The sequence below is a fragment of the Ursus americanus genome, chromosome 2 (genome assembly GCF_024610735.1).
Source record: "Ursus americanus isolate L20-20 chromosome 2, mUrsAme1.1.p, whole genome shotgun sequence".
NCBI lineage: Eukaryota > Metazoa > Chordata > Mammalia > Carnivora > Ursidae > Ursus > Ursus americanus.
The window spans coordinates 44,918,129-45,024,403 of NC_142128.1; the positions used below are offsets into that span (position 1 = coordinate 44,918,129).

Genomic DNA, 106,275 nt, shown 5'->3' on the forward strand with positions numbered 1-106,275 from the left:
AATCAGCTGCTTCTCCAGGATTTGGGCATCCCGGATGGCATGGCACTTGGCATTGAGGATGATCTGGGGGGGGATGACACAGTGGCACCAGGTCTAGGCACAAGGATGGGGAGGGATACACCACGGGGTGTGGAAGCTGGAGGGGAGAAATGGGAGCAGGGTACCGAGTGTGCTGGACACGCACACAGCCACGCACAGGTGGGGGGAGCAAGAGCATTCTTATGCTCCCCTCTCCTGAGTACAGCTCTACGCTAACACTTCCTGGGCTCCTACAAAGTGCTCGTCTGTGCAAGGAGAAGCTGCAATAGTACCTTTCAGGGTATTGGGTCTTCGTGTTTTGGGGGCCATGGATCACTCCTTGAGAATATGAGGAAAGCAATGGACTCTGTCCTCCTTAAGATTCACTTACATACATACACACACATAAAATTTCCATAAAACTTCAGAGGCCCAAGGCCCCCCTTAGGGACCCATGAACCCCAACATTAGACCCTCTGTTCTACTTCTCACAGAAACTAAAACCCTCATGCCGAGGCCAAGCCACTAGATTTCTAAGCTAGAAGAGCCCAACATGACACATCAGGTGACAGCCATCCGTAAGAACCACCAAGTGAAAGCTCTGGAAAATTAAGAGGAGGCATGAGGGCAGATCAACCCCGGAGAGAAGGCAGAGATGACGGGGTGGGGAGTCAGTGTGCTCATTTGCTTGGGAAGTGAACCATATGCAAATGACAAATCCACCGAGCCTCTGGTCTTCACGCTCTCAGCTAAAGGAAGCACTTTGGGAGCTTTGCAAGAAGCCAGTTCCCGGCAGGAGAGACACAGAGGGCAGGTCCACACTTCGCAAAGCTCAGCTCAGGCCCCAATCACCCTGCTAAGTAGTTTTACCATTCTCGTTTGACACATGAAGTGAGGCCCAGGGCGGGTGAGTGACTTGCTGAAGGTCACACAGCACGCATGTGACAAGGCCAGTCCTCCCTCTGACCACAGCAACCCCCCTCTCCACCAGCCCCTCACCTGTCCCCCCCTCCTTGCCCCAAGTCTGTCAGGAGCCAAGGCCGTCAGAGCCTAAGAAGAGGGAAGGGGAGTGGCCGCGAGTCGGCAGAGGAGGGAGGAAGGAAGGAAGTCCGCACCTTGCTCATGTCCTTGAGCTCCTCCTCCTGCTCCAAGCGCAAATTGTTGGCTCTCTGCAGGAGGTTCTGGGCCCGCTCTTTGGCCTCCTCCTCTAGGTCACTGAGCTTCTCGCTCTTTCTCCACACCATTTCCTTCTGCTTCATGATCTTCTTGCGCTTGGTCACTGCATCCTGCAGGACACAGTCTGATCAGTGGGGGACCGCCCTGGGCGCTGGCCATGCTACCACGGGCCACCCAGAAGGACCCCCAAGGTGGCTTCGCCCGTCATGCTAGCAGAACCCAGATGTTTCTCGGCCCAGCTTCGTCCTCACCCCTGCCCTGCGCCCCAGCTGCTCCCACGCCTGGTGTCCATCCTAGCGCGTCTCTGGTCTCCATGAAGCACACACTCACGCCTCCTTCCGGGGCCCCCAGACTAGAGCGCCCCCCTCCCATCCGCAGAGATCAGGGCTCGGGGAGGGCAGCTACCACGATGGCCTCCTTCTCCTTCTTGAAGGCCTGCTCCCTGGCCTCGAGCTCTTCTCTGGTCAGGACGTGGGATGCCCATTTGATGCGCTCAAACTCCTCGGGGCTCATGATGAGGGATTCCCCAGAGGGATCCTTGGCGGGAACGCTGCCCCAGGGGATGAACAGTCAGTGGGGAGGAGCAAGGAGGCCCTCGGCACCGCGATGCTGGTGCTCGGCCTCCCGCCCCTCCCTCATCACTGCCAGCACCCCACAATGCCACCCCGAAGGCAGGAGAGACCGCCCGCTGCATCACGGGCCCACTAGGGAGAAGGGGTCCCAGGTGAGGGGCGGGCCAAACAGAGACATTTTAAGGGCTTTTGCTAAAAGGTCTAGCGTGCATGTCACCTTCTCTGCGCAGCCTTCAGAGAACCTGTCCTCCATCCCCCCAGCAGGCCGAAAGGCCACCCCGCTCTACTCTAACGGACTGGGCTGTGCCCCCCACCCCCAGGCACGGCCCATGTGCGGGACCACAGGCTCCGCCAGGACACAGCCTCTGCCGACCCCGCTGGCCGCCTAGCCCCCGCGCGGCGCTGGGCCCAGAGGGAGAGCTCAAAACAACGCTGGTGAACCGGACTTTAAAAATAGCTTATTCCTCCAGGATGACATAGAAAGGGCAGGGGGGACGCCAGACAAGGTTGAAACTGATGCCGTGAGAAGCCTAAGCATCCCTGTCCATCCGGCCCAGAGAGAAGCTTTGAACCCTAAATATTAATTAAAATCTCTGATCAACAACAGTCAGCGGCACGTCCGTGGACCCCTCCTCCTAGCCGCCCAGCACACTCAACAAACCAATAGCTAATTATAATGATTACAAACAAATGACAGACACTGAAGGAGGCGGCGGGAGCAGCAGGGCCGGGAATAAAGCTGCTTCTGGGTGAGGCCGTTTAACAGGGACACGGCAACAAGACGCAGACCGTGCGAGGCAGGAAGTGAAACCTCACCTCATAAAACGTGTGTGTGTGTGTGTGTGTGTGTGTGTGTGTGTGTGTGTGTGTGTGTGTGTTGGGGGGGGCAGTCTAGGAGGAGGACCGAATTTGTGAGTGGACGTGGGGCTTGGCCCGGGACCTGGAATGACCAGGACTGACCTCAAGCTTGCAGGAACAGAACACTCCAAGAAGGAACCCTTCCTCTGCCCCCAAGTGGCTGCAGGACAGCAGACCATGAATGGCCATTCCCCGCAGGGCTGACCAGACCTCGCTCCTGGGGCCGTGTCCCAGCCATGCAGCCGTGCTACCCCAGCTCGCGACACAGGCGGCACTTCTGGGAGTTCAAGTTCTCCACAGGCGGAGCCAGAGTTGGGAGGATGGTTTCCAAGAGTGCAGCTAAGCACCCCCCGCCGCCCCCAGCGACAGCTCAGTTCCCACTGCTGAGCTACAGGCCTAACCCACAGGGGCGCCGAGCAGGGGGGCAGCTGCAGTCAGGAAGCCATGCTGAGCCAGTCCCAAAGGAACCCGAGAGCCCCGGGGAATTTCCTCTTCTGGCCTCAGAGCCTGGGAAGAAGCCAGGGGCTGTTAGCATCTGGTCAGTTTCCATTTACTTCAGATTCTTGGTGCCGCCAAAAGGCGTTGAGTCATCTGGACCATTTCCCTTTACCAAGAGCACTAAGGGGGGCTCGGAGCAGACCCACCCAGCACGGCCCCTCCTGCAGTGCCATGGGTCCCACCACAGCCAGGCGACGGGGAAGAGGAAGAGAAGCTGGGGAACGAAGGCAAAGGCAAGAATCAATACAACAGGGGGAGAAACAAGAGAGGCCAAGATGCCGAGGAAGGAGAGCTAGGAACCGAACAGGGGAGAGGAGTAGGACAGAAGCCGGGCTGGACCAGACATCCCCTCTCCCTGCACATGTCCTCAGCAGAACTGCAGGCTGCGACGGGAAGGCAGGGCACTGCGCCCTGGGTACTCACAGGAGTTCCCGGACCATGTCCCGGGTGACGAGCTGGATGGTCTCCGGCTTGTTTTCCAAGCCCAGGGCAGTGAGAGTCTTCCGAATGGCATGCTTATCTCGAAGGAGCACGATGGGGCTGTCGCTCGGGGCCAGAGGCTGTGGGTCAGGAAGGGCAACTTAGAAGCCGGTCAGCCCATGTCCTGCGGCCAGTGCCAGCTTCTTCAAGGGCAGACTTCCCCTCTTCACCCCACCCAGTGGCAGAGAAAGCTGCTGGGGGCCCAGATCGCGGGACCACCAAGAGTTTCCAGGGCACGGTGCTCTGCGCTTGAATCTGGCTCGCATGCGTTCTTACCGACCAGCTCCTCTGAGAACAAGGCCTCCTTCCCATGTCTTGTGCAAATACTCCTGGATGGATGGGAAGAGGAGCTGCTAAAACCATCAGGAATGAAAATCTGGGGTCTCTCCTTTCTCCTCCCTCCATGATTTATGAAAGAAGAAACAATGATCTCTCTTGGACCACATTGTGGTTTGAGATAATACAATTCGTTACAGACTCATCCAATCTATGATATTCGGAATTTTTAATCCTTCCTTATGATTAATTTACTTTGGTCCCCCAAAAAAAATCATATGGAGGAGGTGAGAAATGGCCAAATGGCCTGGTGGAGACCCGCCCTCACATGGAATGTGGTGAGGAAGTCAGGGAGTCAGAATTAGCAGGAATACATATTAAATGCATGATTTTTTTTCAAAATACTCTGACCGTGAAGGAGTCAGATAATAAGAAAATGAAACCACTTATTTCAGGAAAATGTTGAACACAGGAGAGAGTTTCGTTTGTTATGAATGCAGTGACGGTGATCCCACGTGGAGGCCTGAGCCGGCCTCTGTGGAGGTCCTTCCGGGGCTGAGCTCCCTTGGCACGGACCGTCCCCAGAGTGCTGCTGCCATCTTCTGTCCACCTGCTCCAAAGGGCGCGATTCAGGCGCGCCACAGACCACTTCTGCCCCCTACCGCCGGCTGAGAGACTTCTGACTCCCCCAGCAAGGAGACCAAGGAAAGGGCCAGGAACAGGCATTTCTCTGACGGCCCCTCCCAGGAGCCGGCTGGGGGACTCCTGGAGAACTCTGCCATTTCCAAACCTTCATCACCCATCACCCCAGGGGCCAAACACAAAACCTGTCTGTAAGTCAAGGTGCGTCCCTTCGATTCTTTCCCTGTCGATAGAAAACCCGATGCAGACAGGGGTCTTCCAAATGGAGAAAGGTGGGGCGCCCGGGGCGGGGGGGGGGGGGGGGTTGGTGCTCAGCCGGTGAAGTGTCTGACTTCAGCTCAGGTCATGATCCCAGGGTCCTGGGATCAAGTCCCACATCGGGCTGCCTGCTCAGTCGGGAGCCCGCTTCTCCCTTTGTGTGTACTCTCTCACTTTCTCAAGTAAATAAAATCTTGGAAGGAAGGAAGGAAGGAAGGAAGGAAGGAAGGAAGGAAGGAAGGAAGGAAGGAAGGAAGGAAAGAAGGAAGGAAGAGGGAGAGAAAGAAAAAAGAAAAAAATAAATGGAGAAAGGTGCCTGTCTTAAACCCTCTGGAAAGTCCTGTTTGTTTGTTTAAAGATTTATTTATTTACTTGAGAGAGAGAGTGAGTAGCCGGGCAAGTGGAGGAGGGGCAGAGGCAGCAGGAGAAAGAATCCCCAAGCAGACTCCCCACGGATTGCAGATCACAGAGCTGGGGGTGGGGAGGTGGGGAGGTGGGCTCGATCTCACACCCCTGAGATCAGACCAGAGCTGAAACCAGGAGTCAGACACCCCTGGAAAGTTCTTTTTGGTTCACAGTGAGGACAGCGAGGAGTACAGACATCCACTGGGCTCGGGCCACCTGCCCACTGCACAGGTGTTCACACCAGCACTCACACCGCTCTTGGCATCTTTCCTGTCCTTTTCTCTGTCCCTCTGTCTCTCTATCTCTCGCTGCCCTTTCTCCGTGTCCCATTCTCCTTCTGACCTTGCCTCTCTTCCTTCTCACCTGCTGCACTTCCCGTGTACCAAGAGTACTCCAAGCCACGCTCCAGCTAGCTCTCCTTCTCCGCACGGGAGAAGCTGCCGGCCTTGCAGTGGGGACGACACCTGCACATGGAGACCTGCTCGGGGTTCCCAAAGCTAATGAACCCTGCCAGTTGAGCAGCTGGGAGAGGAGGTTCTGCGGTTTTCTCTAATGCTGTTCTTGGATGGAGGGGCACTATGTCGCCCCGGGGCTGCAAGCTCGGTCCGTGGCCCTCCCACGTCTTCATCCTGGGGCACTCACTGGGCGATGATCTGCTCTCAGCAGCAGGGCCCTCCTCGACATTACAACAGATTTTAAATGCAGAGCAGATGTGAAGATTGCAGGGGTGGAGGGAGCCAGGTGCTCCTGTTCACAGGGGCCCCACCAGATGCCAGCATCCGGCTGCTCGGATGTCCCTCTGTGAGTCACCTGGGAGAGGGGACGGTTTGCCCAGTGCTGGCTTCATCCTGACCAACACCAGTCTGGGTCACCGCCTCCAGGGGCCAGCTACCTGAAGGGGCTGGGTGAGGGTTACCTTGACCCCTCCGAAGAGGCTCTCATCCACCTCGGAGCTCACAGCTTTGGTCCGATAGCGAGTCCTATTCCTCGACCTGTTGGAAGTGGTGGAAGAGGAGCTCAGGACACCAGTGGTGCTTAGCGGCTGCAGAGAGAGGCAGAAAGTTCAGGTCATCAGTACCGAGTTCTCGGCTGGACCCTGGGCAAGGTAAACACTTCGCCAGCCCAAGCTTGGGAGAAGCGGGTGGGCATGTGGGGAAACCACCGAGGGAAAGCACCGGCTAAGCCCTAAAATGTAGAGACACCCCGCAGAAGCAGGGGTTCGTCGGGGCAGGAGCATTTCCTCATCCCCGGGCTGAAATCGGCCAGGTCATCGTGTGGTACAGAAGGACAAAGAAGGAAGTGGGGATGGCAAGAGGATGATGTCATTGTCATCCTGGTCCCCATTTCCCATAAGGACACTCTCTTGTGAGGCCATCTGGGCTGCCTCCCCAGAAAGGTAGCATCCTGTCCACCTCCAAGCCTCTCAGCCTGAGCTCGGAGCCCCCTTTCACGACTATCGCCACTATCTGACCTCCTCCGTGTCCCCACAAGCTCGCAAGGTAATGGTGGGGACAGAGGACATTGCGGATGGAAAAGCACTTTCCCGCTACTTGGCACAAAGTTCAGTGGATGAAAGCTGAGTGATTGCTTCACGGTGCCCACTGGTGGCTTTCACTCCTGGGACCCCTAAAGCGCGCACCAGTCCGCTCTTAACCAGCCAGCGTCTTCCTATATCGGGAGAATTCCTCATCTAATGAGTTGAGATAAGGCCCTCTCCGACAATAGACGCTAAAAACGGCAGCTATGTGCCTTCTGAGCCTGGGCAACGGGCCTCGGCTTCACCAGTCCAATCCCCTGAGCCGCAGAACGGAGGGGAGCTGGTGGTGCCAGGAGAGCCAAGAGGAGCTCTGGCTGAGGCGGCGTGGCGGCTGGCCGGCGTCTGGGGCCGTGCTGGGCGTGCCACGGGGCAGCCAGGGCCCTTACCTGGTCTGGCTTGTGATTTTGGCCCCAGTTCCAGCTGCAGTGCCTCCCTTGGTCCCTATTTTCCCGCATAGTTTCCCAGCCGGGGAGCTCTCCAAAATCCCCCCCCCCCAATATGCCTTCGTACTGAAGTCAGAGTCCTGGCTCTGTTGCCTACCACCGCCAACACTAACACAACCTCCACTCCCAAAGCCCAGCTCAGCCCCGAGATGAGTGTCTCCAGGAGGTGACTTCCGCGAGGACTGCGGGGCAGCGCCGGCCTTACTCTAACGCTGGTCCAAATCTCCCTTTGGAAGAGCCAACCTGTCCCCTGGCGGCATGAGCTACTCACTTTGGGTCTCCCAAGCCTGGGAATCAGCAGCGGTCAAGAGGACAGTATAGACAGGGCAATGGACCCTGTCGTTCCAGGTCACTAAGCCCTGGACAGTGTGTTCTGAAAGCTCGCTCCCCTCCGCCCAGACCAACCAGGCTCCCCGGCACCCGCTCCACATGCATGAGTCTTCCCCCTAAATCAGGCAGTTAGTCTCCAGCAAGCGCTGCTGCTCCGGCCCTTCCGCTCACTGCCGGGCCCAGCCAGCAAGAGGCTTGGGGGCGGGGGGCTCCCTTTCCAGCCTCAGGCAGCCCCGATAGAGAGGAGCAGGAAAGCTTGGATTTATTAAGAGGTAAATGTAGCGGCCCCAAGGATGTCTAACAACAGACTCTAAGGGTTATTATATGGCTGGTGGTGAGCTACTGCTTCCCTTTCCACCAAAAATAGAATCAGAGGAAATGAAATGAACCTGCAGTAGGTGGGACTGAAGGAAAGCATCGGGAGGGAAAAGGTGGAAGATTCCGGGTCAGCAGGGATCGTGTGAGTTCTGTCTCTAAGTAAGGAAAAAGGTGTGGTGCCTGGCACATCGGAGGAGCTCGACATGCACTTGATGAAGCACCAATGAATGAAACCAAGCAAGGTGACCTCTCGAGGGCCGCAGGCCAGCTTGAGGGGGGAGCTTTCCCCAGAACACGCCTGACTCCAGGCCACTCCCCGACTCCGCATTTTCCAAATCACTGTGGAAAAGAACGTAGTGACAGGGCTTTAGAAGACAGATGGAAAGTATTATTACTATTTTTGCGTGTGTTCTGTTTCTTTTCAAGGGCTCCTGCAGGTTTGCCCTTTGCTCAGGTGTCCACCGCACGACAGGCTCCCCAGGGCTGAGACCCCGTCGCCTCTTTCCTGCACCCTTGGCACCCAGGTCAAGAGGAAACCACTCAAAAGATACTCCACGGCCAGAGCCTAGAAGTCAGAACAGAGGAAGGAAAAGGCATGACCACAGAGAAGCGGCGGCCGGGCAGGGCAGAGGGAAGCACTGAGCTCTCTAGGGCTGGGTGGCTGAGAAACCTCACTGGGGAAGTGCTGACTTTGAAGCCACAAGCCACGCACCACGGTTAGGACCTCGACTTCAGCCAAAAGCAACAAGAAGGATTAGGGAGGTCACTGTGTAACAGCCTCGAAAAAATGAAGAACCAAGCAGAAATGGAAAGTTGGATCCCTCTTTTGGCCAGAGACAGTAGCCAAGAGGTTCTTTCAGGAAGGGAAGGGCTGGTTTGACTTCTTGCATGACCAAATAAATATCCCCAAGAGGGTGAGCGGTGCCCAGAGACAAGCCCGTCCAGTCCCTAGTTCCACTGGCGAAGATGAGGAGGGGGACAGATAAAGATGCCAGCCCTGTTTTGATGTTTTCATCTTGCTGACCCAGCTGACTCCCTCTCTTCAAATACCCTCCCACCCCAGGACCACAGGAATTTGGCCACTGCTAGGAATTTGGGGAGAGACTCCGATGCCGAAAGATTAGCTGGTCATTCGGATGATTTTCACTTTGTCATTGATATAGGACAATCTCCATAATATATTAAGGTTAGAAGAAAGCAGATTAGAAGACACATGTATTTCCTGCAGAAATGTCTGAAGGGTATGTACCCTGAGTGCGTATTAAAAGAACATTCACCAAAAAATGTTGAACAGAAATTTTGGGTGAATATTATCATCTTCAGATGGTTCTCGCAGTGAATACTTTTCTGCGATTGAGTAGGTAACTATTTTTGTAGGTAACACACTATTTATTTGAAAACAAAACTTAGCCGTGGGGCTGGTGGCTGACTCTGAACACAGAAGGGTGTACCCCTTAAACACGGCAGCCTCGGATGTCCCTGATCCAGTAAGTTCCGCTCCAGTCCGGGTGCAGGGTGGGTGTGGACAGCTGTGGAGTTCCCCTGACGGAACCGTAACACCTGTCAACCAAGCCAAGACCTTCCTAGGCGTCCTCTTCACCCTGACATCCCGTTCTCCATTTGCATACAGGTTCATCACGGGCCAGCAAAGGCAGGCTTCCAGCTCTCGGCCTGATTCTAGTTCCCTTTCCATGGGCTTCGGTTACCAAGAAGGTGAGGATTTGCGTGCACCAGGCACCTGTCTTTTACTGAATGATCCACTCAGGCCACCTCTTTCCTCAAATGGGAGGCAAGGTTGGCCATCAGCGGGATGCATCCAAAGGTGGCATCCTAATCGGTACTGAGGTCCCGGCCCTCCTTCTGGAGGACGGTGGTATTCATTGCTTTTGTAAAAGAGTCCTGGAAGTCTGCCTCATTGTGAGCCCCTGCCTCCCCGCTGCCACCAGCACGCCTCCCCACTCCTCCAACAGTCTCAAAAGCTAGTGAACAGCAACACACACACACACACACATACACACACACACACAACCTGCCAGAAGAGCAGAGATCACCAACTCGACCCACTGCTTCTCAAAGGAGCCTGCAGGCCCAGTCTTGTCTAAAGGATCTCAGAAAGCCTCAGTCAACAGGTCGAACCCCTGCTCTGAGCGACCCTTACACAGCACAGGGAGTCCTCAGAAATTGGGGGCTGCTCTTTGTTGGAGACTTGTTTGTGCATAATTTTTTTTAAATATTTGATTTATTTATTTAACAGAGAGAAAGAGAGCACAAATAGGGGGAGCGGCAGGCAGAGGGGGAGGGAGAAGCAGGCTCCCACTGAGCAGGGAGCCCGATGCGGGGCTCAATTCCAGGACCCTGGGATCATGACCTGAGCCCAAGGCAGACATTTGTGTATAATTAACAAAGCTCTTCTGAAATCCCTACTTGGGGACCCTGAATTTGAATCACTGAGCCCTAGAAAAGCAGCATGACCTATGGGCATGAAATGTGTCCACAGAATACCCAGGGCACCATCTCTGCCCCCTGGTGTGCCCCAGAAATTCTAAGGTTACTTCTAGCACCCCGAGGCTCCAATGCCTATCCTCCGTCCCACTCCCTTATCCCTCAGGGACCAACACACTCCTTTCTGGAAACCAGACACCTCTTCATAGTTCCTCCCAGGTCTGGTACCCTTGTCAACCCTCACCACTCCCTGGTCCTTCCCACCCCAGGGAACCCCAAGCCTGTCAGAGCAGAGCTGATCTCTACCCTGGAGGTACCAAACCTGGACCTACCCACCCATTTGTTCGTTCATTCATTCACAAATATTTGTTGAGCCCTACTGAGTGAACCAAGGCCCCACCAACAGAAGAGAAACCTGAGGTTCAGGGACAGTAGGTGACTTAAGCATTGTCACTCTGCTATCTGTGGCCAAGCAGGTCCTATATCCCGGCATGTGGCCTCCTCACCCGTGGTTGTCGCACATCACCGCCCATTATCCCCAGCCTGTGGAGGCTCTAGCCTGATGGAGAGGGAAGAGAACGTCCCTTTCTCCACAACTCCCGGGCTAGCACCCCTCCACGTTTTCAATCCTCGTCAACCCCACCCCTAATTCCTCCCGTGGACCCTCCTCGGGACTTCCCTCACTTCTTCCAGGTGTGTCCTCTTTGCCCCTGGGCCTTCCTGACCCAAGAGCCTGACTCATCTTCTGCCCTCCCCAGCGCCCCGCTCTCCCCGCTCAGAACCCCAACCCGGTTCAGGACACATGAGGCCACCCTCCTTGGTCCTCTCGGGACCTCACCATCTCAGCAGCTCGCCCTGGCTCTGCGCCTCCGCCGCGTCGGCTGCGCACACCGCAGCCAGGGCCCTCGGTGTTGATGCGTTACCATAGCAACAAGACAGCGCGCGCGCGCGCGCGCCGTGGCCCCGCCCCTCGGCTCCGGCGGACCTACGCGGCGTCCAGCGATTTGGGGAACACGAACCCCTCCCTCGACTGGGAACCGCTCCTCCAAAAGACTGAGCCCCGCCGGCGCGCGCGGCTCTTCGCTCCGGCTCTGGCTGGACCGTAGGGTCGGAACCCGAACCCTCCAGGGCCTGGCATGCGCCCAGGACGTCCAACTGCGGGCACTCCTGCAAGAGCCAGGCCCAGGGACCCCCCCTGGTTACCATGGTTACTGTTGCCCCAGTGCTGCCCAGGAGGTGCCAGCCAACCCTGGATCAGAGGAGACAAGTTTCACAACAGGAGAGAGTCTGGTTAGACCACAGAAAGAACTTCCCGCCTCGAGGACGTGTGTGCAGTTTCGGGAGCAGTTCCTTAGACCTCCAGCTCAGTCACCTGGGAGTAGATGAAAAACAACGGTGGGCCCTATAGACTATCTGAATGGAAATCTACGGAACTGGCTTGAGGAAGTCTGCCTTTTAACGCTTCCCAGTTTGTGTGGACTGTTCTGGAAGAGTTCTCAGCAGTTTTATGATTTTCCCCATTTGGTTTGGCCCACATACCTCCCAACCCGCAGAGATAGAGCTGAACTGACCCCCACAGCCTGCGTGCCCCAAGCCTCACGAAGCCCCTGCATGCACCGAGGACGCTTTTCCCTCCGGCCCCGAGGAGCCAAAGGGCAGTGATGACCCTGTGATCCTGTGACCTGCTCTCCCGCTCGCCAGCCTCTCCGCAGTTCCTCACAGCCCGCCTTTCGGAAGCTCACTGCGACTGGCCTTTAGTGCTTCAAAGCCGCTTGGCTGCGTCCGAGACACACTCTGGGCTGGGCTGGGCTGGGCTGGGCTGGCTGCAGAGCTGGGGCTCCAGGGCTGTGCACGGCCCCAGGGGAAGGGAGGAAGGGAGCGGGGTCACCTCCAGGGGTTCTTAAAAGGACTTCACTCCAGCAGACCTCACATTCCTTCTCTGCATTTCCCAGCCTTATCTCCTTTGGGATCCTCAGAAGAACTCGGGGGCGGGACGGAGGCCATAGGGTTGGAGGTGGGATTGGAGGGGGAGGCGGGAGCAGCTACCGCACCCGGCAGACCTCAAGGGGGAGCACAACCCTCCGGGCTTGGGAGCGAGGGGAGGGCTTTTCTGTTCCTCCCAGCCTCTTCCCAGCAGCGGCGAGAGGAGGGACGGCGCAGTGAGCCCCTGCTGTGGAGCGGGCTGCTTCCCCTGAGTGTTCCTCCCAGTCCTCGCAGCCACATCTCCTTGCAGTCATCCCCATCACCCCAGAGGCGACTGAGGCCAAGAGGGATCACCGTCCGCACTCAAAGTTGTTCTTTTCTCAACCCAGGCGGCCTCTCTGAAGGCAAGGTTGTAAAGTCGAGGCAGGAAGGGGGGGAGGGGACGACTGAGTGCCCTGTAAGGGAGGCCCCTGCCAGGCTTTGTTTGAACTGACCTCAAAGCTAGCCATGCTTCAAGTTCAGGCCTTCAGGGCCTTCTGAAGCTTGAGCCCCTTGCAAGGCTCTCTCATCAGGCCTGTTAGCTATGTGTCTGCTTGGCCGTGCGGTTTGTAGATTTGCAAAAGTAAGTTGAGTTAGGGATCGCTTTATCTTGGACTCTGTGCAACCTGTGTGTGTGGTTCCGCATCACCCGGACAGGAGCTTACTGCGTTCTGCGGCTGCAGGCAAGGCTTCCTGCCACCTCACCTGGGGTCAGGACGGGAAAGTGCTGGCTGCAGTCTCCATGGGAGGATGCGCTTTGCTGCCCGACACCAGCAGGATTTGCAAAGTAGAAGAAAAACAAGGTTTGAAATTTTTTTAAGAAGCCAGAAGCCAGCCCGTGAATAAACTGTAACCCGCCTATTGTGTGTAAAATTGGAAGTGGAGATTCTGCTCTTATCACTGCCTGGCCAAAACGGAAGTTCTCTCTGGCCAGGAAGAGACCTAGTAATGCGGCATATATAATTATAAACACATTATACATCTCACCAGAGAAGAAGCTGCCTCCAGAGGACCTAAACTTGTTGACAACTTCTGTTCCTCCAACAGGGATACGGTGTTTCTTTTTTGCATTCTCCTCATAGATCATTTCCAACACACATGCCCACTTGAACGCTTCTGAGTATGAGACAGTCCGTTTAAAAACGATTCAAGCCTTGTGTATCCGTTTTCTCCTGCTGCTGTAGCTAATTACCACACATTTAGTTGCTTAAAACAGAGCAAATTTATTATCTCAGGGCCCTGGAGTTCTCACTGGCCCAAAACTAACTTGTCAGCAGGACTGCGTTCCTTACAAAGGCTCTAGGGTGAATCCTTTATCCAGTTTCTGAAGGCCACCGTATTCCTTGGCTCACGGCCCCCTTCTGCCATATTTGAAGCCAGTAACGTTACACCGCTGAGCACTTTACACCAGTCACACTTCCTTCCACTGCGGAAGTTTCTCTGATTGGGGGACTCGGGGTTAGGTTGAGCCTACCAGGATAATCCAAGAGAGTCTCCCCGTCTCGGGATCCTTAACTTACTCACATCTGCAAAGTCCTTTTACCATGTAAGGTAAATATTTAGACGTTCGGGGAATTGAGAGGTAGATATCTGGAGGAGAGAGGGCTCATTATACCACACCTTGCTGGGTAACAAGGATCTTTTAAGGATCTGTAACATATTTTCAAAGGTTTGGGAGAGAAATGCAAAAAACAAAATGCAAAAACATTTATTCAAAAAGTTGATACACGTGAACATGCCTTTCTAAACTGACCTTGGAAAGTCTCTTTGAAGATTTTAGTGAAATTGAACAGATTTGGACTTCCAAGAGTCCCTCCTCTGGGCCCCTGGCTGTCTTAGTCGGTGGAGCATACAACTCTTGATCTCCGGGTCTTGAGTGAGCACCATGTTGCGCCTAGAGTTTACTTAATTTTTTAAAAAATTTTTTTTAAATTTTTTAAAAAGAGTACATTCTCTTCTTTCGTCAACTTTAAATGTATGTGTTAAAGAACAGAAAATTTACTTTAAAATTAATGAGTTTATTCTGTACAAGAAAGGAAACAATCGGGGCGCCTGGGTGGCACAGCGGTTAAGCGCCTGCCTTTGGCTCAGGGCGTGATCCCGGCGTTGTGGGATCGAGCCCCACGTCAGGCTCCTCTGCTATGAGCCTGCTTCTCCCTCTCCCACTCCCCCTGCTTATGTTCCCTCTCTCGCTGGCTGTCTCTATCTCTGTCAAATAAATAAATAAAATCTTTAAAAAAAAAAAAAAGGAAACAATCAACAAAATGAGAAGGCAACCTACTGAATGAGAGAAAATATTTACCAATCACGTATCTGATAAAGGGTTAATATCCAAAATATGTAAAGAACTCCTACAACTCCACAGTAGAAGAAAGAAAGAAAGAAAGAAAGAAAGAAAGAAAGAAAGAAAGAAAGAAATTAAAAAATGGGCAGGGGCACCTGGATGGCTCAGTCGGTTAAGACCTTGGCTTCCCGTCATGATCCCGGAGTCCTGGGATGGAGCCCCACGTCGGGCTCCATGCTCAGTGGGGAGCCTGCTTCTCCTTCTGCCTGCTGCTCCCCTTGCTCGTACTCTCTCTCTCTGTGTTAAATAAGTAAATAAGAAATCTTTTTTAAAAAAATAAACAAATAAATAAAAAATGGGCAGAGGTTCTGAGTAGACATTTTTTGGAAGAAGACATACAATTGGGGGTGTCTGGGTGGCTCAGTCGGTTAAGCGTCTGCCTTGGGCTCAGGTCATGATCTCAGTGTCCTGGGATTGAGCCCCACATTGGGCTCCCTGCTCAGCAGGGAGTCTGCTTCTCCCTCTCCCTCATCCCCTCCCCCTGCTCATGCTCTGTCTCTGTCTCTCAAATAAACAAATAAATAAAATCTAAAAAAAAAAAGAAGAAGAAGACATACATTTATTGCAAACAGGTACATGAAAAGGGGCTCAACATCACTGATCATCAGGGAAATGCAAATCAAAACCACAATGAGATACCACCTCACACCTGTTAGAATGGCCAGTATCAAAAAGACAAGAAGTAACAAGTGTTGGCAAGGGTGTTGAGAAAAGGAAACTCTCGGGCACTGCTGGTGGCAACGTCAATTGGTGCAGCCACTGTGGAAAACAGTGTGAAGGTTCCTCAAAAAACTAAAAAGAGAGCTGCCATATGATCCAGCAATCAACTTCTGGGTATTTATCCAAAGAAAAGAAAAACACTTAAATCAAAAAGATATACGCACTTCTATACTCCTTGCAGCACTATTTACGATAGCCAAGACATGAAAACAGCCTAATGTCCACTGATGAATGAATGAAAACAGTAAATGTGATATACGTATCTACAATGGAATACTAGTCAGCCATAAAAAAGAATGAAATCTTGCTATTTGTGATAACACGGATGCATCTTGAGGGTTTTTTGCTAAGTGAAATAAGTCAGACAGGGAAAGACAAATGGTATGATCCTGCTGTTGGGAGAGGTCATCAAAGCCCTGACCACTGGTTGACCCTTGAGCTGGACCCAGGCAATCAGAGGCTCCTCAGCCCCACCCTGTCCTTGGAATGTGGGTTCCACTTGGCTTTGCCACTCCCAGAGGCTGCTCCAAGGACACAGCCTTGAGATGTGGCACTGAGCACATTTGGCCAGTGTATGTGCCTGAACCCAGCTAAGGCCTCCCTCTATATAAACTTTTAAGATTTGGGGAGCAGGGATCTACTCATCTGCCCCACCCCCAAGGCAAGCCTCATGTGTAAGTCCCTTTATTAAACCTGCCGCCTTGGAACCTGGAGTGGTCATCTCTCCCTCTGGTCTCTCTCTGCCCTCCATCTATGGGGCCGGTTTGAGATTATATCCAGGAAGCTCCTGAGAGGCTTGGGAACCAACACTCACTTATGTGTGGAATCTAAAACAACAACCAAACTCACAGATACAGAGAGGAGACTTGCCATTGCCAGAGGTGGGGAGTCAGGGGTGGGGCAGTTGGGCAAAGATGGTCAAAAGGTACAAACTCCCAGTTACAAAATAAATAAGTCATGGGGATTTGTGTGCAAAGGCTGGCTGTGGTCAGTAATACTGTATTGCATACTTGGAAGATGCTAAGAGAGTAGATCTTAACATCTCTCATCATAAGAAAAAAACGTGGAACTGTGTGCGGTGACAGATGCCGACTCGACTTCTCGCGGCGATCACTTCTCAGTGTATACAAACACCGTGTCATTATGTGCACACCTGAAACGAATATAATGTTATGTGTCAATTATAGCTCAATAAAAGAACTTAATAGGTTTACGAAACAAAAGTGATAAAAACGAACCATGAAATCAGTACAAATTATTATGAAATTGAAAAGTAAATTGTAACAAAAGTGTTCAGACGCTATCAACAATGTAATTTAATAAGAGAAACAGACAAATTTTGAATAAATAGGCCCTGGGATTGTTTAATAATCCAATTAACAAGGAGAAGAAAACCCTACGAACACATTGGGAATGTATTAGATTTCCTGTTGATCTGACATAAGATACCGACATTGACAGAGCTTGCGTAACACTCCCATTAGTGCGCTAAAGTCAGAGCCTGTGACACATCCGTTAATGAGTGCCATCGATTCAAAGAACATTTAATTACTGAACGATGTCCTGAAATTCTACAGCTCGTGCAAGGAATTCAGCACAGATTTTCCCAAATTTGATAATTACAAAAATTGATATGATTTTACCAATGGCAAACATCCTAATCTATTAATAATGATAAAATGTCTATCAATCCATATCAGAAAAAAGAATGAATTATCACTCTATTCTGCCTATATAAAATAATGTAAAATCACTGTCATTTGGACACAAAGAATAAACAGCCGAAACAGGGAAGGATGAAAGCTATTTTAGAGTTGTCTCAGGCAATGAATTCCCTTAAATCTTATGTTACTCTTCTAGACGTTATGATTTTTATAGAATTTGCCAAATTTTGAAACATTTCTAATTTGTCATGATTTATTATACTAAATAAGCGTTCACTCTTCCAATTAATTGTGTATTAATAGTTTTGCCTTGTTTCTCTTCCATGGGGGTTCCCAAACTGCACGAGCTTCACAAAGCCTGGTTCCAGCCCTGATAAGTAGGGAGGCAACCTTCCCCTACTCAACAAAACTTGGCTCCCAAGTGCAGCCACCATATCCGGTGGGGCCCGGGTGGGGTGCCCTTGCTCTCCCCTCCCAGCCTCAGCCGGCTCTGCCCATTCTTGCGGGCCGTCCTCTCCCACCTTCTCCCCTGCGCCCTGCCCTCCCTCCTGCCCTCCCTCTCGTTCTGGCCTTTGGGCGGCCGCTCCCTGCGGCCGCTCCCCAGGCTCTCGGTTCCCTCCCGCGCTCCGCTCCTCCCCTTCGCGGCGTCCCCACTGCCCAGCCAGCCCGGGGGGAGAGCAGTCCGGGGCTGGAGAAGCCGGAGAGCCTGAGGAAGCGGGCGGTCCTGACTCCCTGCCCCACCCGAATCCCACCCCCCGGCTCCCTGACCCTTTCTACCACGTCGCCACTCCCAGAGGAGCCTCAAAATGCACCCCGATGTTCCCGGGGTGCTCTGGGCCCCCACAGCTCCTTCTCACCCCACTGGGCCTTGGAGCCCTCCCCGGTGCCCGCCCCATCTTGCCGGCCTCCCGAGGTGCTCCCCACGCTGGCTAAGGCCAGAGGGGTAAGAATTTTGACTCCGATGCGTAAGCACATTTAAATGGGAGGAGCCTGGGAGATAAGACCCAGAGGAGCCAATGGTTAAAATGACAAGTCTGGCCGCCCACTGGAGCGTGTCTCCTGCCTAAGACCGAGAAAAGAGACTGATTCCTTGCTTCCCTCTCTCTTCCCCCCACCCTCTGTCTCTGTCTCTGTCTCTGTCTCTGTCTCTCTCTCTCTCTCTTTGGGCTTGAAATGCATTTAGGAGCCTGCACTTTGCAGGCCAGGGATCCCCAATGCTGAGGCTCCTGGGAGTGGCTTGCCGGTAGCAGGGCCACACAGAGAGAATGGCCAGCAGGGATGAGGCTTCCAACCTCTCCTGTGGAAGAGTCTGTGTTGAGCACATGTAGCTCTTTGCCCGCTAGTGCAATCTCTGAATGCCTCTGATACACGTGTCTTGGGAGTTCTCCAACATCGGGGCCCCACCTCCTGCCTCTGGACCTGCCTCCATTGCCCTGCCAGCTTCTGCTCCCATTGTCAGGGTGACCAGCGATCCACAAAGAGAATTGTGGGGTGCTCACGCAGTTCTCAGGGAAGCACATTGCTTCTAGGCTGGTGCATAGCCAAGAAGTCCATCTAGAACAGCCCGGAAGAAGTTCTCCCATGATCTGTGCTCCCCGGCAGCACAGTGAAGAAGGAAAGTGGTGACTCATTTTGGAGCCAGACTAGCAGGGTTAGAGCCCTGACCTAGCTGCTCACAGCAAAGAGCCCTTGGGCCACCTGCCCAGCCACCTGGGCCTTGTGTCCTCATCTGTGACACAGGGTAAGAGCCCCAAGAGGCACCGTGGGCTCTTCCGACCAGGCTCGAAAACCACTTTGCACAGTGCTTTGTGTTTTCTTTCCTTTTCCTCCCCCCAGAGCAGGGGGCTATGCGAGGTGGGGGACGTCTTTGTCCTCCATGTAGTATAAACACGGTCAGGAATCAGACTGTAAATCCTCTAAGTTGCAAGGATGCCTGAAAGCCTATCTCACTACCCCTCCTTCCTGGAGCTCTTGAACTCTCAAAACGGCCTTCAATTCTTCCCAAAGCAAAGTAGAGCTGAACACATAAGTAAACACTTAAATGCATGAATTGTTTTACTCCAAGTATTTGCTGCCTTCCCTCTTTCTTCAGAACTCCCTCTCCCATCCTGAGAAATTGTGGGGCTTCCCTGCTACAGTCGGGGAGACGAGACGAGGCCTGGGGCAGGGAGTGGGGAGAGAGTTGGAGGACCATGGAGAAAGATGGTGAGCCCCAGGGAAAGAGCAGGGGGGAATGGGGATGAGGGAGGGGGAGGAGGGTGCGGGAGGTGACTGGAGGCCCTGGGTCCAGAGGGAGGAGGCAGGGAAGCAGGGGAGAGGGCAGTGGCCAGACCCTCCCAGACCTGGGAGGGTGACGGTGGGGAGCGGGGCGCCGAACCTCCAGAGCACTGACAGAGCCATACTGGCCACACGCCCCACCCCCTACCTGGCCCCAGCCTCCCCCCAGCCCCCCCAGGACAGAGAGCCCCCAGCCAAGGAGGAAGACAGAAGGAATCTACAGCCTCTTCCGCCCTCTTCAGAACCACATCTCCACCCTCCTGCCTGCCCCAGGTCCCTGGTGCCCTGGCCACGCCTCCGCACGCCTGGCACCAGCTTCCCCTCCTACGTGACCAGCACAGACCCTGGACGGCATGGCGGATGTTGAGATAAGGCCAAGGAGGGAAAGCCGCCAAAGCCCGGAAGTTACACAGCCTGTTTCCCCGGGCAACCCAGCCACAGTCGCCAAACAGTGCAGGGTGGGGGGTAGGGACAACTCCCATTCAAGGCCTTGGGCCAGGGCCCTCCCAGACCTCAGTTTTCTGGTTGGAGAAACTTCTCTCTGCATCTCCGAGGACAGGGCTGCCTAAGAATTATGGGGAAGCCAGTTTAAAATGCAAATTCAAGAGTGCCCCCCCCCATGAACTCCCCCATGGATCCCGTCTCAGGGGTCTAAAAGGACAAACTGGTATCTGCATTTCTAACCAGCACCCCGGGTGATTGCAGTATTGGACAGATGTCACATAGAGAATGGAATGAAGTCTGAGCAAGTCCCAAGGCGGGGGGGGGGGGGGGGGGGTTGGGGGAGATACAGGAGGGGGCCTAGGGTAGCCCAACCATCCTGTGTCTGCTAGAGCCTGCAGCCAGCCCCAGCCCCAGGGATGCTTCACTTTGGGTATTTTCAATGTCCAGAGAGTGACCAGGAGTCCAGAGATCCGGATTCTAGAACATGCAGAACCAATGCAAAACCATGAACTTGCCCTGAGCTAGCTTCTGGGCCAGGTCCAACCATGCTGAGGACCAGGAGCCTTAGGAAGATACATAAGGGGTTCAAGGGCCCCTCAAGGGCTCAAGGGCTGGGACCTTGAGCACATCACTTAACAGTGGTCACGTGTGTTCTTCTCTTTTTTCCAAAGGATATGCAAATACTAAAGCGTTTCCAAGAGGTGAGAAGCCCCTCTGGAATTAATAGACAGGGAAGGGCCCCTCTCTGTGTGTCCTGGTGGCTGTGATAGCTTTTGTTGCTAGAGGTAAAAGTTGGGCAGTCAGGAAGCTCCAGAAAGTCGGAGAGCCTTGAGGACAAGAACTCGGAGTTGCAAGATCCAGGGGCTGGGCCTCAGGGTCTCTCCTTTAGCCTCTTTCTGAAGCTGCCAGATCTGCTGTAGCCTTGGAGGGGGGGCTGCTGTGGAGCTGAACTTCCTGCCCCGCTTCTGGGGCCTGACCTCCCGCTTCCTCATGCGGCCCTGGCCTCCACCCACAGAAACTCCACAGTTCATGCTGGCTGCCCGCCGAGCCCTTCCCCAGGTCAGCCAGCTCACAGGGGAGCCCAGATAGGGGGGAGCGATGAGCTTGGACTGCGCTGGTCATCAGCTCAAATCCCAGTTCAGCCACCAGTTGGGTTCTGAAGTTACTTTTGCTCTTAGCCTCGATTTTCTGACCTGTAAAATGGGAGAGAAGTGGAGAAGAATCTGTGGTGGTGTCGAGCCCCTGGTCCTGGATATCCCATCCAGGAGACCACGGCAACACTCACCTGGTTGCTGAAACCCTCTTCTTCACTCTCCACAAAGCATGAGCCAATCTGGAAATCCATTCTCTCCTTCTCAGGCCTGCTCAGCCCCCTTGGCACGGGCTGCTCTCACTCGAGCCTGGACCGGTGCAGTAGCCTCCTGAGGTCGGCCTGCCTCCAGAGTCTCCCTAAGCCCAGGCCCTTCTCTGACCTACAGCCGAGGGAAACTTTCTAAATAAGACACAACTCTCATCTCTTCGGCCCGCTGCTTAAAATTCCTCAGTGGTGCCCCAAGCCCTTAATGCAGTGTCCAAAATCTTTCATTTGACTTTGAAACTCCTTGGAAGAGCTAGTCCTGACTTTCCTTCTCAACTGCATTCTCAGCCTGTGAGCCGGCTCTCGACAGTCGGGTCCGCACATTCTCACCTCCAGGCCATGCCCACGCTGCACCCCTGCCTGGAACATTCTCCTCCCCACCACAGGCCCCATCTTCATGCTTCTAATTGTCCTTGAATCTCCAGCTCAGACCTCCGCACCTTCCAGAGATCCTCACTGATGCCCTCCCCACAAGGCTGGGTTGAGTCCCCTCCTGCGGGTCCCTTAGCCCCTAAGCTCCCCTTACCACCCCTCGTATCACATTATAACTGGCCCTTTGCTTTTCTAGCTCCTCCGTGGAGGGCAAAAACTCTCCTGTCTTGCTGATGCTATATCCTCAGCACCCAGCAGATACCTTACCCTAAATGGGAGCTCAGGAACTACTTGACGGGCGCTGGGGTCGTGATCTCAGGGTCCTGGGATCGAGTCCCGTGTCAGGTTCCCCGCTCAGCCTCTCCCTCTGCCCCTCCCCCTGCTCATGCTTGTGCTCTCTCTAATAAATAAATAAAATCTTTAAAAGAAGAGAAACATTTGTTGAAATAATTAAAAAACAAACACAAACTACGGATGAAACTCGTAGCACAGTGACCAGCAGAAAGTAATGAATCTCACCCTCCCCACCACTAGGGCCCAGCCCACACTGAGCCACACTTTCTGGCTTCTCTCGTGGACGCACGATTCAGAACTCAGGGTCTGCCAGGGGCAGGGTGAAATGGCGAGACAGCCCCAGTGTCTGAGTTGTTTGTGCTATCCTCACACCCCCACCCCGTGATGTCGATCTGGCCCTACCCGGTCCGTGGTTCTCACCTGACTCAGGCCTCTTTGCCCACCCACCCCCACCCACTCCAGGATGGAAGGGAACAGCCCCTCGCCCCCCACTGAAAGCTGACTGCTGACCACAGAGCAAGGGGCTGCTCCTTTTTCTGGAGGAGCCCCCCAGCCCCCAGCCAGCAGCCCCATTCCCCGAGCTGATCAGGGGAACGGATCCCTGAGATACACAGCCTCAGCTCCCCACGACGTCACCACCGGCCTCCACTGCAGAAATGACCCAGGGCTGCACCACGGGAGGGAGGTTAGCAAGTGATCCTCCCCAAGAGCCCTGTTTGCATTTCTCCGAAGGCCCAGAGCCCTAACTTCCTGAATGATCGGGGCTCAGTTCCTGTCTGTGTTTTATCTCCCCTGCAGGACTATGTGCTCTTTGAGCAAAGAGATCATGTATTAATAATCTTCATCTCCCCCATAAGGCCTGACATAGAGAACCCCAATAAGTGTTGAGTGAACAAACACCTGAATTTAAAAAATGGGTGTGTGTATACTCATTCCCAAGCAGAATTGCCCATTTTCCACCTTAAGAAGATGGGATCTGTCCTATTATTGAAAACATTCCTCTTGATCCTTAAGAGACGCCAGAGGCTAATAACCCTCAGAGTCCAGAAGATCGTTTTTCCTTGTCTAGCCTCAATTTCTCTAGATGCAACTTCAGTGCATTTTCTTTTAATCCACCTCGATGGCCACTGGGACTAAAACTCATTTCTTTGCATGGAGACAGTTACTAACTTACTCTTCTCAACAGATTTAATCCCAGACCCTTTATAGTTCCCTCCCTAGGGCCCTATTGGCCAGCCCTTTTCCCTGTTCTGCTGCGACCTAGGCCTTTTGCCAAGCTCTCCAAGGCCTCCCCCAGCTGTAAAGGCAGGAATGGGACATATTGTTCTCCACGGAGCCATGTGCAAACTCATAGATGCTTACATTCTGCCTACGCACATGGGACGCACACCTCTCTGCGCCCATAATCCCGGCTCCTTGGCAAACAGGCTCCTAGGCGGCCTCCACACGCTGTCAGATTCCTCTGCTCCAACCTGTGCCCCTGATCCCTAGCCCTGCGAATTCTCACACACCTGGACACACACACACGCACAGGCAGGGACCACACAGACCTCTGCGTTTCCCCCAAGGGTGAGCCAAGCTAGACTGAGCACCAGCGGCCCTCTTCCTCTTCTTCCTCAGCGCCCCCCCCCCCACCTCCCCCTGCCTCTCCCTGCCTCTCCCTGCCTTCCCACTCCAATTCTTCCCATTGGGCCACAAGGAGCCGAACCTACTTTCTCTCCACCTCCGCAGTGATTTTGCACTTCGAGGCTGAAGGCAAGGAGTAAATGAACCGAAGTTGGCTCCTACCTCTTCCTGCCCTACTCCCATGTCTTCCCCCAAATCCTCAGTGTGCCTTCCGTTTGCCCAGAGCACACACGGCTCTCCATCCCCTCCCCAACCCCACTTCTGGCGGTCTGGAGCCCTGGAGTCTCAGCTTTTCATCTGCTGAAAATGAACAATGGGGGAGCATTGGAAGGAAGGTGACAGATGGCTCGCTGAGACCCTGGTCTGCGGGGCACCGTGTCACTGGGCCAGGGGATTCAAGAACAGGAGAGTGGGCTGATATTCATCCATTTGTTCAACAAATATTTATCCAGCATCTACAACGTGCCAGGCACCTCTCCGCATCAACAAAACCAACACACACCTGCCCTTAAAGAGTGTACATTCTGTGGGTGGAGACTGCAAATAAATAAAATACAATGCAGGTCAGGTGGTGATAGAGAAAGCAGGGGAGGAGGACGGGGAGCAGGCCGAGGGTGGAATGTGCAATGTTAAGTAGGCTGGCCAGGGAAGGCCTTCCTTGGAAGGTAACCTTTGCACAGACTTGAAAGACAAGCGGTGGTGAGACCTGGAGGGGACAGGGGTCCTGGCGGCAGAGACAGTCCTGTGGGTGGGGTGTCAGGACACACCAGTGTAGGGAGCCATAGAGAACCAGTGCCACACAGAGGAGCTCCTGCCCAACCCCCCAGGGCTGGGGGGGTGAGGCCAGGAGATGAAAGAGGCCGGATTTGGCACAAAACTGTGGCCTCTGATGGGACAGAACACTAAGCAGATTTTGAGGTGTCAGTGCAGGCCATTTCCAGAAGGAATTTGCTGGAGCCGTGGCCGGGTGGATTGAGGGGAGCCATGGAGATTGCTCACAGAGCCTGTGGGGGGTGGCAGTCATGGCCAGAAGGGAGACGCACCCCCTAACCAAGCGTTTCTCCATACTGGTGGATGTTTGCCTTGAAGAGCAAGTTCCTCCCAGGTGGGCAATCCGGCTGCTGCCTGAACCATCTCTGAGCGTGGTCAGGTCCGCCATGCCGCAGGGCATCAACTCTCTCCCCGCGAGACATCCACGCAAACCCTGCTGCATCCCACATGTCCCTTTCTGGAGTACTTGCTGGGCCAGGAAACATGCTTGCTGCACAGGTCTGGCAAAATCCTTCCAGCTACAGGAGCAAGGAGCCAGGATCTCTAGTTTTCGGACAAAGAGCACCCACCGCCCCACATCCCTTCCATTCCCCTGTTCCTCCACAGCCCTACCCCTTGCTGAGCCTTGAACTGCATGGGACCACAGCCAGGTTGACCTGGCCTCAAATCCACGTCCCTCCCTTTACTCTTTCTGTGGCTGGGGGATGCCCTGAGACCCGGTGTGCTCATGTGGGGCCAAGATGGGGGAAAGAACACAGTGGACTACTGTGGGAATCCACTGGGGGAAGCCAGGGGGTCTCAGCCTAGGCTCTGGGACAAGCTGAATGTCTCAGAAAGTTGTGAGGCTCGAGGCCAATAATAGTTAATATAAATAGTTAAGTCAGGGAAGGATGCAAATGGTTCGGTGTTTTAGTTAACAATTAGCGAATTCAAGGTTTTCTCTGCAATGACATCACTCTCCCTTCCTCCATCCAGCAGGCCTTCCCAGCCGGCCTTCCCAGCCAGAGATAAAGGGGCGGAGTGAATGACAGCTAATCCCTGGGAGTTTGCAGAGACGCAGCGGCCAGGCCTATCTTATCTGTGCCTCAGCCAAAGGGAGTGTGGCACACAAGCGAATTCCATCCCGCCCACAGGGTCACTTCAGGATCCCCCAGGGTCATGGCTGAGCCTTCCAGCTGACCTTCCACAGCCCAGGCACGGGGCCTAGCACACAGTAGGTGCTCCTTGGCAGAGGGGGCCACAGTGAGGCAGTGGGAGAAGAGAGAATTAAAGCTCTCTGGTTAGCAACCAGGTCATAATCTGTCACCCTCAGGCCCAATGCTGGGGCTCTGCCCTCCTAAGGAAGCATGCACTGAAGTAGAAAGGGGGTAGGGGGAACTTGGTGTCGGGGGCTGACCCAGAGTCTGTCCAATTCTCCCTAGGAAGTCCCCGGGTCTGATGGGGAGGCCATGGGGTCAAGGTGACACCTAGGAATTGGCAACGAGGGGTGGAATATTCATGTCTCGGTCAGGGCGAGCTCCAGACAGCCTGACCCCAAAATTGGTTTTCTTGGTACAAGGCCACCCGCCCAGAAGGGAAGTTCTCTGCTCTGCGCTCCCAAGTGCATGGCATCCATCAACAGGGCCTCCTCCCTCCAGCCACCAGGACTAAGTCCCTCCTGCTCACTCACAGCCCGGCAATTCCTCCCCACCACCTGCCACCCTTGCCCCTGGCTCCCCCCCCCCCCCCCCCCGCCCAAGCTGGTCTGGCCAACTCCAACAGAGGCCACCTTGCCCCAGGCTGGCCTGAGGGGCCTCCCACGCAGAGACCTGCCAGGACTCAGGGCAGTGCCAGCAGCCAGCCCCACCCTCCTGCAGTGGAGAAGGAGCTGTTCTGGCTGGGAGAGGGGCCCAACCGGGAGCACCAGGTGGGATGCCCCATTTCTAGGCTGGTGTGTGGACACTGCCCACATTTCCTGCATTACAGCTCCTGGCCCAAGGGCAGCTGCAAGGCCCCATCCTCAACCCAAACTCCCCTCCCTTAAACCTAGGGAGGAAGAGACGGGGAAGGAAATCGGGGAAGGAAATCAGAAGATGGGGGAGAGGACTGCAGCCTTTCATCTCAAAGCCGCCCCCACCCCCGCCACCGTACCAGTCACGGTACTGCCCCCCCCCCCATTCCTCCCTTCCCAGTGGAGGGCTCATGGCCCCAGACACAGCCAGAGACCATTCAAAAAAGACAGATATTTATTGAAATCAGCAAACTCAGGTTTTTCGAGCCCCAGCCCATGGTGGGCAGCCCTCCCTCCCTATCCCCTCACCCCCACCCCTTAGCCACAGCAAGGGGGATGGAAAATGGGAAGCCAAGAGGGCCCCTGCCAGGGGCAGGCTGCCTCGATGTGTGGTGAGCGCAGCCCAGCTGTGGCTGGGGTGGCAGCCACCACAGGCCTCTCCCTATAAATTAAGTCCCTGCAGCCACAGCTGGGGGGAGGCCTATTGCAGAAGGCAGGGTCCCTGACCCCCGGCCAAGGAATGGATTGAAAGAAAGCCCAGGAGGAAAGAAGCCACAGGGAAAAAGAAGAGGTATGGGGGTGAGGGGTGGCAAGGCCCCCAGATTTTGGTCCCAGGAGAAAAGAAGCCAGCTGGTCCAGTTTTGGTGGGTTTAAAGAAGGGAATGTATTAGTAAGCACAGGGGGAGAGCCTGCCATTGGGCACCCCCCAAGGAGGCAGTGAGGCCAGGCCCCCACCCTGGCCGAGGGGAGTCTGAGAGCCCCAGGGGCTCTCAGGGAATGTCACTGCTAAAATATATATATATATATTAACCATTCATGGGCGGGTGGGCACAGGGCTGGGGCGGGATCAGAGGATCTGGCGGGGCATCCCGTAACCGGTCATGCCGGCCTGGGACGCCCCGCGGTTGGTGCCCATCTGCAAGCCGATGACGTTCTTGCCCTCTTGCAGCTGGTCATCTGAGAAGTTCCGGGGGTTCTCCTTGGACTTCCTGCGGGGAAAGGGAGCACCGGTGAGGAAGGGGTTGGAGGCTGCCCCAGTACGTGTCTCCCTGGACGGGGCAAGGCTTTGTCGGGGACTCGGTGCCAGTGTCGCTCTGCCCTTGAGAGCCTCAAGCTCTCTGAAGCCAAGTCCTTGTGTCTCAAAAGGGACAGTCCCTTCCCATCCCAGAAGAGTTGCAAGGACTCAGGGAGACGACAGACGGGAAAGTGCTTTTTGCAGGACCATTTGCTAGGGACAGGGACAAGGACAGCTCGGGCCGCCCCCAATACTCACTTAGGAAACCAGTTGGGATCCCCAGAGAAAAGCCCATCGTCCCGGGCTACCGCCAGCCCACCCAGGTTCATCAGCGTCCGCTGCACACAGGCCATGTTCTTTCCTGGGAAGGGGGAGGGGGTGTGTTGGCCTCAGCGGCGCTGGGGTCCTGGGGGCCAGGGTTCCACCTCTACCACTTAGGTCAGCGAGCCTGGCTTCCTAATCCCCTTTGTCCCCATACTCTCCTCCACCCCAACCCCCCCCCGGCCCATTCCTCCATGAAACACACACACACGCACAGACCTCTCTGTCCTCAGGGTGCCAGAAACCCACCCCTTCTCCCTGGGCAAGATGGCCCGGCCCGGTCTCTGGTCTTCTGCGTGACGGTGCCCTGGCCCTGACCCACCTTCCCAGAGGTCCACAGTCTGGAAGATGTCAGTGGTGTTGATGCCATAGCGCTCGGCCGCCTGCAGGAACTGAGAGATCTGCTCCATCTGCTTGAAGGCCATAGTGGAGGCCTGGATCTTCTTCACTGGGGCCTGTCCCTCAGGGTACAGCCCGTTGATGAGCTCACACAGCACCTGGGTGAGGACAGCAGGGGTGCAGAGGTGAGGCCACGCTGGCTCCGGAGACAGGGAGTCCCTGAGGTTCCTGTCCTACCTGAAGGCAGCTCCCACGCCAGCCGGGGTGAGCCCTGGGCTCCTTCCTGCCCGAGCCCAGAGTGTTTGCTGTGCCAGCATCACTGCCCGGAACACACCCTCCCGTGGTTCTGTCATTGGAGCTTTCTTCCTTGATTCCCCCAGGGCCTCCCCTTTCACTCTGTACGTCCTCTGTGAGATACCCAGGCGCCCCCCCCCAGCCCCCCGGGCCCCCCGCTGCTCCTGGCACTTCCAATCAGAAGGGCTCAGCTCTCACCGTGCCATCCTTAAGCCAGTTCTGGAAGTTCTCGCGCCCAGGTTGGGGCCGGCCCACATCCCTGCGGCACTGGGTGGTGATCCACCGGATCAGGATCTGCTCCAGGTCCGCGTCGTACTGTTTCTCGATCTTCTGCTGCACCTCCCGGCTCAGGCCGTAGGCAGGTCCCCTGTTGGCCATTCCCAAGGGCAGTGGTGGCAGTGGGGCACTGGGGAGAGGACACGGCCGGGCCCGCAGTCAGTACTCTGCAGCCTGCTGGGACACACCCCATATCCCCAGGGTGGGCTCCGGAGGCGAGAACCACTGTCAAATGAGGGGACTCTCGCCCTGACTCCAGAGCATGGGCGGAAAACACACTGCTCAGAGCTCTGGGGTTAAGGGTCCAGGCAGGTCATCTCTGGGTTCCCCCACCCCTACGACAGTCAGACTGTTTATTGAGTCCTGCCATTAGACTTCATTTGAACGGCCCCACTACTAGAATGAAATAGAAAACCCAATGGAATAGAATATGGGGTAAGTGAGGGCAAGTCTGGGGGTTCAGCCCCTCATTTGGGGTGGTCAGCTTTAGCAAAGGCAAACTGGTCATTCTAACCCCAGCCCTGGGAAGGAGGAGGATTTGGGGAGAGGAGGAAGACATGCCTAGGGAAACTTCTTCCAGGAGCTGGAGACACACCCACCCTCACAGTTAGCCTGTGGGTTTAACTGAGCACCGACTGTGTGTGCTGGGGCCTGTGGAAGAGACAGAATTCTTGGTCCTAGAATGCCAACAGAGAGACAAAGAGAGCACCCAGGAAAGGGTAAGGCTTGTATGTGGTGAACACTGTGCAAATCTGCAGTCAGACCCTGCATCATAGGAACGTAAGAAGAGTATGGGCAGAAGCAGCCTGGAAGGCTTCCTGGAAGAGTCGGTCTGAGTAGGCTCTTAAAAGATTTCAGCAGACAAAAGGAACTTCCCCTGAGAAAACAGGCAATCAAAACCAATCCTACCTCCCCTTCTAGAAGCTATGGTGGGCAGAGTAATGGCCACCCAAAGGTGTCTCCGTCCTAACCCCCAGAGCCTGTGAATGCTACGTGGCAAAAAAGGCTTTGCAGATGGCACTGCATGAAGGGTCCTGACACGGACAGCATACGCTCGATCATCCAGGAGGGCCCAGTGTCCTCACAGCAAGGGGCTTTATATACAAGTAGGTGCTTTACCAGTGAGGGAGGGAGGCAGGCAAGTCAGAGCAGGAGAAGCAAGAAGAAAGCAGAGTCAGGGGAGAGCCAGGCCGGTGCTTCCAGGGGCTAGAAAAGGCAAGGAAAGGGGTTCTCCCCTAAACTCCCCAAGAAGGAACGCAGCCCTGCTAACACTTTGATTTTAACCTGAGGTCTCTACAACCGCACCATGTGAAATGTGTGCGGCTTTAAGTCACTAAATTCATACTAATTTGTTACAGCAGGAATAGGGAACTAACCCAGGAGTGTGGGTGGTATTTTTAGGGAAACTTTGGAGGGGAGGGAGAGTTGGGGAAACACACAGGAGGGTTTAACTTCGTTTCAGAACGTGCGTTGGGAAGAACTGGGTGGTTTCCGGACCGCCTGCCCAGGGGCAGTCTGTCCCCACCTCCTACCTCTCTGCCCTCACTGAGCAAGTCCCAGGAATGCTACCGTGCCAGGGGGGAGCCAGGACCACAGAAGGGACAGGACTTCACTCCCTGTCCCCATCCCCTCTGCGAATGAGCTTCCCTTTCCACTGTGACATCCAGCTAGCTGTCTGCTGCTCACACAGGGAGATCCCCCAGAACAGGCACCTGTGTGCAAGGACAGGAAAAGGAGACACTCCTACTCCCCACATCTGGCTCCCGGCCAGGTCGGACTGAAGGGGTGAAGTCACTCTGGCTCCCTGTCTCCCACACACCCCAGGTTCGACAGTCCTGCCACCCCGTCCCTGGGCCTCGGGGCTCAGGAGAGGAGCCAGGCACAGGGGCAGAGCTGCCTCCAACCCCTCCTGCTCTCAGCCTTTGGGTCTCAGGCCAGTCCCCTCCCCCCCACTCCAACATGGCTGCTCCTTTCTACTCCAGCTTATCCAGCAGCACATTTCCGGCAGAGATCCTCCCCATAAATCAGTTATTTTTATACCTCATTAAGAGCAACCCACCCTCATTTCCCCCGGCCTGAAGGATAGCCCAGATAAATGTCGGTCTGGGCCCTGACCCATACCCCCAGGCGCACACACTCTCAGCCGGGGGAGGGCAAGCAGAGAGCAGCGAGGCCTGAGGAGCAAGGGGGACAAGATGCCCTCCTCCCAGCAGCCCCGGCCCCAGCAGCTCAGCGACCACTCGCTCTGTTTCAGCCTGGGGCCCCAGGGGCTTGGCTGGGAGACCTGGAGGGCAAGGGGGGAGGCCGGGGACTCTATTTCAGCCCAGGGTCCCTGACACACAGGGGCATGGCTGGGAGACCTGGAGGGGAAAAGGGGAGGCCAGGGCTGTAGCCACCAGTAAGCCCCCTTTTCAATGTCCAGACCTCTCTTCTGGGAGTAGCTTCACTAGGGTTCCCTGGGCCTCAGGGCTGTGTCTCCTTGAAGCCAAGTGGCCTGAGGCCAAGGGATCACAATGGCCCTGGGAGAAAAAGGGCAGAAGAATCATTAACCCAGGCACCAAGGTTAGTAGGGGGAGAGCAGGCCTGAAGCCCTACCCTTCCAGCATCCCCCTACAGGGGCAGCACAGACTTGGCCTTCCAGCCCCACCTCTGGGCTCCAGGAGGATGCTGAGGGCCCCTCCCCCACTCTGGAGCCTGGACACAGCTGGCCGTGTCACAGCCTCCAGCCGCAGTGTCTCCACTTGGGGGCCACTGCCCTGGAGCCTGGAGGTGCCAGAGCTGTGGGACAGAGCTCCGGGAAGGGGCGGCCCAGCCTGCCTGCCTGCAGCTGTTTCTCCTCCCCGCCCCCTTGGGCAGGCGCAAGCTGACGGGCCCCGGCTGGTGTGCTGGAGATGGGGTGGCCCACCCTAGTGACACCCAGGGGACCTTCCGCAGCCCTCCCTCAAAGGAAGGGCAGACAGCCCGGTGCCTGCTGGGGTGGGGAGCAGTGTAGGAGATGCCCAGGGCTGGGGATCCAAAGAGAAGACAACAGCTGAACCACTTGCGGGGGGGCCCCACCGGGTGTAACCTAAACCAGAGCTGCCTGCAGCTGTGGGAACAGCCCTCACCCCCACCCACAAGGTTACAACGGTCTGGGAAGGGGGAGGGGCCCCACCCAGACCTGGGCAGGACGCTCACGTCACCCCACCCCACGAAGATGCCAAGGGCAAGGGTCCCGGGCTGGGATGTCTCCCCGAGGAAGACAAAGAGACTCTCCATTCATTGTGCACACACGTCGCAGGGGAACTTCCCAAGTCAGAATCGGGCTTAGGGCTATTCTGAAGGGGCCATATGGGGCGCCACCGCCCCCAAAGTGAAGCGCAGAGGGAGCAGGCAGAGGCGAGGGTGGGGGACACCTGTGGCCGAGGAGCCACCCGGGGGCTGCCCCTCACCATCAAGTCGGTGAGCAGAAGAGAAAGCCGAAGCTGCACAAACAGGAAGCCGCAAGACTTGCGGGAGGAGGGGTGAGGTGGGGCCGTTGCCATGGCTTCTGTGTACCAAACACAGGAACCCGGCAGGGTGGGGGCACCGGGCAGAAACACGCACTCAACGCACATGCAGTGGTGAGGAGGCTCCGCGCGACGGGGGCCAGAGGCGGCCTCCGCGGAAAAGCCCCGCCCCCCACGGCAGTTCCCGGGTGCAGGCAGGTGCGAGAGATCCCTGCGGGGGGCAGCGGCGGAGGCTGGCCAGGGCGTTTGGGGGCGTGGGAGTTACAGGTTTGGGGGTAGAGAAGCGGACTCAAGGAGCAGTTCAGGAGCAGAAATGCTCTGGGAAAGGAGGGTCTGTTCGCAGTGAGAGAGCCCGCTCCCTGAAAATCCTGGAGAGACAAGGGCTGGAGCGAAGGAAGGATTCGAGGCCAATCCAGGGGGCAGAAGAGGGCTGGGGCGCTGGAGGGGGGCTGCAGTCGGACAAAGACTAGCGGTCGCCTCCCGCAGGGCAGGGCCCCGACGCCCCACCCCACCCTGGCCTCCCCTGCAGTGGTAGGTCTCCCCGCGGGACGAGGCAGGAGAACTCGGGAGGGGCGCCGGAGCGGGGGAGCTGTCCCTCCGTCTGACGCTCTGGAGTCAGCACTTGGGAGAGCCCAGCCAAGCCACAGGGCTCCCCGTAGCCGGGACCCCCGCCCCACCCACCCTCACGCCCGACGCGCTCCTTTCTGCTCCCAGATGCCAGGCTGCCCCAGAAGTCCCCGGGCACGCGCTCCAGGAGGCTCCAGAGGACCCGCAGGGCCGCGAAGGCGGCCGTCCACTTCCGGTCCTGCAGGTCCGACCCCGCCGCCCCGCCTCGCCACACCCTGGGCCGTTACAGCCGGATGAGTCACCCACCGCCCGCCGCTGGGGTGACGCAGTGGTCTGGGCAGCCCGCCCGGCCGCCCGCCCGCAGCCCCCGCCGGCTTTCCCAGCAGCAGGGGGCGCGGGGTGGGGGGCCCCGGCGGGAGCGGGGGCAGGAGCGTCCGCAAGCAGCCGCCTCCCCCCACGCCGCCCGCCAGCGCGGGCTGCGGCCCCCGGAGCCCGAGATTGGGGGACTGTGCTCCCCGGCCCGCGACCCCGACTCGCCAGCAGGACGGCTGACGGGAAGAGGAATGGAAAGGGCGGCCTCGGGGCCGCGGAGCGCGGGCACCTCCCGCACGTGCTCCTGGAACCGGGAAGCGAGGGTCGCAGGGAAGCTCCGGCGCGCCCGCCCTCTGGGCGTGCCAGCCAAGCCCCGACGCCCGCCGCTCCTCTCCCCCGAGGGCCGGGTCCCCACCGCTCCGGACGCACGCCCTGTGCATGCACCCGCAACCTCGGCTGACCTCATCGCCCAGCAATGCCGGGTCGGGGCTTGGGGACAGGACCCTGACAGCACACGGCTGGCAGAGCGGTCGTCGGACCCTCGCCGCAGCCCCGGGAGCGAGTCGCCAACGCGGGCCTCCAGCTTTCCGGGGGCGCGCCCCCCGCCCTTTCCCTGCTCACCGTTGGCGGGCCGGCGCGGTATACTCCTGGCAGGGGCGGCGGGCCGAGTGGCGCGCCCGGCCCGGGCCGGGGGGTTTTCAGCGGCTCCCGCCTCGGACGGGGCGGACCCGGGGCGGGGCGAGCGCCCAGAGGCTTTAAAGGCGCCACAGCGCGAGAGCCGAGGGCAGAGCTTCGCGGAGGGGAGCGGTGGGTGGGAACCTGGGCGAGGATCTGGGGAGTCCGGGCCTACGCGGGCCACAGCAGTGGTCGCCACCCGTGAGAACCTCGGCCTCCACCCCGGAGCTCTTAACTTATGCCTTGGTGGGAAGCTTTTTGCCTGGAAGTTTAGCTCAAGAGTCGAGGAGTGTTTATGTGGGAAGAAGCGTCTTGATCTAAAAAGGGTGGTTAGGTAAACCGAGGCGCAGGAAGACCCTCCCCGCCCCCCAGGTGACTAGGGTGTGACTGGGGCTGCAGGTCAGGACAGTACCCGCACGTGCTCCTGCTCTCCACCTTCTTCAGGCCTGGGCAGGAACTCACAGTGAGGTCATTTTTGCCCAGGGCCCAAGGGTGTGATCAGCTTGGGACCCAGGGTTCAGATCTGACTTCTCTCCCCTCAGTCTCCTCCTCTCTGACCTCGCATCTCTTCTTAATCCTGGAGGGACCAGAAGAGACCTGGGGGCGGGGAGGAGGAGGCTGGCAGTTCTTCCCTGTCTGAGAGTGGAGGGGAGCATAGTTTAGGGGTTGGAGAAGCGCCCCCTTCAGGCTTCTACTGAGCTGTACGCCCCTTTCCCTGTGGAGTCCCTGCCTACAGCCAACAGTGGGGTTCTTTAGTTTGGTAGCAGCTGCTGTTTAGCCTGTTTTCCAAGGACATAAACCACCAGTGTCCTCCCACCGCTCCATCCCCTCTTCCCCAATCTTATATTCCAGGGCCAAGTGAGTCCCTGGGAGACCAAGTGTTTTCACTCCTCTGTGCCTTCTGCCTGAGATGCTTTCCCTCCCTTGACCAAGTTCTGACCTGCTCTACTCCATAGCCACTGTGTGAACTTTGGACAAATTCCTCAAGCTTCAGTTCCCCAGTCTATAAAATGGAACTGGGAATTTTACCTACCACAGAGTGGTGAAAATGACCCATGTAAGGAGCTTAAGGCAGTGCCCGGCACATAATGGGGGCTCAGCTGTTTGCAATTGCTGTTACTCGCACCCCATGAGGGTCCCCCCACACACAGGGAGCACTGTCCCAGCGCTCGCTATAAGCGCTCATTGTGGACTCCTTCCTTTGTGTGGCCACAATACACAACACATAGCTTTATCACAGAACTTATCACATCACACTGTAACTGTTTCTCTGCCTGCTTCACTGGCTAGAAAGAACTCGCCAAGGGCAAAGGCTGGACTTCGTGAACTTTGTTTTCTCAGCATCTAACTCAGTGGCTGGTCTTTAGGAGCGGACCCCCAACCCACTGCTTTCTGCAAGGGATTTTCCTATCTCCCTCTCAGATTCAAAGGCAGAAGACACACAGAAATATTTTTCAGACTTTCTTTATTCACCTGTAAAAAACCTCACCCACACCACAAGCACCATCACCATTACCACACACACACACACACACACACACACACACACACACACACGGGCAGACCTAGGATCCCTGTTCCAGTCCCCAGGCTCTAGGGGCCCAGCATACACATCTCATACCCAGCCCACCCCCGCCCACCATCAGGGGCTATGCCTGGGTACCAAAGGGACAGGGGCAGTGTTCCAGGCTGGAGCTGGGTCTTGCTGGGCCCTCCTCTGCATGGGCTGTGCACCTTCACCCAGCTTTCACAGCAGAGTGGCCTGTTCAGGATGGGGGACTGGCTGTCTATAGACAGGTAACCGGGCCCTAGTGGCATCTCGGCGGCGCCGGAAAGCCAGGAATTCCTCCCGGAGGGCAGCGCAGCGGGCTTCAGGGCCCGGAGCATGGGCCGTGTTCGGGAGGCCGCCCTCCTCGGGAGTCTTCGCATCTGCAAGGGGAGGGCAGAACAGGAGAGGGAAAGGTCTGAGGGTCACTGGCGCCATGAAGCCCCGCAGGCCCTGCCAGTGCAGACGAGCCAAGGGAAAAGGAGCAGCAAGCCTGGGGCATGGGGCCCGACTGGGAACAGACTGGGACGATGCGGAACAGCGAGGCCTCTCTGGAGGGCTCTCACACCTAGCTCTGGCTCTGCTTCAGGTAGGGGTCGAGGGCCAGCCAAACCCAGGTGCAGAGTCTCCAGCAATTCCATGTCCCCAGGGAATTCTGAGTCCCACTCGTAGTTCTCATCCACAGACGTGTTCCTCCTGTTAAAAGGGACAAATGTACAGTATCAGGTAGAGAAACTGAGGGTGACCGAAAAAGCCCCAACCCAGAGCCCCGAAGTTCAGGTGGGGCTATGTGTTCCCTGAAGATCCCTGGACCTCAGCAAGAGGAGGAGCAAAAGGACCTCTTCTAAAAGGAGACAAGTTCTCCTGGTGCCAGGGTGGGAGCAGAGCCCAGAAGGCACAGGGCATCAAGAAAGGGCCGGGAAGTCTGGGCAGGAACTGGAGCCAGGGCAGGGGTGAGCAGGGACTGTCCTCACCTCTTGCTGACTGTCACCACATGCTCCCTTCGGGGCCACCTCTCAGGGCCACTGGCCCAGCTGCTGGTGTCTCCCGGAGCAGGGCTGAGGTAGCTGCCTCCTGCAGAGGGGGCCGTAGAGGGGGGCCGAAGGAACGAGGCGCTGCCCCGCCCGCTGCTCTGGCTGGTGAGGCTGCCCCGAGGGGCTGCAGGGAGAAGGCTTGGCAGCAGCCGGTCCCTCAGCGTCCAGTCGGCCAGTGCTGTGTACAGGGGCTCTGTGGTGGCCCCGGCCCCAATCACTGCCCCAGGAAGCGCTGCCCTGGGGGACACAGTGTCGGAGTCCAGGGGGTGAAGGAGAGAGGAGGTGGGGCAGGGCCGGGTATCCATGTAATCTGGGGGTGCAGCAGGGGCAGGCTCCTCAAAAGGGGGCCAGTCCCCATCCACATTCATCTCCCGGAAGAAGGGCAGGCTCAGGTACTGCAGCAAGGGTCCTGGGCCAGGCAGAGGACTAGGAGGGGCTGTGGGAGGGGGCCCCACAGGGCTGATGTCTGCAATGCAGAGAGGCTGGGGCATCCCACTGGGGCTGCTGCTGCTGCAGTCATAGGACCTGGCCTGGTGTTGGGCCGGGGTCCGAGGTTCAGCTCGCTCAGAGCCTGACCTTTCTTGCGGGGTCCCCACGTTGGGTGCCATGACAAAGCGGCCATCTGGTCCTCGGCAAATGGGCTCCAGGGGTAAGGGCCCCCGACTAGGTGGAGGATCCGGAGGGGGACTGGGGGGGCCAGCGGGCTCCCCCCAGAGCAGACTCTGGCGCAGGCTGGGGACTGGGGAACCCTGCAGCTTCAGCTTCGCCACACTATCAGGGCTGCCGGAGCCTGGAGCGGAGCTGGGGAAGGACAGGAGATCAGGCTCTGTGGCAGGGGCCCAGTCCCCCTCCCAGGAGCCAGCATCAGGCCTTGAGAGGTCTGGTGCACAACAGAGCAGAGCTAGGGAGAGTAAAGGAGACAAGGACCCACGTGGTGGAGAGGTGGAGGAAATGCACCGGCAGCAGTGGACCTGGGGCTCTGGGGACCAGTGGGCTGGGGCCTCTGCACTGCCATCCTCACCTCCTTCTCACTTCTGTTCCGCCCCTCCCAGCCCGCCCCAAGGCCCCGCCACGGAAGCTGAGATAGTGGGCACAGAGGGCAGGCAGAGGGAGGCGGAGGGACTCACTGTGGAGCTGACTTCCCGGGCGGAGAGAAGATAAGAGGCGCATCTGTTCGGGCAGGAGAACCAGAGGTGACACCGGCAAAACTCAGGCCCTCCAGGGCCCCAGACGTGAGCCTCAACCAGGGCCTGCTGGCAACCCCTCCTGCCCTGGGACTGTGCAAGCGGACAGGACGCACCTGGCCCCGCGCGGAGGGGTGGGGGTGGGGCCTTCCATCGCCGGGGGCGGGGCTTAGGGGGCGGGGCCCTGCCGTGAGCATGGCCTCAGGGGCCTACCTTGGCGGAGGCGCTTGCGGCGGCGGCGGGCGGCCCTGCGCCGGTTGGTCAGGCAGGCGGCCAGGATGCTCACGAGGACAGCCACGCCCAGGAAGCAGACCCCGCCCACCACGCCGGCCAGGACCGGCTGGGGCAAGAGGCCGGGCAGCTGCGTGCGCGACGGGTAGACCTCCAGGCCTGGGCGAAGGGCCACGAAGGGTGGGGGGGTCGGTGCCCACGACAGTGGGCTCCGAGCCCCCGTGCCCAGCGCTCTGCCCTCCCGCCGGGAGCTCACCGGAAGTGGAGACGTTGGCCGTGTTGCTGGGATCGCTGACATAGCTACCCGCGAGGGCCACGAGGCGGAACTCATAGAGAACGTCCTGGGGGTGGGGGTCCAGGAAGGGGGTCAGGGCCTAGCGCCACCCATCCCAGCCCCATTCAGAAACACTACGGTTGCTAGGGTAGGGTGGGAAGCTGAGGTTTGGGGGCTGGAGCTGGGCCTGGACCACCGAGGGGAGGAACGTCCCTGTGCCAGCCTCCACACCCACCTTGATGAGTCCTGGCACCAGCAGCTGCATTTCCGTGCCGGCCACGGCCCGGTCCAGCACCTCCCAGCCCTGGGAGCCTTGCCGTCCCTCCAGGACGTAGCCATCCAGCGTCTCAGGGACCAGTTCCGGGGGATCCCAATGCAGGAGCACCCCCCGGGGTGTCCTCACTGCCACCAGGCCTCGGGGAGGTGACAGGGGAGGGGGCATCTCAGTCGTCGGAAGCCTGGGGGCAGCTGGTGTGGGGGGAAGTCCTGAAACAGGACAGATAGGCATGATGGAGATAGGGCTCCCAGTGCCCCTCCCCGTCCCCTGCCCTTTCCACCACATGCCAACCCCTCTCTCACCACCACCCCTGCCCCCATCTCCGTGCCCAGACATTCTCCCAGAGCCCCTAAAGACAAACCTCAATCATGTTCCACAAACCCCTATGGACCCCCAAGAAGCTGCCCAGCACCTCTTCTCCCTCCCTCCCAGGTCATCCCACATCCCGGTTTTCCCTACCAGTCCTTTGCCACCCTGTCAGCTGCTCTGGGGGCTGAGGTCTCGCACCTTCAGGGGCAGACAAGACGATCTCGCTGAAGGGCCCGCTGCCCAGCTTGTTCTGAGCTAGGACGCTGAACTGGTACTGGGTATGGGGCTGCAGCCCTGGCACGAGGAGGTAAGAAGCCCCCACAGGCACTGCCAGGGACACCCAGTCATGGTGGGTTCGGTCAGGACGCTTGGCCCTGTAGGACGTGAGGAAATGGGGGCACCTCATGAACTAGGAGGGCCAGGAAGCTTTGGAGTCCAGAGATCTGACCTGTCCCCTCCCCTCAGCCGTTCGGGGTCTCAGGACCTGGGCCCTGAACACCTAAGATCCCCTGGAAATAGGGCAGAGTTAGGGCAGGGCTGGGCTGGAGTGGTGAGGGAAAGGGCAGAGGGCCAGATGCAATGGGGGGGGGGCGGAGGGACAGGAATGGCAGGGGCAGGTCACTCACAGTGGGGTATACCAGACACTGAATCTCTGCAGATAGCCACCATCAAAGCCAGGCTCCCAGGAGACATTGGCACCCTTGGGCAAAGGCACCACGGACACATTGGTGACAACGTGGGGGCTGGTGCCTGGGGAGGGGGAATTGAGGGAGGGACGATGGTCAGGGCCCTGAGGGAAGGTGAAGAGCTAAGGGGAGTCCCAGGGCCTCTGACCTCTACCTATCATCCCAGGTGTTCCCCCACCCACCATGCCCACATGGACCTCCAGAAATAATCCCCCCGTCTCCTCTAGCCCCCAGCCGGCCCTCCAGCCACTAACCCAGCACGTAGACATGTGTGGAGGTGGCCACTCGGGCCACAGCGTTGCTGGCAGTGCACTCCCAGCGCCCATGGGCCTCCTTGGTCAATGGCCGCAGGATGAGACTACTGTTGCTATCCACCTGGGCCTGGCCCTGCAGCCCCCGGCCCACCTACAGAACCACTGGTCAGCCCTGAGGACACACGCAGCCACCCCTCACCAAGGGCAGCTCCAGTGTCCTCCCCACCCTGCCCCTGCCGGCCCCCTCCTTCCCAGAGAATGACCAGGGGCAGGGAGAGGCAGGGATGTAGTGGGCGTGAACGCAGACAGAGCAGGGTCAGGAGCCTTACCTTGGCCCAAGAGATAGCAGGAGGGGGGTCTCCTTGGGCAGAGCAGGGGATGAGTAGCTCCCGCCCTACTTCTTGGAAGTATTCTTCCTTGGGCCGTTCTAGAAAAGCTGGGGGAGCCTGCAAGCCAGATCTGGCATCGGGAGGGGCCTCTCACCCTGCTATCTAAGGGCCGCTCCCCTCTCTCTGGGGCTCCTGGCCCATCCCGTCTCAGGCCCCATCTCCCTTCCTGTAGTCTCTGCTCCCTGGAGGGGCTGGAGGGACACGGGGAGCTGCACAAGGACTGGGGGGCTGGGAGGCCTTTCTGGGGATGTATAAACCTCCACAGAACACCCTTTCACCCTCCCCTCTGCTATCCACCCCCTCCCCTCCAGAGAGGCCAAGGTTCATGAGTTGGACCGACGGGGTATCTTACTTTGAGGATGTGGGTGCCTCCCGTCCCACCTCCCCAGCACCAGCTCTGCAGAAACCTCTGGGATGGCGTCTGACAACTGCGGCTGTGCCCACCGTGGGAAACAGACTTGGAAGCCCCTCCCCACATGTGAGCACCCCACCCCCCGGTCAGCCGGTGTCAGCGCCAGGGCGTATCCTCAGCCACCTGGCTCGGGGCTGCTGGCGGGTCCACAGCCTCACCTTGAGCAGCACACGGGTCACCGGGGAGGGCCCTGCGGTACCGAGACTGTTGTAGGGGGTGCAGGCGTATTCTCCCAGAGCGTCCTCGTTCCCCAGGGCAATGATCAGTGAGCCCTCCGGGCCCTGGGACCAGCCGGGGAGCTGGAGGGAAGAGGAGAGAGGAGATAGCCACTAGTCAAAGCAGCTGGGCAGGGGCGGGAGAGGGAGGGGAAAGCCGCCTCACTCCACGATGAGAGTCAGCATCTTCCACCCCAAATCCCTTCCTTTCCCTGGCTTCCCTATTTCTGTGTTAAGGGCCCCACCGTCCCCCCTAACCCCCAGACTCCTCACTCCCCCATCCAAATGTTCACCAGCTGTCCTCTGGGAAGGCCTTTGTCTAGGCGTGACGCCCGTCCACCCCCATGACCTCCTCACCTCTCCCCTGGATCATCTCAACAGCCTCTGAACCCCTCTCCCTGTGTCTACTCTGTCCTCCATTCACTGACAGACTCAACTCCTACCCAGAGCTCCGAAGCTATCACACCCTTGCTCGGACAACTTCACTGGCTCCAACTGCCTGCAGACTTTTCTTTGTAACATTCAACAAAAATGTACTGAGCCCTATTGCGGAAGCCCCGGGGGCACTGGGATTCAAAGACGCAGTGGTAGCTCACAAGGAACGCGTCCTCCTTGCAGACAAACAAAGATCACCTGGGAACGATGTCGTAGACACTTGGCATCCACAGTTCTTCATTTTGGCCCCAACCTGTCCCTCAAGCTTTCTCTGTAGCATCAGGTCCCCGCGGGCACTGCGACTCCCCCCAGCCTCGAGGACTCATCATGCCCTACACACCGCACTGCTCCCTGCCTCGGGGCCCTGGTGTCCGCCTCGAACGTCTGTGCACCCCGCAAGGCCCATCACCAAAGTTGCAGAAGTTGCTGCTGATCTGTCCTCAACCAGCCCTGGCCTTCCAGCCCAGCGTCTGTGCTGCCACCCTACCCCCTCCGGGCTGTGCCCTCCTTAAGGACGGATGCTGTGCTCTTGCTCCCCAAACACCCCACACAGCCCCGGCGAGGAAGTGTATCCCCAGTCGCCGACTTGGATTCAACAGAGCTAACTCCAGCCCAGCTGTCCCGACTAGGAGAACACCAAGCTAAGCCCCTCCTTCCCCCTGCCTGAGGCCCCTACCTTATCCAGCTGTAGGGCCTGCCCATCCTTGGTCCAGCTGACAAAGAGCAGTGGGGGGTTGGCACGGACTGGGCACCGGATCACCCCCCGCATGCCTACAGGCAGGGGCGTCTCAGGAGGCATTGCTGTCACCTGGGCTGGGTCTGGGGGGAAGCAGTGGCAGGTTGGAGGGCAGGAGCTCAGCCTGGCCCAGGGGAGGGGAGCAGGCCGGGGAGGGAGCAGGGTCAGGCTTACAGAGCACAGTGAGGTAGGCAGAGGCCGAGGGTGGGCGCAGGAGGCCATTGCTGGGCACGCAGGTGTAGCGGCCTGCGTCATCGGGCTGGGTGGCCTGCAGCCGAAGGCTTCCGTCCACCAGGATCCGCACTCGGGGCTGCAGGCGGCTGCAAAATGGCACGTGTGGGCCAGGCTCCAGGCTTGCTCCTCAAAGTCTGCCTACCGGTCCCCCACTCACCCCCGAGCCTCACCTAATGTGGAATACATTGATGCTGTCCTGGAACCAGCTATAGGTGAGGTTAGTGGGGTACGCCTCAGCCCGGCAGGCCAAGGAAACATCCTGGGAGGCATTGACCGTGCTGTTCTTGGGGGGCACCACAATGACTGGGGGACCTGTGGGGGAGCACAAGGGGAGAGAGGGGCCTCAGGCCACAGTCCTCCCAGAACCCTGAGGTCACTTCTGTAGTTCTTCCTGATCTGCCCTCTGAAATACAGAGGGCAGTTACAGGGCCTTGGGGAACTGAAACGGGCCCTAACCCTGTACATGAAAAAATTCCTTCTCTCCCCCAGACCAGGTCCCCTGCCCTCCAGGAACACCACCACCCACCCAGTTTCTCCTGCCTAGAAGCTGTGTCTGTGTGCACGCATGCATGAGTGTGTACGCATGTGCGTGGGGGGGGGAGGGGGAATCGGTTTTATTCTCTGCTCATTTACCTTTTACGTCCCTCATCTGTCCCATCTGAAGTCACCTCTGTGTGTCCTACCCTACTGCAGATACCCAATACCTTACCCCAAGATACTGCAGCAATCCCTGATCCCAGCTCCCCCATCTCTGCTGCTCCAGCAGCCATTCATGCAGAAATGCCCCCTTTGGCCATGGAACGCTTCCGCTCAAGAACTCACAACAGCTCCTGGCTCCTACCACATGAAGCTCAAACTTCTTGCTCTAGCCTCGTGGGCTCTCATAATCCAAGCGCTCCCGGCCTGCCCAACCGTTACAGACTCTTCAGGTCAGTATGGGCAGCCGGCTCTGCCCTGTGCCAGCCTCGTTCCCAGTGCCCAGCCTTTGCTCTCCGAACCCCATCGGGAACGCTCTTCCCGCAGCCTGGCCAGGCCACACAGTCTCTCCCGCCTGCTGTTACTGCCCTCGGCCCTCCCTGGGCCCTGCTGCGCCAGTAGTCAGTCATAAGAGGTAACGATCCAGGCTGGCGTCGAGACTCTGCTAACGCCGGGCCCTCTGCTGGCACGCCGGGCCCTCCGCTAAGCACCTTACCGCACCATCTCTTTTAATCCTCAGGGGCCTTCTGTGGGAGGAATTACTGTCTCCCCTTCCCAGATGAAGAAATGAAGGTTCAGAGGCAGAAAAGAGCAGCGAGCTCCCCAAGGTTAGCAGGGTAGGCAAGACTCATGGGGACCTTCCCGCCGCCCGGACGAGGCCCACCCACAGTACCAAGGACAGCGACACTTGGCTTCGCTCCCCTGACTTCCCTGCAGAGCACGCTGTCTGCAGGCACAGTCCAGGCCCTGCTTCCCAGCTTTCCTCAGAAGGACCTGGACAGGAATTACTAAGTGCTGATCACTGTGCTCGGTTAAATTCTGAAATAGTCCTAAAATGCAGATATGAACCTCCTTATATATAGACGAGGAAATGGGGGATCGGGGGGTCACGCTGCGCACTGCTGGGAACTACATGTTTACTTGTCCGTTCACGGATCCTTTTAAAATAAAGCGCTGGTTTTGTAGCACCAGCCTACACTGGGAGCCCCCCCCCCTCCACACACCCGTTCCCGCTCCTGATGTGTGCACCCCCAGCCACAGGTCATGGCCCCTCCTTCAGGGGCCTGGTTCCCGGCCCTCCCCCCAGACAGCACCTAGCACCAGCAGCTGGGTGGCGTGTGAGGCGCTGCCCTCGGTGCTGGAGGCCTGGCAGGTGTAGACTCCGGAGCTGCCTCGCTCCACCCGCCGGATCCACAGCGTCCCATTCTGCACCTGGGGTAGGAGGGGATGAGGAAGGTCCCCTGTGCCTCCCCTTCCCTCCGGCCGGCCTCAGACCCTGCACTCCCGAGGCTGGCCGGCAGAGGGAGGCAGCACGCCAGGCTCAGGAAGCCAAGGCAAAGCCCCTCCTCTGGCCAGTCTCCCACCGTGGCCTTTGCCCCAGTCCTCCAGCCCCCCTCCCAGGCCTCCACCTGCCCCTCACACTCTATCAGGCACCCCCTGCCCAGCCCCAGGGCTCACTTGCACCTGACCCTGGCCCTGGCCAAGGTCCTCTCCTCGGAGCTTCCAAGTCACATGAGGCTGCGGGCTGCCCCGGGCCACACAACGCAGGGTCACAGCCTCCAGTTCCCGAACTTCCAGCACCTGGGGAGGTGTCTCCAGGAATTGAGGGGGCGCTGCAGAGAGAGAGGCATCAGGGGGTGCCAGATATCAGTCCAAAGAGCAGTGTCCAAGGGCCAGGGAGGCAGGTCAGGGCAGCAGCCCTCAGCCCACCAGCCCAGGGCCACCCTGCCTGCTGCACTCAGGGCCAAGGGAGGAAGGCACCAGCCCATCCCCGCACTGGCCTGTAGAGCTGGCAACGGGGGCTCGACACGGGCTGGGGGCTGGGAGCTGGGGGAGAGCCAGTGGCCTCGGGCACTGCTCTGGGAGTCAGGAGGCCCGGGTTCTAGACTCTGCTTTGCCCCTACTCAGAGGCATGATCCAGCCTCCACAATGCAGTGGGAATGATTAGGACCTTCCTTCTTTCTTAGGGCTGAGAAAATTCATGAGGTACTGGGTTAAAAGGTGTTTTGAAAAACAACATGCTGTATATACAGATGAGCTATGTTTTGCTCAGGGCCCACCAGCCCTGTCCCATTCTCCTCTCCGGGCCAGAGAGGCAGGAACAGGGAAGACGGGAAGAGGGGGGTCCAACAGAGCCTAGCAGGCACCTGGGACTTAGACTAAACGAACTGGAAGGGCCGAAGTGGGGGTGGGAGGGGTAAGATGCAGACAGTGAGCCAGCAACAAGGGGTGTCAGCAAAGGTGGGGCACTGGAATGGCCCCCCCGCCCCCTAGCCACAGGTCCCCATCATGCTGCTCCCCTCCCTGCACCACCACCTGCTCCCAGCTTCGTACAATTGACTGTGAGGTGCACCCAGGAGCCGTTAGCAGAGTCGTCCTCAGGGCTGTGCTGGTCCAGGAAGAGCACTCGGCACTCGTACCAGCCCTGGTCTTCTGCTCGGAGCCCCTCAATCTGGAGAGATGCCCCCTTCTGCAGCCGGACTCGCCCTGGGAGAGGAGCCCCAAATCCCTGGTCACACTGGTTATTCTCGGAGCTCAAGAACAGGCCCAGTCTCCTCCAGTTACCCTGATAAAGGTAACCCAGTTACCCCTCTCTCCCTCTGCCTGGCCTGGAGAAACACAGGTGGGGTTGGGGTCACTGAGGGCAGATCCCTTCATTCCGCCCCAGGTCACCCCTGCCTTTCAGCAGCTGGGACCCAGTTTAGACAGAAAGAAACCCAGAGCAGCAGCAGGTGGACCGCGGGAGACTTCAAGGGCTGTTGGGGGAAGGCGGGCTTAAGAGCCACACTTAGTCTCCCCGTGATTTTTACAGGACCTGCCTCCCCACTCCAGGACTCTTTACGGGGACAAGGTCTGGCTCCCAGAGTACTCCTCCCGCCGGAGGACTGTCCCTGGAAACCTCAGCAGCATTTGGGGCCCAAGCAGGGACCCAGACCTCGCCTCCTAAAGCCCCTAATCCCTCAGGGCTATTATCAACGGCCTAAGCGCCTTAGGGTGGCCAGAGTCCAGCCCAGCCAGGCAGCAAGGTCAGCAGCCTCTCACCCCATCCCCTCACGCCCCAGGGCACCCAGGGTACCCAGGCCCCGGCCGGCTGGCCACGGGGAGCTCCACAAAGCCACACAGCCACAGCACGGGCAGCTACACGTGTCCACCCTCAGTCAGAATCCGGCACGCCACCAGGCCGCCGGTGGAGGCCGCCCTCCATATCCCCACACACCCTCCCCACAAAGCTTCGGGTGTCCCCTGGCAGGGCAGCCTAGCGACAGAGGCCCACACTTGGGAGCCAGAGAGACTCCCTTGGACAAGTAAGCCAACTTCGGTTTCATCTAAAAGAGGGAAGACGAATCTGGCCAGGGGGGAGTGCAGGGAACACGGGGCCTCAGCAGGCGCTCACATACTGTTGGACAAACAAACGAGCACAAGATTTGAAATCAGAAGCCAGACTCGAGCTCGACCCTGCCCCTTGCCTGGTAACCCATCCTTTCCTTTGCCCCCAGCAATGGCCAGCCCCGCCACGCACCAAGCCGCCCTACCAGACACCTGGGACCATCTAAACTCCTGTCTGTTACCTCCCACACCCACGTGCTCAGCAAATCTTCAAAATTCTGCCTCCTCGATACCTGTTGCTTCTCCAGCATCCTCACCTATGGTGGTCTCGTAGCATCTCTCCCCTGAGTTACTCCACAGCCCACCAGGTCATCTCCCTGCCTTGAGCCCACCTCCCGTTACCTGCATCAGCCCACCACACCTTGACCTCTGACGCGGACGGACGAGATTTTCTAAATCTTTGGGGTTACAAAAAACCACCGCCGCTCTAAGACAAGTCCCTTCCGTGTGCCCGCACCAACCAACCGGACAGTGCCCTCATCGGCCCTTCCTAATACTAGAAATTCTAGTGCCCAGACGCTCTGCGTCTGCTTCTCTTCTACCTCCAGGTAGAATCTTTCCAAAATATAATCGAAGACAGTGGTGCCCCTAGTGCGGTCAGGGAAGAGGAGGGGAATGGTCACATTCAGGCTGGCCTGGTGATCTCAGGCCAGGGACTTTTTTCTTCCAAGGATGAGGTCCGGGGGTGTGGACTCTCCAGGATGGGTGGGGACCTGCTTCACGGGCTAGGTGTTGAAATCCCCACCCAGGAGATAAGCCTAGACTTTGCAGGTCAATATTTAACATAATCACACCCCTCCACCCCGCCCCGGGATTCCTCCATCACCCCAATCTGCCCGGCCACGGAGCCCTGCAGACACCAGCATGCGACCTCTCCCAAGTGCCACAGGGTAGCAACTTCTCACGATGGTGACCCTTCAAGTTCTACAAGGAAGGGAGAAGACAAAGGGTGACTGAGCCCTGACCCTGGACCACGGGCTATTAGGTACCCTATTTAATCCTCCCAAGATATCACTTAGAGGAAAGGACCTGCAGGGCCGGAGCCTGACGGGCTCCAGACCTCCCACACTCAGGGGTGTGTAAAGGGAGCAGGAGACACAGCCTCTGCTCTCAAGCTCTTGGAAGGCAGAGAACCCACACTCACGTACAAGTTCACACACACACAGTTCGAGAAACGGTGCTCGCTGTGTCCAGATATTCCAAGGACCGCCAAGCGAGAGGAATACTGAGGGCTTCCAGAGACCAGCAGGAGGGTAACAAGGGGAGATGACTGGAGAGAGCTGGCGTTCCGAACAGAAGGGGAGAACTGCTTTGAACCACACACCTCAGGACAGAGAGAAAACCTGTGGCTTTCTGCCGCGCGGGCTACCTTCAAACTACCAAGAAAGGCAGCACGAAAGCCGAAGACCAAAGCTGGCACGTGGATTAGAAGAGCAGGTCTGAGAGCCACCCGGGAGCTGGTGTGGCGTTAAGCCAAGGCCGCCATCCCCCTGGGCATCGGGGCCACGAAGGCACCCCGCGCCGGCTCTGTGCTGGGTGCCTGACAGACGGTCGCTACCTGCATCCCGGATGCTGTCCCAGCCCGTTCCTTTACTCCTCTGTGCCAGTCTGTGAATCCGCCAGATGGATTCTGGAGCCCTCAAAGATGGGGCGCTTTGGGCTCTGGCGCGGTCCCTCCCACATTCTAGGCCACCCGCCTCACACAGTCCCGGACCATCTCTCCTTCACTTGCCCAGAGGGCTTATGACAGGCCAGCATTGTCCTTAGCAACCTCCACCTCCCGTTGCCTAGCAACCGCAGTTCCGAGTCCCCTACACAAAGGCTGAGAGGCCCCTTCCACGCTGGGAGGCAGTAAGAGAGTTAATGGGCGGGGGGGGGGGGGGGCCTCCCCCCAGGGCCCTGACTCCCCAGACTAGCGCAGGCCAGACCAGGAGCTCCAGACTGGGGGCAGGGGTGGACACAAAGGGCAGGGTAGGAAGAGCCCCAGGGGTGACGGCTCACAGCCCTTGCAGCTCCGAGGAGCAACAGAGAGAAAGGAAACCCACGGGTCACGAAGTTGCCAGGGGTCACTGGGTGCAGTGGCTTGTCTGCCTGAGAGGACAGTTTTACACCCCCCAGAAAAAGCCCTCTCCCTCCGCTGCCTCACCTGTACCTGCCGTGGCCTCACTCAAGGAACATTCTGTGGCGGCCCAGCCTCAGCCCCAGGGCGCAAACCCCTCCCGACCAGCAAGCAGAGGCAGGGAAGGAGGCTGGTGGGCACTGCCGGTTTTCCCCCACCGTCCTAACTGGGGCCTGCTTTCATCAGCTCTCATGGGGCCTGTGTAGACACATCCGCTCCCACCAGGCTGTTTGCCAACAACTGCCCCCAGTTCGAAAATAAACTCCTCCTTCCGCAACACCTGCCTGAGCTCAGCCTGCCCCTCAGCCAATCCTAGGGCTGCTCTCAGGATTCAAACTCAAGAGGGAAAAGGGGGGGTCCCCTCCCCCACCAACGTCCCCCAGGTGGCCTTTCCCGGGTCTCCCTCAGAAGAGGAGGCAGGAAGACTTGCTCAGGAGCCCCGGCCCCCACCTCGGGCCTCCCACACGCTGCCCTCTGAGGCCTGCCATAAACCGCTCAGATTAAGGGTCCCTCTGGGATCAGGAGGAAGCCAAGCCCTCTGAGGGAGCCAGCGGGGGCAGAAGGCGGCCCCGGAGGCCTATACACTAGTTTAAATCAGGACAGGAGCCACCTGAGGGAGGGACCCAGCCTGGCCCCATCCATTCCCTGATCTTTAGGGAACCTGGCCCTGGCTGGCCCGCCCCCCACGCGCATGGTCTTCTGTACTCAGCCCAGACTGAGCCCCCACTGCAGAAACAGAGGGTCACGGGTCCTCCCACCCTGCCCATCAGCCCACTCCCCAGAGGCCCAGAACCTCCTAACTGGCATTGGAGACAGTGGGGGAGGGGAGGGCAGAGCAGTAAAGAAGAGGTCTTGCCCTCCACCCCCCCAGCTCACCTTCGCTGGTAGTGTTAGAACACCTCCCAACCTCCCACCTGAGGACAAGTCTTACCCAGGTAATCAGGGTCGATGCGGGGAGAGTAGAGGCCAAACTGGATGAAGATGGGAAGCAGGAATCCAAAGCGCAGCCACTCGATGACATGCAGGGGGGGCCGGCCAGCCGGGGGCAGCAGGTCACAGCCCAGCACCGCACTCTCGCCAGCCCGGCCCACCACTGACACCACCTCAGGCTTCCCTCGACCTGCATGGAGGCGCCGACAGCAGGGACCCCAGTGAGGGCTGGGAGACAATGTTCCTCAGTAGTTCTGACAGCTCCCCAGGACTTTGTGAGGTGATTGAGAGAATCCTCAACTTCTCCCGAACCAGCCCTACTCCCCCGTGACCCTCCCCGGGGAACGCCCCCCACTTCAAGGCCCGCAGGTTGCTCCTGAGCCCAGGGAGTCCAGCTCACCGTCAGCCCCCCGGCTGATGACCAGGCTGAGAATGGCCACACTGAGGCACCGAACCATAGCCCAGCTGCCTGCTCGCCCGGCCCCTCCTACCCACGGGGGCCCAGATGGAGGGGCCCAGGGTGTCCACAGCCCAGCAAGCCCCACAGAGCCTTCTGATCGGGTGGCAGGGTTCAGCTCTCACTCTTCTGGCTGATTAGGGCTTGGCGCACATCACACCCGAGGAAGCCGCTCCCCGTAGCACCGCCAGATCTAAACGCAAAATACAGGGCAATGTACAGAACTGGCCTCCACTCAGGACCAAAGAAACCCCGCAGTTAGAGAAAGGCCAGGATGAGAGCAAAGGAAGAGATAGGAGAGCAGATAAGTAGGGGAGGGGCATAGAGACCAGAGATCCTGCCACCCTGGGGAATAAGGGCCCCCCAGGGCCGGAGTGGGAGCACTGGAAGAGCCAGGGAGCACTGGGTGGGGAGACCTGACAGGTGAGAACATGGGGACGGTGGGGCAGAGGAGTAGGAAGGTCTTAAGAAAGGCAGAAGAACTGCAGGGAAACCCGGGGTTCTGGAAGTGCTCAGAAAGCTGAGCTGGGAGGGAACTGGGGTTCCGATCCACTTGGAAAAAGATGTGTCAGGAAAATGGGAGATGGAGAGGCCCCATGGCTCAGCCTCCTCTCTGTTCTCCTTCCTTAGTCCTGACGCTAAGAACGAGATTGCAAGGTAGAACCGCACTACGGCCTCCACCCCACCGTGCCAGGTAAGGACCCCCAGGATCTCAGCGTTGCTCAGGGGCACAGAGCCGGTGAAGGGCAAAACCTGGATCAGAACCCCACAAAGCAGCCCCAAGGGAACCCACACGCACAATTCCTCGGTGAACCCTGGAAGCCTGAGACCTTGCATCTCTTTCCCCATTCGGCCTCCCAACACTGCCGGCAGTGAGTGAGTCAGACACTGGGAGGGGAGGGGCGTCCTCCCCCACCTGCTGGAAAGCACCCCCCACCCCACCCCGCAGCATTGTCCAGGTCTGGGCAGGTCCCGGGGCAGGCGGCTGGCACCACTTTCCTTTCATGAGGCTGCCAGGCAGCCCTCCCTCTGCCAGACACCAAGACCCAGGAGCCTCACCCCAGTGCTTTCCATTCACTGTCCTCCAGTGTCCTCGGGGCCCAGGGTTTGCCAGGCTTTCCTTTCCCTAACCCTAGAGGCAAGATCCAGGAGAAGCCAAAAAGCCTGCGAGTCCCTAGGGTGTACAGAGTGAGGCCTGGGGCACAGAGGGTAGGAACTCTGGCTGGCCCCAGCCCCAGAGCATCTAGAGTAGTGAGAGCGGGCTGGGGGCAGGGGTGTGGCTGCCTGGGGCCTGCGAAACCCAGGCGGACTCTGCTCTGTGGCCTCCACCCCACTCCTGGCCTCACAGTTTTGAACTGGCTGTAAAACATCCTCTCTGTCCCTCAGCCTGACCCCGGGCTTCTATTTAGTGGCCCGGGGTATGGAACTCACAACTTACCAGCAAACATTCCCCTTGCTTCCCCCTGCCCCCAGCGAGCTCTTCCATTCTTTCCTGACAGATCATTTTCCAAGTGGATAGGAACCCCAGTTCCCTCCTGGGTTTCCCCAGAATTCCTCTGCTTTTCCTACATCTTCCTACACCTCCGCCCCCACCATGTCCTCACCTGTCTGGTCTCCCCACCAAGTGCTCCGATTCCAGCTATCCCTACTTCTCACAGTACCCCCCAAATTCCCATTTCCCACCCCTGATCTCCAGCTGCACCAGGTCTCCGCGCTTCAAGGAACTCCCTTCCTGTCTCCTCCCGAATCCCCACCCACCCACTTCTTCCATCCTCTCCCCTGGAATCTCCCTCCAAAATTCTCCGGCCTCAGCCCACAATACTCTTCTGATACCCCACCCCCAATTCCCTGCTCCTTCGCTTGCTCCGGACCCCTGAACTCTCCCTTTCTGAACCCCCCAGGACCCACCCCCCTGCACAGACGCTCGCGCGCGCACACACACACACACACACACACACACGCACGCGTTACCTCCAGACGCCTCCGGGTCTCGGGGAACACCCCCACACACACCCGCCCATCAAAAATCCCACTTCAGTCCCCAGAACTCTAGTTCTGCTCCCCAAAGAAACCCACGCTGCCCCAGCCCCCGCTTGCTCCGCGCCCCCGGACTCCCGAGCTCCGCCGGCGGCCGTCCCTGCCCCCGGAGCGCCCCCGCCCTCACCTGCCCGGCGCCGCGCGGCCCGGCTCCCGCAGCCACACAATAGGGGGCGGGCCCGCCTCCCGCCCGGCGCCCCAGCGCCCGCGTCGCCCTGGAGACCGCCGCGCCCCGCCTGCCGCCGAGGGGGCCGACCGGCGGGGCGGGGCGGCCGCGACCCCCGAGCGGCCTGGGAGTTGTAGTTTCGGGAGCGCGGGACGCGTGGCCGCGGGCTCGGGTCGCCCCCTGGCGGAGCTCCGTGCACCGGGCGCCAGCCGGGGCAGCGGCCGCGCAGGACCCGGGCCCCGGGGGGCCGGAGCCGGCCCTCCCCCCTTCCCGGGCCAGCCGCCCGCCAGCCCCGCCGTCCGCGCTCGGCCGGGGAGAGCCGCGGGGCCCGCAGCCGAGCTGGGGCCGGAGCGCCGGGCCGGGAGCAGGACCCCCAGGGGATCCGCGCAGCTCGGGGGTGGTGGCGGCTAGCCTCTCCGCCCCACCCCCACCGCCATCCACCCGCTTCGGCTCCGGCCCAACTGGAAATACCTGTCTGCGCCGGCGAGCTCCCAGGTCCTGCCCCGGCGCCGCCCACAGGTTCCGAGGGGACCGTGCGCCCGGGCCGAGGCTGCCAAGTCGCTCCCGCGGCAGCTCCCGGCGCCAGCGACCCAGCGGAACAGGCCGAGGGGGCCGTCCCCCTCGGGACGAGAGGCCTCCCGACGGGAGCATGGGAAGATTGCCTCCTGAACTCTGCAGGGTGTCAGACCCTGGACCACTGGCGTTGTAGCTCTTAGGTCCCCTGGGCGGAGACCCTGGGAAGCAGGCATGGCTCTGCTTGACTCATGAGAAACCGCGGACTTGCCCCATACTCCCCATCTCGGACAGGGCAGAGCTGAACGCACACCCAACCTGGACTTCATGAAACCCGCCTCGTAGAGACTTCAGGCCAAAAGATATCTGGCACATCTGCCCCTCAGACCTTTCTCCTTGCTGAGCCATGGGCCCCCTTAGGGGGTATAGGGTCGTCATGCTTTCCCCAGCAGGCTTAAGCAGCCACACGTGCCCAGGTCCTTCCCTCTCATTGCTCTCACCCCAGTCTGAACTCCTGTGACTCCCACGGAGCCTTCCAGCCATCCCATTCATGGACTCATGACCTCAGCTTCTGCCAGGAGAGACCCTGCAGGATGCATCGAACCACTCACACCAGGATGCCAGCCATGTCCTCCTTCCAGGTGGTCCCCAGCCCCATTGGCCCACATCCTGGGCCAGGAAGCTCACCATCCCCCCAGTAATCCATTCCATCCCCAGAGACAGACTGCTGGAAAGTTCTTCCAGGTGTAAACATCTGGGTCCTGAGTTGAAAATGTGGCAGGAAAGTAGGGGGGAGGAGGGGAGGCAGGAGCAGTGGTGTGGCCTCTCCCACAATCCCTCCAGCAAAGTCTCCCAAAGTGGAAGCTTCCTGCATTACTTTACAAGGTAACAGACTTACCTGGCAGTGATGAGACCGTTTGGAGCAATGGTTAGTGGACACAGCGTGAGAGCCGGGAGAAGGCCTAGAACGGATGGCTCTCCAGAGCCTTCTTCACCCCATGGCTCCTCACCAGCCAGCAGGGAAGCTCTCCCCCTGCCCCCCACCCCGCCGTGGGATCTGCGCCCCTCTGATCCAAAGGTTCATGTCTGCTGTTTCCAGTGTTTTCTTGATGAAGGGCTAACTTCATTTGGTTGTTAAAATAACTTTCTGTAAGCTTGGGATTTAAAGTAACTTTCTGTTTTTCAAAGTTTACCATACGGTCATCCCTCCCCGCCCCCGAACGCTTATATTTTGTGAATTGTATTGTTATTGTCATTTTGCTCTGATTCCGAAGTATCTTGTGGGCTTTTTGCAAGAACAGGAACCTAGCCTGAAACTTGTTCCCTCACTGTGCCAGAAGCGAAAGTTGATAAAAATAGTTCCTGAGGCTCAAAATTAAGATTTTCTTCTGGGTCATCCTCAATCTCTTGATTGTTACTCTCTGTATTCAACAGACTAGGATTTTATGTAACCCAAGAATCAGCCAGCCCACAGACTTTCAACTTGCTGACAAGAAGATCAGACAATGTGGTCAGTTCCAGGGACACTGTTGACCCCTGGGAGCACTGGCCTTATCACCTGGGGTGGTCTCTCACAGACTGTCCCCTCTCCGTGGGCGACCCTGTCTTCTGTCCCCATGAGGCTGTAGGTCTAGAAGGGTGTGGCGCTTGTCTTGTTCATGCTTGAATTCCCCCCCAGCCCTGAGTGGTCAGAGGGGCCCGGCCTCCTCTCCGGACCCACTTCTTACCTCCCACTTTGTCCCCCCTCCGGGTGTGGCCTCGCAGTCCCTAGAAGTCACTGTGTTCTCCCACCAACCAGTGTCTTCCCATTCATCTTCTGTCAGGCAAGAATGTCCCTTCCCTGGACTTCCTGCTAATCTGGGGTCAGAACTGTGTTCACCTTTTCTCTCTGGGACACGGTCCCGCTCCTCCCACCTCACCCTCACCTTCACCCAAGGCCCTTGTCACTCCTCCCCTTGTCACACCTCGCTGTAATTAAGTCTTCACACTGCAGGAAAACTTCCTGAAGGGCAGGCAGTGACTTTCCTGCCTCTCCAGTGCTAGACCAGTGCCTGACTCTTCATGGATCCCTAAATAGGACCCTTCCCCTGCACCACCCCATCCCACTCCCACCCCCGTTTGCTTCCACCTATTTCAAAGGACAGGCAAACTGCAAAGTGCGAAGTGCTGGCCTGGCTTCCTGCAGAGGGAGAGGCCTGGTCTCCCTGAGCTTCAAGTCCACCTTCCGAGGGTCTCTGCCTTCCTCTGCCAGGTTCCGCCTGATGGCTTGGGACCTCAGCCCTTCTCTGTTTGGAGATGGTAGGAGAAAGACTTGGCCACCTCCAGGGAGAGCCCTGGGCCAACTGCACGGGGACGTCCATCTCCTCACTCACTGTCCGTGGGCCTGACCCTGAGATACAGGAAGAACCAGTGGCCCCATGTGTCTTCCCAGTCAGCCTGCCTGTCCTTCAGAGCGCTCCTTGGAGAGAGGGACTGAGCCTGAATGGGTGTTTGCTGAACAGTGTTCCAGGCGAGTGGCAGAGAAGAGCCCAGAGCTCCTGCGACCCACCCCCCACCCAGGGCTCCCCCTGTATCCTACACCACCTCCTCCAGTCCACCCAGTACCTATGCGTCCTGTCGCCTGGGTGGCCTCCCCTCATGCTTCCCCACCTGCCCCGCATGAGTAACACCGACAAGAATGGATGCCGGGAGGATGACGAAGACAGGGCTCAGCCCGCCTGGGTGAGGGCTTCCGGCTGCTCGCGGGGGTCAGCGTCAGGGCCGTGGCCAGGGATGGGCATGTATGGAGGGGGTGGGCGTACCCCCAGGACAAGAGTCCAGAGAGAAGGTCTGAGACATGGAATCTGGAGGACAGGACAGTAGGACCAACCACAACAGCGGTCACGGGTCCAGACTTGAGCCTCCCCAGAGGCTGGAGCGGCCAGCGTCAGACAGACGGGAAGATCACTGAAGGTCCTCGACTCAGCCCCGGGGAGGCCGGCCCAGCACGCCTCACAGGTGCCCGTGCGGACCGGCCTCCGCACTGAGCCAGGCTGCCCGGAGCGGCCGGAAGCCGTGTCTGAGAGCAGAGGGATCTCAGCGGGAACAGTACCACTCCTCCGTGGCCGCTCCGTGCTCGGAACTCTCCGGCTTTGGAATCACAGGCCCAGTTAGGGTCAAAGGAATCGCTCACTTTCTTACTGGAAGTGTACATGTTCTGTGTGCTGGTGGGACTGGGATGGGTGTTGAATGATAAACATGGTTGTGAAGGGGGTTTAGGCTCACTCTCCTTAGCACAGGGGCGGGGGGGGAGGACGCCTAGAACGAAGGAAAGTCGGGGAAGCAGGTTTTGCCAGAGTCACCCAGCGAAGGACCAAACGCAGCTCCCCCAGAGTGGTGGTCACCTAACTGACTTTATTGCCGGAGAATCATCCCCCCCACCCCGGGGGGAGGGTGGCCCTTTCAACACCCACCCCTCTGCCCCCTGGGGGGGGGCTCTCCGGGGGCTGGGGAGAAACAGTGTTCAGGACAGGGGTCTCCGGGGGCGCTCAGGCCAGGCTGGGGTGGGGCTTCTCCTTTTTCAGTCTGAGTCTGTTTCTCTTGAACTTCCTCCTCCTTGGTGTTCGGCATGGTTTCTGGGCTCGGAGGAGCCAGAGCCCCGCAGCCAGAATCACGAAGAGCAAGAGGAGTAGCAGCCCCTTGGCCAAGAGGCAGAAGTAAGTCGACTGCTCTGAAGGATAGCCAGAATCTGGGGCGGAAGAAGGCAAGGAGAGAGGGACTCGCTGGAGGGAGGGGGAGGTCCAGATTCGGAGGCAGACACCCAGCCCAGATCTCACAGAGGGGTCTCAAGTTCACAGTCCCTTGATATTCCTTTGCAAGTGTCTCCGGAAATAATTGTTCTAATCACAGAAGCTCAGGAGCTGAGATGCGGGAAGTGATCTCAAGGTGAACGAGAGACCCGAGAACCTCTGGAAGTTGGGAGCACCAGCCCCCTCCCCAGTCCAGGGGACAAGGCCCCATGGGGAAGTGTGCGGGTCTGGGTTCCAGGTACTCTCCGGGGAAGAACGGAGGGAGGGGTTGGTGGCCGAGAGGCCTGCCCTAGCTCAGGGCTGTCCCCAGGGGCCCGGTACCTGCACAGAAGGACCCGGCGGGGATGGGGCGGGAAGCAGTGCTGCTGACGGGGTTGCTGGCCCTGCAGGTGTAGGAGAGGGCATTGTCGCCCGGCCGCCAGGACGTGATGAGGGCAGAGCTCTCATGGACCGTGTCCATGCCATCCTCCCAGGATATCCAGCTGTAGGTCACGTCCAGCCCTGCCTTCTCCACAGAGCAGGTCAGAGATATATTACAGTGACCTTCCTGGGTGATCTCAAAGCACACGGTGACGTGAGGCTCCGACAGCCGTCCTGGATGAAGGAGGGACACGAAGACCCTCTAAGTAATCAGGGGTCGGGTCTGTTCTCTTCAGCTCCTCAATCCTGGGGTGACAGGTGTGCCTCTCTTCACATACACAGAAGCTAACGTAACCCAGCCACCATAAAATCTGGCTCCAGGGTCCCTGAGAGCTGCCTTTGGCGTTTTCTACTTGCCCCCAACGTGTCCTTGCTTTCTCTCTCTCACCTGTGCACCCCACCTTCCTCCAGACCCCATTCTGCCTCCTCGATCCCAGAAAATATTATCACACCCCCTGGGGGCATTTGTAGTTTAATCGGCGTGTCTGCAGGAGTCAAGGTAGAGTGTCAGTCAGTGCCACAGGCACTGAGAAATTTGGTTCCGGTGGAGAGGGGGTACCGATTAGCAGTCCTCACACGGCACAGGAGGATAAAATGCTCGGGAATAGAGGTGGCATCCATCCCTAGGATACAGAATCTCAGTGGGAGAGAAGAGCCCCTGGAGGTCTGCACATGGAGCTCTGGACCCCTCGCACTGCCTTGGGAAGGTCCAGGGGAAGAGCCCGCGTGCCCAGGGCCTCACTGGTCCGGGTCACTCCGCCTGTGGCCACAGCTCCGACACCGGGCTTGGGCGTGCTGGAGACAGCCTGCCTCCTGGTCCCCGCCCCTGAAACCATAACTCTGAGTCCTGAGACCACGGCTCCTTTGCACACAAAGCTCAGGAGAACCAGAAGCAAGCAGCGTTCAAGTTCCCAGCCTACACTCACGGTAAACACGGAGATTGTAACGCTGCATGGTGGAGATCTGCGCCGTCCTCAGGTTGACCTGAGCCTGGTACGGCCCCGAGTCCTCCCAGCTCAGATTGCTGATGTGAAGGGAGTAGCCGGGGTCCAGGAAGCTCACTCGGCCCTCGTATCGAGGGTTGGTCAACATGATGGTAGCCGGCTGTCCCTCTTTCCCTGGAACCACAGTGGCAAGCCTTACGTAAGAGGACCAGATGATGTTCTCAACCTCTTCATCGGCTGGTATGTCCAAGGGGAGGTTGATGGACTCCTGAAGGACTGCGACTACTTCCTCTGTAGCCACATCATCTCCAGAATACCCTTTGGCTGCATAAAAAGGAAGAAAAGATGGAAAGAGCCCAGCTGGTGACTCTGGGCTGCTGAGCCGGGCAGTGGTCTCCACCATGCAGCTCCGGTGGCCCCGTGCTCAATCCCGACCCTCTCTGGCTCTAGCTTTCCGCTGCACCTGACTTGAGCACCTACCAGGGCTTGGCTTCTGTCTGGGCCGCAACCCTCCAGATTTTACCTTTGCCTTTTGCTGCAGTGGGCTGGTCCCCCTTCTACAGTCCAGGCTTCCTCACCTCTTGGTCCTTCACCGAAGCCACACTCTATATTCGTCCTTACATCAGGAAAGCCCAAGCATCCAGCTCCCAGCCTTGCTAGCCCGAACCGCAGCGGAACAGGAGAGCAGAGGGAAGGAGACTATCCCACCCCAGGACTGCGGTCCCTCTCTCACCTGCCCGGAGCACCAAGAGTGGAAGCAGCCACAGAAGGGCCCCCATGTCAGCAGCCCTGTGCCCCAGGAAGTTGGCCGGCTCGGCCCCCAAGCCAATGGAGAAGACAAGCTGTCAGGAGGCTGCTAGAGACAGAGTGACTGATTGGCAGTCTCAAGGAAGGGAAATACTTCTCAGCCCCCAGCAGCCTCCAACTTCCTCCATCCCCACTAAGCCCCTCCCTCTCCATCTTGGGAAGTTCTCTCTCTGAGCCTGATTGCCCAGCTGGTTCAACAGCTGACTCACGCTTCCTGTCCAACAAACACCACTCAGATCGCACTTCCTACGAGAAACTTACCTAGACACCCTTCCCCTTGTATTCCCAGACACCCCCTGTCCCCGTCCCCACCGGCCTGGAGCTCTTGGCCCTCAGCATACCCTGGCTGAGCTCTCGCTTGGCAGTTCCTATATTTCTGTGGTCCTTTGACCTTATAAGCATTTTTGTCTCCCCAGACAGATTCCATCTTTTGGGACATCTCTGTATGTCTCATGCTAGACACATGGAGCACCCAACTGATATTTCTGGAATGGATGAATAAATGAAGTAATCCTATTTTAAGCTTGCTACGTTCCCACTTGCGAGACTATTCAGAGGAAGAAAAATTTTAACCCCCTTAAAAAAAAAAGCACACTTTTTTGGGCCTGAGAGCCCATCTAGGTTGTGAATATTATGGGAAGACTAACTTGTTCTGTGAGACTATGACAGGGACCAAAACGAGAGGAGCTACAGTGAGAGCGCCCAGGACGCTGTGCTGGCCTCGGGAGGTAGTCTCCATGGCTGGTGTTCACGCTAACACGGGACAGTCTTAGATCGGGGGGTTTCTACGGCATCTCTGGCATCGGATGGGTACTCAGGAGAACCTTTACGTTTTTTCGAATACTCAATCCTGCAGGTCTGTGGTCAGGAAGCAAAAGTGATGCCCTCCAGACCGAGGACAGGATGGAGGCAGATCCATCAGCCCCGTCCTGTGCCAGGACCTCATGCCTTCAGGGCATCGGCTTCCGCATTCGTCAGATCCGGAGCAGCTTCCATGGCCCAGGCACCGTCCCCTAAACTCTGAGGGATTAGCAGTGACCACGAGATTTAGATCATGACTTCGAGGAGATCAGGCGCAGAGATCTGACCGTGGACAGCCAACTGCGGCTTTGAGGAGTTTCACCCAAGGACTCACCTGGAGGCCAAGAACAAAGGGATTTAACCAATTTGAAGTCAGGAGGTGAGAGGAAGCCTTCCAGGAGAAATGACCTCAAGGGTACTAGGATCTGCTAAGTGAAGAAGAGAATGAGGTGGGCAGTGCTGAAAATTCAGTTTGGGATCATCAAACCTCGGAGATTGTGGTTTTTTGAAAATGTAGATGAAAACTTCCTTATGTAGTCTTCCTATTTAAAAAAAAATCAAACCAAAAAAAGAGAAAAAAGAAAAGGAAAGGAAATAAGGTCACGTGCACAATATCAGAGTTTAAAGGGTGAGTCTATCAGTTGGGATCTCTGAGAAGCAGGTGCCAGGGTTGGGTGTGAAGGAGGTTTCCTGTGGGTGGAAGGGAATGCTCTGTAAAAGATAAAAGGGAAGGAAGCAGAGTCAGGCAGGGGAGTCCCCCCCAACCCCCCATCCCCTCTCCCCCGCCATGAAAAGCAGATCATTTCAGTCTCCACTAAGGCAAGTTGCCAAGCTGGTAGGGGCTCTGGGGCAAAGATCCCGCCCCCTCGCTGTGCTGTCCTGGCTGGGTCTGCCCAGAAGGAAGGGGGAAGTGGTCCTGGGGGCTGTCTGTCCACTGCACCCCTGCAGCTGAAGACAAGCTCTATCTGGAAAGGAGACCCTGGGGCACCCCATGGCTGCTCCACAGGGATCCACAGAAAGGAGCTGTGTTCGGATTGATTACACCTGTCTCCATCAACAAGATCAAACAGTGCATCGTGCTTACTGAGTAGAGGGAGATAGTTTACACACACACACACACACACACACACACACACACACACACACACACCCTCTCAGTCCAATGTGGAGAAAGGACTTCTCAGAAGATGCTTTTCAAGTGCTCTGAAAATCTGATTTTCATTCTGGCTCATGGATTGTGATCCAAACTCAATGCCATCTCTGTCTCTCACCGCCCCTTCACTTTTTTTTTTTAAGATTTTAATTTTTTTTAAAGATTGCTTTTTTATTTGAGAGACAGAGAGAGAGAGTGAGAGCACAAGAGGGGAGGGGCAGAGGGAGGGGAAGACGACTCCCCACTGAGCGCGGAGCCTGACCCAACTTGATCTCGGGATCCTGAGATCATGACCTGCACAGAAGTCAGAAGCTTCACCAACTGAGCCATCAGGCGCCCCCACCCCTTCGCTTTTATTTGGTAAGGTGGTCTTCCATTGCCCCAAATGAGAACTCTGATCTTGGTTTCTGTCTCAGTTCAGAAATGAGAACTTCCCGTCCCGTGTATATACGAGATTCTAAACTTCAATTCAATTCAATCTCCCCTTCCCCCTGCTTGGGTCCGTCTCAGGTTGGAAGCCTACACAGGGGAATGGGGACCATTCTCTCTCTTCACTCCCAGGTTACCCCGATACCTCTGCTGCCCTGAACTCCCTTCCCCCAACTCATGCCCCACCCCCCAGGAGGGTGGGCACGAAGGAGAGGTGATGAAATGGTTCTCACCTGGCTGAGTGGCTTTAGTGTCTGTGGGTCTGACAGATGGTCCCAGTGGTCTCTTCTTTAGAGGAGCAGTTTTGTGGGTTCTTAAGAGTTTCCCCGGGTTCCTTCTCTCCCACCCTTGACCCAGGGCGGATGCATCTCTACTCTGGGTGGTCCTTTGAAGGTCCTCCCACAGCCCCTGGACATCTGGCCAACATTTTGTCGCCTCCTCTCACCCCTCCACTGTCCCCATGGTGTGGCACCAGACCCAGCAGGCAGGTTGGGTCTCACGGCTGGCCCTTGGTGGCCCGCCATAGTCCTTGCCTGACACCAAGATCTACAGCCTGCCTGGGAGGACTGCATTCTCAGTGCACGATGGTTTCCACCCTCCCAGGCCTGGTGTAGGCTCCTGTCCCCTTGGGCCCCCCACCCCCGTGGGGCCCGCGTGTCAAACCTCCCCAAGTCCTCTCCTTGACACCCTCTCACTCGGCCCGTGTCCCTCCATTGGAAGTGGTTGGGGACTCACAATAAAATAATAGCTGTTTCCAAAGAAATCTTTTTCCAGTCTCCCACTCTGCACTCCCCACCCCGGGTGAGGGGTCGCAGACCAGGGACACAGGCTCCCCTTCGTTCCTGTTGATCTGCCAACACCTGTCTCCTAGACACCTTGGTGGAACCAGGGTGGGAGGCTTCCAGCTAACATCCTGCATGGGTTCCCTTCCTGCAGCCCTGGGCCCAGCTGATGTCTGCTCTGCTGTTGTCCAGCACCAGGACGGCTCCCCTCCACTCTCATCTCTGCACCTCTGCTTTCCTGCTTCGGGCTTTCTGGGAAGGTCGCTCAGCCCAGACGCAGTGCCGCGGGAAGTGTGGGGAGTGTGCAGACCCCAGAGCAACCCCAGCCATCGACACACCCTTTTGCCCCGGTCCAGGCTCGTGTTCCTCATTCCTTCCGGTCGGCTTCCTGGATCACCTCCCATAAAGGCGTCCTCCACCCAAGTCCATGTCCAAGGCCCTGCTCAGGGAGGAACCTAGATTATGATACTGTTGTACGTGATAAAATAGTTGAGCCAGTAAAATTTAGATCCCCTGGATTTTTAGGGGTAATATATATGTTAGTGGGAAATCAGCTCCCCGCCCCAGTTCTCCCGCTGTAACAACCTTGGGAAGGAAGAGCCAGGGAGAAGCCAGGCCTGTTCTGATGGAGGGGAGCAGCAGCGATAAAGGGTCAAACCTTTCATCAGACTCTCTCCTCAGCTTCTCTTTGGGTCTGGAAAGATGGGGACCCACACAGCAAAGCCATGGCCCTGGAGGAGCCATCAGCAGGTAAGTCCCAAATAAGTCACCTCCCTCCGAAAGCAAAGCAAGTGGGGACATGTTCTGTTCTATTCTAACCACAGGGTTTGCCTTCTGTTTTAAGTGTCAAGGTTAAAAGGCTGGTTTTTCAGCTACACCAGACAGGTGGCAGGAGAGCTCTAAAACAGTGTGCCCCTCGAGGGGCCACTAGGGACAGAGGCGACAGCAGCCCTCCCTGCGGAGGACAGACCAGCCCTTGCAGGGTCCCTGAGGCACCCACCCATGGAAGCACACGGATCCCGCCAGGTGGGTCCAAGAGACTGGGGTGGAAAAGCTGAGCGGGCCGCAGACAGGGCAGGAGTCAGTTCCCGGGGCCTCTAGGGCTGCTTGGATTTATAAGCCCCTCTCTCCAGCATTCACCTTTCAGAGGCAGGAGAAATTCAGCATGGGAGGAGAAGGGAGAGCATGGGGTAGAGGGAAAGTTGTATCGCTGTTGTTTTTTTTTAAGATGGGAGAGATCTGAACATGCGTACACGCTAATGAGAGAAGCAAGCAGGGAGTGGGAATGGGGAAGCAAGACATAAAGGAGCTGGGGGACAGAGCGAGGCCCCCACCACCCCCGAAAGAGGTGAGGGACTCAGATTCAGAGCCCAGCAGGAAGACCCAGCCTTAGGTTGCAAGATGGCCTTTTACTATAATAAGACAGTGGGAGATGCACTGCGATGTGTACGTGGCAAGAAGTTAAGGGCAGTCCTGTCTAGTGGTTTCCATTTTCTCTGCAAAGTAGAGGCCACCGTATTGGCTAAAACTGAGGTTTGAGTCTGTGTGTGTCCAAGGCAGGCATGGTGGGAGAAAGGACAGGCTTTGAAACAGATGAGGTGACTCTGTCCAGGTTTCTGGGGACTGTCTCAGTTTAAGCCTGTTGTCCTGGCCTGATTATCAATAATGCCCCTTTTCACACTTAAAAAGTGCCCTGTTTGTAGAATAAATTAAGTGCTTACTCGGTGAGCTAGCTGAGCTTTGAGAGTCCGGGCACCCTTAGGTTTCTGGCCAACGAATTGCCCTGAAGACCTGGAGGGCGGAGGGGGGCAGGGGTAAGAGAATGCGCCTGATGCCACGCTGCTGGGCTCCTCCATCTGAGAGCGCTACTCAGCGCGCCTGCTCCGTGGGGCAGCGGGGCCACGAGATGAGAGGACAAATGAAGTGAGTCTGCAGAGCACCGGGCCAGAGCCTGGCGCACCGGGAGGGTCCGTGCCAGTGGGCTGTGCCTATCACTGACAGCTGGTGAAGCAGAAAGATCGAGGGCTTTGGTACCAGGAAGATGCAGAGCCCCCGTGTCATCGGCCAGGGTCTGTGACTATGGAGGGGAATACACAGGAAGTCTATGATATAGGACATGAACGGGTTTATTCAAGAACATTCGCTGGCAGCACCAATCAGGCCCGGTCTGGGAGGCAGTGGGCATGGCTGGGAGATGCTCAGCCCAGCTGGGAGTTGGCATCCCTCCCCCCCACCCGCCACCCTGTGCCAGGTCAGGCCGGCATGTCCGCAGAGGCAAGTGCGCTGCGCTGAGCCCCTTGTACGCACCGCACGGCAACTCATTCCTTGTCTCTCTCGGGCGTTCCGGATCCCAGAGTGGGTTCCCACACCCCCTTCTCGACTTCTGTCCCAAATGCTCTTGTTCTCAGAATGCCGGGTTTGGAGCCTGTGCAGGAAGAGTCACACGCTGTCCCTGGGAGGGCTGGTCACAGTGCTGGTTTCCTTGGCCCCACTCCAGACCCAGGGAATCTGGTGGGGCCTGGGGGGGGGGGGAAGGGCTGCAAATCCACCTGCTGCTCAATGTCCCCTGGGGGTTCCACTGTACGCTAAAGTTTGAGAACACCACACTCTGCCGGCTCTTGTGTTTCACTGAAACGGAGAGGAAGTTCCCCAGCCTTTAGCCTTTGTCTTCTGTCACAAAAGGTTTCTTTCCCCGTGAGTAGGGCAGTGAGACTGCCACCTTTTTGGGCTGGGCTTCCTAGAACATGAGAGGGGCTCTGGGGCTTTCAGTCTGTCCTCCTGGGGGGCCCCCGGGGAATCTGGGAGCAGGTGTGAGGCCTGGGAGCTTGCACCTGGCACGTCTGCTGTATCCGTTGACATCAGGGTGCTGAAGCGGAACTTGCTGGAGACTAGGGCGCTGTTGCCAGAAGAAGAAAAGTTTAGAATCTCCTGGTCTTGTCCAGCCCCTTATTTTACAAATTAAAACCACAAAAAGCAAAAACAAAAACCAGAGGGGCCGGCGTCAGAAGTCCAAGGCCACACAAGGCAAAGCTGAGCCCAAACACAGGTCACCTGGCCTCTTGCTGGCTGGGCTGGACTGGACTGGACTGGACTGATTCGGGTGGAACAGACCTGTATCTGGTGAGGCCCCAGCGCACAGATCCTCAGTAAATGTTACCATTAGTGGAGTTGTTAGTTTGTATTTGCATTAGTTTGTTATTGCTCATTGTATCGGAGCCTGGAGGCGCTGGAAGAAGAGGACGGTGCAGAGAGACGCCCCGGCCTAGGCAGGGGAGGGGGTCCCCGGCTGACGGCATTAAGGAGGGCGCGTGATGGGATGGGCGTTACAGGAAACAGAGAAATTACTGAACACTATATATGTAACTAACTCTAAGTTGGCTAATTGAATTTAAATACATTTTAGAAAGGAAAAAAAAAAAGAAAGAAAGCGTGGCAGGTAGCCCACGCAGGTGTGTACCTGAAGGGATTTTTCTTACTGAACTTGCCACGGATCAGACCCCGGCTCTCATGGTACAGGCTCAGAACTCCAGCTGTTCCATGTCCCCGAGTTGATCGGAGTCTGGGATGCACCCTCGTTTCGTCGGAGCTGTTGTGAACTGACGTATCCAACGATCCCCTTGTCCCAGAAGTATTTATGAAGCTCCGGTCAGTGCCAGGCACCGCCCTAGACGTGGACCGCAGCCGTGAGCAGGGAAACACGGAGGCCACATCCCTCGGTGGGGCTGGGGAGATCAGCAAAAGACAACCATCAAGCAAACATGTAGCACCAAGTAATACAGTGAGAAGGACTGAGCTGGACAAAGGAATGACCAGGGATGTGATGAGGGAACGGAAGGCAAGCTGAGGACAAAGCAGAAACTGACACCCGGCAACTCCCCCCCCCCCACTGGGATGTATGTGACATTCCTCAGGCGCTCCTGGCTGCCCTAAAGGACAAAGAAATAGTTAACCCATAGATACCACAATCCTGCAAGACTTAAGTCTCCCTCAGTTTTACAAATGTCTTTAGCAGTCTACAAGAACGAAGCATTTCTATCAATAACCTAGCTTCGGGAAGGGAATGTGGATACAATTAAATGCCCTTATAATCTGCAGCCTCCAGGAAGTTCCCAACTATCTTCCTGTTAATGCTTCGCTAGAGGGGTAAACAGCCTTAACTTGACAATGGCAAGGCCTCTGGTATCTTGTGAGTCGTCTTTAACATATGAAAGTATTTTCTCAACCTCCCTTTTTCCTTACCTCCCCCAACCCCATGGTACACAATCAGCCACCCCTCATAACCCCGGGGCAGCAGCTCTTTCTGCCCACGGGTCCTGTTCCGGTGCTTTAATAAACCACCAGTTTTGCACCAAAGATGCCTCAAGAGTTCTTTCTTGGTCATCGGCTCCGGACTCCACCCCACTGAACCTCGCAAGAATTCCGTAACATCATTTGGCGCCCGTAGGTGGGGCTTTGAGTCTTTACATCTGGACTCTGAGCTTCGGTGCAAAATTGGTGAGTACTTTCCCTTTTCTTCCTTTCCTCTCCTTTCTGGGGCTCTTCAAGGAGTACGGTCTTATTGGAACACTTTCATGTCACTAGGTTAGGCCGCAATCCTCTAGCCCATGGCTACTCTATGGGAAGGAAAAAGCCTGCCTTTTGGCTGGAAGTTAGTACCCTGGCCAGGATGGTAATAAGACCCAGAAACTTGATGCCCTCTTTTTACTGCTGTCCTTATACAAAGTCGTCTGTCTTGGGCACGGGACAGCCACCTAAGTGACTAGCACGGCTGCCAGTCTTAAGACTCCCGTGTGAGGTTTCCTCCTGATTGATCTAATGCGATGCCCTCCACATCCCTGGTCTAGCCGCTTCTGGCCGTGGGACCTCCATCGGAGCCGGCCGGAACGAGTACCCAATGGAACTAAAACCCAACCGGGGACCGTTTCCCAGGGAAGTTGGCTGTAAGGACCACATGAGTTGGAATGTCGCTTAGATCATGATGGATTTCTGTCTTTACTGTTTTCCGTCAATGTCCTCTACGAATTATTTAGGCTACAAAATTTGGTAAATCCCCCTTGTTAAACTTTTCTCGTCTTCTCCATGGGTTAAAAATAGCTGGTTCTTCAAGCCAAGGTAAAATACTTCCAAGGTAAGACAAGATAAGGCGTGACCTTCACGGCACGACCTTCACGGCACGACCTTCAAGGCATGGTATTTCCGTCCATTCACCAGGCACCCATCGGCAGCCTAGGATGCGATGGGGTAGGGGAGGGACGCCGGCATCCCTCCTACGGGCCTTTTATGGCTGGAATGCCTTCACAGGAAGGCAGGATTGTGATCAATAGCGATGTCTTGTTTGAGGGACGCCTCCGGTCACTTTTGACACACGGGAACCTCTGACATATCCTGCGTGGGACGCCACCCGGGAGCCGGGAGGAATTTGGTCATGGACCTTCTTTACTTTCTGAGCGTGGCCTCGGTAGGCTGCTTCTTCGGTTCCCAAGGACTCTCCCTTGGGGTGCCTTCTAACCCATTGGAAACAATTCGGATTGCAAAATTTAGGAAAGTACTGATATCCTGTAACACTGCATGGTTTCAGTGGGATCTATCGGTAAGATCTGTTCTGTAAGGAACAGAGCAAATGGACCTAGGGAACCTTCATTGCTCATACCTAGGCCTTCATTGCTCTGCACCAGGACCCCGACCTAAGGGCCTCTTGAAGAATGTTTGCCCGAATGGGTCAGATAGTAAATTCTCCCCTGACATTGGATGACAATTAGATAGGCCTCCTCCAAGTAAACCCAGGTTGCTGGAGGAAACACAGGCCATCCCAGACAAAGGGGACTCTTGACTCTCTATCACTGTTCCTTCTAACAGATGTGGGGGCTTCTCCCTCACTCATTTCCCGGGTTAATGGCTATAACTGGAGCCGACTGTGGTTAGTCTACCTCGGAACGGAGACTTTAAGGAATATTCCCAAGCGGCTGCCGGAACTCCCTTTGTTTCGGGGAAATTTCCTGTCTTCTCTGGCCCGACATAGACTGCCTCTTCCCCCTTGTTGGCAGGAAAACATGGCGCCTGCTCCTGTTGGAGCTGATGAGGTTGAAAACCGGGAATCCTTTCTCTGCCTTCTGGCAGCACTCTGCCTCTACTGTCTCCCCCTCCCCCCTTCTTTCTGCACCACTTGGGGTGCGGCCTCCATAACTGGCTTCTGTACCATCCTCGGTGCCTCAGGCACCCTGGCTCCTCCTGCCCTCACCATCAAGGAGTGAAGAGCACCCCCTGGACTTAACACCATGCACTCCAGGTTTCCCCACTAGTGTCTCAGGTAAAAATTGACAGTGGGGAGGATCCAGGTGGAACATAATTCAGTATTTAAGGTAAGCTTGTTGGTTTAATTAAGATAGACATGTCTTCAAGTTATCAGCACTACATGCGAAACTTTTATTCTATCCAGGTTTACTGAAGGTCAAACAAACTTGTGTTATCTCTGTTGTGAGTTGTTAGTAAAATGAAGACTAAAATAATGGTTAATTGTCTCAAAAGTTTTCATGGGTAATTGTTCAAATTGCTTTCAAAGTCTTTGGTAACCTGAATCTTTAAAGTTTTGCCTGGATTAATTCATTGGACTTCTAGGTCTTTTTAAAATAGGATGAAGTGCTAAAGCATTGAGTACTAGATGTGGGTTTGTGCTTTTGACTTATTGCAAAGAAACTAAAGACATTTAAGTCTGTTGGTAAACATGTTTTGTGCTTAATTGATTCATAAATTTGCCATCTAAACCTTTTGGTGTAACAGTTCAGATGGTTACTACTTAGTTTTCATTGGAGACTAAGGTTTCAAAAAAGGCAAAACTCTACTAAATGTAATGCAGGCTGATGGAAAGAAGGAAAGCAACTCTGTACAAAAGTAGGAGCTATGTAAGGAGAATGCGGAATGCATTTTTTGAAGGTAATGTCCCAAATAAGATGGTTATTTGGAAAGATAAAATCTGAATGCAAAAGAGAGCTGTAGAAGGTTTATGACGGGTTAACTTTGGAACGGAATTTTATGTGTGGTCAAGATGGATTAAGATGGAAATGAATGGATTTTTAAAGTACAGTGGTATGATATGTAAGTCTGCTTTTTCTGTTTAAAAGAGAAACGTTTCTTGAATTGTTCAACTGCTCTGGATAAGAAAATGTAAACAGTTATTCTTTGTCCAGAAAACAAAGTTTCTATGTTTTGTCATTAACAGGTCTTCGCGATCACTTAGTTAAAACTTCTCAGTATTAAAGGAGCTAAGTTTTGCTGACAACTATAGAACCCTGCGTATTTGCCTTTCCAGTCTCCTATTGTCACCTTGGTTATGTAAAACTAGTTTTGTAGTGATCTGTAATCCTATTCAGGCTTGTGCTATAATTTTAAGGTTTTAACGAACTTTACCAAGATTTAAATTGTAAATGAAATCTCTTAACTCATTAGGCCTTTTTCTTTGGTGTGCTGAGTTACTCTGGAAGCACTGTTAAACAAATGAGCCTTGGGTTACATTTGGGTAAATGCTGTCACTATTCTAGAGATAATATGCAATTCCTAAAATTTTGATGTTTTAATATAAGGTCGTCAACACTCTTTTCTGGCTATCGAAGTGTTGTGTGTCACAGAAGGAACCTGACTTCCTTGCCAGCTATGCTGTAAACTCATCAGTTACTAACCATGTCCAGTCTGTGTTTTTGTTCTTTATAATTGTTCTTATTGTCTTGCAAAATGAGTTTCCTCTTCAAGGAAGTTCATATAAAGGACTTTTAGGACAGATACAGGTTTTCGATATTTTCATCGAATCCTAAAACTGAAATGGGTAAAAATTTCCAGAATTAACTAAAGCTGAGTTCAAGCTAAACAAGAATTAGTAACATGGGACCAAATTAACTAAAAGATTATAGTGTTGTGACTCTTGTTTAACACACTACTGATTCTCTAGTGTTTACTCTTCCAGATTGAGGAGACTTTCTCTTAAGACATCAGTGATATACAGAAATAATAATAAAGCGAATGAAAGCATTTAACTTTTCTCTCTACCTGAACCCTCTGAAATTAAAAAGGTCTCAGTAAGTATTCTTTCTTCCATGGCAATCATAATCATTTGCATAAGTTCAATAAGTATTATTCTCCTTGTAACAGGACACCATTGGAAACATTGGTTATTTTACCAAGGCTTTGACTGGAATGTCATGTTTGAGAGACATGCGTAGACTCAGATATGACCAAACAGCTTTCAGGAACTAAGGTTGACTTTATGAAACCTGGAGCCATAAAGCCCCCTGGAAATGGCCTGACACCTTGCTTAGAGTTCCCAGAAGCCTCACCAGGTGAGTAAAGAATGTCACTTCCTGGCAGGTGCAGGAGAACCTCAGGATATATTGGGGACCTCGTGGAGAGGAATTTGCCCAAATCTACGAGGTATTGCAGGCATGTCTGATGGCAAGTACTTGGCTTGGCTTCTGGCCTGGAGAGGCTACTAAAAGTTCAACCTGGAGATTCCTTATAAAAGTTCCAGAAAAGCAGATTCTAAAAGATCTACGTGATCAGTCACTATCCTTGCGGAGCTTATGTAAATAATTAGGCCAAGTTTGTTAAAACTGGGCTTGTTTTTCAAATAAATTAGTCCTGATTTGGCTATCTCTGGAAATGAGGGTTATTTTAGGGAGAAAAATTATGTTTAAATAACCCACCTTTGTGGATGTTAAATTCTGGATCTGATTGTCCTTAAATGTTTTCTTAAGCTAGACAACTTGAAGTAAACTTCAGAGAAATAGCTTTTTTCTATTTCTATACAATAGCTCATGTATAGATAATCTTCATGCTTTTTATTCTGTGGGGCCAATAACAGGACCCCATGGGCATATAATTAATTATTTGAACAACTGGGAAATAAGATGGATTCCCCAACAAAGCTATCACCTTGACCAATTCTATGTGGCTGAGATGATGAAATCGCTCCCTAAAAGAGCCAGAGCATACCCCTCTCCATAGGCTTGTGGAGATAATGGATGACCCCACTTTCCTTATGACTGGACTGGATGATGACTTGGGGATGCTCTTATCCCTTGACAAGTCTTCCCCCACTTGCCAGTGATTCCTTGTTAAGATATTAAGGCTAGACCTCAAACAAAGAAGGCTTTTTAATGCTTTTATCCTGCATAGTTACATTTAATCCTAGAAGCCACTTCTATGGATGTACAATTACAAGGAGAGGCTTTAGCTGAGCAGACAGCAGCCCTCCTGGTAAAAGGAGCCTCAAAGCTCACTATGGGACAGTCCCTTCCTGTAGTGACTTCACATCTGGTCCAAGACCAAAAGCCACCAATGGGTGATGGGAAGCCGACTTATTAAATACCAGACGATGCTTATAGGTATGTCTGGAATAATACTTGAAACCTGTCAGACTTTAAATGCAGCTACCCTTAAGCCTGGACCTGACCATTGTACTTCTATAGAGCATAACTGTTCAGAGGTTATTGATCTTGTCTATTCTAGTCGACCAGATTTAAGATGTCCGTATTGTAACAGTTTCATGGAAAAGAGGGGTAAGAAAAACTGGGTATGCTATAGTCAAGTCTAACTCAAAAGACTGTTGAGGGCAAAGCCCTGTCAGCAAACATGTCTGCCCCCAGAGCAGAATTAGTAGCGCCCACCCGTGCTTTGCAATTGGCAAAAGGCTTAAAAATGTTTATATTGACTTCAAATATATTTTCCTGGTCCTCCATGCTCACAGTGCAATTTGGAAGAAACGGGGATTACTGTCAAGCCATAACTCCCCAGTCAAATATGGGCCTGAAATCATTGCATGTATGGCCCTCCAAAACCAAGTAGCCCTTGAAATCCTGACTGCAGTTCAAAAGAGGCCCAGTATTATATGACTGGCTCCTGGCTGGGACCCGATGGCTATGCAGCTCTCATCTGTGGCCATGGCTTCCCCGAGGCTGGATAGGCCACTGCACTCTTGGGTTTTGCCTAGACACATGGATGCATTATTAAAACCATCACCAACCTTCCAAATTTAAAACCATAGCAGACATGTTCTGTGTTACATTGCTATGACCACCTAGCATCTCTGTTACCTCTTTGAGACTGGAGAATGTTGTTTGGCACATGGAAACTCTTAAGTACATGGTCAAAGCCCTCAATGACACTCAAAATAGTGTTTCTCTATTAAATGCTAGGGTAATACAAATATGTAAAGCAGCTTTAAGAAACAGAATGCTATTAGATGTTTGTAACTGCTACATAAGGTGAAACTCGTGCTAGCATAAAAACAATACTGTGTATTGTGTCCAGATACCACCAAACATATCTGGGTGTCTACCTGACAGGAGTACTCAAATTGGTGCTTTCAATGATCACTTTCCTTTAGTGATTGCTTCAAACTCCTGGACTGGAGGAAAATTATCGAGGTCAACTATCAAAGATCTTTTATTCAGACCTCTTTCTCATTATAATAACCTCGTTTTTTTATAATATTAACCATTGCCGGTGTCTCTCTTACTAGTGCCAAGACTCCTTCACTTCCATAACTTCCATCTAACAGATAATCCCTTCTAATCAAGGAGATGTTGTCAGCGTTGGATTCAGCTGCCTCCCCCTTGATGACTCCCCTATAAATTCCCCAACTGAACAATACTGACCCATAGGTAGGGACATCTACGCCCCTATCCAGCAGGAAGACATTACAGAAGATGAGACCTTCTACCTTTAACAACCTTAAAGATGTAAGGGTCAAAATTGTTCAGGGAGGGAAATGATGAGGGAACAGAAGGCAAGCTGAGGACAAAGCAGAAACTGACACCCGGCAAACCCCCCCCCCCCCATAGGATGTATGTGACATTCCTCAGGCACTCCTGGCTGCCCTCAAGGACAAAGAAATAGTTAACCTATAGATACCACAATCCTGCAAGACTTAAGTCTCCCTCAGTTTTACAAATGTCTTTAGCAGTTTACAAGAAGGAAGCATTTCTATCAATAACCTAGCTTCCGGAAGGGAATGTAGATACCATTAAATGCCCTTATAATCTGCAGCCTCCAGGAAAGTCCCAACTATCTTCATGTTAATGCCTTACTGGAGGGGTAAACCACCTTAACTTGACAAGGGCAAGGCCTCTGGTATCTTGTGAGTCTTCTTTAACATGTGAAAGTATTTCCTCTACCTCCCTTTTTCCTTACCTCCCCCAACCCCTCACAATCCCAGGGCAGCAGCTCTTTCTGCCCACAGGTCCTGTCCCCGTGCTTTAATAAACCACGAATTTTTCACCAAAGACGCCTCAAGAGTTCTTTCTTGGTCGTCGGCTCTGGACCCCACCCCACTGAACCTCGCAAGTATTCCGTAACCTCATCAGATGGGGGCTTCTTAGTCCACGTGGTGGAGGGGGCTCGGATCCCGCACTCCAGCTGCAGCCTCCCTGCCCTGACATCTCCCACACGGACCCTCAGGATGAGGAGTTATCGACAGAAGGCTGCTGGGAGCCTGGGGTTGGGGCAGGGAGATGGTCTGGGGTTCAACAATTTGGTGACCACCTACCATGTCCGTCTCCCCAGCACTCCTTCTACCAGGCTGCCCGGCCACCATAGGTCGGCTGCCAGAGCCCCAGACAGAAGCCAGAAGCCACCGTCAGGGCTCACCTCTGACTGTCCTTGCAATGAGTCCACAAGCACCCCGTCTCGGTTTTCTAGTAAGGTAGATACTTCCATTTGATCATTTCTTTCTTTGGGGATAATTTTCAAATCTCATCTCTGATCCACTTACTATCGATTTACTAATTTGGGACTCAGAAGGCCACTCATTTCCCCCTACTCCAGAGCTATGTGGTCGCCCCCGCTCCCCCCCACTGCCCCCCAACACACACTAAACACTTTTTTTGAGAAAGGCTGCAATTACTCCTATCAGTTACCAAATGCTCTCACCAGGGAGGGCTCCCTCTCCCCTGTCCAGTTCCCCAAAGAGCTGATCCTCTAGAGAGGTTTCATGACACCCTATGGGGTCACTCTGCTCTCTGGGTCAAATCTTTCTTCCTAGGCAAGAGAGGGGCTCTCTGTAGCCCTGACCCAGAGCACGGAAGGTGGCTTGGAGGCTAGGCCATCTCGGAACTGAGAGACTTCCCTTCGAGAGGACAGCAGCCTGATAAGGGAACACCAGGGATGAGACATTTTCTCTCCATCTATGGAAATGGCTAAGGAGTGGGGAAGGCCTCGGGGATCCCCTCTTCTACTAGAAGAGGAAATGGAAAGTCACAAGGAGAAGTGGAGGGTTCGGGACAGCCAGCAGGCCCCTCTGTGGGGTGGACAGCTCCCGGTGCCATGGACCTCTGTGTAGGCTGACGGTGTGCTGGGAGGGCGCAAGGGGCCAAGTCCTAACTCCGCGTTTTTCAGAAGCTCCCGTGATGCCGTGTTACCCGAAGTCTGTGCCGTCCAGTCCCACTTTCAGAACAGTGGTTTCTGCGTGTTAGAAAATATCCACACAGCCCTTTCCTAAAAGGAAATATTACAAGATGCTCAGTTTGTGAAACAGTGGATTTTCTGGTGGGAGCTGGAGGGTGTAGCCCCTCTCGGTATAAATGCCGAGGCAGCCCCGGGGCGGGGGTGGGGGGGGCGGCGCTTAGGGGTTCCCTGGGGGCCTCTGCTGGGGGCTGAGGGAGGGGCAGCAAGGAAGGTGGAATTCCAGGCCTCCTCCCTCCTGTTTACATTTTGGGCTTACGAAAAGATTTCTTTGGGGCGGGGGTGGGGAAGAACTTCCCTTTAAAAAACCATCCCCCACTATACTCGAAATTCTTTAAAACAGTGTTTATTCCCGACTTTAGTGCAGGAGAACACCGCACGCGGCTGTAAGCACGGCCGGCTCCGGCAGCGGTCCCCACGGAGGGGTGCGGGGAGTTTGCCCTGGCCGTGGAGAATCCCCAGCCCGGTTAAGCCGGATGATCAGACGGCCGAGAGCCAAACCACATCACACCAGGACCCTGCCCGTTCGCCCTTCTCAGGGCTTCGCTGCAACGCCCAGAGCCTGGGTGGAGGCTCTGAGAAGTAGGGACAGTCGGCGGGGCTGTGGAAAAGATGCAGCGAAGATACTGTTCACTCTCACCACCCAGGGCCGGTTCCCGAGTAGTCCTGTGATTGCGTAGCCCTCGCTGCCCTCCCAGAGCCCTGCCGCCAGGGGACAGCCACACCTGCAGCCCTGCCACAGCCAGGACAGAGCGCTAAGGTGTTTGGGTCCTGACCTTGCTCCTGCCTCCAGCTCCTCTTCCTACCTTGCTTGCTTCGAATCTCATTTTCCTAGCGGGTTGGCGTCTTATCCGTGTGCATTTTGTAGACCACGTGGAAGAGATTGGCCCCGTGTACACTTGGAACTCAGCCCAGGGGAGACGTGCGTAGGCCCAGGAAAAGAGCCGAACACGTCCTCTCCCTGAGTCACACCCCTGGCCTCCACGTGACGACACACACGGAAAAGCTCACGCCAGCCTCGGTGCCCACTGCTCTTGGAGCTCGAGCACACGCAGCCCACGTGGCCTACCATCAGCGGCTGGCCCCTCCGAAGGCTGGGATCATACCTTTAGTGTCCAGACGCTCTGCAGGGAGACATGATACCACGTGGCCCAGAACCCCCATCACAAATGACACTGTTAGACTGTCTGGTGGCCAAGGTCCCACGAAAACAAGAGACACTCCCATCCGACATGACATCCTGAAAGATCAACCCAGTAGCCACCGGCAAAGGCCAGGCCTCTCTTCGGGTAAAGATAATCCTTCACGGCGCAACGTGTTACATTCGTTTTTCAAGCAAAGTGAGGAGAAGGAAAGACGAAAAGGAGCCAACCACTCAATTCCCTCCATCCAGGCGCCAGCGGAGAGTGGATTCGTGGTAACAGCCCTGGGGGACGATGAAGGGGCAGGGGCTCCAGCGGGGACACTGTGTGCCCACAGCCCCGGAGCCCCTCCGCGAGCAGGCTGTGCTCGGCCCCCTCAGGGGGACACCTCTGAGAGCAAGGAAGGCTCGGATAGACATGCTGACACGGACAGAGGTGGACAAGGCCTCGTGCCATCTCGTCTGTACCAGATGAGGGATTCCCAGGCGGGGTCGGGGCCATGGGCACGCTGCAGTATAAGGGGAGTCCTGGCAGCTTTGCAGAGCTATTGAAAAGGACGCCGAGTCAAGGTCACAGCTGGCACCCAGGGTCCAGAGCCTCAGAGTCACTCTCATGAGTGTCCAGGTGGCAACTTCTCTCCTGCACAAGGGCCATGGGGTGTGCTACGTCCTAAAAGCTTGTGTCCTCGGAACTCGTCAGTTGAAGCCCTGCCCTGTGATGAGATGGTATTTGGAGATGTGGCCTCTGGGAGGTAATCAGGGTTAGAGGAGATCTTGAGGGTGGGGCTCCCACGGTGGGATTAGCACCCTGATAAGAGGTACTGGACAGTTTCCTCCCTCTGTCCATCCCTCCTCCCACCCCGCGCCCCCCAGGCCAAAAGAAGAGTGCCCTGAATGAGAGCGACCTTGCTAACATCTGGAGAGCAGACTCCAGCATCCAGAACCCTGAGAACACGGATTTTCATTGCTGAACAGTGCCCCCCCTTCCCCCCGGGTCTGTGGTGTTTTGTGATGGCAGCTGAGCCGAGGAAGACAGCGTCTGTGACACAGAAAGGCGGGGAGGGGGAGCCCCACGGAGGCACGCACTGGACAAGACGTGAGCAAGGAGAGGCGGAAGCTGGAGCCCAGTGTGCGGGTGGGCTCCGGGGACCCAGAGACCCGCAGGAAGCCCTGCCACCCGGCTCCATCCCTCCCAGGTCTGCAGGTGCCCTCTCCTTGGAGCCGCATCCCTGCTGGAGGGGACCTCTGCGGAGGGGTCTCTGCCATTCACCCTGCACCCAGCCTTCCAGCTGGGGGCTCTGTTGCTGGACCCTGTCACACCCAGGGGTGGCCTGGCACCAGTAAAGCCCAGAGGCGCCCTCCTGGACTCCTGGGAGGCAGAGCTCTGAGTGGGGCCCCCCAATTCTGCAAGGTGCGGCCATCTTTGTGGAAGGAGAAGAGGAGCCTCGAGGCCAACCTCTGGGGGTGCAGCTCTGTCTAGCTCCTGAACCGTGAGTCCCCAGAGGCGGGGGTCTAAGCTAGGGCACATCCCAGGCCACAGCCCCGTGCCCCATGGGAGACACTGTCATTGTCCCCCAGGACGCACCCTTCATCCCATGACTACAGCCCCAGCCCTTCTGGAATCCTGAGCCAGAGCCGGAGGGCCTTGTAGGTCATCTGGTCCTCAGGGGGAAGGGTCTGGCCCCGGGTCTCTGGGACCGCATGGCAGGGCTGGTTCAGGGTGCTTCGGCGGCCCAGGGCATCCCCCTCTCCTTCCCCAGGCTCCATATGTGCTCCACGGGGCAGGGCATCTGGACAGCACGGTGGACATCTCAGAGCTCTGCGGTTGGCCCGGCATCAGGGGCAGCCAGAGGGAGGGCTGCTGCCCAGAGAGCTGCTGACCTCTAGAGACCAGATGCCTGAGCGGCACCCTGGCCCCCACCTCCCCGGCCCCCTGAAGCTGGTGACTCACCTTGGACTTGAACCGTGGTCATCTCTGGGCTTTGTGCACCCAGGTGTGGGATGTAAGCCACCTTCCCAGTCCCAGGCCACCTGTCCTGCCTCCAGATCTGGGATGTACCACTGCACGGATGGGCACCAAAGCCTGAGCTCTGTAAGGTGGAGCCAGCCCTCTGACCAATCTAGAGTCAAAGGCTATGCAGACCTCAGCCAGACCCGTGTCCCCTCAGACAGACATTTCCAAACAGCCAGGGCGGTCAGCATGGACGTGAACACTGGCAAACACACAGAAACAGCGGGAACGTGAAATTCAGGGCGCACGAAGCTTTCCATCACGGCCGACAGAGTGGTTATATGTGGGAACAGTGGGCACAGGAGGGTACGCGAGCCCCTGACTTCCTCTTCCTGTGCAGATCCGAAAAGTGCCCCACCTGGTCGTAGTTCCTGGTAAAGTGTCCCAGACCTTCCCGCCCCGGCATCTGGCCACGCTGTTTTCAGGGGCTCTGTGGAGCAGCCCGGGGCTACCCCCCACCCCCCACACTGTCTGTCCTTCCTGCCTCAGGAGGCACGAGGAAAGGAGGCCAATGATAGCCACCTGGTCCTCTAACCAGCAGCAGGCAGGGCAAGCCCCGGGGTCAGGGTGGGACACTTTGCAAAGAAGAGCTTGACTCTAGGGTCAGTTCTGCCCGAAGAGCAGATCTCCATACAGGACCCCAGGTCTGATGAGGTGGGTCTCGGCCAGTGGAAAGACTCCTAATCCCTCGGGAGCCTGGCTCCAACTTGGAGTCACCTGGGTGACAGACGCTAATGGCATTTGGACGGGCCAGGAGCTCAGAAGGGAGGCGGGAAAGATACCTAAATCATGTCTCGTAAGACAGAGTCCTGGTACTCTTGCTTTCTCTCAAGTTTCTGTTTTGCTTAGCCCGGTCTTTAGTACATGCTTGTCTGAAAGGTTCAGCCGTGTGTTGGAAGGGAAGCGGGGCTCCCCCAAACCCAGCACAGGGGACAGAGGCAGTGAACCATGGAGAGCCTCTGAGAGAAGGCGAGCCTCAAGGACAGAAAGAATGTCGGCTGTCTGTGGTCTGGGTGCTCCCCTCCGCCCCCCACTGGAGAAATGGGTTCCAGGCCCCACTTGGCTAAGTCCTGAATTCTGTTGCTATCTAAAAAGGCAAAAACACAGACTGAGCAGTGACTGGCTCTCTCCTCTCGCAGGAAGGGGGGCTTCCCTCACTCCATCTTCTCCCCAGACTGCTCCCAGAAAGCACGTCGTCGGACTGTGTGAAAACACAGGCCGCGTTGGGTTTGAGGCGTGGGGGGTTCATTTGTGCTTATTCACCGCGAGGTGCCCCCTGAGCCCCGGGTGTAAATACATGGGTCCCGTGAGGCTGCAGCTTTCTGTCCCTTGAACTTTTGGTTGGTCATGTTCAGTCTCCTTGTCTGTGGCTCGCTGGGCACAGCTGCCAGTGGGAAACCCTGTGAAGAGGGGCGGGTAGGGGGAGTGGTCGCAGGGGTTACAGAGCAGGGGGAGCAGAGGCTGCGGGCTGGTGTCCGCTGAGTTGTTTTAGAGAAGCCCTTGCATTCACATGTCTCCGCGGGGCACCCGGCCACGACAGGAAATCCCGCTGATTTCTTTCTGGTCACTACCTTCCCCAAGTTCTTCTTTTAATATGCAAACAGTGCTAGGAAGATAAGAGGAAACCACAACATATCTCCACTTAGAAACTGTTCTACTATGTTTGTAAATGTGCAGGAAAAATGTAAATCTCCCCGAGCAAGCAGGCTTAGATGAAGCCATGAGCTCATTTCAGCAAATGTGCAAAGGGCTTTAAATCAATCAAAGCTTCAAAGGGCAGGAGTTAAGAGTCAAAGGACGGTCGCCAAAAAATACCTTCTGGACTGGGAGAGCCCCTCGTGGGTCTCTTTGCCATGAATGACACAGAGAAAATAACATCTTCTTCTACTTCAGTTCAACTCAACAAAGATCTCTTTAATTCTGCCACAAGTAAGACACTGTGCTGGCTGGAAATAGGACAAAACGGTGTACAGCGGCCCCATTCCCAGGCAGTCTGGCCACGCAAGACCAAACACACAGACACACAGAGATGAGGCTGGAGGAGTGGGAGGGCGGAAAGAAGGGAGGCAGCCCACCCAGTCGGCGGGCTCAGTCGGCGTCCAGAAGGGATTTGGAGACAGCCCGAAGTGGAATACGATGAATGTGAAGACGCCAGCGGGAACAAGGCGCGGAGATGGGAAGTCACAGGATACTTTAGGAGACATCAGATGGTCGGGTCTGGATGGAGCACGGGGCAGGAGTGGGGAGTTAGGGGAAAATAAGGGTGGGAGTGAAGATTGGGATCCTCGGAGCAAGGCCAAGGCCAAGGCCAAGGGGGTTGGGGCCAATCAGCAACACATCTGTGGTTTCTTCCCGTTTCTGCCGCCCCTGCTGCTGCTGAGAACTCCTCCCTGACCACCTGCGAGAAGGATGATTCCAGGCGCACTCCAGGAAGGGCCATGTAATGCCTTCTTCCTCGGACATTCTTCTCCGTTCCCCAGCACCCCTCTCTCCCAAGACACACACACAGAAGAACAGCACCGAAGGTCCAGCTTCTGTCCTGCCGTCTTGCTCAGGCCGCAGGCACCCTGGCCAGGCTCCTCTCTTAGTGACTCATTGAGCCACTCAGCACCTGCCCCGGGGCAATTGCAGGTCTGTGATTCTTGGTCCCTTGGGTGGAGTCAGGCGCACATGGCAGGTGGGTATTTGAGGACCCACAGCCCGAAGTGTCACAGGTGCTGAGTGTGTGCTGGGGGTCAGAGGTGGACAGGGAGGTTTCCCTTCTAGAGAAGGAGTCCCCAAGGTACCAGGAAAAACAAGAAATCAGATCTCCCCAAGGAGACATTTCCTGGCCACCTTTTTTTTTTTTTCACCTTTTTTTTTTTTCACGAGTTAATTCAAGTCCGTTCCTATTAACTTGCTACTAAAGGACTTTAATGAATTCATTTGAAAGATCTTTGTTCAAAAGGAAATGACCTGCTTGAGAGGTCAAGCTTCGGTTGCCAGTCAGTGTGGCAAGGACACAGTGGACCAGGGTGATGGCAGGGCAGGGCAGGGCTGGGGTGGCAGGATGGATGATGTTTGAGGTCCCTTCTAGGAGGATAGAGGTCCTCTTCTGGTCCATGATGCTGGCCAGCCTCCCTCTTCTCCCCGCAAAATGAGAAGCAAAAAGCAGGAAGACGGACTCCTTACAAATCTCAGATCCCTTGGGGGAGGGACGCATGGAAATCCCGACAGAGTCACTCACAGCGGCAAGCCACCAGGGCCAGGGGAGGGAACCAAGTGGCCATATTCCCCTGGCAGCAGTTGGGGCTTCAGACCTGGGGGAGCAGAGGACGTGGCCCCTTGCTGGAGCAGGGCGCTCTGACCACAGAGGGTGAGAAGTGGAGGTGGAAAGTGGCCCCAGCTCGGCGTCCCCCTGCTGTGATGATGGAAACAGGTCCCCCTCCCTCCGGGCAGGCCGCATAATGTCCCCTCAAGATGTCCACACCCTAATCCCAGAACCTACCATTGTTACAGTATACGACAAAAAGACACTTTGCAGATGTGGTTAAAATAAGGATCTTGCGAAGGGGAGATGATCTGGAAAGACCTGATGTCACCACAGGGTCCTCAGAAAAGGGACTCTGGAGAGGTCACCATCAGAGGAGGCCAGGTGATGATGGGAGCAGAGGGAAGCAGCAGCAGAGACAGATGTCACGCCAGGGGCTCTTCAAAGACAGAAGAAGGGGCCGGCAAACCACGGCCTGCCCCAGAGCTGGAATGCTGCTGGATTTGGGTGATGCTTTTGAAGACGACGTTTAACCCTGTGTGGAGCCGAGCATGGGTCTTACACCAGGAAGCCTCTGGAACCATCGGCCTCCACTCGCTTTCCTGGCTTCTCTGGACCCCAGAACCTCCAGGCCCCAGAGTCCAGTTTGCCCTTGGAGACAGCACACAGCCCCGTGCCTGGGGCTCCGCTGCGACTCACGACAGGGCGCTAGCCACGGAGGACAGCAGGAGTAACAGAGCCGGGCAAGCGGAGGGCTCAGGGTCCCGCTTGGCTCTTGAGAACAGCCCCGCACGCGCGGGGAGTGAGGGGGCGTCAGCCGCTGTCGGGACTGCTCCGCGTGGGGCTCGCCGCCCGCGCCTCTGTCTGAGGAGCCCCCGAGGCCTGAGGACGCTTCTGGCCTGGGTGATGCACACTTCGCAGGGGCCCTGCTCCTACCTTGGGACAGCCCTCACAATCCCCGTTAAAGCCTGTGTTTCTGAGAAACAGAGAAGTAACACAGATCTAGCTGTTCTCCTTCTGGGTATAGACCCCAAGAATGGAAAGCAGCGACTCTGAGCAGCTATTAGCGCGCCCGCGATCCGAGTATTTGCACAGCAGCGTCATTCAGCGTCGCCAAAAGGCAGAAGCCACCCGAGTCTCCAACGGCGGGTGAACAAAACGGGGTCCATCCATGCGATGGAACAGTGTCCAGCCTTAGAAACGGAGGACGTTTGGACACCTGCGCGACACGGATGAGCCTCGAGGACAACGTGCTCCGTGAAACAAGCCAGACGCAAAATGACAGCTACTGCAGGCCCCAGTAGGTGAGGTCCGGAGAGGAGTCCAGCGCCTGGCACAGGGAGTAGGTTCGAGGCTGGGACGGGGGTGCCGGGGACTCCTGTTGAATGGCGCAGAGCTTTGGTTTGTGAAGATGGAGTCCTGGAGGGCCTGCTGGAGGGGGTCGCGCGCATCAGGGTGAACCTCCCTCATCCCGCCGAGCTGAACACTTAAAAATGGTTAAAGTGGTAAACTTTGTTATGGATATTCTGCCACAATTTAAAACAAAAAGTACCTCCAACGAAGAAAGGAAAAAAAATCTGAGTTTCTAGATCTCTAACCAGAGCCAGGTTGTGACCAAATAGATCTCCAAACCTACCAGTCTGAAAAACTCCTCGTGCGCCCTCCCTTTTCGGAGTGGAGGAGCCCCCGCGGGGGACCCCTAGGCCCCTCTCGGCTGCTCCAGGCTCTCCTCCTGGTGGGCTTCGCTCACACGCGTCTCCGCCTGTCCCTGGACCTCCAGAGCGCATGCGCGATGTGGGGAGTGCCCCGGGGAGCCCGTAAGCGGAGCTCCTGGGACGCTGGCAAACCCAGGGGCCTCACACCTGAAAGCAGGCGGAGGGAGCACAGTTCCCCAGGCTTGCTCCTCCGGGCAGGTAGGCCCAGCAATGGCAGCAGCGGCTCTCCACGCCCGCGGCCTGGTAACCCTGACCTCAGCCCTGGCGCCCCAGCCCCGGAAGGCTGCTGTTTCCTGCACCCGTTTCCCTTGTTACCTCCCTGGCTCATGTTTGTTTGCCTTTTTAGTTCTCCAATAACTATTTAACCCATTTCTTACATTAAATATTTTCTGTTAGAATATGTAGGATGGTGGTGGTTTTTCTCTCCAGACCCTGACTGCAATGGGGGGTTAAGGTCTGTGGCAGATAGACCCTTAGAGTGACCCTCACGACTCCTGCCCAGGGGTGTGCAGGCTCTATGATGTCCCCTTGAGCATGGGCAGGACCTGTGACCCACTTTCAACCACAGAACACGAAAAAGGTGAAGGAATTTTGCAGACATGATTAAGGCCCCAGAGCACTTGACTTTGAGTTAATAAAAAGAGAGGTGGTCTGCGGTGGGCCTGACTTAATCAGGTGAAAGTCCTTTAGAGAAGGACTCGGTCCTTCCTGAGGTCAGAGGGATCTCGTTGCTGACCTGATGAAGTAAGAGCCGTTCAGACGAAGTCCACACCGCACAGAACCGAGAATAGCCTCCGGATGACGCAGAGACCTATGACCGCAAGGGAATTGAGGCTGCCAACAATCTGAATGAGCTCAGAAGCAGATTTGTCCCCAGTCAAGCCCCCAGGTGAAAGCACAGCCCAGCTAAAAACTCGACTGCTGTCTGGGGAGACCCTGGCAGAGGACTCTGCTAAACCATGCCCGGGCTCCTGACCCTCAGAAACTGTGGTCAATGAATGTGGGTGATTTTCAAGCTGCTAAATGCATAGCAAGTAGTTACACAGCAAGAAAACAACTAATCCAACGTCCGCAGGTGTTGTTGGACGCAGAGGAAATGCAGTGTTAAAATTACCCAAGAAAATCCCTTAAGAAAGCCGACATGAGGGGCGCCTGGGTGGCTCAGTCATTAAGCGTCTGCCTTCGGCTCAGGGCGTGATCCCAGACTGCTGGGATCGAGCCCCACATCAGGTTCCTCCGCTGGGAGCCTGCTTCTTCCTCTCCCACTCCCCCTGCCTGTGTTCCCTCTCTCGCTGGCTGTCTCTCTGTCAAATAAATAAATAAAATCTTAAAAAAAAAAAAAAAGCCGACATGAGAGCTAGGTTTCTCCCTTCTAGACTGGAACTTATGGTACCAGTTGAAGTAGGAGGCTTTCATTTAGGGACCATGTGGTTCAAAAATATATGTGTTTTCAACACCACAATCACACTCGGCATACTGCGATACTCACACGGGAAAGCTGAGATTAATGACGCAAGCAGATCTGTGTCTCCTCTCATCCGCTTCCTGGCGGTAAAGGCGCTGAACGGGCCGCCAAGTGCAAGGTCCCTTCCTACGCAAAGTGTCTCTGACTCAGTATATACGCGGATTTGCTCGTGAGACAGGTATATCATGTAATTCTCCCGTATTTGAGCTTTGGTGTTTGCATTTTTAAATGAATAAGACATTTGTAGTAGATTTTGGAGAACCTTCTCTTATCGTTTAAGACACCTCGTTTAGCCAAGACGATATGGAGCCGGCCAATAGTCCATCAGTGGGAGATACGAGGACAGTCTCCCAGGAGGTGGCCCCAGCAGAGCACGAATAATTAAGGACTAGGGCAGGTCCTCCACCTCCACCCAGGCCAGAAATAATTAGTGAAAAGTGAAAAACAGCATGTCTGTCACAAAAACGATCTGTAACTCAGGCCAAAGAGATTTCTAAGTATCTCCCAGTGCAGCGCTGGGCTTGATGCCTATCGACTGGGTCATTTCATAATTTAAGAAGCTTACTTGAAGTTCATTATCCAATAAATAACCTATTGTCAGGGGGAGCACACAACCCTAAAGGTTGCAGTTTATTGCCCTGAAACCCTTGAACGCGTTCTGAATCTAACCCAACAATCTCAACTTCATACTTCTGTATCTGCTTCTCGAATGCTCTTCGAACCCGTTTGAACACCTTACTGGCTCCCGTATTGATTCATGAGTTGGCCGAATAAAATTTTTGACACGGTTTATTTTATATTTGCGTGAGAACAGGGCTTTTATCTGTTTGAAAACTATACTTGAACCAACGTCCAAAGAAGACTGGAAACCTCGGTGCATCTACAGGAGACAAGCTCAGGAGGGACAAGCCTGGAGAAAGGCTGCAGGGTGTTTTTCACCTCTCCACCCTGCGGAAGCACGACCGTCCCTCCTCCCCCAGCTCTGCTACTTTAGAGTCAACAAGGGCAGGCCCCCGGGACAGGTCAGGAGGGGGCAGATGGAGTCAGTGAGACGGCGGGCTTCCCGAGGAGCCAGGCAGGAGCCCGGGCAGGAGCAGCTACTGCAAATAAAAAGCAGCAGCAGCAGCAGCAAAGAAGCAACATGAACCACGTCTGGTTTCCGCGTGGCACCACCAGCAATGAGGCTGGGCAGGGGCGGGTCTACGGCCTAAATGGCAAATGTTTCTTAAATGTAAGCAAACACATACATTACAAGTGAATTTCCATCTTTGCCAAACCCGAGGTTTTTGTCTGATTCTCTGCTTCTCTGGCACCAGCGGGGTGCCCGCCCTCACTTCATTCTGACACAGGGTGCACAGAGGCAGTGCACGGAGCGAGCACCGGACCCACAGCAAGCAGGGCTCCGTCCCACGCCGCTGCCCTCCCTTCAGACACCGGCCTCAAGAATCCAGTCCTGGCTCAGTCACACTTCTGTCCAACGTGGCTACAAAATCAGCGATTCCCACAAGCCCGCCCCCAACCAGGTTCCATAATTTGCTGGAAAACTCACAGAACTCAAAAGATAGAAAAAATTCTATATTTACAAGTACAATTTATCATGGTTCAGTTAATTAGACAAAGAGGCCGTTAGACTGAGGTCGCTCTAACTCCCTGGCAGCCTCATGAGCTCGTAAATGCCTCCAGGTTAGGAAATCAAAGCCTAAGGACAAACACAAACACCCAACAGCCCACGAGCTCGAAGCTACAGCCAATCAATACTTTGCTTTCTTGCTTCTGCCCCTTCTCTGGATGTATTCAGCCGAGCGCTCCTTACCGCTTCCAAACGATGTTTGCTCAAATAAACTCTTCCAAGTTTTAATATGCTTCGGATTCTCTTTTATCGTAAAGCTCGCGAGTGAACAGCCAGCTGAAGAGGGCTGGAGGGCAAGGTCCTGAGGAGTCCGAGTCTGGAAGCCTGTGACTCTGTGGGATTGCCTGGAGCTACCTGCCCGGCACATGGATGCGTTTGCCACTCGGAAGCTTCTGGAATCCCATCATTTAAGGGCTTTATGGAGGTTTTGTTACGAAGACATAATTGGTCAGTCATTGGCCATCGGTGATTGACTCAATCTCCAGCACCCCCCCCCCCCCCGCCAACCAATTCCCTGTAGGTTGAGGGCAGGTTGGGGGGACAGGAGGGGCTGAAGTTTCCAGGCTTCTGGTGACCAGACCCCATCCTGAAGGTTTCTAGAGTCATCTCATTACTGTAAACACGTGGTTGAAAGGGGAACCTTACGAATAACAAAAGACACTCCCATCACCCCATCCCTGCCAAGATGTCAGAGGTTTAGGAGCTTTGTGCCAGGAACCAGGGACAAAGTTCAGGTATTTTTTTTTCTTATTATACCACACCAAGGGACCCAGACAAACTCATCAGAGAGTTAAACACAATAGTTGTGACCATGTATCTAAAGGTTATACAGCCCTGTTAAGTGACAAAGATTCTCATATTTAATCCCACCATCTATTGTCCACGAGAGACACGTCCCAAACAAGTGACTCAGTGTTTGACAATAAAATGATGGAATAAGATATATTAAGTGAAGGGGAGTTAAAGTTCCGGACTGGAACCCAAATCAAGGAGAATGAATGAGAACCAAGATCCGCAGTGAAGATGTGCTTGTCAGGAACCTTCAGTTTCTGAGTAACGGGGGGAAGGGGGCCGACACACAATTGCTGTGGTGACTGTCGGTTGGTTCCCAAGGATGGAAAAAGGAAACACAGAGGTGTAGGGCCTCTGAGACACGTCATTGCCGGGATGCAGTCAGCAAATGGGAAATGAGTAAAAAAGAATACACGCTTTTGATGTCCATGGGATTGTTTCAAAAAATTGATTAGAGGGGCGCCTGGGGGGCTCAGTCAGTGAAGCCTCTGCCTTCGGCTCAGACCATCATCCCGGGGTCCTAGGATCGAGTCCCGCATTTGGCTCCCTGCTCAGCGGGGAGCCTGCTCCTCCCTCTCCTGCTCCCCCTGCTTATGCACGCTCTCTCTCTGTCAAATAAATAAAATATTTTTAAAAAAAATAAATAAAAATTGATTATGTATCAAGCCACCAAAAACTTAAAATTCCAAACCCAGAAATCACACATGGCTACATCCTGTGCCTCAATACGGTAAAACTAGAAATTGGAAAAATATGTAAACAAAAGATGTCCAACTACTTGGTATGAAAACACTCTTCAAAATAAGCCACAGATCAAAGAGGAAACCAAAACTGCAATTTTCAGAGCCCTTGGAGAACAATGGTAATGAGAATACCATGTGTTGACATCAAGAGGAGAGCGCCGAATCTGTAATTAGAAGCAAGTTCAAAGTGCTCAATGAAAATAATAATTAACATTTGTTGAGCACTTACCACGTGACAGGCACTGGGCTGAGTACTCTTACAAGTAGTTTCTCAATTATTTCTCATAACCGACCTGCAGCGCTTTTACTATCAAACAGGAGAGTAAAAAAATCCGAAGCAAGCATGTAATTGAAGAGGTTGAAAAAAGGAACATTAAAGCTTACAAAAACAGAAGAACTCAATGAATAAAGCTAAAGGATGAAATTAATTGGAAACCCGTGAAAGAGCGGAATTGATAAATAAGCCCCAAGGGGCGTGTACCGCAGCTTCCCGTGTACCCAAGGCATGGTCCCTTTGGTGTCTTCTGGAGAAATTCCAGCATCAGTATCTGCCTCCCTTTGCAGGACACGACAGCTGCTTCTCAGACTGTGGGAGGCCTTTCTACACATGCCTAGGACAGGCTGTATGTCCCGGGAAAGGAGCACTGTGACACCCCTAGCACACCCTACCTCCAGCACGGTAGCCCTCAACCAATACCTGCCGGGCTTGCGTGTCCGTAACTGCACTCCACCATCCCTCGGGTGGGAAGCCTCTGAGACATGCTTCTGCTCCCCAGAGTCCCTGGGATCACGTTCCAGTCCCCACGGTGGTGGCTGGCTGAACGACTCATCCTTTTTTGGCTGCTTTCCTTCCCCAGGGTCACCTCCCTGCTCCCCTCCAGTGTTTCCCTGCACCAACCAAATACACTACTTGAACTCAGGGGCACCTGGCAGGCTCAGTCGGTAGAGCGTGTGACTCTCATTCTCAGGGTCCGGAGTTCAAACCCCATGTTGGGTGTAGAGCTTACGTAAACAAAACAAAACAGAACAAGCCGTCTTGAACTCAAATCCTTATCTTGGGGAAACCTTAATAAATACACCAAATAAACATCCAAAACAAATAAACAAAAGTCTGCACCCATAGAGGGAGGAAAAAAAAAAAAAAAGAAAGAAAACCAAAATGTACCTAATTAGGGATAATAGCCACAGATTAAAACTATAGATTATAACCACACATATAGGGAGTAAGTTTTTTAAAATTCTATGTAAAACTTTATGCCAGCTTATTTGAAAATCTTAACAAAATAGCAAATTCGTGGGGAAATATAATTATCAAAATTGACTCAAAAGAATGTAGTTCTGAAAAAACTAAGAAGCATGGGATAAATTGTAAATCATTGCCAAAGAACTGCATCTTCCAAATATGGTAGGTCTAGATATAGTCCCTTAACAGGACGAAAAAGGGATAGTTCAAACCAACAGCCAGTTGTTAATGCAAGCAGAAAAAGTAAGTAGGCTCTGTAATATTAATAGTGGATGAGATAGATTTCAAGTCAAAAATCTGACTAAAATAGCACCAAAAAGAGAAAATTACAGACCAACCTGACTTATGAATATAGATACAAAAATGCTGAATAAAATATTAGCCAATTAAATGCAGCAGTGTGTTAAGAGAATAACACACTGTGATCGTGTAGGTTTATTTTTATAAGAATACAGTAAGGACCAAAATTAGAATATCTATTAATATGTTATTACCCATAAAGAGAAAAATTAAAAGATTAACTTAATAGACACTATAAACATTGCTTTCTGATATTAAACAAGAAAAACCTATGTAAACTAGACCTGAAAATATACTTATTTAATAGGAAAAGTATAACCATGTCAAACCAATAGGCAATGCTGGGTTTAAGGCAAAACTTTAGGGGAGCCTGAATGGTTCAGTTGGTTGAATGTCCGACTCATGATTTCCGGTCAGGTCATGATCTCACGGGTCATGGGATTGAGCCCCTTGTTGGGCTCTGCGCTCATCAGAGAGTCTCCTTGAGATTCTCTCTCCCTCTCCCTCTGCCTCTCTGCCCTTCATGTGCACGCGCGCTCTCTCTCTCTCTCAAATAAATAAATAAATCTTTAAAAAAATAAAAATAAGGGGCACCTGTATGGCTCAGTCGTTAAGTGTCTGCCTTTGGCTCAGGTCATGATCCCAGCATCCTGGGATCGAGCCCCACGTCAGGCTCCCTGCTCAGTGGGGAGGCTGATTCTCCCTCTCCAGCTCCCCCTACTTCTGTTCCCTCTCTCACTGTCTCTCTCTGTCAAATAAATAAATAAAATATTTTAAAAATAAATAAATAAAAATTTAAAAATAAAGGCAAAACTTTAGAGACATTCCCAATAAAGAGTAAGAAACCGTGACTGCTACTGCCCCCATCAGGTGACACTGTGGTGGTAGTTTCAACCCCATGCAATAAGACAGGAAAAGACATAAATGTGTAGCTATCAGAAAGGAGGAAGTCTTAATTGCCATTCACACAATTGCCTACCTGTAAAATCCAAGAATGTCGTGGAAATAAACGAAGACCACCCAAGTGAGACCGGCGGCTATTTCCTCAGAGCTTGCTGTCACAGGGGGTTAACCACCTTCACTTGCTTTCTTGGAAATTCAAAGGCAGGTCAGGGACAGGCAGGCTTCAAAGCGGAAACAGAGGGAAGGGTTCAAGTATGCTCAGATAGGAGGCTGTTGATATGAGGAGGCTGGGGGGCAGGCTAATGAGGCCCATCCTGTCGGTTTGGTTTGGGGAGCATATTTGGTTTTCTCCGATTGGTCTGGAGTTGGAATCAGGGGCAGGAACTGGGGCAGCTGGCTGTCATTGAGCAAGTCCTCACTTTTCTGAGGTGATTGCTACCGGGGTTCTGGTTTGACTTCCCTGGTTGGTTCCTGCAAAGGTTGTGGGTCAGAGTGCTACAGTCCTATATGATGTGACTGTTGTTCATTTGTGTATTTAATCTTTTAATATCAGCCAAAAAAGAAATGAAAACCAATAACACAACAAGTAATGAGTGCAGTTGTAGCCTAGATTTCTGCCACCAGAGTATCTGAATTGTTCAGGCTTCCTGAATTACCTTTCTCATTAATTCGAACAAAACAGCTTGATCCTACATCCCATGTGGAAAACCCAGCAACCAATTAAATGAGATTCTCAGAGGACTTTGTATTTCTCCCAGTTATCTATCTCTTGCTGTGACTCCTACATTTCACTGGATTCTTAGTCTTTGCCCTGAACTCGCCTCCCATGACAATTTTATTCTTCCATCATGCCTTAGCTCCGCACTGGACATGGCCCTATTCCTTCATTCACCAAAGCGCTGTTAAGCCAAAACTGTTGTATGTAGTGGACTTCTAGCCACAGCAACTGAGAAAGAGACTTCTTTATTGCAGAACAGTGTAGGTGACAACATTGAATATAAGGCAACATTGTCTTAAAAATGCATCTTTTATTCCTCCACATGGGGACTTTCCCACTGACCATAATCCTTGGGCGCCAGTCCACACTCGTGTTTCAACCTTGGGCACTAGTCTACACTAACAACTTGATTTTGGGTGCCAGTCTACACGAGCATCTCAGCCTCTTCCTCTCCAGTCCTCCTCCCCCTCCCTCTCCAGATGTCCCTCACTCTCCTCCCACCTTCCTTCTCTTGGCCCCTCATCCCCTCTCCCAGCGTGCTTGCAGACACTTTAAGTTCTTCTCACTTTATAATAATGTCATTCAGGCCTCTTTGAGTCTTGCCAAACCAAATATGAGGTTGTGACTTCCTCAAGAAAAAAGCCCATTGAGGCTTTTGCCTAAGACACAGATGTATGGGGGCACCTGGGTGGCTCAGTCTGTTGAGCGTCTGCCTTTGGCTCAGGTCGTGATCCCAGGGTCCTGGGATCAAGCCCCATGGTGGGCTCCCTGTTCAATGGGGAGCCTGCTTCTCCCTCTCCCTCTGCTTGCTGCTTCCCCTGCTTGTGCTCTCTCTCTCTCAAATAAATAAATAAAACCTTAAAAAAAAAAAAAAAGACACAGATCCATGAACTCCAAAGATGAGTTATAACATTGGGCTAGAAGGCAGAAGTAGCAATTCTTTCTTCAAATCTACTTTTGTCTGCTCTCTTACACAATATGAATTTGCAAATATCAACTATAGAGTAAGAATTTATGGGGATAAATTCTGTTAACAATATAAACAATAAAAAAGATGCTTGACAATAAATATAAAAAGTATATAGAATTGATATAAGGAAATATTATGAACCTATATTGAGGAATATAAAAAAGATTTGAGAGAGACACACCATATTCCTGGGTGATAAAATTCAATATTGTAAAAATGTCAGTGCTCCTACATTAACTCATAAATTTGATGCAATTTCAATCAAAACCCCAAGGGAATTTCTTTGTTTGCAAATCGACATAATTATCATAAAGTCTACCATGAAGAATAACAAATGAGAACAACCAAGAAAATATTCGAAAAGAAGAAAGACAGGTATTTGCATTGTCACATACTAAAATGTGTTACAGTGTTGAAATCAAATGGCATAATGTTGTTACATGAATATGCAGATACTGAGGGAACTAATAAGAAGCCCCATCAGTTAGAATTTGGTTCACCTGCAATGACCAATAAACAGCATAACAATGGTTTAATCAGTATAGAAGCTTATTTTTCTCTCATTTATTAGAATAAGCAATTAACAAGGTAAGATAACAACAACAAAAATAACAAAAACAAGGTAAACAATCCACAGCTGATAGAAAGTCATCGACAACTCCTTTGGCACCGAGACTTCTATTTGCAAGAATGTTCAACAAGTAACTTCTACTCAGGGTCCAAGATGGCTGCCAGGGTTCTCTTCATCACATTACATTTGTCAGAAAGGAGGAAAAGACATAAAGAAGAGCATGGCCCTTCTCATTCAGGACAAGTCCTGAAAGTTACATACAACATTCCCTTATATCTCACATAGCCACATGACCATACCTACCAGCAAAGGAGGCTGGGAAACATAGTTTTGATTTGGGGGAACCAGGTGCCCAGTTAAATTAGGAAGTTCCATTACTAAAGATGAAGGAGAGAAGGGATATTGGGATGCTTCTGGCAGCAAAGCACAGACCAACATACACTTGAGCAATTAGTGTAATTCAGCATAACGTAGAGGTGGCATTTACAATCAGTGGAGAGAGATGGTTATCTAATAATGGGTGCTGAGATCATGGGCTAGCCCTTAGAGTAGTTAAGCTAAAGCTCCACTTCATTTTTTTTTTTTAGGATTTTATTTATTTATTCGACAGAGATAGAGACAGCCAGCGAGAGAGGGAACACAAGCAGGGGGAGTGGGAGAGGAAGAAGCAGGCTCACAGCAGAAGAGCCTGATGTGGGGCTCGATCCCAGATCGCCGGGATCACGCCCTGAGCCGAAGGCAGACGCTTAACTGCTGTGCCACCCAGGCGCCCCTCATTTTTTATATCAAAATAAATTCCCAATGGATTAAAGAGTTGAACTTTTTTTTTTTAAGATTTTATTTATTTATTTGACAGAGACAGAGACAGCCAGCGAGAGAGGGAACACAAGCAGGGGGAGTGGGAGAGGAAGAAGCAGGCTCCCAGCAGAGAAGCCCGATATGGGGCTTGATCCCAGGACCCTGGGATCACGCCCTGAGTTGAAGGCAGACACTTAACGACTGAGCCACCCAGGCGCCCCAAGAGTTGAACTTTTAAAAAATGAAATCATAAAGGAGCTAGACAAGAACTTGTAATCTTGGGTTTAGAAGACTCTTAAACTATAACACCAAATCCATAAAGGAAAGATAGATGATTTTGACTGCAGGAAAATTTAAAACATTTCCCAGTCCCAAAATGCCATAATTAAAATTAAAGGCAAATGCTAAATCAGGACAAAATGCATGCAATCTATTAACCAGTAGAGGTACACTTTTTTTTTTTTTTTTTGAGAGAGAGAGCGCGCAAGTGGGGTGGGGAAGGGCAGAGGATGAGGGAAAGAGAGAGAATTCTAAGCAGGCTCCACGCTCAGTGCAAAGCCTGACACAGGGCTCGATCTCACAACCCTGAGATCATGCCCTGAGCCGAAACCAGAAGTTGGACACCAACCGACTGAGCCACCCAGGCATCCCGAGGTACATTCTTATTTTATGAGATCACAAAAGTCATTAAGAAAAAGATGATCACACTAATAGGAAAAAGAGGTGAAGGATGGAAACAGACAATTCATAGCAGTAAGATGCTGATGGGCAAAATAGCATCCAACCTCACAAGTAGTGACCAAACAATGAAAACAAAAATAAGGCTATTTTTTAAACTATACATTATGGGGGGAAATGGACTAATGAGATCACCCAGTCTTGGGAAGGATAATTGGCCGGTTGAAGTAACACTGATACCACTTTGGGAAAGACAATTGATAATGCCCGTCAACCTTCTGAAATGCTCCTTGGACCCCTATAACTCCACTTCTGGGGTTTGGACGGAAATAATTAGGGATGTGGGCAACCGGCAGGTACAGAGATGCTCGTTACAGGGTCACGTGTGCATCTAGACGCAGGGTCTCTATCTAGACTCCGAGGGAGAGAAACCATAAACACTGTTCCACCACATTTGCAACTGAACCGTAATTAGTGCCATCTCGTTTAGTGTTGTCCTGAGTCTTGTCGTCCCTTCCACTGTGCCACCGGAAATGCTAGGACTTGAAAAGTGCTGTGAGTATCAGGCTGAGGACCACGGGGATGTGGAAGACTATCAGTGATGTGAGGCTATGCCGTTGATACATTTTTGCTAAACACAAAAATGACACAGAATCCTCCATGCACAGTATATTCTGGTTATCCGTAACGTCCTCTCCCGGCCTCTGTTCCCGGCTCCTTTGCTCTCTTGCCTCTCTACTTTATTCTGTGCTTTGTTTCAACCAAAGCAACGCAACCCAGGGGTGTTGTTAATAGCACATTTTTACTGAAAATTTGAGTCATGGCAGACCGTTACGGCACAGGGCAGGAAACCACTTCCCATTTAACAGCAGACATTGTCTGCGATGGGGAATTCCTCACCGGCGGTGCTTCTCTGGAGGTCCTACCATTTTCTATGCTGCTAGAGCTCCCCCCCCCCCCCCCCGCCACCCCGGGCCCTCAGGGGTCCCCATCTCCTGAACTGCCAGCTCAGAGTTGCAATTCATTACCCGTTTAGCTTTGCCTCGTCTCTCCACAGCCTGGAGGGGAGGAGGGGTGGGAGGTGCCCACCGTTCACAGCGTGCACACACCATCAGGAGCGTCTCTAAATTAAAATAAATCTTCCTGAAGGTGAATTCTATTGTCCTTGTAAGGACAGAAGCAGCTGTCATCCTGTGAATGCATGTGTGTAAACACAGACCTCTTTCCTTTACTCTTCATAGTTACATGTTTACTATTTACTAGGGCTGCAAAAGAAGACCGGAAAACATACCCCAAGTATTAACACTGGTTACTTCCGATGGTTGGGATTATAAGAACATTTTCTTTTCAATTCATATTGATATGGTTTCCCAAGTGTTTTGCAAAGAGTGTACATTAATTTGATATGTATGAACCTTGTATTTTCAAGCCATCAAATGTACGAAACATTCTTTTGTTACAGAGTTTCACCTCTCAAATGTAAATACCCTTCACTTCCTCTTGGGTTCCTCCACCGCACCTCCCCCCCAATACTCTTAAGGAAGAACAGTTTATAAACAGCTAAATAGTATAAAATATGCATTTCAAAGATGCGGACAGGCAAAGGCGAATAAAAAGCAACTACTAACTGATGTGCGACATCGATCCTTCGGCTCCGGATGCGGACGAAGACTCTCCTGGATTTATGTCACCCGCTTTTTGGATTTATACTGTGGGTTGCCTTTCAGCAGTGTTCAATCAAACTTACAAGTTTGATTTGTTTGACATTTGGCCAGATTCATGGCCCATGAATTTTAAGATAAAATTTGATAAAATCTATCCATCTTGAGGTTTAGTTTTCAAAAAATGTTTATATCATAGCCATTTGTCCGATAAAGTATGTAAGGGACAGTAGAGGGGCTGAGATCAGGTATGGATATGGATGATGTATGGACTCGTGGGAGGGAACAGGGCGTGGAAGAGCGTCCCCCCAAACTCATGTCAACCCAGAACCTCAGAACGCAGCCGGATTCAGGGTCTTTGCAGAGGTAGTTAATGTATTGTGAACTTAGAAGAGAACACATGTGAGAGGTGGAAGTGTGGTTAACTAGCAGGAGAGGTTGTACTAAGACTAGGTTGAATAGACGTGAGTCCTGGTCGGGTGGAGGAAATGCCACTCGAGCCCGGGGCTGCGAGCCACGGACCGACCCCCACCCCCCCGGCCACTACCAGACGCTCAAGGATGAGGGCACAGGGGTGCAAGAGCACATGCTGGGCCGCCCTGGCCTCTGGACGAGAGAGCTCTGGCCTCTGGACGAGAGAGCTCTGGCCTCTGGACGGCTCGGGATTGCTGGGTGACCGCAGACCGCAGACTCCTACCACAGAGAAGAAAAAACAGCAGGAGCGTGGAGGGCACGGCGCTGCTGGAAGTGTTGCCACTTCTGGCTGCAGCTAGAACATTATTAACGTGGCGCATGCCAGCTGGAAACCAATCCAAGGGCACGTGAGTCTGGCCCATCAGCCTCAGTGTCTGCCCTGCCAGGCTGAGAAAAGATTGTGAATAACTCAGGGTCGGGTGCTATTTTTATATTCGATACACTCTGCACGGGAAGAATTCAATTCATAAATGATGATGATGACGATGATGATGGAAAACCTTCCTCCCTTCACCGGAGGCAGAAGCCAGCGGCCACAGGACCAGGCGGACGGTGTGCACGGCTCTGGGGATAACACTCCCAGCCTGCAGAGTGGGATTGAATGACACCCTCCCAGCTCTCCAGCGTGCGGACAGCGGACTGGGATTTCTCAGCCTCCAGGATCGCCTGAGCCAAATCCTACCATAAAGCTCCGCATATTCTGTGTATCTCCCATTGTCCTATTTCTTTGGAGAAACCCGACTAATACAGGAGGCCTTAACTGCTTTGAAGAGGAGGTACAATATAAGAGGGAGGAAAGGGCCTCCGTTCAAGGCAGCCGGGAAGTGATTTAACTTAATGTAATTTAATAGAAATGACTCTGTGCATCTCAGCTGGGGAGCCTGACCTTCTCTATATTAAGCCAAGAATCTTCCACTTGGTCCAGGCTAAGAAGGCAGTGACGTTGGAGGTGACCTCAAAAGGCTGCCCGGGAAGACTAGCTTCTCCCAGCCCCCACCCTCACAACCCACCCCCCTTCCCAGACAGCAGGGGCCCCCAGCCTCTCAGAGCAGCTCTGGCACAGGGCGTCCGAGGGCCAGCTGAGTCAGTCTCCTGGGGTACTCGCTGAAAATGCACAGTCCTCACCACGCTGAGTCAGACTCTTTGGGGGTGGAGCTGGAAACCATCATTTAAAAAGCACCCCAGTCAATCCTACGCACACTACAGTTTGAGAGACACGTGGGCAGTCTCTGAGCAGCTGCTGGGCGTTGACTGACCCTGCGGCCATCTACGACCCCCTCGTATCCTCTTGTCCCTGATAAGCCGATGAGGTCTCCAGGATTTCCTTATAGCACCAGTCCAGGGGGTCAGAAGGGACCCAGGGAAACTGGGAGAGAGACCCTTGCGGGGAACTAGCCCTGTGTAGACTGTCTCTGCAGGGTGTCCCGGAGCCATAGGGGTGTGAGAAGGATCTGGAACAGCCAGGCCTCTGGCGCCCGGCTCACCATGGGGTTGGAGGCTGTGGCTCTGTGCAGCAGGCCAGCTGGGAATCAGGGCTGTAGTGCCCCCCCCGACCCCCGTCTCTACGGTTCTGAGACACAGATCATGGCCTAAGGTTTTCCAGGGCTCTCTTCCAGGAAGGCAGAGAGGGGTGGAGCTGGAGAGAACTCTGGGGGGCTCCCCGGGCAGGGGATGCCATGGAGATCCCGACCAGCAGAGATACTAGGCAATCGCCAGCTGAGGTGACCTCCATCCCTGGGAACCTGGGGGTCCTGGTGGGTTAGAGAGCCTCTGCCCACAGGGGTTTCGGGCTTGGCTCTCAGCTTGCCCCAGAGACAGGAGCAGGAGCGGCGGAGGCTGAAACCCCATTCGAGGCGAGCCTGGGCCCGGTGACCTTGGCTGTGGAGGGGAAATGGGGGCGGGTAGGTAGGCTGTCTGTGGACTGAAGGAATCATATGAGAATGCGCCGGTGGGCCCGCTTCTTCCCGGGGGCAACGTCATCACATCAGGGGCCTAGGATTAGGCGATGGTTTGGGTTCGCTGAGGGCTCAAAGCCGCCCTCACCCTCTGGCCTCTCCTTGGTCCCCCCTCCGCCCGTGGGAGTGCAGTGGGAGGCAGGGGGAGAGGTTCACAGGCCTCAAACAGAATCATCACTTTAGCGCATGGTTTGTTGAAATTTTACAAACTTGTTCTAGATTACTTTTGAAAACAGAACGAATAAAGATAAAATTTTTAAAAATAAACTGAACAGTTGGGTGGGTAAAATCATCAGGTGAAGGATCGTTTTGTGTTTCATCAGTTTTACAAATTCAGAGGGTGATGTATCAAGTCTCCCCACAGTTTACACCTGTAAAGGATTAGCTGCAGTATGCCTTGTTTTGCATAAATCATTGTATTGTTATGGAATTGTGACACTTAATCGGAGAATCCAACCAGACCTCTTACTCCCTGGTGGCCACATTTTTAAAAAGAAAGCTTGGACTCTTTAGTAGTTTTCAAACTATCTTAGCTCTAAAAACGCCTTTATCGCGTGAAATAATCCTAGCTAATTTAACGACAGTCCGTCTTTGTGCTTTCATGTGTCGGCTCACCTCGCCCTCACAACACCATGGAGTCAGGGTCTTTGCGTGGCAGTCGAAGAAGCCAAGAGCACGAGGTCCCCAAGACTGAACGGCCAGCCACAGCGCCAGAGTTCAAACCCCGTTCCGTCCCGGACACACTCTGTAGTCACGTAAAGCCCACTCTGTGAAGGACAGAAGGGGGGCTCTGCTGACGGCAGAGAATGTGGGGACCACCCTGAGCCCCACTAACTCCACTTCTCATCCCAGGACTTAGCTCAGTTTAAGAGATACCTGTTTCCTTCTATGAAAATGAATTAAAACTGGGGCACCTGGGTGGCTCAGTTGTTAAGCGTCTGCCTTCGGCTCAGGTCATGATCCCAGCGTTCTGGGATTGAGCCCCACATCGGGTTCCCTGCACAGCGAGAAGCCTGCTTCTCTCTCTCCCACTCCCCTTGCTTGTGCGCCCTCTCTCGCTGCCTCTCTCTCTGTCAAATAAATAAATACAATCTTAAAAAAAAAAAAAAGAAAATGAATTAAAACTAAGAGTTTTGCCATTATATCAGGTTAAATAACTCTTTAAAATTTCTCATCATGATTAAAACACAATTTTGAAAATTCTCGTCGCTCTGGTGGGCTCTCCGCCCCCCAGCCCCACCCACAATAGACCCAGGGACTCCCCAAGAGTCTGCAGACCCAGAGTTCTAAAAGTTAAGCGCGAGTCAGGTGGAAGGCCGGCTGCACAATAACGTGGCACATAGTGACATCTACTGGTTAGTGGTGGTATTGCATTCAGTTTCCTTTTCTAGGAAATGAAAGGAGCCAGTTAAAGGTTGATCTAGTCTCCCGAGTGAATCAAAATAGGAGAAATTCCTGTCATACTGAGAAAGCAGAGCGGAGATCCTGGAATCTCCCAGAACAGTTACAAGCCCGAGTTCTGGTCCTGCCTTTGCCAGCATCAGCTGTATAAACTCAGTTGGGTGGCTTGGTGTCCTGGCCACAGGAGTCTCACCTTAAATCCCAGGGCATGGGGATCACAGCCTCTCAGAGGCTATATCCTTGTGCCCCTAGAGCACTAAGGGTACCCCAGGGCCGTGTCAGAGAGGCAGGCTCCTCTCCTTCCCTCTCATCTAGGTACTTCTCTTTTGTCTCTTTATACACTAATTTTTAAAATAACATTCTGATTTCAAAAAGAATTTCACAGCTCTTTTTAAGTTTCCAAAAATGCTGTTTCTGCTATAAGACCTGGCCAGTGTCAACAACATCTCCTGTGCCCACCACATTTGAACGTCCTGTACTAACTCTCTATGACCTACAAAGAGGAGCCCCTTCTCTTAAAGAACTTAGAATTTCACTGCAGAATAAAGCAGGCCCATCAGCTACTCCTTCCTTAATCAAGCATTTCTGCCAAATCAGTTGGGGTATTTTTTTCCATGTGATCATATCTCTGATTTTATAATACAAGTCAATGGGAAAGAAAATTCTTTTTATCGTCAGTCTTGCTGGAAGTCATCTCCACTGTAAAATGAGTGTTTCAGGAGTCTCTTGGGAAGAACTCGTCATGGAGCTAGATTCACTGTCACGATGGACCAGCGTCCTTCTCATGGCAAGCACGTGGGATTAAGACTCTGTGAGCATTATCTATTGTTCTTAAGCAAAGTATATAAGGCTCTGGGCGTCCGACCCAGAGAATAGGCTATATATATCTACGAGGAAGGACACGTAAGATATCTTTGAATTTCCCATTAGATGAATTTCCCATCCATCTTCATTCAGAATTCAAGTTGTTTAATATTTAAACATTTCTGTTAAAGTATAGGGAGAAGGGCGCTTGGGCGGCTCAGTCGGTTAAGCATTGGACACTTGATTTTGGCTCAGGTCATGATCTCAGGGTGGTAAGATCCAGCCCCATGTTGGGCTCCACGCTGGGAACAGAGCCTGCTCCAGGATTCTCTCTCTCCCTTTGCCCCTCCCCACCCCGTCCCCCTCATGCTCACATTCTCTAAAAAAAAAAAAAAAAAAGTATAGGGAGAAATTTATTCCTCAATGATCCAAATAAGGTAACAATAATATCATGAATAATTAATATTGATTAAGTACTTACTCTGGCCCAGAAATTGTTACAAGAGCATTATTAACTCATTTAATCCTCACAACATCCCTAGAAAGTACAGTCTATTTTTATCCCCATTCTACAGAGGAGGAAACTGAGCCATGGCATCATTAAATAACTACGGAAGTTATGACTGGCTGACAGGGCTGGTCCAGACTTTTTGCCCTTCAGGAAGCATAAACGGGGGTCAGACCAGCCCCGCCCACCCCCACAGCCCACTGCTTACTCTCCGAGGCTCTGCTGCGGGCAGCGGGCACCCGGCTCTGGGCTTCAGGACTATTTGGACAGTTGAAGAATCCCACCTTCTGCACAGGTCAGAAATGGCTTGGGTAGCGCCTGAATATTGCTTAGCATCGTGTCCATAAGAAAAAACAACTTAAAAAGAGACAGTTCACATCCTTTTGTCAGGTCTCTGTGCCTTGGTCACCTGTGCCAATGTAAATGTGATGAGATTAGATTTATCTAATGTAATCCTCCTTTAGATGAAATAAACGAGGCTTATCTAATCCTTCTCAGGTTGGGCCCACCTGCCCGGAAGTACAGTCAAAGATAAGAGAGTTTCAAGACTCCAACAGGCGTGAAAGCACAAAGAGTTACTTTACTGTCCCCTTTTTTGTCCATCCAGGAATCGATGGTCGTATGTGTGGTTTCCAGATCTTGGCTGGAGATGCCCTACCCTTCCTGCCACGGCCCACGGACACAGCAGGGAAGGTTCTCACCCGTGAATTATCTTCGCGGTAGTGGGAGCTGTAAGCTGGAGAGTCTGGATCATAACTCAACATCTGAGACGAGCTGAGTGGACAGGCCTGAGCCGCTACACACATTATGCAGCGAGTGGAAAAACAAAGAGCCCTTCCCTCGGAAACGTTGTGATCACTGTGCTTCCATCCTTCCCATAATACATTTGATTTATCTTCTCTTGGAAAGGTGCGTATAATTTTAATGCACTGTACTTACGAACAATAAACAAAGCCACCGTTTGCTACCCCCGTGCGTTTCCCAGGACGAAGGGGAAGGCATCACAGCACGATGGGTGTTAGGGGGACTTCAGGCCCATAAAGGGGAATGAGATTGGAGGGCCCCCAAGGGGAAGGCATCTCTGATTTGTTAGGCCCTAAGACAATAAAAATCTCTCTGTGATCACAAGACAGCCCCATCCTTCAAACCCGATTGCGAAACCATCGGTGACATTGAACAAGCCGGCATTGAACATCAGGACTCCAGGACTGGAGAGGTGAGCTCCCCTTAGCAGCCGGACAAAACTCCATTGACAGCGTTTGCAGACAGGAAGAGTATGAAGGACACCGTCCGACCCCCGCCCACAGTATCCTTGGCAGACGGTCCGCCTCCCGTGTGTTGTCCAGAACCGAAAAGGAAAGGCGTCTAATTCAACACTGGGAACACACGCTTACCTCCTGGGCGTCTGCAAACCCCAAGCCACGTTCAGGCGGCTCCCCTGTAACCCGCTGAACAGACTCCGACTTTCTCAGGGTGTGGGTTGGAAAACAAAGCTGCCCGGCCACCCCTGCCCTCCGCCCCGGCTCTGAGAGGCCTCCCAGATGCCCCGAAGGCCCACGATGCCGTGTGAGAATCCGCACGGGGGAAGAGGCCGTGTTTCCTGTCCAACATGACCGTCTGAGTGGGTGCATTTAACACTCGCCCATCACAAGGTGAAATGACCCGGTGGCATAGACGACAGTGTGCCTCAGTGTGACCTGGCCAGGCCCGAGTGGACCTCAAAGCCTCCCGGGTGTGGAAGGCGCTGCTACACGGGAGCCCTGGGGCCGGAGGTTGGACACCTGCCCGTGGCCACCCGCTCTTACCCTCACAGACCATGACATTTCTAAGGCCATGGAAGTCAGGAAAATGGAAATGTGTTTCCTTTGCTGAGACTAGAAGATTTCCATGGGAACACATCATCTCTAACAGAACAAACACAGACCTTCCCCTGCAAGGATCAGAACCTGCAGAAAACATTTCCAGATATAGAAGTAAAGGGCCCGAGATGAGAAGTGCCAGGCAAACTCCATATAATAAGTTTCATCCAGAGAGATTCCAGCAAAGACTGAACGTCACAGATAAAGAAATGAAGGCCCACCATCCAGGTAGCAAACAAAACAGACGGGTTTCTCCTTTGCCACCTCAAATGCGAAAATGTCAACAACAGCAGAGGAGAGAGTAAGTTTGTGGGCTGGAAATGACACTGCAGGGGTCGTGAGCGGGCATGAGCCGCACACATGCCACCCAGGGTCCCGAAACTGCAGTGCGATTCCACACACACAGGGGCCAAGCGGGACACCACCTTGTTTCCAGAAGCATAGCTAAGAGGGGAGATTGGAGGCAAAAAGAGAGAACACATTAACTTGGAAATTCGGGACAGTGGGTTTATCTGGGGAAGGGGTAGAGGGGATGCCCTTGGAAAGAACTTGCAGGGCGTCTGGGGGGCTCAGTCGGTTGAGCGTCTGCCTTCGGCTCAGGCCATGATCCCAGGGTTCTGGGATCGAGCCCCGCGTTGGGCTCCTTGCTCAGCGGGGAGTCTGCTTCTCCCTCTCCCTCTGCCCCTCCGCCTGCTTGTGTTCGCTCGCTCACTCTCTCTCTCTCAAATAAACAAAATCTTAAAAAAATAAAAAATTTAAAAAAATTTAGAAAGACATCTCAAGCAGAAAACAAAGGAAACACATAAATGAAAAATCAACTTCTCGCAGGTTTAAAGAACGTACCTGCCGACATAGAAGCCGGTGAAGCGTGGGCCGCGGGAGGGGAGCACCCGCAGTGGATTTCAAGAAACACCCCGACAGAGCGCCAGACAGACAGAGGAAGACTGTAATAGGCGAATTGCGTTCAAAAAATAGATGCAAAATTCCGGTTTGTGTTTTAGACAGGCAATTAGAGAGAGAGGTGTACTATTAGTGTTCCTCCTGTCAGAACCTGTGGGCGTTTCTAATACAGACACACATGCTTCAGCGTTAGAAAATCTCTTACTACAACGTATTAAATTCAGAGAAAAGTCTCAGTAAACGCTGGCAGTTCATTTGATCACACTGAATATATTTTACTGAATTTAATAAGAGTCAGAACATCAGTGACCCACAAAAGCACACCTCCTGGGCAGAATGAACACCGTAAACGTCAAGCACTAAGGGCATTCCCATTAAAATCTGGTGCAATATAAGGACGTCTGCTATCATGACCATTACTCGAAATTATTAAGAAGTTTTAGGCAACTGTAATAAGGTAAAAAAAATAAATAATTAAGAAATATACATATGGAAGAGGAGGCAAAATTATAATTTTCTGCCTAATTACCTTAAAAATCAAGAAAATTAACTGAAACATGATTAGTACGAGAGAGTTTTTCTAATATGTTCAGTGGCAAAATAAACATACAAAAGTTCACGGTAGTGATCACGCCCTCAAACGCCTTCTGGTGGACAAAGCGAATGGAGCATCTGGGATGGTCGGAGGCACTAGAAGCACATTTCGTGCGAGGGGGAGAGTGAGCCCAGACCTGCTATTCTGATTGCTCGAGAGAATTTGTAAAAATAGCTTTCTGTATAAAAATTCCTAATTTCTAAATGCGGACAACGAATTAAAAAAATTACGTGCACCACATGTGTCCATAGGCTGGAGGTGACCACGGGCCTCCGGTGTGCGACCTGTGGTCAGCACTTCCCTGTATAACCCAGCCGAAAATATCATAGGAGCAAATGTAAAACAGGACAAAAACTGATTAGTTTTTCAATCAGAGGAAGATAATTATCATATGATCTCACTCACATGTGGAATTTAAGAAACAAAACAGAGGATCATAGGGGAAGGGAGGGGAAAATAAAACAAGACGAAATCAGAGAGGGAGACAAACCATAAGAGACTCTTAACTCTAGGAAACGAACTAAAGGTTGCTGGAGGGGAGGAGGTTGGGGGGATGGGGTAACTGGGGGATGGACTTTAAGAAGGGCACACGATGGGATGAGCACTGGGTGTTACATAAGACTGATGAATCACTGAGCTCTACCTCTGAAACTAGTAACACACTCTATGTTAATTTTTTTTAAAATATTTTATTTATTTATTAGACAGAGATAGAGACAGCCAGCGAGAGAGGGAACACAAGCAGGGGGAGTGGGAGAGGAAGAAGCAGGCTCATAGCGGAGGAGCCTGACGTGGGGCTCGATCCTACAACGCCGGGATCATGCCCTGAGCCGAAGGCAGACGCTTAACCGCTGTGCCACCCAGGCGCCCCACACTCTATGTTAATTAACTGAATTTAAATTTTTAAAAATAAAATATGTTTTGGAGAAAAAATAATTTTTGAATTGCTAACCATTTGAAATAAATTAAACTTCTACCTCTTACATGACACCAAATAAAGTCCACAGAAGAAAGATTTAAATGTAAAAAATGAAACTAAACAAGCACTGAAAAAAATAGCTAAATATTTATACGCTCTTGGGGTGGGGAAGACTTTCTACAAAGAACAACAAATACAGAAATCAGAAAAGGAAAAGACTGACTTTGATTATATATACTTTTTATCCATTTCGGTTCAAAAAATAAAAGGTCAGTGGCAGACTAGGAAAAATATTTAAGGATCAATATCACTTAAATAGAGAAACTGCTCTCACGAAACTGTAACGAGCACTTCCAGAAAATACCGAGCACCCGATGTGGAAGAGCCAGTCCCAAATGAGGAAACGTCAACGGCCAGCGAATAGATGGTAGGCGTTCAGTCTCACTAGCGATTAAAGAGATACAGATTAAGCCAATTACATGATGCTACTTCTCCCTATTGATGTGACAAAGATTTTTAAAAATATGTGGGTTTTTTTTTTTGGTCCAGGCTGGAAAGGCATCTGTTGCTGGTGGAAGGATACACAAACAATGTGTAGAACAATTCGGCAACACGTGTCGGAACCTGCAACTCAGCAAGTCCGTTTCTAGAAGGTTTATCTAAGGAAATCAGAATAGACACAAGGATTTAGTTGCAAAATGTCATTACTGCTCTCATAGGAGAACACAAGAACAGAACAATGCCAACACTGACTGAGAAATAGATACATTAGAACAGTCACACTGTGAAATTCCTGGCATTTTTAGCCTGCAAACGTCTTGAAAACTATTTATTTCTTTTTAAAGACTTTAATTTTTTAAGTCCTCTCTACTCCCAACATGGGGCTCGAACTCACAACCCTGAGATCAAGAGTCACACTCTTCACCAACCCAGCCAGCAAGGCGCCCCTGAAAAATATTTATTATTGAAAGATACAACACATTGCTAAGGGTTTTTTTTTTTTTTGGTTTATTTATTTATTATTATTATGTTTAAGTAGGCTCCACAGCCAGCATGGAGCCCAACACAGGGCTTGAACTCATGACCCTCAGATCAAGACCTGAGCTGAGATCAAGAGTGGGACGCTCAACTGACTGAGCCACTCAGGCGCCCCTTGGAGTTTATTTTTAATTAAATTTATTTTAAATTAAAAAAAATCAAGTTAAGTTTATTTTAATTTTAAATTGGTGCAACTCGAAACTACACAGCCTATAGAGAGACGAGAAAGGATGCTAAGTGGTTATGTCTGGATGGTGCACTTAGAATTATTGTGTTCCAAATTTCCTTCTTAACATTCTGTTTGTCTATAATAGACATACTGTTGATTTTTTAAAAAAGAGGAAAACTTAATTTTAAATTAAAAGATAAAGGAAGACTCATTGATGATTATAGTTTCCTAGTTGTAGTAGGAAGAGCTAAACATGGTTCGTAAGGTTGAGTTTGCTGTGTGTATATAAATATACACACTATATTATATATAGCAGCCTTACCTGTCTACTTATGTTTTGCTTGGACGGCTTTCAAAGTCAAGTCGAATGCTAAACACGGGTAAAGAGAGCCGCTCCAGAAATATGCAAAAGGCAGGAAGACAGCTTAGGCAGGCTTTAATAGAACACTCTGAAAAAATAACATTTTATTGCAAATAATCCACAAAGTGGGATTTCTGCATGTGGTTTATGAGAACGGCCTGTCAGTGCCTGCTTTACCCACGGCAACTTAATACAGTTAATGGACCTTATACAAATATTTACAGGCCCAGGGAGAGATGTACTGGCAGACTTGGCCTTCCTGCCAGCCCCCGTTAACACTGAATTCCTGCCAGCCCCTCACATACACAGAGAAGCTAGAGGGATCCTGCCAACGATTCCGGCAAGGGAAAGTGTGGAGCTGGAAGGGTGAGACAGTTCCTAGACGAATCTGAGGGTGGAGTTGTAAATAAAAATGCAAGGGTCCAAAATAAACTAAGTGATACATGTCGAAGCTACAAATTAAGAGCCCGCGCTTTAAAAACGAAATGGCATTTCTCTGACCCGACTGACTGCTTCCTGTCCCCTCTGCCCGTTGCGGTCCAGCTGGACTCCCTCAGGTGCCGAGCCCACACCGCCCGGTGTTGGTGAGTGACGTCTGGAATCTGGCGGCTGACTCCCTGACCCTGGCCACCATCACCTCGCATCTGTGTGACTGTAATAACTCCAGGGGGGTCTTTCTAGAACACGTTCTCCATTGAGCTGGCAGAGGGATTTTATGTAACGTAATTTATGTGCCGGAATCCCTCCAACGGTTTTCTATGTCACCTGCGGAAACCCCTTCACTTCTCGCCGTGGTCCACGAGGTCTGTGGAGGCCCTTCCTCCGCTCCCCAGTCCTGCAAATTATTCTCCTTTCTATTTCAGGGATTCCAAGTTCATCCCGCACTTTTGTTTCCTTGGGGTGAAACTTCTCCCACCCCATTTCCACCCCATTCCTATTAATTAGATTTTCAAACGGTAAGGAACTAAGAATATGCCTCGAGGGCACAGGCTGTGTGACCAGCTGTCGGAAGACTTGGCTACGGGTCTCTCACCTTTTCAAGAAAGGACACCTGCTCCGAGCCAACAGTGGTCGTGGCTGCAGCCAACGACATGGTCTCCTCCTCTCTGGGACCCGTCCCCACAGCCACCTTCCTTCCTGGAGATGTAAAACTCAGACACAAAGATCCAGGAACTGGAGGTCACTCGAGGAGTCCCCAGGCTGCCCCGTTACTTGCCCTGTAGACTTCCTCTCTCAGCTTTTCCTTTGGA

The 106,275-nt window shown here is 54.1% G+C and overlaps 4 protein-coding genes and 1 long non-coding RNA gene across 8 annotated transcripts in view; all 5 read right to left on the bottom strand.

The window, feature by feature from the left end:
- CFAP45 (cilia and flagella associated protein 45) overlaps positions 1-6,255 on the bottom strand; it is a 19,064-nt gene extending 12,809 nt beyond the window's left edge. The window contains 5 exon segments of the mRNA XM_045784284.2: positions 1-63; positions 1,134-1,304; positions 1,600-1,744; positions 3,546-3,682; positions 6,100-6,255. The exon segment at positions 1-63 is cut by the window's left edge and continues 116 nt beyond it. Of these exon segments, the coding sequence (XP_045640240.2) occupies positions 1-63; positions 1,134-1,304; positions 1,600-1,744; positions 3,546-3,682; positions 6,100-6,255 (672 nt within the window).
- Positions 6,256-26,291: 20,036 nt separating this feature from the next.
- On the bottom strand, positions 26,292-33,437 carry TAGLN2 (transgelin 2). Of its 2 annotated transcripts, XM_045784046.2 has the most exons (6): positions 33,308-33,367; positions 28,881-28,970; positions 28,242-28,449; positions 27,733-27,907; positions 27,348-27,450; positions 26,292-27,063 (listed from the first exon to the last, which is right to left on the bottom strand). In XM_045784046.2, the coding sequence occupies exons 3-6, from the start codon at positions 28,419-28,421 to the stop codon at positions 26,922-26,924; spliced, it is 600 nt and encodes a 199-aa protein (XP_045640002.1). In that variant the 5' UTR covers positions 28,422-28,449; positions 28,881-28,970; positions 33,308-33,367; the 3' UTR covers positions 26,292-26,921. The 2 variants fall into 2 exon arrangements, with proteins under 2 accessions (XP_045640002.1, XP_045640001.1); XM_045784045.2 differs by lacking the exon at positions 28,881-28,970 and having other exon boundaries at positions 33,308-33,437.
- A 1,385-nt stretch (positions 33,438-34,822) lies between these two features.
- On the bottom strand, positions 34,823-51,393 carry IGSF9 (immunoglobulin superfamily member 9). Of its 2 annotated transcripts, none has more exons than XM_045784043.2 (21): positions 51,331-51,393; positions 49,110-49,359; positions 48,711-48,899; positions 44,608-44,760; positions 43,732-43,886; positions 43,368-43,485; positions 41,748-41,889; positions 41,518-41,663; positions 41,284-41,426; positions 40,116-40,256; positions 39,486-39,602; positions 39,157-39,307; positions 38,843-38,966; positions 38,415-38,590; positions 37,866-38,116; positions 37,613-37,697; positions 37,339-37,515; positions 37,069-37,111; positions 35,882-36,742; positions 35,476-35,603; positions 34,823-35,290 (listed from the first exon to the last, which is right to left on the bottom strand). In XM_045784043.2, the coding sequence occupies exons 2-21, from the start codon at positions 49,165-49,167 to the stop codon at positions 35,109-35,111; spliced, it is 3,540 nt and encodes a 1,179-aa protein (XP_045639999.1). In that variant the 5' UTR covers positions 49,168-49,359; positions 51,331-51,393; the 3' UTR covers positions 34,823-35,108. The 2 variants fall into 2 exon arrangements, with proteins under 2 accessions (XP_045639999.1, XP_045640000.1); XM_045784044.2 differs by lacking the exon at positions 51,331-51,393 and adding an exon at positions 51,138-51,214.
- Positions 51,394-55,245: 3,852 nt separating this feature from the next.
- Positions 55,246-57,937, bottom strand: SLAMF9 (SLAM family member 9). Its single transcript, XM_045784623.2, has 4 exons — positions 57,768-57,937; positions 57,017-57,358; positions 55,992-56,264; positions 55,246-55,609 (listed from the first exon to the last, which is right to left on the bottom strand). The coding sequence occupies exons 1-4, from the start codon at positions 57,811-57,813 to the stop codon at positions 55,410-55,412; spliced, it is 861 nt and encodes a 286-aa protein (XP_045640579.1). The 5' UTR covers positions 57,814-57,937; the 3' UTR covers positions 55,246-55,409.
- Positions 57,938-61,766: 3,829 nt separating this feature from the next.
- On the bottom strand, positions 61,767-87,299 carry LOC123783588 (uncharacterized). Of its 2 annotated transcripts, none has more exons than XR_015721594.1 (3): positions 86,898-87,299; positions 64,464-64,728; positions 61,767-63,902 (listed from the first exon to the last, which is right to left on the bottom strand). It is a non-coding gene; the product is annotated as an uncharacterized LOC123783588 (long non-coding RNA). The 2 variants fall into 2 exon arrangements; XR_015721593.1 differs by having other exon boundaries at positions 84,849-87,299.
- Between the last annotated feature and the right edge of the window lie 18,976 nt (positions 87,300-106,275).

Coding starts and splice junctions, on each gene's coding strand:
- IGSF9 (XM_045784043.2), bottom strand. CDS start 49,167: ATGGTTCGGTGCCTCAGTGTGGCCATTCTCAGCCTGGTCATCAGCCGG. Junction 44,761..48,710: donor CATCGACCCTGATTACCTGG/GTAAGACTTGTC, acceptor CTCCTCTCCCAG/GGCGAGTCCGGCTGCAGAAG. Junction 39,603..40,115: donor TGACCCGTGTGCTGCTCAAG/GTGAGGCTGTGG, acceptor TCTGGCTTGCAG/GCTCCCCCAGCTTTTCTAGA.
- SLAMF9 (XM_045784623.2), bottom strand. CDS start 57,813: ATGGGGGCCCTTCTGTGGCTGCTTCCACTCTTGGTGCTCCGGGCAG. Junction 56,265..57,016: donor TTACAATCTCCGTGTTTACC/GTGAGTGTAGGC, acceptor TCCTTCATCCAG/GACGGCTGTCGGAGCCTCAC. Junction 55,610..55,991: donor CGCCGGGTCCTTCTGTGCAG/GTACCGGGCCCC, acceptor CTTCCGCCCCAG/ATTCTGGCTATCCTTCAGAG.
- TAGLN2 (XM_045784045.2), bottom strand. CDS start 28,421: ATGGCCAACAGGGGACCTGCCTACGGCCTGAGCCGGGAGGTGCAGCAG. Junction 27,908..28,241: donor ACTGGCTTAAGGATGGCACG/GTGAGAGCTGAG, acceptor GTCCTCACCCAG/GTGCTGTGTGAGCTCATCAA. Junction 27,064..27,347: donor GATCCCAACTGGTTTCCTAA/GTGAGTATTGGG, acceptor CTTTCCCCGCAG/GAAGTCCAAGGAGAACCCCC.